Here is a 123,591-nt window from a genome sequence, read left to right on the forward strand (position 1 = left end):
TTGAGCTGTGTCTCTCTGCCCTGAGCTGCGTGTAAGGCTGGCCTGTATGCTGCGGACTGCGTTTTGATCCAAGCGTACTGAGCCAAGTCATGTGGCCTGACCTGAAGCCTGCGTTTTGAGCCAGGGCCTGTGGTCTGAGCCGGGCCTGTGCGGAATCTCGATGGGATAGTTACCTGAGGGTAAAATATGACTGAGACCTGACCTAGCTTGTTAAAGAAAAGTGACAGTTTAATATGAACATGTAGAGCCAGCCAATATTTCTGCAGATAAGATCGGTGTAGCAGTCCAAGACCTTAACGTGATGATGGGTTTGGATGTAATTAGTTGTGAGGAAGTCTAAATTTGGAAAGTGAAGGTCGTTTTTGACGGGCAGTGGGTGTTGGGATCGAATGACGCAGTTGCTCAGACTCGCTTGACATCTCTTGATGTTCGGGCTTCAACAGCAATGCTGGACTGGAAGATGGCCAAGTGAACAAGAGGCACGTAGTTTCCACTCATTGTCCGTCTAGTGACAGGCCTCCCTTCACTCGATCACCTCACCAGGGTCAACAGCACTCCCTGTGGGGAATTACAGTCCATTCCTCTTCATTCTTATTGTTAATTAGATTTTAACATTCAGTGTTTGAAACAAGAGACAATCCCACAGGTTTTGCTTGGGTTCTTGGCCAATCAGATTCCTAAGGCGGGCTATTTCACGCAAACCGCCCGCCGTGTGTTTCGTAGAGTTGGCCAATAATTAGCCGGCGGCGGCATCTTCTGGCGAATGCACCGCTCGCCACCGGAAAAAACGCAGCACGGTTGCGCCATCGGAAATCGCCATTCCAGGACCTTCTCCCCCACCAGCCAGTGAATTACATCTCAACACAGTGAACAAGGGCCAAATTGGAGAGTGTCACAGTGAGGGGTGTGGGGTATATCAGTGTTACAATGAGGGGTGTGGAATATATCAGAGTGTGTTACAGTCAGGGGTGTGGGTATATCAGAGTGTCACAGTGAGGGGTGTGGGGTATATCAGAGAGTGTTACAGTGTGGGGTATATCAGAGAGTGTTACAGTGAGGGGTGTTGAGTATATCAGAGTGTTACAGCGAGGGGCGTGGTGTATATCAGAGAGTGTTACAGTGTGGGGTATATCAGAGAGTGTTACAGTGAGGGGTGTGGGGTATATCAGAGTGTTACAGTGAGGGGTGTGGGGTGTATCAGAGAGTGTTACAGTGAGGGGTATATCAGAGTGTTACAGCGAGGGGTGTGGGGTATATCAGAGTGTTACAGCGAGGGGTGTGGTGTATATCAGTGTTACAATGAGGGGTGTGGAATATATCAGAGTGTGTTACAGTCAGGGGTGTGGGTATATCAGAGTGTCACAGTGAGGGGTGTGGGGTATATCAGAGAGTGTTACAGTGAGGGGTGTGAGGTATATCAGACAGTGTTACAGTGAGGGGTGTGAGGTATATCAGAGTGTTACAGTAAGGGGTGTGGGGTATATCAGTGTTACAGTGAGGGGTATATCAGAGAGTGTTACAGTGAGGGGTGTGCGGTATATCAGTGTTACAGTGAGGGGTGTGAAATATATCAGAGTGTCACAGTGAGGGGTGTGGGGTATATCAGAGTGTTACAGTGAGGGGTGTGGGGTATATCAGAGAGTGTTACAGTGAGGGGTGTGGGGTATATCAGAGAGTGTTACAGTGAGGGGTGTGGGGTATATCAGAGAGTGTCACAATGAGGGGTGTGAGGTATATCAGAGTGTTACAGTGAGGGGTGTGGGGTATATCAGAGTGCTACAGTGAGGGGTGTGGGGTATATCAGAGTGTTACAGTGAGGGGTGAGCGGTATGTCAGAGAGTGTTACAGTGAGGGGTGTGGGGTATATCAGAGTGTTACAGTGAGGGGTGTGGGGTATATCAGTGTTAAAGTGAGGGGTGTGGAGTATATCAGAGTGTTACAGTGAGGGGTGTGAGGTATATCAGAGTGTTACAGTGAGGGGTGTGAGGTATGTCAGAGAGTGTTACAGTGAGGGGTGCGGGGTATATCAGAGTGTTACAGTGAGGGGTGTAAGGTATATCAGAGTGTTACAGTGAGGGGTGTGGGGTATTTCAGGGAGTGTTACAGTGAGGGGTGTGGGGTATATCAGAGTGTTACAGTGAGGGGTGTGGGGTATATCAGAGTGTTACAGTGAGGGGTGTGGGGTATATCAGAGTGTTACAGTGAGAGGTGTGGGGTACATCAGTGAGTGTTACAGTGAGAGGTGTGGGGTATATCAGAGAGTGTTACAGTGAGGGGTGTGGGGTATATCAGAGAGTGTTACAGTGAGGGGTGTGGGGTATATCAGAGTGTTACAGTTAGGGGTGTGGGGTATATCAGAGAGTGTTACAGTGTGGGGTATATCAGAGAGTGTTACAGTGAGGGGTGTGGGGTATATCAGAGTGTTACAGCGAGGGGCGTGGTGTATATCAGAGAGTGTTACAGTGTGGGGTATATCAGAGTGTTACAGTGAGGGGTGTTGGGTATATCAGAGAGTGTTACAGTGAGGGGTGTGGGGTATATCAGAGTGTTACAGTTAGGGGTGTGGGGTATATCAGAGAGTGTTACAGTGTGGGGTATATCAGAGAGTGTTACAGTGAGGGGTGTTGAGTATATCAGAGTGTTACAGCGAGGGGCGTGGTGTATATCAGAGAGTGTTACAGTGTGGGGTATATCAGAGAGTGTTACAGTGAGGGGTGTGGGGTATATCAGAGTGTTACAGTGAGGGGTGTGGGGTGTATCAGAGAGTGTTACAGTGTGGGGTATATCAGAGAGTGTTACAGTGAGGTGTGTGGGGTATATCAGAGTGTTACAGCGAGGGGTGTGGGGTATATCAGAGTGTTACAGCGAGGGGTGTGGTGTATATCAGAGAGTGTTACAGTGTTGGGTATATCAGAGAGTGTTACAGTGAGGGGTGTGGGGTGTATCAGAGAGTGTTACAGTGTTGGGTATATCAGAGAGTGTTACAGTGAGGGGTGTGAGGCATATCAGAGAGTGTTACAGTGTGGGGTATATCAGAGAGTGTTACAGTGAGGGGTGTGAGGAATATCAGAGAGTGTTACAGTGAGGGGTGTGGGGTATATCAGAGAGTGTTACAGTGAGGGGTGTGGGGTATATCAGGGAGTGTTAGAGTGAGGGGTGTGGGGTATATCAGAGAGTGTTACATTGAATAAACTGGGGCTATGTACTTTATAATTATTTACGTGTGACGGTGTGGGCCGTGTCTTTTATTTACTGGTCAGGAGTCAGTGAGCGGGTTGTTAAGTGATGCTGGATTCGCAGGATGTGTGGAATGCAGCAAATTAATCTCTGGACAAACACAAATCATCCCAGTCGATGTGCTCCGACCTCTGTCCTGTCTGGTATTCGTCGCGCCTGTCACCGTGCCCAGGCTGTAACTGCTCTCGGCCCAGGCCTGAAGTGTTTGTTTGAATTGCTATGAATCTGTTGGGGTGCTAAGTGGAGTCTCGCCGGGTGGTCTGCTGCTGATTCTGTAGTTTGTTATGTTGATTTTCACATTCAGTGATATCCCGGAAATGTTCAGAAATTGTTGCGTCTGAAAGATGAAGGATTGATGGTGTTAGTTGAGGGATAAATATTGGCCAGGGACATCAAGCAGAACTGCCTACTCTTCACATGGGATCACGCACACCCGTCTGAGAGAATATCTGGAGCCTCAGTTTAGTGGCCCTTCCAAAATCACCAGGTACCCTTGCATAAGAGTAAATTCAGTGTTGGTCACCTGCGGGTGCTTTTGGATTCTCAACTTGCGCTCAGGACGCAGCAGACCAGCTGTGGAACACCGCCAAACAGATGAGACAACAATACTATGCCACCTATATGCACACCAAGAACGGGAAGCTTGAGAAACTCGGCAGCATCACCACCAGCAGCAACCAAGCCACCCCCGGTGCCACAGTAGAAAACAATACAGGGAAATCTATTGTCAACTTGTCAGATTACACCCTTCAACCAGACCAAATCGAAGTCCTCAGCAGAGGGCTCAATTTCTGTACCACCACCAAAATGGACCCCATCAGTCTTGCGGCAGACACGGAGGAATTCATCAGGCGAATGAGGCTCCGGAAATTCTTCCACAGACCCCAAGAGGCCAACAGCGAACCCAAGCAGACTATCAATGAACCGGAACAGCAGACCGAGAGATCTGCGGTGCGGCAACCGAAGAGGAAAGAGTCGAATTGGACCCCTCCGGAAGGCCGCTGCCCTAGACTCGACATGTATGCTCAAGCCATCAGGAGTCGCGTCAATGCCAGATTCATCAGTCGCATTCACAAGACAGCCCCGAACGTCACCCAAGCACAACGCAATGCCATCCGCGCTCTCAAGACCAACCGCAGCATCGTCATCAAACCAGCAGACAAAGGAGGGGCCACTGTCATACTGAACAGAACGGACTACTGAACAACCAAGATCACTAGACAGTTACCCACAGATCCGACCAAGGAACACATCCGCCAACTTAACAGACTGATCAAGACCTTGGATCCAGATGTTCAGAGCACCCTACGTGTTCTCATCCCACGTACTACCCGCATTGGAGATCTCTACTGCCTTCCGAAAATACACAAGGCCAACACACCAGGCTGTCCTATCGTTTCAGGCAATGGGACCCTGTGTGAGAACCTCTCTGGCTACATCGAGGGCACCTTGAAACCCATCGTACAAGGTACGCCCAGCTTCTGTCGTGACACGACGGACTTCCTACAGAAACTCAGCACCCATGGACCAGTTGAACTAGGAACATTCCTCGTCACAATGGACGTCTCGGCACTCTACACCAGCATCCCCCATGATGACAGCATTGCTGCAACAGCCTCAGTACTCAACACCGACAACTGCCAATCTCCAGACGCAATTCTGCAACTCATCCACTTCATTCTGGATCACAACGTCTTCACCTTCGACAACAAGTTATTCATCCAGACGCACGGAACAGCCATGGGGACCAAACTCGCACCCCAATACGCCAACATCTTCATGCACAAGTTTGAACAAGACCTACTCACCGCACAGGACCTTCAACCGACGTTATACACCAGATACATCGATGACATTTTTTTCCTTTGGACCCACGGCGAAGAATCACTGAAACGACTACACAATGACATCAATAAGTTCCATCCAACCATCAGACTCACCATGGACTACTCTCCAAAATCAGTTGCATTCTTGGACACACTCGTCTCCATCAAGGACGGTCACCTCAGCACTTCGCTTTACCGCAAACCCACGGATAACCTCACGATGCTCCACTTCTCCAGCTTCCACCCTAAACACATTAAAGAAGCCATCCACTATGGACAAGCTCTCCGTATACACAGGATCTGCTCAGATGAGGAGGAGCGTAACAGACATTTACAGACATTGAAAGATGCCCTCGTACGAACGGGATATGGCGCTCGACTCATCGATCAACAGTTCCAACGCGCCACAGCAAAAAACCGCACCGACCTCCTCAGAAGACAAACATGGGACACAACCAACAGAATACCCTTCATCGTCCAGTACTTTCCCGGAGCGGAGAAACTACGACATCTTCTTCACAGCCTTCAACACGTCATCGATGAAGATGAACATCTTGCCAAGGTCATCCCCACACCCCCACTACTTGCCTTCAAACAACCGCGCAACCTCAAACAAACCATTGTTTGCAGCAAACTACCCAGCCTTCAGAACAGTGACCACGACACCACACAACCCTGTCATGGCAATCTCTGCAAGACGTGCCAGATCATCGACATGGATACCACCATTATATACGTGAGAACACCACCCACCAGGTACGCGGTACATACTTGTGCGACTCGGCCAACGTTGTCTATCTCATACGCTGCAGGAAAGGTGTCCCAAAGCGTGGTACATTGGTGAGACCATGCAGACGCTGCGACAACGAATGAACGGACATTGCGCGACAATCGCCAGGCAGGAATGTTCCCTTCCAGTCGGGGAACACTTCAGCAGTCGAGGGCATTCAGCCTCTGATCTCCGGGTAAGCGTTCTCCAAGGCGGCCTTCAGGACGCACGCCAACGCAGAATCGCCGAGCAGAAGCTTATAGCCAAGTTCCGCGCACATGAGTGCGGCCTCAACCGGGACCTGGGATTCATGTCGCATTACATTCATCCCCCACCATCTGGCCTGCGAAATCCTACCAACTGTCCTGGCTTGACACAATTCACACCTCTTTAACCTGGGGTTACCCCATCTCTGGATCTGTAAAGATTTAATCACCTGCTAATGCTCGCATTCCAAGCATTGTCTGGCATCTTTGAATCTGTCTATATATGTGTTTCTGGAACAGACCTCTTCATTCACCTGAGGAAGGAGCAGCGCTCCGAAAGCTAGTGACATCGAAACAAACCTGTTGGACTTTAACCTGGTGTTGTAAGACTTCTTACTGTGCTTTTAGATTAGATTTAGATTTATTGTCATATGCACCGAGGTACAGTGAAAAGTATTATTCTACACACAGTCCAGGCAGATCGCTCCATACATGAAAAACATGGAACATACGATAAATACACAATGTAAATCCACAGACATCGGGTGAAGCATACGGAGTGTAGTAATACAACTGTAGAGAAAATGTGTGAAGAGGTCAGATCAGCCCATAAGAGGGTTATTCAGGAGACTGGTAACAACGGAGAAGAAGTTGTTTTTGAACCTGTTCGTGCGTGCTCTCAGACTTTTGTATCTCCTGCCTGATGGAAGAGGTTAGAAGAGAGAATAACCCGGGTGGGGGAGGTCTTTGATTATGCTGCCCGCTTTCCCCAGGCAGCGGGAGGTGTAGACAGAGTCCATGGACGGGAGCTGTTTTTGGGTGATGGACTGGGCTGTGTTCACGACTCCCTGAAGTTTCTTGCGGCCTTGGGCCGAGCAGTTGCCATACCAGGTTGTGATGCAGCCCGATAGGATGCTTTCTATGGTGCATCTGTGAAAGTTGGTAAGAGTCTGTGGTATTATCAGGTAATGCAGCACCCGAGAGGCTGAAGTTCCATTGGATAAACCTGGGGGTTTACCATTGGCTGTATAGTATGTAGCTCCGCCCTGATAGGCGGGGTATAAGAGTCGGTGCCGTCCCAGCAGCCCTCATTCTGTACCTGAGCTGCTGGGGAACACTTCTAGTCTATTAAAGCCTTCAGTTGTGCTACAACCTCGTTTTAGTAGTTATTGATCGTGCATCAATTTAATAGACTACACTTAAGTAGAAAGGATGGATCTCTGAATCAAGCCGGAGTGTCTGCAACTCAGTCCCCACACGGTGAACTCAGCAGCGATTTTCAAGCACTGGCTGGCGTGTTTCAAAGGCTACCTTGAGACGGCTGGAGGCACACCCTCGGGGGAGCAGAAACTGCATCATCTGCACTCAAGGGTAAGCCCTGAGATCTACACCCTCAACGAGGAGGCGGAAGACTTTGATGCAGCAATCAAATTTTTAAAAGGACATTATATCCGCCCAGTAAATCAGGTCTTCGCACGTCACCTGCTTGCAATGAGGCGACAAAGCCCCGGGGAATCGTTGGAGGATTTCTACCGCGCGTTACTGGTGCTGGGCAGAAGCTGTTTCGGCGAGCGACCACACTGAACTCCTAATCCGGGATGCCTTCGTAGCAGGTATGAGCTCCTCAGAGATCCGCCAGCGTCATTTGGAGAAAGACACCCTGGGACTTAGGTAGGCACAGGCCCTGGCAGGGTCCATGGACGTTGCCTCCAGGAACGCACAATCCTACGTGCCCGACCGCGTGGCGGCCCCTTGGGCAGCGTGGAATCCCGCAGCGGCAGCCCCAAAGACCTTCCCCGTGTCCCCGCAGGCCTGCGCTGTAAGGTGGCCCACCAACTCCGATGGGCCCCGCTGTTTCTTCTGCGGGCAGGAAAAGCACCCCCACCAGCGCTGCCCGGCCCGCACATCCACCTGCAAAGGGTGCGGCAAGAAGGGCCATTTTGTGGGGGTCTGCAAGGCACGAGCGATGGCCGCGGTCTCCAGCGGCGACTCTGGGCTGCCACAGCGAACTTCTCCTCGGGCCCCAGGCGGCCAGCAGTCACCGCCACCCCCATATCCAAGGGCCACGTGCGGCCCACGGGCGCCGTCATCTTGTTCCCCGGACACCGCGCTGAACGGATGGGCGCCGCCATTTTGTCCATCTCTGACCACCATGGGAGACGCCATCTTGGATGGGGCCCCAGGACCCCAGCCTGGCCGACTATACACTGCCCGATGAAAATTCACAGCTACTGCGTCTGGCCTCGGTGACTGGACCAAACTCGACATCGAACACTCTCAACAGCAACGACGACGGTCTTCATCAACGGCCACGAGACGTCCTGCCTGACCGACTCTGGGAGCACGGAGAGCTTTATACACCCCGACACGGTAAGGCGCTGTTCACTTTTTACCCACCCTGTAAATCAAAGAATCTCCCTGGCCTCTTGATCGTGCATCAGAGTCATTATGGACATGTCGAATTTCCTGAGGAATAAAGGGCACTGCTGTGCTTTCGTGGTCATAGTGTTGACGTGGGTGGACCAGGACAGATTGTTGATGATGTGCACACCTAGGAACCCCAGCTCGGTTGACAGCTGTGAAAAGAGAAGGGGCGGGATTCTCCGTCCCGCCGCACACGTTTTCCGGTGCGGCGCGCCCCCGCCGGCGGCGGGATCCTCCGTCCCGCCAGCCAGCCAATCCGCGGGCATGAGTGCGCTGCCGACAAATCGGAGGATCCTGCCGGTGGAGAATCCAGCCCAATATGTTTGAGATGGTGAACTGTTTCTGGAAGTGTAAGTCTGCAATCTTTCTTCAAGTTAAATTCAAAAGAGTTGGTGAAGGGACATGGCATCAAACTGGAGAAAGCAAACAGTGTCGTTGGCCAACCCGTTTTCCCCACCGAGCAATCAGCAATGCCGAATGGAGTTTTGGGAATTTTTTTTGGAGCCCTTTCCGAGACTGTGGGAAGCTGCTTTCCTCAAGGGTTGGCTATCCCAGGAAGGGCGCTCATTTGTACTGACCTTGTATTGAGAAGCGCTGGGATTCTGGGTTGTGTGACAGCCTGAGGAGAGAGGGTAAAATCGGTATTAGAACATAGAAGGAGGCCATTCGGCCCATCGGGTCTGCACCAACCCTCCGAAAGAGCACTCTACCTAGGCCCACTCCCCCACCCTATCCCCATAACCCCACCCAACGGTTGGACACTAAGGGGCAATTTAGCGTGGCCAATCCACCTAACCTGCGCATCTTTTGACTTGTGGGAGGAAACTGGAGCACCCGGAGGAAACCCACGCAGACACGGGGAGAATGTGCAAACTCCACCCAGACAGTCAATCAAGGTCAGAATCGAACCCGGGTCTCTGGCATGTGAGGCCGCAGTGCTAACCACCGTGCCGCCCTATCAAATCCTTTAAGCATCATAAACAGTTTGATTAGATCCTTGTTGAATCTTGCATACCTGCGGAAATGCAAGGCTCATCAATGCAACTTGTCCTCGTAATTTTACCCTTTCTTGGACTGGACCCCATTGAAGGACAACATGTCCTCTCTGAGATGCCCAGGACTGGATGCATTTCTTCAATTCACATCTCCACATTTTGCATGTACACAATGACTCTTACCAATTTTGACAGATGTACCATAGAAAACATTCTATCTGGCTCCATCACAGCCTTGTATGGCAGCTGCTCGGCCCAAGACCGCAAGAAACTTCAGGGAGTCGTGAAGACCGCCCAGTCCATCACGCAAACCTGCCTCCCATCCATTGACTCCATCTACACCTCCCGCTGCCTGGGGAAAGCGGGCAGCATAATCAAAGACCCCTCCCACCCGGGTTATTCACTCTTCCAACTTCTTCCATTGGGCAGGAAATGCAAAAGTCTGAGAACACGCACGAACAGACTCAAAAACAGCTTCTTCCCCGCTGTTACCAGACTCCTAAATTACCCTCTTATGGACTGAACTGATCTAGAACATAGAACATTATTACAGCGCAGTACAGGCCCTTCGGCTCTCGATGTTGCGCCGACCTGTGAAACCACTCTAAAGCCCATTTACACTATTCCCTTATCGTCCATATGTCTATCCAATGACCATTTGAATACCCTTAGTGTTGGCGAGTCCACTACTGTTGCAGGCAGGGCATTCCACGCCCTTACTACTCTCTGAGTAAAGAACCTACCTCTGGCATCTGTCCTATATCTATCTCCCCTCAATTTACAGCTATGTCCCCTCGTGCTAGACATCACCATCCGAGGAAAAAGGCTCTCACTGTCCACCCTATCTAATCCTCTGATCATCTTGTATGCCTCAATTAAGTCACCCCTTAACCTTCCTCTCTCTAACGAAAGCAGCCTCAAGTCCCTCAGCCTTCCCTCATAAGCTCTTCCCTCCATACCAGGCAACATTCTGGTAAATCTCCTGCACCCTTTCCAATGCTTCCACATCCTTCCGATAATGCGGCGACCAGAATTGCACGCAATACTCCAAATGCGGCCACACCAGAGTTTTGTACAGCCGCAACATGACCTCATGGCTCCGAAGCTCAATCCCTCGACCAATAAAAGTTAACACACCGTACGCCTTCTTAACAACCCTCTCATCCTGCGTGGCAACTTTCAGGGATCTATGTACATGGACACCGAGATCTCTCTGCTCATCCACACTACCAAGAATCTTACCATTAGCCCAGTATTCTGTCTTGCTGTTATTCCTTCCAAAATGAATCACCTCACACTTTTCTGCATTAAACTCCATTTGCCACCTCTCAGCCCAACGCTGCAGTTTATCTATGTCCCTCTGTAACTTGTACATCCTTCCGCACTGTCCACAACTCCACCGACTTTAGTGTCATCTGCAAATTTACTCACCCATCCTTCTACTCCCTCCTCCAGGTCATTTATAAAAATGAGAAACAGCAGTGGCTCCAAAACAGATCCTTGTGGTACACCACTAGTAACTGGACTCCAGTCTGAACATTTCCCATCAACCACCACCCTTTGTCTTCTTCCAGCTAGCCAATTTCTGATCCAAACTGCTAAATCACCCTGAATCCCATGCCTCCGTGTTTTCTGCAGTAGCCTACCATGGGGAACCTTATCAAACGCTTTACTGAAATCCATATACACCACATCAACTGCTTTACCCTCATCCACCTGTTTGGTCACCTTCTCAAAGAACTCAATAAGGTTTGTGAGGCACGACCTACTCTTCACAAAACCGTGTTGACTCTCTCTAATCAAATTATTCCTTTCCAGATGATTATACATCCTATCTCTTGTAAACCTTTCCAAGACTTTGCCCACAACAGAAGTAAGGCTCACTGGTCTATAGTTACCGGGGTTGTCTCTACTTCCCTTCTTGAACAAGGGGACAACATTTGCTATCCTGCAGTCTTCTGGCACTATTCCTGTAGACAAAGATGACTTAAAGATCAAAGCCAAAGGCTCAGCAATCTCCTCCCTAGCTTCCCAGAGAATCCTAGGATAAATCCCATCTAGCCCAGGGGACTTATCTATTTTCACACTTTCCAGAATTGCTAACACCTCCTCTTTATGAACCTCAAGCCCTTCTCGTCTAGCAGCCTGAATCTCAGTATTCCCCTCGACAACATTGTCTTTTTCCTGTGTGAATACTGACGAAAAATATTCATTTAGCACCTCTCCTATCTCCTCGGACTCCACGCACAACTTCCCACTACTGTCCTTGACTGGCCCTACTCTTGCCCTAGTCATTCTTTTATTCCTGACATATCTATAGAAAGCTTTAGGGTTATCCTTGATCCTACCTGCCAAAGACTTTTCATGTCCCCTCCTGGCTCTTCTTAGGTCTCTCTTTAGGTCCTTCCTAGCTAACTTGTAACTCTCGAGCGCCCTAACTGAACCTTCATGTCTCATCTTTACATAAGCCTCCTTCTTCCTCTTGACAAGTGTTTTGACTGCTTTAGTAAACCACGGTTCCCTCGCTCGACCACTTCTTCCCTGCCTGACAGGTACATACTTATCAAGGACAAGCTCCACATTTCCATTGTGCAGTCTTCCTCTCCATCCGATGCATCCTAAGTCTTGCCTCATTGCATCATAATTGCCCTTCCCCCAGATATAACTCTTGCCCTGCGGTATTCCATCACTAAAGTAAACGTAATCAAATTGTGGTCACTATCACCAAAGTGCTCACCTACCTCCAAATCTAACACCTGTCCTGGTTCATTACCCAGTACCAAATCCAATATGGCCTCGCCTCTCGTTGGCCTATTTACATACTGTATCAGGAAACCCTTCTGCACACATTAGACAAAAACGGACCCATCTAAAGTACTTGAACTATAGCGTTTCCAGTCAATATTTGGAAAGTTAAAGTTCCCCATAACAACTACCCTGTTGCTTTCGCTCCTATCCAGAATCATCTTTGCAATCCTTTCCTCTACATCTCTGGAACTTTTCGGAGGCCTATAGAAAACCCCTAACAGGGTGACCTCCTTTCCTGTTTCTAACCTCAGCCCATACTACCTCAGTGGACGAGTCCTCATCAAACGTCCTTTCTGCCACCGTAATACTGTCCTTGACTAACAATGCCACCCCTCCCCCTCTTTTACCACCTTCCCTGAGCTTACTGAAATATCTAAACCCTGGCACCTGCAACAACCATTCCTGTCCCTGCTCTATCCATGTCTCCGAAATGGCCACAACATCGAAGTCCCAGGTACCAACCCATGGCACAAGTTCACCCACCTTATTCCGGATGCTCCTGGCATTGAAGAAGACACACTTTAAACCACCTTCCTGCCTGCCGGTACACTCCTGCAACTTTGAAACCTTACTTATGACCTCACTACTCTCAACCTCCTGTATACTGGAGCTACAATTCAGGTTCCCAATCCCCTGCTGAACTAGTTTAAACCCTCCCGAAGAGCATTAGCAAATTTCCCCCCCAGGGTTTTGGTACTCCTCTGGTCCAGGTGTAGACCATCCCGTTTGTAGAGGTCCCACCGACCCCAGAATGAGCCCCAATTATCCAGAAATTTGAAACCCTCCCTCCTGCACCATCCCTGTAGCCACGTGTTCAACTTCTCTCTCTCCTTATTCCTCGCCTCGCTAGCACGTGGCACGGGTAACAACCCAGAGATAATAACTCTGTTTGTCCTAGATCCAAGTTTCCACCCTAGCTCCCTAAATTCCTGCCTTACATCCCTATCCCTTTTCCTACCTATGTCGTTGGTACCTATGTGGACCACGACTTGGGGCTGCTCCCCCTCCCCCTTAAGGATCCCGTAAACACGATCCGAGACATCACGCACCCTGGCACCTGGGAGGCAACACACCAACCGCGAGTCTCTCTCGTTCCCACAGAATCTCCTATCTATCCCCCTAACTATGGAGTCTCCAATGACTAATGCTCTACTCCTCTCCCCCCTTCCCTTCTGAGCAACAGGGACAGACTCTGTGCCAGAGACCTGCACCCCATGGCTTACCCCTGGTAAGTACCCCCCCCCCCCCCCCCAAACAGTATCCAAAGCGGTATACTTGTTACTAAGGGGAACAACCACAGGTGGTCCCTGTACTGACTGCTTCCTCCCAGCCACTCTCACCGTCACCCATCTATCTTTATTCTTCGGAGTAACTACAACCCTGAAGCTTCTATCTATAACCACCTCTGCCTCCCGAATGATCCGAAGTTCATCCAGCTCCAGCTCCAGTTCCCTAACGTGGTTTCTGAGGAGCTGGAGATGGGTGCACTTCCCACAGATGAAATCAGCAGGGACACTGACGGCGTCCCTCACCTCAAACATTCTGCAGGAGGAACATTGCACTACCTTCCCTGCCATCCCCTCTAGATAAAAAAAAAGAAAGAGCTTACCTGCTATTCACTCCACCCCTTAGGCTAAAGGAACTGGAAGGGTGGGGGACACTACAAGTGTAGTGTCTAGGGTTTAGAAACTGCTCAACATAAATACAGGTAAAAATAAAACAATTAACCAGCAACCACTGCGCCCCACACGAAAACAGCAATCAGCTGTTATGGGCCTGCGGAAACAATATAAATCCTTACTACGTACCCAGCAGTCACTCTGTCCTCACTCCGACTGGATTCAGCTGGAAACTCCGTACAGTAAGTTTTTTTCAATTTACTCTCCTCAGCAAGCACTCATTCAGCAACCACTGCGCCCCGCATGATAACACCTCAGGGAAAAGAAAAAACTACTTACCAGTCATCAGTCAATCACTTGCCTGCAGGCTGTGACGTCACGCTTCTACTTCTACCTGCCCTCGAGCCTTCCTCTCGGCTGGGATCCTTACAGCGGTTGTTGTTTTTTTTTGGTTAGAGGAGGGGGTAGGGAGAGAAACACTGAAGAAGTGTTTCGGGTTTAAGTGTCACTTGAGAACAGCTCAACAAACCACCTTCAAGTTACGGTGACCTCAATGCACGTATGCAAATTTCTCCCGCAACAGCCAATCAGCAGCTGCGCTCTACTGCCCGCTGCTGGATCTCTTCAGACATCTTCTCTCCTGAGTAGTACCACACTCCTTATACTTCACCCGATTCCTGTGTCTGTGTATTTTATGTTTGCCCAATTATGTATTTTCTTTTTATGCATTGAATGATCTGGCTGAACTGTACACAGAACAATACCTTTCACTGTATCTCGGTACATGTGACAATAAACCAAATCCAACCCAATGCAATTCAATTCATCTTGCACAAGGTCTTGATGCAGCCAAGGCGCTCCGAGCTTTGTTGGGATGGCAGAGATTTTTAAAATCCAGACTGTGGTCGTGACCAAAGTCTCCAGCTGTTCTCAGTATCATCTCTCACAACTTGTTCCAGGGTCCTGCTGACCGGAGTAACTCGAAGCTCGGTGCCTTTTGAGGGCTGCACGATGGAGGTTTCCGGCGCAACAGTGGGGAGCCAGTTAGCAGGATCTATGCCGTTGGCTGGTCAGACAGAAATGGTGGAGGGGTGGGGTCCATGTCCACTGAGGTGGCTGCACTCCAAGGTGGAACAGCTGGGGTGATTCAATCAGGCGATTGAATGTTTGGGGATTTGGCAGCAAGATTGCTATGGGAACAGTCCCAGCTGTCGCTCGGTACAGTTTGAAAATGATAGAAACAAGCTCCACTCCAGCACTACTGGGATCTGAAGGATCCTGGGGTGAGGGCAGCAGGGTGGAGTGTGTGGGAGGGTGGTTGCTGAGGGAGGTTGAAATGAGACATTTTCGAAGATGAAGATCCATTTCCCCAGATGTGCGTGCACCTTGTGACAAAACATTGAGGGTTTTTACAGTACCCCGTGATCTCAAAGTGAAACGATTTGACTTACTGTGAATCTGTAGGTTTAAAGAGCAAATTTCACCAAATGTTTTGCAATGTTTAGGAGGAACAGTAGAAGGAATCTTGCACATCTATCGCGCCTTTCACAACCTCAGGATTGCCCAATGTGCTTTCCATAGAATAAGCACCTTTCAAGTGTAGCCATGTAGGAAATTAGACAGTGAACATACACAGGAAGATCCCGCTAACAGCCCAACTCCCCATTTAGGAAATGAGGCAACCAATTTAGGTGCAGAAAGCTCTCACTGACAGCCCAACTTCCCTACTCTTCCTTGAAACACTGCCATTAGGGACGTCGGTAAAATGGAGAATGCATCTTGGATTAAAGAATTTACAGTGCAGAAGGAGGCCATTCAGCCCATCGAGTCTGCACCGGCTCTTGGAAAGAGCACCCTACCCAAGGTTAACACCTCCACCCTATCCCCACAACCCAATAACCCCACCCAACACTAAGGGCAATTTTGGACACTAAGGGCAATTTTAGCAAGGCCAATCCACCTAACCTGCACCTCTTTGGACTGTGGGAGGAAACCGGAGCACCCGGGGGAAACCCACGCACACACTGGGAGGATGTGCAGACTCCGCACAGACAGTGACCCAAGCCGGAATCGAACCTGGGACCCTGGAGCTGTGAAGCAATTGTGCTATCCACAATGCTACCGTGCTTGTAAGTGCTTGTATCATGTTTGTAAGTGCATAAGGGTTTCCTACGGAATGGTTGCAGCTTTCTGCATGCTAGGGATGAGGCACAGCGAGCGATAGCCACTCTGCAATGCTAGGCTGTTTTCAATCTCGAGATTCACTCGTTTAATTTTTGTTGGAACAGCCATTACCAGAGAGAGCTGCCTATTCCCAACAAGCTCCCTGCAGTTTTCCATTCCCAGATAAATTTACTGCAGTTTCCCATTCCCATGGAAATCTCTCCTCCCATTCCCAGAGAGAGCACTCTGTAGTTTCCCATTCCCAATGTGAGCTCCCTGCAGGTTCCCATTCCCAGATTGAGCTCCCGGCAGATTCCCATTCCCGATGTGAGCTCCCTGATGGTTCCCATTCCCAGATTGAGCTCCCAGCAGATTCCCATTCCCGATGTGAGCCCCCTGTAGATTCCCATTCCAAATGTGAGCTTCCTGCAGTTTCCCATTCCCAGAGAAATCACTCCTCCCGTTCACAGAGTGAACTATGCTGTTTTCCGTTCCCGGTGTGAGCTCTCAGCAGATTCCCATTCCCAGAAAAACTCTACAAGTTCCCATTCCCAGAGTGAGCTCTCAGCATAGGTCACTTGCAAGTGATTTTACAGGCCAGGGAACATTCTCACTTCTATGGAGCCGAGGACTTCTGTTTAATTTTCTTTGACCCCTTACCGAGGGACAATTAGTCTTCATCTCCCGCACAGGCCTTGTTCACCAGGCGTGGAGCATGCTTAATGGTAATTTCCCTGTGTGAGGTAAGGGGTGGGTTATAGAGAGAGGTAGTGAACACTTGAGGGGAACTCTGTGTTTACAGAGTTAAAGGAGTGTCTGTCACAGCATTGCCAGTGAAAGGGTTACTGAGTCTGGCATCTGGTACTGGCGTTGTTGGCAGCGAATTTAAATCCTCCCAGCTGGAGACAGTGCAACAAGAGGAGCAGCAGCAGAGAGCTATCCATACACCTTCCATCAGTGTCTGCCCTGCTCTCCAGATGTAGCCTCATCACCCCCTCTCTGTTTTTGCTTGATTTATTTTAACTCAATTATTTCTTTGTTCCTTTCGCCAGTGAGTGGCTCCCACTGAGTGACCCTCAGGGAGTGACTCGCAATGAGTGACCCTCAGATAGTGGCTCCCAATCAGTGAACATCAAGACCTGAGACATCACTCTCAAAGCCCATTTGGTACTCCTTCACTTCAGATCTGTTCAATCGCTGGAATATGTACTTGGTAAGTGGAAAAACTGAGACACAAGATTTTGGCAGATCTGCTGGAATCACAGAGGCAGCACGTAGAATGTTTCTGTTTTAAGCTGGTACAGATTTGGCTTCCTATACTCTTGCCCGCCACCTACCAGCCCGCTACCTACCGACACCCTCCCCCTCTGCCAGGATGCTCACTGATCCACATTGGCATTTGAGACAGTCCAGAGAAGGCTCACTGGGTTGACCCTGACTATGGAGGGGTTTTCTTATGAGGAGAGGTTGAGTGGGTTGGGGCCTGTGCTTATTGGAGTTTAGAAGAATGAGAGGCGACCTTATTGAGACATATCGGATTCTCGGGGGGTTTGACAGGGTCCATGCTGAGAGGTTGTTTCCCCTTGTGGGAGAGTCTAGGACCAGAGGGCATCATCTTCGAGTAAGGGGATCATCCATTTAAGATGAGGAGGAATTTCTTCTCTCAGAGGGGAGTGAATCTGTGGGATTCTTTACCGCAGAGAGCTGTAGAGGCTGGGTCGTTAAGTGTGTTCAAGGCTGAGAGAGACAGATTGTTAATCAGTGAGGGAATCAAGGGGGATTGTGGGGATAAGGCAGGAAAGTGGAGTTGAGGATTATCACATCAGATCAGTCATGATCCCATTGAAGGGTGGAGCAGACCAGATGGGCCGAATGGCTTACTTCTGCTCCTACGTCTTATGGTTTTATTGGCTTCAGGTCCAAAAACACCTCCAATGCTCACCCTTGTGTTTAAAATCCTTTTTGGCCCCGACCGCTCCATATCTCCACACAGCCTTCAGCCTCTACAGAACACTCGGTTCCACTGACAATGGGTTCTTGTGCATCACCAGAGCCCCCCCCTCATTTCCCCCACCCCACAACATTAGACCCACCAAAGGCAGCCATGCCATTAGCCACGTTAATTTTTCTTGTTGTTGAATAAGGGTCAAGGTTTATATTGGCGACTTTCAACAGGGTGGACTGGATGACTGTCCCAACTCTGTCTCGGGACTTTCCTCTCGTGCATGTATTGTGTGTGATTGTTTGGCGTGCACAGTCACAGTTTGGTCTGAGATATTGCTCTGGTTTAACTGTAGCGGGCCTGCTGAGATTTGTGTCATCTGAGCCACAGCGTCTGTGAAATGTCTGGTAGCCGTCAGAGTCCGCCGTATCACAAATTTAGTCGGCGTTGAACTAACTGGTTCAGGCGTGGAGAACAGGAGCAATTTCCCCCCAAAACATGATTCTGTTCATTCTGATGGTAGCAATGTCCGAGAGTTGCTGGGGAATTGCTGACACTCAATGTGGGTAATCAAGAATTGCCTCTGTAGAGAATTGCAATCAGTTCCAATGAGTGACCCTCATTATCACTTCCCTCATTACCCTCATTACCCTCATTATCACTGTAGTTCAAAGCCAATTATTGCTTCTGATAACCATTGAATGCCAGGAACTGCCACATCATAAAATTCTAGAGTCACAGTGGCACAGAAAGAGACCATTCGGCTAATTGAGTCCATGCTGGCTCTCTGGAGAACAATCCGGTTGGTCTTGTTCTCTCTATCCCTGAAATTTGTTTTCCCTCCACTGCCCATCCAATTTTCTTTGAAATCATTGATTGCCTCCACTTCTACCACCCTCATAGGCAGCGAGTTCCAGCTCCCTATCACTAACTGTCTGAAAGATAGGTCTTCCGCCCATCCCCCACCTACACCTCTTGCCCCAAACCTCAAATCTCCGCCCCTGAATCCTTTCGCCATTAGTTAACGAGGGAAAAAAAACTTTTCTTCATCTATCCTATTTAAACCTGTCATAAACTTGTACATCAAACCTCCTCGCTGTCCAGTCCTGTCCCCACCATTATCAGGTCCTTTAGGAGGCCAATGCCCTCCCCTCAAACTGTAGGCCTTGTAACAGATGGGGGTGAGGGAGAGGGGAGGGAGGACGAGCCCAGGACTGCACCAGTGGTGAAGACCACCCAAAGAGCTTGATGACTGGTGGATGGAGGGTTGAGAACTTGGCTGGACCCTGGGCGTGATACCTGTTGAAGCTTGGCTATGCTCAGATGGATGAGTTAAACCTCTAGAACTTGACAGCACTGGTGAGGTAATTCTTGGAAGCAGGGAGAAATGTTGTCAACGCTAATTTGGATGTGGTGGTGCGAACGGTGCCATCGTACGAGGGAACATTGATTCATCCCGACCAAACCCATTGGTTGTTTATCAGGCAGCAGAGTTGCTCGATGAAGCTACTCTTGCCTTGCGCTATTTTAAGGGCTTTTCTGAGTAGATTTACTGCGCACTCCAACTTGCAATCATTTTGTCAGTAAATATGATGTTGGATAACGTGGAGTTATTGTGTTGCAGTGAGGGGGGGGAAGTACTACAATCAGGACTAGGGACTGTGTCACACTTGAGAACGTTATAATTACTGAAACTGCAGGAAGTAATAATTAAAGGCTGTGGGTGTCAGCTTCGACGTTTCTTCTTTCTGAGTTTCAGCAGCAAGAATCATTAGAATCCCTACTGTGCAGAAGGAGGCCATTTGGCCCATCGAGTCTGCACCGACCCTCTGAAAGAGCATCCCACCCAGGCCCTATCCCCCACTCTATCCCTGTAACCGCACCTAGGGGCAATTTAGCACGGCCAATCCACCCAACCTGCACATTTTTGGACTGTGGGAGGAAACCGGAGCGCCCGGAGGAAACCCACTGAGGTACCCTCAATAATGATGCTTAGAGATTAAACAGTAAAGAAGGCTTTATTAGGCTAATAACTATGCTACAGATTTGGACGAGAGCTGACTGCTATACAGACCATGAGGCAGGCCTTTATGTATGGCTCCCAGATGGGCGGAGCCAGAGGCGGAGTCCCCAGGGTTCCAAGCCTGGTCTTAAAGGGGACATCACCTTACATGATGATAAGGCAGTAACCGTTCATCACATTCACCCCCTGTTTAAAAAGGAGTCCGGCGGGGGTGAAGTGCCATCATAGGTCCATCCATCTCGGCGGCCGGATCGTCCTCCTCGATCTCCTCAGTTCGGGCGGTGGTGCGGCGGGCACGGACGTCCCGGTTGAGGGCACATCCGGGAGCACAGCGGTCGGAGCTTCGGTCCGGGTCGGGGCAGAGGAACTAGGCAGGGCCGGGGGAAGCGGAGCCGGCGCCGGCGGGGTGTGTAAGGGGGGGGCGCACGGTAGGAGCTCACCAACGGGTGGTAGGGCCGGAAGGGGGTGTGTTGTAGGGGGCGACGGGTCCTGCAGGGGAGCGGCGCGGGAAGGGGCGTCTGTGGTGGAGGATCCAGCGGGCGCCAGATCCCAGAGGGAAACCGTATCTTGCCTGCCGTCTGAGTACTCCACGTAGGCGTAACTGGGGTTGGCATGGAGCAGTCGGACCTTTTCAACTAGGGGGTCCGTTTTATGGCTCCTCGCGTGCCTCCGGAGAAGAACAGGTCCCGGTGCCGTCAGCCAAGGTGGAAGCGAGACCCCGGAGGTAGACTTCCTGGGGAAGAGAAACAATCGCTCATGAGGGGTCTCATTTGTGGCCGTGCAGAGGAGTGACCTAATGGAGTGTAGGGCATCGGGTAGGACCTCCTGCCAGCGGGTGGTTGGGAGATTTCTCGACCGCAGGGCCAGAAGGACAGCCTTCCACACGGTCGCGTTCTCCCTCTCCACCTGCCCGTTTCCCCGTGGGTTATAGCTGGTCGTTCTGCTCGAGGCGATGCCTTTGCTGAGCAGATACTGACGTAGTTCATCGCTCATGAACGATGTACCCCGGTCGCTGTGGATATAAGCAGGGAAACCGAACAGGGTGAAGATGCTGTGCAGTGCCTTAATCACCGTGGCTGAGGTCATGTCGGTGCAGGGAATGGTGAATGGGAAACGGGAGAACTCATCGATCACGGTGAGGAAATAGGCATAACGGTTGGTGGACGGGAGGGGCCCCTTGAAGTCCACGCTCAGTCGCTCAAAGGGGCCCGAGGCCTTCACGAGCCGAACCTTGTCTGGCCGATAGAAGTGCGGTTTGCACTCCGCACAGACCTGGCAGGCCCTGACCATGGCCTTGACCTCCTTGGTTGAGTAAGGTAGGTTGCGGGACTTGATGAAATGGACGAGCCGGGTAACCCCCAGGTGGCAGAGGTCATTGTGGATGGCTTGCAGGTGGTCCTCCTGCGCGTTGGCGCATGTGCCGCGGGACAGGGCATCTGGGGGCTCGTTGAGCTCCCCTGGACGATACTTGATATCGTACGAGTAGGTGGAGAGTTCGATCCTCCACCTCAAAATTTTATCGTTTTTTATTTTGCCCCGTTGCGTGTTATCGAACATATAGGCGACCGACCGTTGGTCGGTGACGAGGGTAAACCTCCTACCGGCGAGGTAGTGTCTCCAGCACCGCACAGCCTCCACAATGGCTTGTGCCTCCTTTTCGACTGCAGAGTGTCGAATCTCGGAGGCGGTGAGGGTTCGGGAGAAGAACGCTACTGGTCTGCCTCCTTGATTGAGGGTAGCAGCCAGGGCGATGTCTGATGCATCGCTCTCTACCTGGAAAGGGATGGTTTCGTCCACCGCGTGCATGGCGGCCTTGATGATGTCGGCCTTGATGCGGTTGAAGGCCGATTGAGCCTCAGCCGAGAGGGGAAAAGTGGTGGTCTTTAGGAGTGGGCGGGCTTTGTCCGCATACTTGGGGACCCACTGGGCGTAATAGGAGAAAAGCCCCAAGCACCGTTTGAGGGCCTTGAGGCTGCGGGGGAGAGGGAGTTCCTTAAGGGGGCGCATGCGGTCGGGGTCGGGACCTAGGACCCCGTCTTCCACGACATAGCCGAGGATGGCCAGCTGGGTGGTGTGGAAAACGCATTTGCCCTCGTTATAGGTCAGGTTAAGGGCTCGGGCGGTCTGGAGGAACTTTTTGAGGTTAGCGTCATGGTCCTGCTGATCATGGCCGCAGATGATCATGGCCGCAGATGGTGACATTGTCCAAGTACGGGTATGTAGCCCGCAAACCGTACTGGTCCACCATTTGGTCCATCGCCCTTTGAAAGACGGAGACCCCATTTGTGACACCAAAGGGGACCCTGAGGAAGTGGAAGAGCCGGCCAGCAGCTTCGAAGGCAGTATAGGGGCGGTCTTTTGGTCGGATGGGGAGCTGGTGGTAGGCAGATTTGAGGTCGACCGTGGAAAAGACTCGGTATTGGGCGATCCGATTTACCATTTCCGCGATGCGAGGAAGGGGGTACGCATCAAGCTGCGTGAATCGGTTTATGGTCTGGCTATAATCCACGACCATCCGTTTCTTCTCCACGGAGCGGACTACCACCACTTGCGCTCTCCAAGGGCTGTTGCTAGCCTCGATGACCCCCTCTCCCAGTAAACGCTGGACCTCTGACTTGATAAAAGCCATATCTTGGGCACTGTAGCGCCGGCTCCTGGTGGCGACGGGCTTACAGTCGGGAGTGAGGTTAGCGAATAGCGAGGGGGGTGCGACTTTCAGTGTCGCAAGGCAGCACACCGTGAGGAGGGGCAAGGGCCCGCCGAACTTCAGTGTCAGGCTTCGGTGGCTGCACTGGAAATCCAGTCCGAGCAGCAGGGGGGCACAGAGGTGAGGGAGGATATAAAATTTGAAACGGGTGTATTTGGCACCCTGGATCGAGAGATCCGCGATACAGTACCCCGTGAGTTGTACCGAGTGGGACCCAGATGCGAGGGCTATGGTTTGGGATGTGGGATGGGTGCGTAGGGAGCAGCGCCTTACCGTTTCAGGGTGGATAAGGCTCTCCGTGCTCCCGGAGTCGAAGAGGCATGCAGTGTCATGCCCGTTGACCTGGACCTGCATCATGGAGTTCTGCAGGTGTTTTGGCCGAGTTTGATCGAGGGTGATCGCACCCAGTCGCGGGTAGTCGGAGTCGTAAAATGGCCGCTGCCGTTGGTCGCACGTGTCGGGTCGAGAAGATGGCCGCCGACCAGATGGCCGCACCCATGATTCGCACGAGGCTGATGACGCGTCAGAAGAGGACGTGTCGGGTCGGTGCGCAGCAGCATTGCGAGGCCTGCGGGCCTGAGAGCCTGATTTTCGGGCCGGCTGTCCTTTGTTTTTCTGGCCCCTGGGTCTGGCCAGGCAGACCCTCGCAAAGTGCCCTTTCTTCCCGCAGTCGCTGCAGATCGCGGAGTGGGCTGGGCAGCGTGGGCGTGGGTGCTGGCCCTGCCCGTAGAAGTAGCAAGGTGTGCCCCCATGGTGAGCGGGTCGCCGCGTGGTGCAGGCCTGTAATACGGGCGAGTCTGAGGAAGTCCGGGGGGGGCTGGCAGAGTCCGCGGGGTACGTACCCAAGTTATGTCGGGCCACCTCCAGCGAGGAGGCGAGTGTTAGCGTCTCCTGGAGGTCTTTTGCCCCGTTTTCGAGCAGTCGCTGCCAGATGTAGGTCGAGCGGATGCCGGACACGAAAGAATCTCTGATGTGCAGGTTCATATGGACTTCCCTTGTCACATCCTGATGGTCACAGTCCTTGGCCAGCGCGGTGAGTTTCTCAACAAACTCGTCGAGCGATTCCCCCGAGCGCTGCCGGCAGGTAGAGAGCAGATGCCAGGCGTGCACCTCATTGACGGGTTTGACAAACCGCTTGTGGAGCAACTCAATCGCTTCCTCATAAATCGTCGCCTTTTCGAGCGTGGCGGAGATTCTGTGACTCACCCGGGCGTGGAGTAGACGCAGCTTGCGTGGCCCCAGGATGGGAGTCTCTGCGGAGTCCAGGTAGGCCTCGAAGCACCGCAACCAGTATTTAAAAATTTCCTTTGCCTCCGGCGTTTGTGCTTCCAGATTGAGCTTCTCTGGTTTTAGGCCTGCGTCCATCCTGAATCTAGTTTAGCCTAATAAATTGAGGTACCCTCAATAATGATGCTTAGAGATTAAACAGTAAAGAAGGCTTTATTAGGCTAATAACTATGCTACAGATTTGGATGAGAGCTGACTGCTATACAGACCATGAGGCAGGCCTTTATGTATGGCTCCCAGATGGGCGGAGCCAGAGGCGGAGTCCCCAGGGTTCCAAGCCTGGTCTTAAAGGGGACATCACCTTACATGATGATAAGGCAGTAACCGTTCATCACACCCACGCAGACACGGGGAACAATGTGCAGACTCCACACAGTCACCCGAGGTCAGAATCAAACTCGGGTCCATGCCGCTGTGAGGCAGCAGTGCTAACTGCTGTGCCGCCGTGGTGCCCCGAAGAGAGATTGCCTCTGCTGCTTACTGCCAACGGAGACCAGTGATGCAAACTGGCTTTCTTATACCTTGTAGGAGTCGAGCCTGGTAACACCCTCGCCTTTACCAGGTTAACAGGAGTCTTTCACAACATCTTTTGCTCAGAACATGACTAATGGGTTCAGCCAACAATTGTATCACATCTGTTGAGGCTAGCGGAAGGTGAGAGTAAATTTGAAAATTGAAAGTTACACCCAGTGTTCTTATCATCCTGCGCTGGCGAAGCTGTGAACCTTGAGACACCACAGAGGGGGGGAAGTCTTCTACTCTACAGAGTCTAATTCTAGGTTCTTCGAGATCTAAACCAGAGTCAATAAGAGTGGTTGGTAATCTAAATGTGACTGCAGAGGAGAGTCCAAACTTCCTGTTTGTGGTTCCTATAGCAAACAAAACTCAGTCTTTATGTTTCGGGGACTGTCATTATTGGCGTTCGACGTCTCCCGGAACGCGAGAAACGGTGCAGTGTGTTACCACGACCTCACAATGGGGTTTCCAACTCTCCCAAGATTGCCCGGCAGAAGGGCAGCACGGCGCCGAGGTCCCAGGTTCGATCCCGGCTCTGGGTCACTGTCTGTGTGGAGTTTGCACGTTCTCCCCGTGTCTGCGTGGGTTTCACCCCCACAACCCAAAGATGTGCAGGTTAGGTGGATTGGCCACGCTAAATTGCCCCTTAATTGGAAAAAAATTAATTTGGTACACTAAATTTATTTTTAAAAAAGATTGCCCTGTAGGCTGCAGGAATTGTAGATTAACCCCCAGGGGGTATGGCTATGAGAATAACACAGCAGAAAATCACCTGGAGGGAACAGCAACAATGAAACAAAGTTTTCTTTTGTTCTTCATTTTCGTAAACCGATTGTAAACTTATTGGGGGCAATGGCTGTGTAACAACAGTCATGGGTCTCCCCACTGGATAATAACAAAGAGGCTATTCACTGTTCAATGGATGTGGAAAGGCAGGGGCTCCGTAAGCATGGGCTTTAGCAGCCAATGACTGGAGTGTGTGTGGGTCATGTGATAAAATCTCAAGGCTGCTCCAGCCAGAGGTGGCAACACCCAACCCCACATTACAAGTGATGCTTTATTCTGCAGTTTCATTGTCTGTTTCGAAAGGCAGACATTATCTTCCAGAAATCGCCGCTATTAGTTTGGATTTTGTCTGCTCACGGTGAGAAAGTTGGCCTTCATTTGAATTTACTGGAAAAACAAGAATTTTGGTCAGGGCCCTGGTCTCATGTCGGCTAATGGAAACCAGGCAGTAGTGTACCCGTCTACTATTGAGCTGGTTTAGCTCAGTGGGCTAGACCGCTGGTTTCTCATGCAGAACAAGGCCAGCAGCGCGGGTTCAATTCCCATACCAGCTTACCCGAACAGGCGCCGGAATGTGGCAACTAGGGGCTTTTCACAGTAACTTCATACTTGTGACAATAAAAGATTATTATTATTACATAGCAATGTTGATCTCGGTTTACTTTCAGATGAAACATGAAGCAAACGTTCCCTGCCTGCGAAGTGCGAGGGAGGGTTCTCCCTCCCCAGTGACCTGGCCAAAATATATGGCCCTCAAGGGGCAGCACGGTAGCATTGTGGATAGCACAATTGCTTCACAGCTCCAGGGTCCCAGGTTCGATTCCGGCTTGGGTCACTGTCTATGCGGAGTCTGCACATCCTCCCCGTGTGTGCGTGGGTTTCCTCTGGGTGCTCCGGTTTCCTCCTCCCACAGTCCAAAGATGTGCAGGTTAGGTGGATTGGCCATGATAAATTGCCCTTAGTGTCCAAAATTGCCCATAGTGTTGGGTGGGGTTATTGGGTTATGGGGATAGGGTGGAGGTGTTGACCTTGGGTAGGGTGCTCTTTCCAAGAGCCGGTGCAGACTCAATGGGCTGAATGGCCTCCTTCTGCACTGTAAATTCTATGATAATCTATGATAAGACATTATTTTTAAAAGAAATTCTCTGGCTGTAACCACCATTGCTGTTTGCGGGAGCTTGCTGCGCGCAAATTGACTTCTGCGTTTCCCACATTGCAGCAGCGACCAAGCTTCAAGCTAAAATACTTCAAAGGCTACAAGGCACCTTGGGACGTCCTGAGATCATGAAAGGTGCTATATAGATGCAGGCTATTTATTCCTTTTTTTTTCTAATTAGCGTGGCCAATCCACCTACCCTGCACATCTTTGGGTTGTGGGGGTGAAACCCACGCAGACACGGGGAGAATGTGCAAACTCCACACGGACAGTGACCCGGGGCCGGGATTGAACCTGGGTCCTTGGCGCCGTGAGGCAGCAGTGCTAACCCACTGCGCGACCGTGCTGCCCTGCGGGTTATTTCTTTCGAAGGGATGTCCACTGAGGAGAGACTTAAGAAAAAACAATTCCTTTATGGAAAGCGGGTTTCACTGTAGCAAGGCCAACTTTTATTGCCCATCCCTAATAGCCCCATCAGTGCAATTGAGAGTCAAACATATCGCTGTGGGTCTGTAGTCACATGTCGGACTACACAATTCCGTTCCTGAAAGGTAATAAGGAACCAGATTGGTGTTTACGACCATCGATGATAGTTTTACGGTCACCAATACTGAGACTAGCTTTTCAATCCCAGTTAACTGAATTTAATTTCCACCCACTTCCAAGGTGGGATTTGAACCCGTGTCCCGAGCCTGGATTTCTGGATTACTAGTCCAGTGACATTACCACTATGCTGCTGTCTCAGTAACTGGCAACGGGACCTGAGCTACATGGCCCAGATGTCCTTGGATCCCATTTCCACTCCGGGATAGCTCGTGTCAGTCCTGGAAAAATGATGAGACCATTTCGCTCCTCGCGCCTGTTCTGCTAGTCAATGTGGCTCTGCCGATCTGTGACCTGACTCCATATATTGTGTGAGGGGAATTCTGAGAGTGTTCCTCTCCCCACCTCATGTATGGTTAGTCTGGGCTGGATTTGAGGCACTGCAATTGGTCTCAGTGCCCCTGGGTAACAGTGTGGAAAAACATCAGATCAGGCCTTAATCCAAAGGGTGCACGCAATCTGGATATTGGAAGTGGATATGGATGGTCAGTTATTCTGCTCACATTCGCCATCGAAGCTCTAGTGTAAAAAATGTGGTGAGGTACCTGAGGATAACCATGTTGTCATGGATCTTTACCCCAGCCAGAGCTGGGGGGTAAGAAGGTGACAAAATTACTCGTACTGAACCTGGTGGAATCATTGAGATATGGGGGGGGGAATTCTACCAAAGGTCCCTCGGAATAATGTCCCCGTTCAAACATCCTGGAGTAGATCTTGGTGTCAGTCTATTTCTGAGCTGAGATTTGACACTGGGTATGAACTACACGCCTGAATAGGTAGGCCAGAAGATCGATTGGAAATTGGTCCTCCGGCCTCGTCAGGCCTATGCTGCGCTGGCCTCCGCCTGAGCGATGAGATCAATGTTAGGTCTAATAGGCGGAGAGGGACATTCCGAAGTTGTGAAAGACACACTGTGGGATTCTCCGTCGGTGGGATTGGGATCGTCCGCTTTGCCGGCAGCGGACCCACGCCCAGGGCTTTCCCGACGGCGTGGGGTGGCCCCAATGGGAAACCCGGCCACTATATAACTAATGCACGCAGCTGCTTCCAGCCCTGGCCGTGCTGGTGTGCAGACTGCACGCAGGTCAGTGGTTGTCCGTGCGCATTGGGAACATGTCGCCTCCTGTTTGTCATCGAGTTCTTTTTAAAAGTCAGCAATTCAAACCCTGTCTCCTTTCGATGATGGCCCAGCAGTCAAGGGAAGCAGCTATTTCCAGCTGTCATCTGTCTGATTCATTCAGTGATTCTCTGAAGGGAAAGGGGTTCAATAAGTTTGCAAGAGGATTGTCTTGTGTATAAATACTGAGGTGACAATTGGTCGAAAGTTCCTCTGTCCAAATGAGCTTGCTTCCTGTGTCACGCCAGGCACTGAACAGTGCCTCCCGCTGGCATGTCAGTATTGATTCCCCAACATCCCTAAAACTCTGTCTGAGAGTTACACATTGAGCGAAACACATTGCTGATATCTCCACAGTTAACAGATAGCAGGTATCAGGCACCGCTAAGTGCTAAGACATACAGTGATTGTGGTTCTCGAAAGTGTAGCTGGGGCCTACCAATCTCTATTATGTTGCTCTCGACTCGATCTAATGCTCCCCCTCTACAATATGCTCGCTGTCTCCGCTTGTCTCACTCTCTCTCTATCTCCACCTCTGCCCTGTTTCTATAACCTGCATTTCTCTACTCGGTTATCCTTATCTGTACCGTCCTCTCCCTAACATGCTGCTTTTCTATGAAATGTAAGTAAAGATACTGCATTAATATTAAGTTCCAAAGTGATGAATCATTCCTTTCAAAGTGCAGTGACTGTACTATTTGGAGGGAAAACCGCTCATTTGAACACAGCAGGATCCCATGCAGCCGCAATCTGATTTTTAGTTGAATCTCGAACGTGCACAGAATCTCCTGCTCCTCTTTTCATAGGAACGCCCGATCTGTTACACCGGCAGTTGGACGAACATCTTATCCAAAGAACCGTCTGTTGACAGCGTAGCGCCCCCTCAGTGCTGCACTGAAGTCTTATCCAGGGGTGTCCGTTGTCCACACTGCTGTTCTTACCACAATATTCCAAGTCAGGAGCAAGTGTGTTACCAGCTGAGGCAGCAGCTGTATCCTGTCCTTTTCTCTATAGCAGCACTCTCGCTGTGTAGTGCTCCCAAAGTGTTGTTCCTCTGCATTGCAAAAAGAAAGACTTGCGTTCACATAGCGCCTTTCACAACCTCTGGATGTCCCAAAACATGTTGAGGTGTAGCCACTGTTGCAATGTAGGGAACGCAGAAATCAAATTGTGCACAGCTCGCTCGCACAAACAGCAAGGCAATTCTGACCTGTTTGTGTGATTGTTGGTTGGAGTAAATGTTGGCCAGGGCATGCGAGAACTCTCTTGCTCTTCAATATACTGCAGTGGGCCAGCCTCCTGAGAGGGTGCTCAACTTAATGTCCTATCTGAACGTTGGCACCTCCATAGAATCATAGAATTTACAGTGCAGAAGGATACCATTCGGCCCAACGAGTCTGCACCGGCCCTTGGAAAGAGCACCCTACCCAAGCCCACGCCTCGACCCTAACCCAGTAACCCCACCTAACCTTTTGGACACCAAAGGGACAGTTTAGCATGGCCAATCCACCTAACCTGCACATCTTTGGACTGTGGGAGGAAACCGGATCATCCGGAGGAAACCCACGCAGACACTGGGAGAGAGTGCAAACTCCACACAGACAGTGACCCGAGGCCGCAATTGAACCCGGGACCCTAGAGCTGTGAGGCAGCAGCGCTAACCACTGTGCCAACATGCTGCTCTCCAACAGCGCCGCACTCCATCAGCGCTGCCCTGAAGTGCATCCAGGCGAAATCTCTCTCTTTTAATGAGGTGTCGCCTGGAATAGCCGATGTTACAATGAAACTATTGTGGGACCTGTTGTAAATCATCAGTCACCATCACATAGTCGAGGCTGGGAATCTAACGAGCTGGTTTAAACAGACTGATAAAGAGTACAGTTGTGTAACGAAAAAGTCAAACTACACTACACGTTATCATTTAGGATGGCAAATCGAACCAAGGCCCCAACTGTTGGATGTTAAAGATGTCACGGCATCACTTCAAAGATGATTAGGCCGATCCGGGCTCTGGGTCACTGTCCGTGTGGAGTTTGCACATTCTCCCCGTGGGTTTTCGCCCCCACAATCCAAAGATGTGTTGGGTAGGTGGATTGACCACGCTAAATAGCCCCTGAATTGGAAAAAATGAATTGGGTACTCTAAATTTATTTTTAAAAAGATGATTAGGTGAGATTCCTTAGGCAGCAGATTCCAAATCTATGACCACTATCTTTTTAAAAATATATATATTTATTAAAGTTTTTTAACACAATTTGTCTCCCTTACAAACAATACCCGCCCCCCCCCCCCCCCCCCCCCCCCCGTAACAAAAAAAACAACAAAAAACGAGAAATCGCGCAGAGCAAGATATATACATGGCAAAATGATATATTTACACAGCTTTGTACACTGGCCCTCACCCGTACGTGCCAGTTTCCCCAACCCTTCATGTTATCTCTTGCTCATCCACCCTCCCAGGCAGTCCCCCCTCTCCCCTCCGCTCCCAGGACATTCCCCCCCCCCCCCCACCCCCCCCGCCCCCAAGGTTGCTGCTGCTGCTGACCGACCTTCCTCTAACGCTCCGCGAGATAGTCTAGGAACGGTTGTCACCGCCTGTAAAACCCCTGCGCAGACCCTCTCAAGGCGAACTTAATCCTCTCCAACTTTATGAACCCAGCCATATCATTTATCCAGGCCTCCTTCCACATTAGCAAGATCCTTCGCCGGGCTACTAGGGACGCAAAGGCCAGAATGCCGGCCTCTTTCGCCTCCTGCACTCCCGGTTCGTCCACTACTCCAAATATTGATCTATGACCACTATCATCTAGAAGGAGCAGGGCAGCAAATACCTGGGAGCCCCACCACCTGGAGGCTCCCACTGTCACTGGGTCAAAATTCTGGAACTCCATCCCTAACAGCACTGTGGGTGTACCTACATGCCAGGTACTGCAGCGGTTCAAGAAGGCAGCCCACCACCCCCTTCTGAAGGGCAACTAGGGATGGGCAATAAATGCTGGCCCTAACCAGCGACGCCAACATCCCGTCAAAGAATTTAAAAACATATTTCCCAGATATCTTGCCAACAATTATTTCTCATACAACGGCACTAAAAAAAAAAGACAACATCTGGTCACTGCTGTTTGTGGGAGCTTGCTGTGCAGGAATTGGCCACTGCAATTCCTGGATTACTAACAGTGACTACACTTCAAAAGTATCTCATTGGACGTCCTGAAGTTGTGACAGTGTGATGGAAATCATTCATTCTTCCAAACCCCTATCAAGGTTGATGGACTGGGTCCAGTCTGTGCAGAAACCGATAACCAATTCAGTTATTTCTGTGTGGGAGTGATTGTTATGGAGAGATTTTACTGAGCCGGAACATTCCGGTAAATCTGGTGAGGCTACAGGGAGGTGGAGAGCCAAGCCAATGATAATATGGAAGTTTAGAGAGCAGGCGACCATTCGGTGCTTACCTCCAGCACAGACCCTCCACATTGGCATATTATTTATTACCTTTACATTATCCGGATGGATTCAATCCCCACGCCTGTCTGCAATTCTTTAAATACATTGGGGCTTGTTCTGGCCGTGGGATTGCATGTCCCTCAGCAACAGGAGTGTGAGGGAGCGACAGCCAATTATTAAACAAAGGAAAAGACTTGCATTTATACGGCAACTTTTACAGTTATCAGACCCATCCCAAAGTGTTTTACAGGCAACACACTTCTTTGGAAGTCTAGTCACTGTTGGAATAAAGGAACTGATGCAGCCAAAACACGCAGTTAGCTCCCACAATCAGCAGTGTGATCGTGTCAGAGAGAGTTACAGTGAGGGGTGTGGGGTATATCAGCGAGTGTTACAGTGAGGGGGTGGGGTATATCAGAGAGTGTCACAGTGAGGGGTGTGGGGTATATCAGAGTGTTACAGTGAGGGGTGTGGGGTATATCAGAGTGTTACAGTGAGGGGTGTGGAATATATCAGAGTGTTACAGTGAGGGGTGTGGGGTATATCAGAGAGTGTTACAGTGAGGGGTGTGGGGTATATCAGCGAGTGTTACAGTGAGGGGTGTGGGGTATATCAGAGTGTTACAGTGAGGGGTGTGGGGTATATCAGCAAGTGTTACAGTGAGGGGTGTGGGGTATATCAGAGAGTGTTACAGTGAGGGGTGTGGGGTATATCAGAGAGTGTTACAGTGAGGGGTGTGGGGTATATCAGAGAGTGTTACAGTGAGGGGTGTGGGGTATATCAGAGTGTTACAGTGAGGGGTGTGGAATATATCAGAGTGTTACAGTGAGGGGTGTGGGGTATATCAGAGTGTTACAGTGAGGGGTGTGGGGTATATCAGCGAGTGTTACAGTGAGGGGTGTGGGGTATATCAGAGTGTTACAGTGAGGGGTGTGGGGTATATCAGCAAGTGTTACAGTGAGGGGTGTGGGGTATATCAGAGTGTTACAGTGAGGGGTGTGGGGTATATCAGAGTGTTACAGTGAGGGGTGTGGGGTATATCAGAGTGTTACAGTGAGGGGTGTGGAATATATCAGAGTGTTACAGTGAGGGGTGTGGGGTATATCAGAGTGTTACAGTGAGGGGTGTGGGGTATATCAGAGAGTGTTACAGTGAGGGGTGTGGGGTATATCAGAGAGTGTTACAGTGAGGGGTGTGGGGTATATCAGAGTGTCACAGTATGGGGTATTTCACAGAGTGTTACAGTGAGGGGTGTGGGGTATATCAGAGAGTGTTACAGTGAGGGGTGTGGGGTATATCAGAGAGTGTTACAGTGAGGGGTGTGGGGGATATCAGTGTTACAGTGAGGGGTGTGGGGTATATCAGAGAGTGTTACAGTGAGGGGTGTGGGGTATATCAGAGAGTGTTACAGTAAGGGGTGTGGGGTATATCAGTGTTACAGTGAGGGGTGTGGGGTATATCAGAGAGTGTTACCGTGAGCGGTGTGGGGTATATCAGAGAGTGTTACAGTGAGCGGTGTGGGGTATATCAGAGAGTGTTACAGTGAGGGGTGTGGGGTATATCAGAGAGTGTTACAGTGAGGGGTGTGGGGTATATCAGGGAGTGTTACAGTGAGGGGTGTGGGGTATATCAGAGAGTGTTACAGTGAGGGGTGTGGGGTATATCAGAGAGTGTTACAGTAAGGGGTGTGGGGGATATCAGTGTTACAGTGAGGGGTGTGGGGTATATCAGAGAGTGTTACATTGAGGGGTGTGGGGTATATCAGAGAGTGTTACATTGAGGGGTGTGGGGTATATCAGAGTGTTACAGTGAGGGGTGTGGGGTATATCAGAGAGTGTCACAATGAGGGGTGTGTGGTATATCAGAGTGTTACATTGAGGGGTGTGGGGTATATCAGAGTGTTACAGTGAGGGGTGTGGGGTATATCAGAGAGTTACAGTGAGGGGTGTGGGGTATATCAGAGAGTGTTACAGTGAGGGGTGTGGGGTATATCAGAGTGTTACATTGAGGGGTGTGGGGTATATCAGAGAGTTACAGTGAGGGGTGTGTGGTATATCAGACAGTGTTACAGTGAGGGGTGTGGGGTATATCAGACAGTGTTACAGTGAGGGGTGTGGGGTATATCAGGGAGTGTTACAGTGAGGGGTGTGGGGTATATCAGAGTGTTACAGTGAGGGGTGTGGGGTATATCAGAGAGTTACAGTGAGGGGTGTGTGGTATATCAGTGTTACAGTGAGGGGTGTGGGGTATATCAGAGTGTTACATTGAGGGGTGTGGGGTATATCAGAGTGTTACAGTGAGGGGTGTGGGGTATATCAGAGAGTTACAGTGAGGGGTGTGGGGTATATCAGAGAGTGTTACAGTGAGGGGTGTGGGGTATATCAGAGTGTTACATTGAGGGGTGTGGGGTATATCAGAGAGTGTTACAGTGAGGGGTGTGGGGTATATCAGAGTGTTACAGTAAGGGGTGTGGGGGATATCAGTGTTACAGTGAGGGGTGTGGGGTATATCAGTGTTACAGTAAGGGGTGTGGGGGATATCAGTGTTACAGTGAGGGGTGTGGGGTATATCAGTGTTACAGTAAGGGGTGTGTGGTATATCAGTGTTACAGTGAGGGGTGTGGGGTATATCAGAGTGTTACATTGAGGGGTGTGGGATATATCAGAGTGTTACAGTGAGGGGTGTGGGGTATATCAGAGAGTTACAGTGAGGGGTGTGGGGTATATCAGAGAGTGTTACAGTGAGGGGTGTGGGGTATATCAGAGTGTTACATTGAGGGGTGTGGGGTATATCAGAGAGTGTTACAGTGAGGGGTGTGGGGTATATCAGAGTGTTACAGTAAGGGGTGTGGGGGATATCAGTGTTACAGTGAGGGGTGTGGGGTATATCAGTGTTACAGTAAGGGGTGTGGGGGATATCAGTGTTACAGTGAGGGGTGTGGGGTATATCAGTGTTACAGTAAGGGGTGTGGGGGATATCAGTGTTACAGTGAGGGGTGTGGGGTATATCAGAGAGTGTTACACTGTGGGGTATATCAGAGAGTGTTACAGTGTGGGGTATTTCACAGAGTGTTACAGTGAGGGGTGTGGGGTATATCAATGTTCCAGTGAGGGAGGTGGGGTATATCAGCGTTACAGTGAGGGGTGTGGGGTATATCAGAGAGTGTTACAGTGAGGGGTGTGGGGTATATCAGAGAGTGTTACAGTGAGGGGTGTGGGGTATATCAGAGAGTGTTACAGTGAGGGGTGTGAGGAATATCAGAGAGTGTTACAGTGAGGGGTGTGGGGTATATCAGAGAGTGTTATAGTGAGGGGTGTGGGGTATATCAGAGAGTGTTACAGTGAGGGATGTGGGGTATATCAGAGAGTGTTACAGTGAGGGGAGTGAGGTATATCAGAGACTGTTACAGTGTGGGGTATATCAGAGAGTGTTACCGTGAGCGGTGTGGGGTATATGAGAGTGTTACAGTGAGGGGCGTGGGGTATATAAGAGAGTGTCACAATGAGGGGTGTGGGGTATATCAGAGAGTGTTACAGTGAGGGGTGTGGGGTATATCAGAGTGTTACAGTGAGGGGTGTGGGGTATATGAGAGTGTTACAGTGAGGGGTGTGGTGTATATCAGAGAGTGTTACAGTGAGGGTTGTGGGGTATATCAGAGAATGTCACAATGAGGGGTGTGGGGTATATCTGGGGTATATCAGAGAGTGTTACAGTGAGGGGTGTGGGGTATATCAGAGAGTGTTACAGTGAGGGATGTGGGGCAGGAATGTCAGGGAGTGTTACAGTGAGGGGTGTGGGGTATATCAGAAAGTCTTACAGTGTGGGGTATATCAGTGTGTTACAGTGAGGGAGGTGGGGTATATCAGAGAGTGTTACAGTGAGGGGTGTGGGGTAAATCAGTGTTACAGTGAGAGGTGGGGGTATATCAGAGAGTGTTACAGTGAGGGGTGTGGGGTATATCAGAGAGTGTTACAGTGAGGGGTGTGGGGTATATCAGAGTGTTACAGTGAGGGGTGTGGGGTATATCAGTGTTACAGTGAGAGGTGGGGGTATATCAGAGAGTGTTACAGTGAGGGTATGAGGTATATCAGAGAGTGTTACAGTGTGGGATATATCAGTGTGTTACAGTGATAGGGTGGAGTGTATCAGAGAGTGTTACTGTAAAGGTGTATGGGGTATATCAGGGAGTGTTACAGTGAGGGGTGTGGGGTATATCAGAGAGTGTTACAGTGAGGGGTGTGGGGTATATCAGAGAGTGTTACAGTGAGGGGTGTGGGGTATATCAGAGCGTGTTACAGTGAGAGGTGTGTATATCAGAGAGTGTTACAGTGAGGGGTGTGGGGTATATCAGGGAGTGTTACAGTGAGGGGTGTGGGGTATATCAGAGAGTGTTACAGTGAGGGGTGTGAGGTATATCAGGGAGTGTTACAGTGAGGGGTGTGAGGTATATCAGAGTGTGTTACAGTGAGGGGTGTGGGGTATATCAGTGTGAGGGGTGTGGTATATCAGAGAGTGTTACAATGAGGTGTGGGGTATATCAGAGAGTGTTACAGTGAGGGGTGTGGGGTATATCAGGGAGTGTTACAGTGAGGGGTGTGGGGTATATCAGGGAGTGTTACAGTCAGGGGTGTGGAATATCAGAGAGTGTTACAGTGAGGTGTGGGGTATATCATAGAGTGTTACAGTGAGGGGTGTGTGGTATATCAGTGTTACAGTGAGGGGTGTGGTATATCAGAGAGTGTTACAGTGAGGGGTGTGGGGTATATCAGCGAGTGTTACAGTGAGGGGTGTGGGGTATATCAGAGAGTGTTACAGTGAGGGGTGTGAGGTATATCAGGGAGTGTTACAATGAAGGGTGTGGGATATATCAGGGAGTGTTGCAGTGAAGGGTGTGGGGTATATCAGGGAGTGTTACAGTGAGGGGTGTGGGGTATATCAGAGAGTGTTACAGTGAGGGGTGTGGGGTATATCAGGGAATGTTACAATGAAGGGTGTGGGATATATCAGAGAGCGTTACAGTGATGGAAGGAATGGGATGTATCTGTGTGCTTAAAGATACATGTGAGGAATGTTGAAGGTTCTGGAAAGTTACACCCAATCCCCCAAGAGTAGAAACTAAAGTTATGAATCCTTCCACTGCATTCTGTTCCTCCCCATCCCCCACGGCCCTCTTTTCGGACCTCATTTGTGTCTCCATTGCCAGGGAGGCAGAGGGAGTTGGTAATGAAGATCGGAGGGAACATATAAACTTGGGGAAAGGGTGTTTGTCACACTGACAAGACTACTGAGCCTTGAACTCTTGTATCTTTTCCCCCAAGCTCAGAGCTGGAACAGTCAGAGAATCCTTGCCAGCCCTGTTCGCACCGCCCCCTGTTTTTCTCCTGTCTTCAGTAAGTGCCATTCTCATGTCTACCCAAGTCACTGACGCTTATTGTTTCCAGCTGTTGGCCTCTCGCTGTATAATGGTCTTTTTGTTGCCTACGCACTGGCTGCCAGGACATTTAAAGCTGGAATCTGCTCCGAGTGACTCCCTGGTCGATCATATCTCTGGTATATATGCAATTAAAACCTTGAAGTGGCCACGATGGGCACTGTTTTTTATGTTGTGTGGATGAGTGGAAAGGGAGCTTGTTGGTGTTAAATAATTAGGTCACCAGGGTTATTTAATTGGTGTCTGTTTCAGGTTTGTGACTGACAGTACATACTGGCAACATCGAACGAATGGCCTTGTCTTTGGATCGAACTTGTGTCTCCTCCCATAAGCTTCTGGGAGCAGACTCGATGGGCCGAGTGGCCTAATTCTGCTCCGAAGTCTTATGGTCCTCTTGCTCTTGCCTTTCTCCCCCTTTTTACTGGCAGCAAAACTTCATTTTTCCATCTTATTCGTTCTTGGGATGTGCGCATTGCTGGCATGTCAGCATGCGCCATGGGCGGCATGGTAGCACAGTGGTTAGCACAGTTGCATCACAGCTCCAGGGTCTCAGGTTCGATTCCGGTTTGGGTCACTGTCTGTGCGGAGTCTGCACGTTCTCCCCGTGTCTGCGTGGGTTTCCTCCGGGTGCTCCGGTTTCCTCCCACAGTGCAAAGATGTGCAGGTTAGGTGGATTGGCCACGCTAAATTGCCCTTAGTGTCCAAAAAGGTTAGATGGGGTTACAGGGATGGGGTGGAGGGTGTCCTTTCCAAGGGCTGGTGCAGACTCGATGGGCCGAATGGCCTCCTTCTGCGCAGTGGCTTCTATGATTCCATGATCCCTAATTGCTCTGAATAAAGTGATGGGGGGGGGTCGGCACGATGGTGCAGTGGTTAGCACTGCTGCCTCGTGGGGCCGAGACCCGGGTTCAATCCCGGCTCTGGGTCACTGTCCGTGTGGAGTTTGCACATTCTCCCCGTGTGTCTGCGAGGGTCTCACCCCCACAACCCAAACATGTGCCGGGTAGGTTTGCCTACGCTAAATTGCCCCTTAATTGGGAAAAAAAGAATTGGGTACTCTAAACTTATTTTAAAAAATAAAGTGTCTTTTTGAACCACTGAAGTTCAGTTGGTGTAGGTACCACCCACAATGAGCTTCATATCCCTAAACAAGTGATAAAAACCATTATGAGGGCAGTGCAATGGTATGTGCTACCTGATTGGTGCAAATGAATTGCCCAGTGGAAGTTGGCTGATATGGTGAAAATGTCTCCCACTTTATTGACTGGATAGCTCAGTACACCAACAGATAAAGCTTTGCTGGCTGCCTAGATACATAGTCAACAAGCCAGCAATTTCATTTACATTTGGCCTCTGGTTGTAATAATGCCCCTATTCTTTAATGCTAAAGGTCGCAGTGAAACTGAACTCGGTAGCTGAACTCCCACAGTAGCTGCTGAATGGCTCTGCAGAGGGACAGATAGGTGGGAGTCAGGGATTCGCCTGCCTTTCGATACAGTTCTCTGCACAAGCCCCTGGCCAAATGGGGTTTATTCATGTAGAGCCTGAAGAGCAAGCTGCTCAACCGTGGGGAGTCTCACATCTGGGCGAACATTGACCTCCCAGCGAATATCAACACCAGCAAATGTCACCGTGCTCCCAGCACCCTCCTGTGAATACTGACAAGCTTCCAGTGGCCTAGATTTTTGCAATGACAGAGTTGTGGCAGAGGAGATCAAAACTAACACGGTGCCCAGCATTTTCACACTGGTCACAAATGGGGCAAGCTCAGGATTTGGACATTTGCATTTCACGGAGACAGTTGCCCGTGTGAAACAGCAGCTGCCCTGTTTGATTTTCGTTAGCCGGAAGTGGGAAACACAGTGCGTGCAGATTAGACCCGATAGAAACAGGTCTTTTGGAGAGGTGGGATACCCTTTTGAAGAGATATGACACCCTTTGGATATGGTCCAGGAACACCTTTGGGAGAGGTAAGGTGCCCTGTAGTGAGGAAAAAATGCTCTTTTGGAATTGTTAAAAGTTGCCATAAAGGTGCGTTAAAAAGGCATAAACTTCTCAGACCTGTCAAGAGACCTGTCAAAAGCAACTGTCAATAGTGCCAAAGCAAATGTCAAGCTGTTAAGGCATTTAAAACATCTGCCCTTTAAATCTTGGGGCGGGGCAAACAAAACAATGTGTGGCGTGTTTTTATAAAATGCTTGCTCTTTCAGGGTTTGTTGACATAAACCTGAGGGTTGTCATTACTGGATTAATGCTGCATGACTGATTTCACATTTTCCCATTATCATAGTGGAGTGCCTGCCATTTCACACCTTCATTGACAGTTACAAGTGGTTATAGACTTTTGAATTAGGACTATGAATTTCAGTGTTTGTTTTTACTCAAGACTCAGCATTTGAATGAAAGGGACTATGTAGTTGAAGGAATGTAAATGCAGTGAATGGTTCTTATGGTAGTGCGCGTTTTTTTTCCAACAAAAATTTAACTTAGAACTTTATTTAATTTCAGGGTCCTGTCTTTGCCCATGGTGGATACAGGGTAAATTGGCCTGGAGGGTGTAAGTGCAAAGTATGGTGGGTGAGGAGCATGGGTTGGTATATGTTGGAACTAAGCTGGCATAGGGGCTATGAAGGGCCAGCAGGATGGATAGAGGGGCATAGTTTGGCATGGAAGGTATGAGGAGCCATGGGTTGGCATTGGTGGATGATGGGGTGTGTGTGTTTTGGGGATTGAGGGACTGTTAGGGGTGAGAAGAACTTGATAAAATCTTGGACCAGCTGGCGATTCACCGAGCAGGCCTTCTGTCCAGCATACTTCCACACTCAGCAGCCTCCTCATTATTGCTGGAGTCGCCTGTCGTGACCCCCATTTGCACCCACCCTCTGAACCGAAAACCTGACAATCGGGCCCAGTTTTATTGGCCCCCCTCACAGTATGTGATTCATCAGCCCACGCGGGGGCTTTATAGACACTTTGTAGACCGTGACCATCTGGAGCTTAGGTACACCAGTGCGAGGACCTCCAAAGATCACGAGTTAATGATTTGAATTCAGGTCTGAGGTGAAGATACTACAATATTCAGAGTCATTTTGGGTGTTGATCTTCATTCTCTGTTAGCACTTTTGCCACTGAGTCAGAAGATTGTAGGCTCAAGTAGTACTCCTTATACTTGAGCCCAAAACCCAGGTTTGATGCTCTCACTGCAGTGCTAAGGGAGTGCTGCACAGTCGGAGGCGCTGTCTTTAGGATGAGATAAGCTGAGGTTCCGCGAGAGAATGTAAAGGATCCCAAGGCTGTCTTTGAAGTGGAGCAGGAGGTGGAGTTCTCCCCGGAGCCCTGGCCTACACTTCAGCCCCACCTCCGTGTCACTAAAACAGTTCTGGTTGTCCTCACATTGCTGCCTGTGGGATCTTGCTGTGCGCAACATGGCTGCGTCGTGTCCTGCATTACAACAGTGAGCTCACTGAAGGTGGCTCTAAAGTGCTCTGAGGGTATCCTGAGCTTGTGAAAGGTGCTACATCAAAGAAAGTTCTTCCTTCACTCCTCCAGGTCTGTGGAGTAGCTGAGCCGAGTACAGATTTGGGCCCCTACGGGACTGTCACAGAACACGCCAATGTTACGACCTTCACAGAAGCCGCTGTATCCCTTGGACTCGAGATAAACGCAGACTACTGAGCTTGGTAAGAAACACTTACGTCTATACATTCGCAAAGGTGTTGACAGCAAGATCTGTGAGTCCCGCTTGTTCTGTTAAGCCATCCCCCATTTAGGATTTGTGGACCAGAGATGTGAATCAATCTGCACGCTGTCCCATCCAACCTTTGATCCTTCCTCTCGTACTAGGCAACCTCCTCATCCTACCCCTTCCTGGGCAGTAACAGGGTCACTCCTCAATCAGACTGAGAGTGTCATGGCGTCAAAATGAAGGGCACTATTGCCCAGAGGCTGGAGTGTACACATGAAGATGCTTCTCCTGACCCATGGGGTGACAAGATATGGGAATGGCGGAGGGTGAACATTTGCAAATGTGCTCTCAGATGATCCCAATTATCCCAGCACAGCTGCCGCGCTTCAGTCATATTTATAGTCCCAGCTCATAGCCCATCGACCAGCAACCCCCTCCCGCCTCCCCCTCCCCCAAGACGGTGTCCATGGTAACAACACCACATCCTTAATTAAGGTTGGAGAGGCGGAGCCACAGGCTTTGCTGCGGGAATCAACATTTCCTGTTATAATTACAGCAGCTCATTGATAATCCAGAGTCTGTGAGAACAGACGTCAGAAGGGAGCCCAGGGCCGAGAGAGATATCTCACAAACAGAAGTTATATCATTGCAGAGGGAAGGCTGCGGAGGAGCTTGCCTAGCGCGGGCACCAGGGTCTTCAATTAACGTGGAGGAACTGGAGAAGGGCTGTTTCCTTGCAGCAGAGAAGGTTAAGGGGAGATATTAATAGACGCATTTAAAATTATGAAGGCTTTTGAGAGGCCAAATGAGGACAAATTGTTTTCACTGGTAGGAGGGTGGGGAACCAGAGGACACTGATTTAAGTTACCTGGCACCATCACTAGAGGGGAGATGAGGAGAATGTATTTTCCACAGCGAATTAATATGATTTGGACTGTACCGCTCAAAAAAGCTTCAGTCGTAACTTTCAAAAATAAATTGAATAATTACCTAACAAGGAAATATTTGCAGGCCTATGGGGAAGGAGCAGAGGAGTGGGACTAATTGGATAACATTTTCAAAGAGCTGGCACAGGGATGGTGGGTTGAATGGCCTCCTCCTCTGCTGTAAGATTCGATCAACATCATTTCAGGATTGAAAGTGGCTCTAACATCGACCAGATCCAAAGGAGATTGGGGTATCCTTACCCCTCGCCTGACTTTTATATCCCAGTGCCAGGGACTCTTTATAAGTTAGTATTTGTTCTTGGGGTGCATAGGTTGCTGGCGTTTCAATTCTTGGAATGTTTTAGTATTCTGTATCCTTTTAACCAGAAGGACATTTGACCTGTCAATATATGTGGGGCCCTTCTACAGGGGGCGCTGTTCCAGTTTTATTGAGATGTCTTGCTGGGTCCCAGCATGACCTGCAAATAGGTCCCCTGTCCCTTGTGCTAACTCCGCAATATTTCTGGAGTCTGAAATTTATTTTGAAAGGAAAAAAAATCCCGAAAGAATATGTCAAAACATTTTTAAAATCTTTACATGGGATGTGGGCATCACTGACGAGACCAGCATTTGTTGTCCATCCCTAATTGCTCTTGAGCTAAGTGTCTTGCTGGGCCATTTCAAAGGGCAGTAATGAGTTGATAACATGGATCTGGAATCACATGTAGACCAGACTGGGTCAGGATGGCAGATTTCCTTCACCAAAGTGAGACACTCGTCAACCAGGTGGGATTTTACAACAAGCAGTGGCAGTTGCCTTGGTCACCATTACTGAGGAAAGCCCAGGTGGCCAATAACCCAACCCTAGGCGCAGACTTTGCTGGTATTCCCTGGTAGGGAAGCTTGGGGAGTGACCGTATTTTCATACGCTCGGAAAGGTTCGATCCAGACGAACTGTTTCCTCTGCTGGGGGAGTCCAGAACAAAATGGGGCATTAACTTTAATATTCAGGTGTGATGTGTGGAAACATGACTTCACCCAAAAAAGCGGGGGGATGGGGGGAATCGGAAACTCCCTCCCCCAACAGGCTGGGGATTAATTGGACTTTTTAAAACTTGAGGAGTTGGGCCTGGTCATTAGAGGTCGCAGAAGCAAGGCGGGCAGTTGGAGTTAAAATATAAATTAGCCAATGATGGGTTATGATTTGGGGTGGGGGCTGAATAACCTCCCCTTTCTTTCATATTCTGAAATTCCAAAAATGCATTTCTGGGGGACGATATGGAGAAAGGAATGTTGATGTCGTTAGTGGTAGGAGGAGGTTTGCACGAGCATAGACAGGATGTATAGATCTATTGGACGGATTAACCTACACTGCCAATATGATGATCCTTCAATTCCAAACAACTGGCACGACTGGCAAGAATATTCTGACTGGCACTTGTTGGCCTCCTGCTGTGCTACCAGTTTGTTTAGGATGTGCCACTTTCCTCTGTGATGACACCCAGGCACTGTGAGGGGGCAGGGCTGAAGAGAGGGTAAATAAATGAATAGCTGGATTGGGACATGCGCTTGTAAGGAGAGGCTGCAGAATGCTGTGAAAGTTAACTCTTTCAAACTGAGTGTAAAACTGCAGGTTGTAATTTATAATATAAATGTAAAATGCTACTTTAACGTCTGGCCACCCAGTGTTCAGTGAAGCCGTATGAAAGGGTTAGCAAGACAGATTTTCAGAGTATTATACGGGAGACAGACAAACAGAGTGATGGGCAGGCGGAGAGAGGGACGGACGGAGAGAGGGACGGACGGACGGATGGAGAGAGGGGCGGATGGGGAGAAGGACAGAGAGAGAGAAGGGGGGAACGAATGGTCAAAGAGAGGTGTAGAATGGTTGGAGAAAGGGACGGGCAGAGGGAGAGAGACGGGCAGAGAGAGAGGGACGGGCAGAGAGAGAGGGACGGGCAGAGAGAGGGGGATGGGCAGAGAGAGGGGGACGGGCAGAGAGAGGGGGACGGGCAGAGAGAGGGGGACGGGCAGAGAGAGGGGGACGGGCAGAGAGAGAGGGACGGGCAGAGAGAGAGGGACGGGCAGAGAGAGAGAGGGACGGGCAGAGAGAGAGAGGGACGGGCAGAGAGAGAGAGGGACGGGCTGAGAGAGAGAGGGACGGGCTGAGAGAGAGAGGGACGGGCTGAGAGAGAGAGGGACGGGCTGAGAGAGAGAGGGACGGGCTGAGAGAGAGAGGGACGGGCACATAGAGAGGGACGGGCACATAGAGAGGGACGGACAGAGAGAGAGGGACGGGCACATAGAGAGGGACGGGCACATAGAGAGGGACGGACAGAGAGAGAGGGACGGGCACATAGAGAGGGACGGGCACATAGAGAGGGACGGACAGAGAGAGAGGGACGGGCCGAGCGAGAGGGACGGGCCGAGCGAGAGGGACGGGCTGAGAGAGAGAGGGACGGGCAGAGAGAGAGAGAGGGACGGGCTGAGAGAGAGAGAGGGACGGGCTGAGAGAGGGGGACGGGCCGAGCGAGAGGGACGGGCCGAGCGAGAGGGACGGGCTGAGAGAGAGAGAGGGATGGGCAGAGAGAGGGGGACGGGCCGAGCGAGAGGGACGGGCCGAGCGAGAGGGACGGGCTGAGAGAGAGAGGGACGGGCAGAGCGAGAGGGACGGGCTGAGAGAGAGAGGGACGGGCAGAGAGAGAGAGAGGGACGGGCTGAGAGAGAGAGAGGGACGGGCTGAGAGAGAGAGAGGGACGGGCTGAGAGAGAGAGGGACGGGCTGAGAGAGAGAGGGACGGGCTGAGAGAGAGAGGGACGGGCTGAGAGAGAGAGGGACGGGCAGAGCGAGAGGGACGGGCAGAGAGAGAGAGGGACGGGCAGAGAGAGAGAGGGACGGGCAGAGCGAGAGGGACGGGCAGAGCGAGAGGGACGGGCAGAGCGAGAGAGACGGGCCGAGCGAGAGGGACAGGCAGAGAGAGAGGGACGGGCAGAGAGAGAGGGACGGGCAGAGAGAGGGGGACGGGCAGAGAGAGGGGGACGGGCAGAGAGAGAGGGACGGGCAGAGCGAGAGGGACGGGCCGAGCGAGAGGGACGGGCAGAGAGAGGGGGACGGGCAGAGAGAGAGGGACGGGCAGAGAGAGAGGGACGGGCAGAGAGAGAGGGACGGGCAGAGAGAGAGAGGGACGGGCAGAGAGCGAGAGGGACGGGCAGAGAGAGAGGGACGGGCAGAGAGAGAGGGACGGGCAGAGCGAGAGGGACGGGCAGAGCGAGAGGGACGGGCAGAGCGAGAGAGACGGGCCGAGCGAGAGGGACGGGCAGAGAGAGGGGGACGGGCAGAGAGAGAGGGACGGGCAGAGAGAGAGGGACGGGCAGAGAGAGAGGGACGGGCAGAGAGAGAGAGGGACGGGCAGAGAGAGAGAGGGACGGGCAGAGCGAGAGGGACGGGCAGAGCGAGAGGGACGGGCAGAGCGAGAGAGACGGGCCGAGCGAGAGGGACAGGCAGAGAGAGAGGGACGGGCAGAGAGAGAGGGACGGGCAGAGAGAGGGGGACGGGCAGAGAGAGGGGGACGGGCAGAGAGAGAGGGACGGGCAGAGAGAGAGGGACGGGCAGAGAGAGAGGGACGGGCAGAGAGAGAGGGACGGGCCGAGCGAGAGGGACGGGCAGAGAGAGAGAGGGACGGGCAGAGAGAGAGGGACGGGCCGAGCGAGAGGGACGGGCCGAGCGAGAGGGACGGGCAGAGAGAGAGGGACGGGCAGAGAGAGAGGGACGGGCAGAGAGAGAGGGACGGGCAGAGAGAGAGAGGGACGGGCAGAGAGAGAGAGAGGGACGGGCTGAGAGAGAGAGAGGGACGGGCTGAGAGAGAGAGGGACGGGCTGAGAGAGAGAGGGACGGGCAGAGAGAGAGAGGGACGGGCAGAGAGAGAGAGGGACGGGCAGAGAGAGAGAGGGACGGGCAGAGAGAGAGGGACGGGCAGAGAGCGCGAGGGACAGGCAGACAGAGAGGGATGGGTAGAGAGAGAGAGAGAGACGGGCAGAGAGAGGGGGGAGACAGACGGAGAGCGAGGGGGACAGACGGAGAGCGAGGGGGACAGACGGAGAGCGAGGGGGACAGACGGAGAGCGAGGGGGACAGACGGAGAGCGAGGGAGACAGACGGAGAGCGGGGGGGACAGACGGAGAGCGGGGGGGACAGACGGAGAGCGGGGGGGACAGACGGAGAGCGAGGGGGACAGACGGAGAGAGGGGGGACAGACGGAGAGAGGGGGGGACAGACGGAGAGAGGGGGGGACAGACGGAGAGAGGGGGGTACAGCCGGAGAGAGGGGGGGACAGACGGAGAGAGGGGGGGACAGACGGAGAGAGGGGGGGACAGACGGAGAGAGAGGGGGACAGACAGAGAGAGAGGGGGACAGACGGAGAGAGAGAGGGGGACAGACGGAGAGAGAGGGGGACAGACGGGGAGAGAGGGGCAGAAAGGGATGGAGTGGCATACAGAGAGAGGGGGAGAGAGGGAGACGGAGAGAGGGACAGACCGGGATAGAGGGACTTGTATTATTCCTTGTGTCTGAATAAAGCGCCACGCCCCTGCCAGCCCCAAGGAGGCCCCAGAATAGGGGTCTGGGAACCGGCGCTGGAGTAAAACACACCGGTTTTTACTCCGGCATCGGCACCTAGACTCCTGTTGGGAGAATCCCGCCCAGAGAGAGAGGTGGAGGGACAATCAGAGAGAGGAAGGAAAGGACAGACAGAGAGAGCGGGAGAGAGGGACAGACAGACGGAGAGAGAGTGGGACAGAGTGTGGGTGAGGGTGTAAGAGAGAGAGGGACAAAGTGAGAGAGGGGGAACAGGCAGAGAGAGGGACGGAGGGGCAGATTGAGAGAGGGAGAGTGGGAGGGATGAATGGACAAAGAGAGGGGGAGGCACAGACAGCGAGGAAGGGGAAGGCAGAAAGGGAGAAGGTGAGACTGAAAGAAGGAGTAGGACAATTAGAGAGAGCGATAGACATGGAGAAAAATAGTCGAACAAAGAAACAGAGATTGTGGACAGAGGCATATTGAGAATGGCAAAGAGGGAGAGAGAGAGAGATAAACAGAGGCCTGACTGGGAGAGACAGTTATTCAGAGACATGCTGGGGGAGTAATTAGTTATTTCCCTCAGTATGTCAGTGGTTTATAGCAGATATTTATGGCAGAGAGATTGGAGGAGAAGTTATCTAGTAATCTACCAGAATGTAAAAAATAAACACACTGATCTGGCACTCAGGATGTGTTGCCTGCTAGTAGATGTCTTCTGTAATTCTTCATTCTTGAATGTGCCCCGATGGGATCCCTCGATAGTTTAGCAAGAAAGCACTCCGCCTTCCTCTCCAGCAGCAGTCTAGTGGTATAGGTGCCACCCTTCCAGCCTGGGTACAACATGAGATCTGGCACGTCCAGAAATGGAATGTATGAGGGAGCTGTAACCTGTTGCCCAGCAGGGATCAAACCCAGGCTACTGTAATGAATGTAAGAAATTACCATATTTTTTGCAGTAATAGTATTTAAACCGAGGTTAAAATGCTTACAGACCATGTGTCTGCTAGAGCAGTAATTAAAAGTGAGGTAATCAGTGATTTTTCCCTGGGAAGTGTTTTGCGAGTAGATATTAAAGGCCATTTTACTTGTTTGCAGATTGAGAGCTAATATAATGTTGTAGCAGTTTGAGCCTGGTTTAACAAATCAAGGTGCATTTTGTAACAAGTGGCAAAAGAATGCTGTGTGCTTTGAGTGAGGCTGGTGTAGATAATAGGAGGGGCCAGGTCTGTCTCGACAAAGGAGTTGTTTCCAGGGCTCTAAGCTGAGCAGTAGGTTTCCAGCTTGGTCCTAAAAACAAATCTATCCCCCAAGGACTCTGCACCATAAGGAAAGCAAATAAAACCTGGTTGTTAATTTTATGCATAAGTGGTGTTTGAAATATATGGGTTGCTTAATTGGAATGTAGAGGCAGGTTTCAGGAAGCAAGTTAAGTATTGAAATTATTTTTCCAATTAAGGGGCTATTTAGCGTAACCAAGCCACCTACCCTGCACATCTTTGGGTTGTGGGGGTGAGACCCCGCAGACAATGTGCAAACGTTACACGGACAGTGACCCAGTGTCGGTGCCTCATGCAGCAGTGCTAGCCACTGCGCCACCATGCCGCCAGGAAACAAGTTAGGATATTGTAACTGTTAACCGTGAAGCTATTTCTTTGTTGCTAATGTGCTTAATTCTGTGTTCAAATTAATGTTTGTTTTAATATAAAAGCAGTGAACTGGTCAATGTTATCACTGCTGTGGGGCAGTTACATTTCTTCAGAGTTTTACCAGATGCAGATAGTTGTATTCTAATCCGGGATCGTAACCAAAATTGGGGTTTTGATCCAGGACCCATGACACTACCCCCATCACGTCTGATTCACAATGGCCAAGAAAAGGGCTCTTCATTTGTACTGGACCACAGACGATGCAAGGCAAATCCTAGAGGGCGGAAGGGAGGGACACTTCCATCTCTCTGACTGGGCTGCATCCTTACCCTGCCCCCACCCGCAGTTGATAGGTCAATATTGTAGCATTCTGTGACCCAGCCGTTGGTAATATTGCCTTTCTTTATTGGGTTTTCAAATCCCGTTTAACTGCACCTTTTATTTAGTTTTAATAAAGATAAAAAGTTCCCTTTTGACCTCAGACATCCTGGAGTTCACATTCCAGCCTCACAACTGAGGATGTTTCTGTCTGGGTCAGAGCTCAATCCTCAAAGGAATCCCCTTAATCAGTTTACTCTCCTGAGCATTTTAGCTGGAGCAGAGCCTCTAGCAATGACCCACAGGGGGTCGGCAGAGTGGCAAGGGATTATGACGGGGAGTGGCGAGCATCGGGTGTCGTTATATGCGGACGACCTGTTACTGTACGTGTCGGACCCGCTGGAGAGCATGGGGAGGATCATGCGCCTGTTGGGGAAGTTCGGGGCGTTTTCGGGATATGACTTAAACGTAGGGAAAAGTGAAGTGTTCCCAGTGAATGAGCTGGGCCGGCAAGCCAACCTAGGGGGGTTACAATTCAAGGTAGCCAGAGACAGGTTTAAATATCTGGGGATTCAGCGAGCAAGGGAGTGGGCGATGCTACATAAGTGGAATCTAACAAAGCTGATGGAGTAGGTTAAGGAGGATCTGAAGAGGTGGGACACGCTCATCTGACTCTGGCAGGGAAGGTTCAAGTGGTAAAGATGAACATTTTGCCAAGGTTTCTATTCGTATTCAAGATGCCTCCGATCTTTGTACTAAACGCCTTTATCCGAGAAACTGGATACGATTATCTCAGACTTTGTGTGGGCAGGGAAGGTACCAAGGGTTAAGAGGACCCTGTTACAGAGGCAGAAGAGGAGGAAGTGTTGGCATTGCCAAACCTGCTACATTATTATTGGTCGGCAAATGTGGAGAAGGTGAGGCGATGATGGGAAGGAGAGGGGGAAGAATCTTGTAGGGGGTCCAACCTACGGGCTATAGTGACAACGGCGTTGTCAGTGGCATCAAGGATATACACGGAGAGCCCAGTGATACAGTCCACAGTGAAGATCTGGAACCAGCTGAGGAGGCACTTCAGGAAAGAGGGGATGTCGTTGTTGACGCTGCTGTGTGAAAACACAGATTTGAGTCAGAGGGGACAGACGGCACGTATAGGAAGTGAAGAGAAGTGGGGCTGGTCAAGGTGAGCGATCTGTACCTGGGCGAGAGGTTTGGCAGTATAGAGGAACTGAAGGAGAGGGTAGAGCTCCCGAGAGGAAGTGAGTTTAGGTACCTGCAGGTAAGGGACTTCGCGCGGAAGGTTTGGAAAGAGTTCCCCACATTCCGAGGACTGTCCTGTTGGAACGATTCCTGCTTCCGGACGTGGAAGGGGAGGGCAGGATCGGGAACATATACGGATGGCTGGGAGAGCAGGGAGGTGAGCAGGTGGTGATGTTTAAGGAGAAGTGGGAGGGGGATCTGGGAGGGGAGATAAACTGGGGAGTGTGGAGTGAGGCGCTACGAAGGGTAAATGCGACCTCCTCATGAAAAATGAAATGAAATGAAAAATGAAATGAAAATCCCTTATTGTCACGAGTAGGCTTCAATGAAGTTACTGTGAAAATCCCCTAATCGCCACATTCCGCCGCCTGTTCGGGGAGGCTGGTACGGGAATCGAACCGTGCTGCTGGCCTGCCTTGGTCTGCATTAAAAGCCAGCGATTTAGCCCAGTGTGCTAAACCAGCCCCATGCGCAAGGATGAGCCTGATACAGTTCAAGGTGGTACATAGAGTACATGTGACTCTGGCAAGAATGAGCGAGTTCTTCCAGGGCGTGGCAGACGGGTGTGAGAAGTGTGGGCGGGGACCAGTGAATCGCGGACACATGTTCTGGGGCTGAGAAAAGTTGGGGAGATTTTAGGCGGGAGCGTTTGCGGCGCTAAGGGCGATAATTGTGGAGGGGATTGGGCTGAACCCTTTGGTGACGATATTTGGGATATCGGAGAAGCCGGAGCAGGTGGAGGACAGGAAGGCCGATGTTGTGGCCTTCGCCTCTCTGATTGCCCGGCGAAGAATCTTATTGGAGTGGTGGTCGGCAACACCACCGGAGGTGGCGGCCTGGCTGGGAGACGTATAAGCCTTTCTCTGGCTGGAAAAGATCAAATACGAATTGAGGGGTTCAGCGGAGGGCTTTGTGGCAAGGTGGTGGCCATGATTGAAGAGCTGTTCGTCACGGGAGGGGGGTGTAAGAAACGGAAAAATCTGTACAAACTGTATAATTGTGTGTTGGGGAGCGTGCTTCCTGGGCTGTTTATGTTTTGTAATCATTTGTATAAGTTTGGAATTGTAGTGAATGCATTACTGCTACCATTCGCCATTGTATTGCATTACATTGTATTGTATTATGTTGATGCCCTTGTGGGCTCCGGCTATGGCTCCGCCCCCTCGGGGGAGGTATATAGATCTGCAGCCTGTAGGCGACACTCAGTACAGAGCAGTCGCAGGCACGCACAGATCTAGCTGATTAAAACCACTGTTCATTTCAACTCTTCGTCTCGGGTGAATTGATGGTCGCATCAGGAATAAAATACATTTTTTTTAAATTCTAGCTGGAGCAGGAGAGCACATCGAATGATAAGAGCACATTAGAGGACCATTCAGCCCCTCGGCTCAGTGCTGCCTCTCTGCAAGAGCAACACGCCTAGTCCCCCTCCTCCACCGTGTCCCTGTAGCCCTTGCAGATTCTTTCCCATCCAGATAATGACCCGATTCTCTTCTGGAAACCACGATTGACTCTGTGTTCACCACACTCTCAGGCAGTGCATTCCAGATCCTAACCACTTGCTGGCCAAAAAGCTTTTTTCTCCCGTCGCCATTGGTGTTTTTGCCAGTCACATTAAAGTCGGTGTCCCCTAATTCTCCTTTTCCCTGCTAATATAATTCACATGGTCTCCCACAAAGTGTAATGGCCCAGATTAATATTCTTCATCTGTTTGTCATGAGGGTTGTAATTAACTGTGAGTAGCCTAGAAATGGATGTGTGCGCTATTGACTTAACATATTTACCCACCAGTTTAACACATTTAAACCTTTTAGAAAGATCAACCTTCGGCGGCACGGGGGCGCAGCGGTTAGCACTGCTGCCTCACGGCCCTGAGGACCCGGGTTCGATCCCGGCCCCGGGTCACTGTCCGTGTGGAGTTTGCACATTCTCCCCGTGTCTGCCTGGGCCTCACCCCCACAACCCAAAGATGTGCAGGTTGGTGGATTGGCCACGCTAAATTGCCCCTTAATTGGAAAAATTAAAAAGAAAATAAAGGTCAGCCTCTAAGGGCCTCCAGGATTGGTTCCGTTTTTGTTTGCACATTGACTGGTGTGCTCAGGATAAACCTCTCCAGAGACTACCCAATGAGAGGAGTTGGTTCATTGGTATGAGTGCACAAGTCCCAAATCATAGGTTACATCATTTCCATCAGCCAATGGGAACTACTGCGTGAGGCCCTTCCTTTCTGTCGCCAGCATCTGAGGAAGCCAAACTGAATATTTTATTCTAACCTCGTGCTGTACCTGCCTTGGGAGTGTTTGATGGGGACAGTGAAGAGGGAGCTTTACTCTGTATCTAACCACGTGCTGTACCTGTCCTGGGAGTGTTTGATGGGGACAGTGTAGAGGGAGCTTTACTCTGTATCTAACCCCGTGCTGTACCTGCCCTGGGAGTGTTTGATGGGGACAGTGAAGAGGGAGCTTTACTCTGTATCGAACCACGTGCTGTACCTGTCCTGGGAGTGTTTGATGGGGACAGTGAAGAGGGAGCTTTACTCTGTATCTAACCCCGTGCTGTCCCTGTCCTGGGAGTGTTTGATGGGGACAGTGAAGAGGGAGCTTTACTCTGTATCTAACCCCGTGCTGTACCTGTCCTGGGAGTGTTTGATGGGGACAGTGTAGAGGGAGCGTTACTCTGTATCTAACCCCGTGCTGTACCTGTCCTGGGAGTGTTTGATGGGGACAGTGTAGAGGGAGCTTTACTCTGTATCTAACCCCGTGCTGTACCTGTCCTGGGAGTGTTTGATGGGAACAGTGTAGAGGGAGCTTTACTCTGTATCTAACCCCGTGCTGTACCTGTCCTGGGAGTGTCTGATGGGGACAGTGTAGAAGGAGCTTTACTCAGTATCACACCCCGTGCTGTAACTGTCCTGGGAGTGTCTGATGGGGACAGTGTAGAGGGAGCTTTACTCTGTATCTAACCCCGTGCTGTACCTGTCCTGGGAGTGTTTGATGGGGACAGTGAAGAGGGAGCTTTACTCTGTATCTAACCCCGTGCTGTACCTGTCCTGGGAGTGTTTGATGGGGACAGTGTACAGGGAGCTTTACTCTGTATCTAGCCCCGTGCTGTACCTGTCCTGGGAGTGTTTGATGGGGACAGTGTAGAGGAAGCTTTACTCTGTATCTAACCCCGTGCTGTACCTGTCCTGGGAGTGTTTGATGGGAACAGTGTAGAGGGAGCTTTACTCTGTATCTAACCCCGTGCTGTACCTGTCCTGGGAGTGTTTGATGGGGACAGTGTAGAGGAAGCTTTACTCTGTATCTAACCCCGTGCTGTACCTGTCCTGGGAGTGTCTGATGGGGACAGTGTAGAAGGAGCTTTACTCAGTATCACACCCCGTGCTGTAACTGTCCTGGGAGTGTCTGATGGGGACAGTGTAGAGGGAGCTTTACTCTGTATCTAACCCCGTGCTGTACCTGTCCTGGGAGTGTTTGATGGGGACAGTGAAGAGGGAGCTTTACTCTGTATCTAACCCCGTGCTGTACCTGTCCTGGGAGTGTTTGATGGGGACAGTGTAGAGGGAGCTTTACTCTGTATCTAACACCGTGCTGTACCTGTCCTGGGAGTGTTTGATGGGGACAGTGTAGAGGGAGCTTTACTCTGTATCTAACCCCGTGCTGAACCTGTCCTGGGAGTGTTTATGGGGACAGTGTAGAGGGAGCTTTACTCTGTATCTAACCCCGTGCTGTAACTGTCCTGGGAGTGTCTGATGGGGACAGTGTAGAGGGAGCTTTACTCTGTATCTAACCCCGTGCTGTACCTGTCCTGGGAGTGTCTGATGGGGACAGTGTAGAGGGAGCTTTACTCTGTATCAAACCCCGTGCTGTACCTGTCCTGGGAGTGTTTGATGGGGACAGTGAAGAGGGAGCTTTACTCTGTATCTAACCCCGTGCTGTACCTGTCCTGGGAGTGTTTGATGGGGACAGTGTAGAGGGAGCTTTACTCTGTATCTAACCCCGTGCTGTACCTGTCCTGGGAGTGTTTGATGGGGACAGTGGAGAGGGAGCTTTACTCTGTATCTAACCCCGTGCTGTACCTGTCCTGGGAGTGTTTGATGGGGACAGTGTAGAGGAAGCTTTACTCTGTATCTAACCTCGTGCTGTACCTGTCCTGGGAGTGTTTGATGGGGACAGTGTAGAGGAAGCTTTACTCTGTATCTAACCCCGTGCTGTACCTGTCCTGGGAGTGTTTGATGGGGACAGTGTAGAGGAAGCTTTACTCTGTATCTAACCCCGTGCTGTACCTGTCCTGGGAGTGTTTGATGGGGACAGTGTAGAGGGAGCTTTACTCTGTATCTAACCCTGTGCTGTACCTGTCCTGGGAGTGTTTGATGGGGACAGTGTAGAGGGAGCTTTACTCTGTATCTAACCCTGTGCTGTACCTGTCCTGGGAGTGCTTGATGGGGACAGTGTAGAGGGAGCTTTACTCTGTATCTAACCCCGTGCTGTACCTGTCCTGGGAGTGTTTGATGTGGACAGTGTAGAGGGAGCTTTACTCTGTATCTAACCCCGTGCTGTACCTGTCCTGGGAGTGTTTGATGGGGACAGTGTAGAGGGAGCTTTACTCTGTATCTAACCCCGTGCTGTACCTGTCCTGGGAGTGTCTGATGGGGACAGTGTAGAGGGAGCTTTACTCTGTATCAAACCCCGTGCTGTACCTGTCCTGGGAGTGTTTGATGGGGACAGTGAAGAGGGAGCTTTACTCTGTATCTAACCCCGTGCTGTACCTGTCCTGGGAGTGTTTGATCGGGACAGTGTAGAGGGAGCTTTACTCTGTATCTAACCCCGTGCTGTACCTGTCCTGGGAGTGTTTGATGGGGACAGTGGAGAGGGAGCTTTACTCTGTATCTAACCCCGTGCTGTACCTGTCCTGGGAGTGTTTGATGGGGACAGTGTAGAGGAAGCTTTACTCTGTATCTAACCTCGTGCTGTACCTGTCCTGGGAGTGTTTGATGGGGACAGTGTAGAGGAAGCTTTACTCTGTATCTAACCCCGTGCTGTACCTGTCCTGGGAGTGTTTGATGGGGACAGTGTAGAGGAAGCTTTACTCTGTATCTAACCCCGTGCTGTACCTGTCCTGGGAGTGTTTGATGGGGAGAGTGTAGAGGGAGCTTTACTCTGTATCTAACCCCGTGCTGTACCTGTCCTGGGAGTGTTTGATGGGGACAGTTTAGAGGGAGCTTTACTCTGTATCTAACCCCGTGCTGTACCTGTCCTGGGAGTGTTTGATGGGGACAAACCTGCTGAATTAACTCTCTTTTTCTCCCAATGTTATAAGAGGCTCATTTTGCTTCAAACCTGAAGTTCTCCTCACTTCCCACAATCTATTTCCTCCTTCTTAATACATTGTGAGCATCTCCCCGCGTCTGCGTGGGTTTCCTCCGGATGCTCCGGTTTCCTCCCACAGTCCAAAGATGTGCAGGTTGGGTGAATTGGCCGTGATAAATTGCCCCTTAGTGTCCAGTAAGGTTAAGTGGAGTTACTAGGGTTGCGGGAATAGGATGCAGGTGTGGGGCTTGGGTGGGGTGCACTTTCCAAGGGCCGGTGCAGGCTCAATGGGCCGAATGGCCTCCTCCTGCACTGTAAATTCCATGTTCTATAATCTACCAGGAGACCGTGCTGATTGGGGAGTGTGGGGGGGGGGGGGCGGGGGGGGGGGGGCGGGGGGGGGGGGGGGGCGGGGGGCGGGGGGGGTGGGGGGGGGGTGCGGGAGGTGGGAAATCTGTAGAGGGAAGATCAACAGCTGTTCCAAATGTGTTGCACACTGCATCTGGACAATGATAATATCCTAAATACTAATGAAATGGTGGTTGAAATGTATTTTCACTTCTTTCTGACCCTGTAATCTCAGCCGAGATAAGCTTACCTGAAGGTAAGCTGGAGTCCCCGACAACCTCTTTATTTATATTCCTGCTGCTTATTAATGTCGCAGGCTGCCCGTAGGACAGAGTGCCAGGGTCAGCATTAAATATCCTGGATTCGATTTAGACTTGGACGTATTCCGGAAGTTTCCATCACATGACCGAAGACCACTGCTTTTCTTGATCTGTGTCGATGACATGGACTTGGGCATTGTTGCGACTCCCTGGGCTAGTGCGCACTGAATTCCAGCCCCACTTGACCAGGAGTCGCAAAACAATTGATTGAACAAATAATTCTTTGACAAACACCCGAAATTGTGGGCCCTTGGCTGGCCAATAACTACAATCACCAGCTTTGTAAATTTAAACACAATTAATTTTATTAGTAATAATAACTGTAATTAAACATACAACAAATACAACTGGTTAACTATTATCTAATTCCTATTCCCCCCCCCCCCCTCTTTAACCCCATCCTCTACACACTCACACAAGGCAGACAAACAAACACAGAGGGGAAAAGAGGGGTGTAAAAATAATAATTGAAGTAAAGTGGATAAGGGTCTTTGTTTCCAGCACACCTTCCTTCTGTTTAACCTTTCAGCCCGAGGTTTCTGCTTTCAGAATGGTTTTCACTGTAGATCGGTCCAGGTTCTCTGCAGGTTCCGAAATACAGCAGCTATGCAGCTTCTATAGAGAGAGAGACACTCACACAGCTTCTCCTCTGATCATCCAGGACCCGACTGTCCGTTCCTTGATCCTCTGGAAACCATCCCACTCGGTTAGCACCCAATCACCGCCTGTTACCGGGCAGAACACGGCCTTTGGGCCAATTCAACCAATCGAACCGCGTCCCTCCGATCTCTCGGATGCCAAAAGGTCTGAGTTCTGCTTTTCGAAAGCTAGCACAGTCTACTATTTCATTACTTTTGAGTGTGTCACTTCCTCTGCTTGACTTAAAGGTATATGTTCGATAAACATCCATGGATCAAAAATGATAACAGCAAAATAAAAGAAATGGGAAATAAGGAAGGACCCTTACGACGTGCAGGGCACATTTTCAAAATCTGCAGATCTCACAAAGCTGGGAAGAACTGTGAACTGTGAGGAGAATATTGATAGACTCCAAGAGGATTTGGATAGGCTGGTGGAATGGGCGGACGTGGGGAAGATTAAGTGTAATGCAGAGAAGAGTGAGGTGATCATTTTGGTAGGAAGAATGAGCCGAGGAAATACAAAACGGGTCCAATTCTGAAAGGGCGTCCTGGAGTATTTATGCAAAGGTTGTTGAAGGGGCCACAGCAGGTGGAGAATTCTGTTCAGAAGGTAAATGGAGGCATGGTGTACAAAAGCAAGGAGGTTCTGGTGAACCTTTCTAATTTGGCCTCGGCTGGAGTGTTGTGTCCCATTCCAGCCACCACACTTTCGGGAGGATGCGGAGGCTTTATAGGGAGGCCTTACGAAAATGGTTCCAGGTATGTGGGAACTTGGTTACAGGTAGATTGGAGAAGCTGGGACTGTTCTCCTGAGAAAAGAAGGTTGAGAGAGGATATGATAGAGGTGTTCAAAATCATTCAGTGACTGAGAAGAGCCGATAGGGAGAAAGGTCCCATTGGTGGAGGGATGGAGAACCAGGGAGCGCCAGTTTAACGCAGCGAGTGGTGAGGATCTGGAATACATTGCCTGAAAGGGTGGCGGAGGCCAGTGCAGATATGACTATCAAAGTAGAATAAGGTGAGCACCGGAAGAGAGAACATTGTTGGGCTTTGGTGAAAGGGCGGGGAGTGGGACCTGCTGAGTTGCTCATCCAGAGACCCAACATCCGCAATGTTTTCATTACTCATCAGAAGGAAAAAATGTTCCAAATAAATAAAATTGAACCGATCTTCTTTAATGCCGCTATGGTTAGCTTACGGTTGTTGCTCGCAGCTTGGAGTGAATTCCCGGAGGGTCCAACTCGATTCCGGATTTGAACAGCAGCGTGTTTGGTGTTTCCAACCCCCCAGAATTGGCCTGGAGTCTCCAGGAATGGACGCTCAATCTGCAGGACACTGTTGCGAGCGACCCGGGAGAAAAATCATCGGGACGCATAGATTTATTTATTGGGGGGGGTAGGGGGTGTTTGGGAGTTTGGTGGGGGGGGGGGGGTGTTTGGGAGTTGGGGGGGGGGGGCAGATGGGGAGGTGGTGTGTAGACTGTTTGGCTAACAGTCAAACATCATCCAATTGGGCAATGAGTCTTTTTGCTTTCCAGTTGGTGTAAGAAGGCGGTGGGTCACCAGGACTGGGTGTGTGGTTGGCTGGTGAACGGCTGGAGTGTGAGGGCAAGTCAGTCTCCAGGAATACATTGAATAGAGTTGGCAACCCCAGTCGCGTTTCAAGCTAGCTGTTTGAGAACAAGATGGCGACTTAGCTACACGAGCTAGTCATTGAAACAGTGGAACAGTTGAGTTAACACGGGCCATTGTGCAGGGCTTGGGGCAGGAGTGGCGATTGTCGGAATTGATGCTTGCTGTGCTGGGAGCCCCTGGCGCTTTCAAGCGGGGTGTCTGGTGAACCATGAGAATCCCCATGGGGGGGTAGGGGAGCTCTCCTAAGCCCCTTCTCGATGCTCCTTCTCCTGTGCTGCAAATCCGAGGGAAAAAATGCTCCTGCCAGTGGCTTAAAAAAAGAAATGTTCTGTTTGTTTTCTCTCAAAATGAATACCATATACGGCGAGACTGGGGTGATTCAACTCTGCTCATCTGTGCCAGCTCCCTATTACTGACAGCTGGCTGGCTGACCCCAGGCAGGGAAGAATAAAAATGGAACTGTGTTTTCTCCTGCTCAGCTGCGAGGTGTCAGCCCTGATTTAAAAAAAATGCCAGTCTGGTGCACCTAAATAAATAGCGATGATGTCTCTTCATCTTGTTGCGCGGGGAATATTGAGGAACCCCACCGCACTGTGTCTGACCCCGAGGCTTCCTCAGCCCACATGGAGTTGGTCTGTGTACTGACTCCCCCCTTCAGTGACGTACACGTGAGATGGTTGCTCGAGAACCCCGCCCGCGGCATTGACGGCCTCGGCAAAGTGAGTTCAATGGCTGAGGCCTAGGAGGCCTCCAGAGTCTCGAGCACAAAATCTGGGCTCCCAGTGCGGTACTGAGGGAGTGCAGCACTGTCAGAGGGGCAGCCTTTCAGTTGAGCTGTTAAACTGAGGCCGTGGCCCTCCCACCCAGGAAGGATGTTCTTGCTCTCGAGGGAGTGCAGCGAAGGTTTACCCTTCCAGGGATGGCGGGACTGTCATATGAGGAGAGATTGACTAGTTTGGGATTTTTCTCGCTGGAGTTCAGAAGAATGAGGGGGGATCTCATAGAGACTTATAAAATTCTAACAGGACTAGACAGGGTAGATGCAGGGAAGATGTTACCAATGATGGGTGTGTCCAGAACCAGGGGTCACAGCCTGAGGATTCAGGGTAAACCATTTCGGACAGAGATAAGGAGACATTTCTTCACACGAAGAGTGGTGAGCCTGTGGAATTCATTGCCACAGGAGGTAGTTGATGCTAAAACTTTGAACATATGCAAGAAGCGGCTGGATATAGCACTTGGGGAGAATGGGATTAAAGGCTATGGGGAGAAAGCAGGATGAGGCTATTGAGTTGGATGATCAGCCATGATCGTGATGAATGGAGGAGCAGGTTCGAAGGACAAAAAGGCCTCCTCCTGCTCCTATCTTCTATGTATCTATGATATTCATCCCTCAATCAACATTGATTAAATGGGTTATCGGATTATTATCAGGCTGCTGCCCACTGGGTTACGACTGACGTCTCTCCACGGTCGACGTTCATTTCTAAAGTTTCCAGCAGAAATCACAGGATCCCTCGCTGATTGAAGTGTTTTTATAATCATTAGAATTTTTATTAGTGTCACAAGTAGGCTTACATTAACACTGCAATGAAGTTACTGTGATAATCCCCGAGTCGTCACACTCCGGCGCCTGTTCGGGTACACAGAAGGAGAATTCCGAATGTCCAATTCACTTAACAGCACATCTTTCGGCCTCCCTCGCTTCGGAGGGTCTGGCCAATTATACCTTTGTTCCACTTTGATTTTGTATTTCATAGAATCAGATAATCCCTACAGTGCAGAAGGCGGCAATTCGGCCCATCGTATCTGCACCGACCCTCTGAAGGTGCACCCTACCCAGGCCCCCCACCCTCTCGCTTGCAACCCCACCTAAGCCGCTGATCCCTGGACAATGAGGGGCAATTTAGCATGACCAATCTACCTAACCTGCACATCTTTGGACTGTGGGTGGAAAGCTCCGCAGACACAGCGAGGACGCGTAAACTCCACACGCAAAGTCACCCAAGACCGGAATTGAACCCAGGTCCCGAGCGTTGAGATGCAGCAATGCTAACCACTGTGCCGCTGTGCCACCTAGCCACTTGGATGTCTGTCCCTATCAAATTCCTTGACTCTAGACATTATCATATGTATACCTCATTGAGCTTCCCAATCGTCTAGGTAAATTGTTTCTACCATCTAAACTGCCTTCTAATCTCGTTACTGGGAGAGACTCACCTGATCCGGCCTTTTGAATATTGGCTACTGCTGTCTCTAGGCAGATTTCTACCTGTTGCTGGGCCGGTTGCATCCCAATATATTTTGTTAAATTCATTTTGCTGCTATTGCTAGGCGAATACATGACACCAACCCTCCAGGATTGTCCTGGAGTCTTCCAGGATTTACAGACTGATAAAGCACTGCAAACAAACCCAACAAATTGAGACTTAATTTTTTAAAACATGCGTTTTTCATTCCTTTTTCTTTGCGCTATTGATTTTTAATTCCCAAAATATTAAAGATCGTGGCGGTGAGGAGAGAGGGTGAAGAAAAGGAGTGAGCTCATGATTCAACCTTCAGGAATAGGCCCAGCTAGAGTTGGCATCCCTTACTGGGAGACGTGCTCAGTACATGCTCCAAGAATTTCTCACGAGAGAGCAGGATTCAATCTTCAAATAACATTTTTGGAAAGCGGGCCTTGTTTTCAATATACGGGGTTGACAGAGTCTCTTGAGGGATTCGAACTAGGAAATGGATCCTTGAACAGCCAGGCCCCACCTTTCCTGCATATTATCCTGTTTAATTGCTCCAACTAATCATGCTCTTGGACCCACAGTTCACATTTGTACATTCTACTGAGGAAAATGCCAAACAATTAATCACTTTTAAGTGAATGCAGCCATATACCCGATCCAAATACTGACATACCTCAAAACCAAGCATTGAGCTATAGCTGAGAGAGTCGTACAAAGTGAACAGATCGAGCTCTCCCACTGAATCAGTCCCATTTTATCGTGTACGCTCTCGGGTCAAACCACTTCCTGTCATTCCTGCTGCGCAGAGTCCCCAGCGGAATCATTACCTATTTTCCCTCGTTACAAAAGGGCCTCACCACTTTGAAACCCAGAAAAGTACAGAACAAGACAGGTTGTGTGTGTGTTTCGGAAGCTGTATGTGCATTTCAGAGGCTGTGAGTGGTTGTTTCGGAGACTGTGTGTGTGTTTCGGAGGCTGTGTGTGTGTGTGTGTGTGTGTGTGTGTGTGTGTGTGTTTCGGAGGGTGTGTGTGTGTGTGTGTGTGTGTGTGTGTGTGTGTGTGTGTGTGTGTGTGTATGTGTGTGTGTGTGTGTGTGTGTGTGTTGGAGGCTGTGAGTGTTTGTTTCGGAGACTCTGTGTTTCGGAGGCTGTATGTGTGTGTTTCGGAGGCTGTGTGTGTTTCGGAGGCTGTGTGTGTGTTTCGGAGGCTGTGTGTGTGTTTCGGAGGCTGTGTGTGTGTGTTTCGGAGGCTGTGTGTGTGTGTTTCGGAGGCTGTGTGTGTGTGTTTCGGAGGCTGTGTGTGTGTGTTTCGGAGGCTGTGTGTGTGTGTTTCGGAGGCTGTGTGTGTGTGTTTCGGAGGCTGTGTGTGTGTTTCAGAGGCTGTGTGTGTGTGTGTTTCAGAGGCTGTGTGTGTGTGTGTTTCAGAGGCTGTGTGTGTGTGTGTTTCGGAGGCTGTGTGTGTGTGCGTTTCGGAGGCTGTGTGTGTGTGTTTCAGAGGCTGTGTTTGTGTGTTTCAGAGGCTGTGTGTGTGTGTTTCGGAGGCTGTGTGTGTGTGTGTGTGTGTGTGTGTTTCGGAGACTGCGTTTCAGAGACGGGGCGGGATTCTCCACTCCCGCGCCGGTTTGGAGAGTCGCCTAGGCCGCCAAAATTTCCCGGGACTCCGGTCCGACGCCCTCCCGCGATTCTCCCAAGTGGCGGGAACGGCCCGGTCGAGTTCCGCAGGCCGGAGAATCGCCGGAGACACCCAAAATGGCGATTCTCCGGCACCCCCACTATTCTCAGGCCCGGATGGGCCGAGCGGCCAGGCCAAAACAGCGGGTTTCCCCCGGCGCCGTCCACACCTGGTCGCTGCCGTCATGAACAGTGCGTGAATGCTGGGGGGGGGGGGGGCGGTCTGCGGGGGGCTGAGGGGGGATCCTGCACCGGGGGGTACCTGAAATGTGGGGTGGCCCGCGATCGGTGCCCACCGATCGTCGGGCCGTCCTCTCTGAAGGAGGACCTCCTTCCTTCCGCGGCCCCGCAAGATCCGTCCGCCATCTTCTTGCGAGGCGGACTTAGAGAGGACGGCAACCACGCATGCGCGGATGATGATGACGGCAGTTATGCGGCGCCGGCCGCATCATCTATGCGGCGCCGCCTTTACGCGGGCGACAAGGCCTGGCACGTGTAGAGACGCAGCCCCAATCCTAGCCTATTGTCAGGACCTGAATCGGTCGGGATCGGTCCCGTTTCGCGCCGTCGTGAACCTCAACGGCGTTCACGATGGCGCGGCCACTTCGGCGTGGGAGTGGAGAATCCCGCCCAGAGTGTTTTGGAGGCTGTGTGTGTGTGTTTTGGAGGCTGTGTGTGTGTGTTTTGGAGGCTGTGTGTGTGTGTTTTGGAGGCTGTGTGTGTGTGTTTTGGAGGCTGTGTGTGTGTGTTTCGGAGGCTGTGTGTGTGTGTTTTGGAGGCTGTGTGTGTGTGTTTTGGAGACTGTGTGTGTGTTTTGGAGACTGTGTGTGTTTTGAAGGCTGTGTGTGTGTGTTTTGGAGGCTGTGTGTGTGTGTTTTGGAGGCTGTGTGTGTGTGTTTTGGAGACTGTGTGTGTGTGTTTTGGAGGCTGTGTGTGTGTGTTTTGGAGGCTGTGTGTGTGTGTTTTGGAGGCTGTGTGTGTGTGTTTTGGAGGCTGTGTGTGTGTGTTTCGGAGGCTGTGTGTGTGTGTTTTGGAGGCTGTGTGTGTGTGTTTTGGAGACTGTGTGTGTGTTTTGGAGGCTGTGTGTGTGTGTTTTGGAGGCTGTGTGTGTGTGTTTTGGAGGCTGTGTGTGTGTGTTTCGGAGGCTGTGTGTGTGTGTTTCGGAGGCTGTGTGTGTGTGTTTTGGAGGCTGTGTGTGTGTGTTTTGGAGACTGTGTGTGTGTGTTTTGGAGACTGTGTGTGTGTTTTGGAGGCTGTGTGTGTGTGTTTCGGAGGCTGTGTGTGTGTGTTTTGGAGGCTGTGTGTGTGTGTTTTGGAGACTGTGTGTGTGTGTTTTGGAGACTGTGTGTGTGTGTTTTGGAGGCTGTGTGTGTGTGTTTTGGAGGCTGTGTGTGTGTGTTTCGGAGGCTGCGTGTGTGTTTGGGAGACTGTGTGTTTTGGAGACTGTGTTTTGGAGACTGTGTTTGTTTGTGTTTCGGAGGCTGTGTGTGTGTGTTTCGGAGGCTGCGTGTGTGTTTTGGAGACTGTGTGTTTTGGAGACTGTGTGTATGGGAGACTGTGTGTTTGTGTGTGTGTGAGTGTGTGTTTCGGAGACTGTGGGCGAAACCTTCCCCCAACGGCGCGATGTCCGCCGACTGGCGCCAAAAACGGCGCCAATCAGACGGGCATTGCGCCGGCCCAAAGGTGCGGAATGCTCCGCATCTTTGGGGGCCGAGCCCCAACATTGAGGGGCTAGGCCGACGCCGGAGGGATTTCCGCCCCGCCAGCTGGCGGAAATGCGGCGCATGCGCGGGAGCGTCAGCGGCCGCCGACAGTTTCCCGCGCATGCGCAGTGGGGAGAGTCTCTTCCACCATGGTGGAGGCCGTGGCGGAGGCGGAAGGGAAAGAGTGCCCCCACGGCACAGGCCCGCCCGCGGATCGGTGGGCCCCGATCGCGGGCCAGGCCACCGTGGGGGCACCCCCCGGGGTCAGATCGCCCCGCGCCCCCACCAGGAACCCGGAGCCCACCCACGCCGCCTGGTCCCGCCGGTAAATACCAGCTTTGATTTACGCCGGCGGGACTTCTGGGCGGGACTCCGGCCCATCCGGGCCGGAGAATTAAGCGGGGGGTCCCGCCAACCGGCGCGGCCCGATTCCCGCCCCCGCCCAATCTCCGGTACCGGAGACTTCAGCGGGGGCGGGATTCACGGCGGCCAACGGCCATTCTCCGACCCGGCGGGGTGTCGGAGAATGACGCCCTGTGTGTGTGTTTCGGAGGATGTGTGCGTGCGTTTGGGAGACTGTGTGTTTCAGAGACTGTCTGTGTTTCAGAGACTGTCTGTGTTTCGGAGACCAGGGGCGAGATTCTCCAACCCCCCGCCGGGTCGGAGAATCGCCGGGGGCTGGCGTGAATCCCGCCCCCGCGGTTGCCGAATTCTCCGACACCGGATATTCGGCAGGGGCGGGAATCGCGCCGCGCCGGTTGGCGGCCCCCTCGATTCTCTGGCCCGGATGGGCCAAAGTCCCGCTGCTACAAGGCAGCGCGAGCGGGCTCCAGGGTCCTGGGGGGGGCGCGGGGTGATCTGGCCCAGGGGGGTGCCCCCACAGTGGCCTGGCCCACGATCGGGGCCCACCGATCCGCGGGCGGGCCTGTGCCGTGGGGGCACTCTTTTCCTTCCGCCTTCGCCACGGTCTGCACCATGGCGGAGGCGGAAGAGACTCCCTCCACTGCGCATGCGCGAGAATGCCGTCAGCGGCCGCTAACGCTCCCGCGCATGCGCCGCCCGGAGATGTCATTTCCGCGCCAGCTGGCGGAGCACCAAAGGCCTTTTCCGCCAGCTGGCGGGGCGGAAATTCGTCCGGCGCGGGCCTAGCCCCTTAAAGTTGGGGCTCGGCCCCCCAAGATGCGGAGCGTTCTGCACCTTTGGGGCGGCGCGATGCCCGACTGATTTGTGCCGTTTTGGGCACCAGTCAGCGGGCATCGCGCCGATACCGGAGAATTTCGCCCCAGGGGCGCGATTCTCCAACCCCCCTCCGGGTGGGAGAATCGCCGGGGGCTGGCATGAATCCCGCCCCCGCCGTGTCCTGAATTCTCCGCCACCAGAGAATCGGCGGGGGCGGGAATCGCGCCGGTCGACGGGCTCCCCCCGGCGATTCTCCGGCACGCGATGGGCCGAAGTCCCGCCACTGATAACCCTCGCCAGCCGGCGTAGATTGAACCACCTACCGTACCGGCGGGAGCAGACGGCGCGGGCGGGCTCCGGAGTCCTGGGGGGGGGCGCGGGGCGATCTGGCCCCAGGGGGTGCCCCCACGGTGGCCTGGCCCACGATCGGGTCCCACCGATCGGCGGGCGGGCTGAGCCGTGGGGGCACTCGTTTTCTTCCGCCTTCACCATGGTCTCCACTGTGGCGGAGGCGGAAGAGACCCCCTCCACTGCGCATGCGCGGGGATGCCGTGAGCGGCCGTTGTCGCTCCCGCGCACGCATCGCTCGGCAAAGTCCTTTCGGCGCCGGCTGGCGTGGCGGAAATCACTCCGGCGCGGGCCTAGCCCATCAAGGTAAGGGCTTGGCCCCTAAAGGTGTGGAGAAATCCGCACATTTGGGGCGGCGCGACGCCGGAGTGGTTCCCGCCACTCCATTACGCCAGATTCCCCCGCCCGCTGGGTAGGGGAGAATCCCGGCCTGTGTGTGTGGATTTCAGAGACTGTGCGCAGGATTCTCTCAGCCCGGGGCCGGGCCGGAGAATCGCTGCGACCGGCACGACTCGAGCCACGCCGCCCCGAGAGCGGGATGCGATTCTCCACAGAGCAGAGAATCGGCGGCATTTGCGCCGGTGCGGTGCGGCCGGGGGTCGCTCTACAGGGCCCCCCGGCGATTCTCGGTCCGGGATCAAAATACCCGAGTCCCGCCGGCGCCGTTCTAATCTGCTCTTAGCCAGCGGGACCTCAGCGTGGAAGGGTCGGGGGCGGCCTGTGGAGGGGGGGGAGCGGTCCGATTCCGGGGGGGCCTCCGCTGTGGCCTGGCCTGCAATCGGGGCCCACTGATCGGCGGGCCGTCCTCTCGGGCTAGGGGCCTCCTTTCATCCCCGCCGGCCCCTATAGCCCTGCGCCATGTTGCGTCGGGGCCGGCGCGGAGAAGGGTGACACTGCGCATGCGAGCGTTGGTGCCGGTGCCACTGCACATACGCGGACTCCGCGGCATCCAGTTGACTCCAGGATCAACAGCTGGAACGACGGCGTTTCCGACGGCATCAACACTTAGCCTCAGGATCAGAGAACCCCGCCCTGTGTGTGTGTTTCGGAGACTGTGGACTGGATTCAGCACCACGCCGTCGGGAAACCCCCGGGCTGCTGGTAAAACGGAGCATCCCGCCGGTGGTGAAGCCAGACCTGTGTGTGTTTCAGAGGCTGTGTGTGTTTCAAAGGCTGTGTGTGTTTCAGAGGCAGTGTGTGTGTTTGTGTTTCAGAGGCTGTGTGGGTGTTTGTGTTTCAGAGGCTGTGTGGGTGTGTTTGTGTTTCAGAGGCTGTGTGTGTTTCAGAGGCTGTGTGTGTTTCAGAGGCTGTGTGTGTTTCAGAGGCTGTGTGTGTTTCAGAGGCTGTGTGTGTTTCAGAGGCTGTGTGTGTTTCAGAGGCTGTGTGTGTTTCAGAGGCTGTGTGTGTTTCAGAGGCTGTGTGTGTTTCAGAGGCTGTGTGTGTTTCAGAGGCTGTGTGTGTTTCAGAGGCTGTGTGTGTGTGTGTGTTTCAGAGGCTGTGTGTGTTTCAGAGGCTGTGTGTGTTTCAGAGGTTGTGTGTGTTTCAGAGGCTGTGTGTGTTTCAGAGGCTGTGTGTGTGTGTGTTTCAGAGGCTGTGTGTGTGTGTGTGTTTCAGAGGCTGTGTGTGTGTGTGTGTTTCAGAGGCTGTGTGTGTGTGTGTGTTTCAGAGGCTGTGTGTGTGTGTGTGTTTCAGAGGCTGTGTGTATGTGTGTGTTTCAGAGGCTGTGTGTCTGTGTGTGTTTCAGAGTCTGTGTGTGTTTCAGAGGCTGTGTGTGTGTGTGTGTGTTTCAGAGGCTGTGTGTGTTTCAGAGGCTGTGTGTTTCAGAGGCTGTGTGGGTGTGTTTGTGTTTCAGAGGCTGTGTGTGTTTCAGAGGCTGTGTGTGTTTCAGAGGCTGTGTGTGTTTCAGAGGCTGTGTGTGTGTTTCAGAGGCTGTGTGTGTGTTTCAGAGGCTGTGTGTGTTTCAGAGGCTGTGTGTGTGTGTTTCAGAGGCTGTGTGTGTGTGTTTCAGAGGCTGTGTGTGTGTTTCAGAGGCTGTGTGTGTGTGTGTGTTTCAGAGGCTGTGTGTGTGTGTTTCAGAGGCTGTGTGCGTGTTTCAGCGGCTCTGTGTGTGTGTTTCAGAGGCTGTGTGTATGTGTTTCAGAGGTTGTGTGTGTGTGTTTCAGAGGTTGTGTGTGTGTGTTTCAGAGGTTGTGTGTGTGTGTTTCAGAGGTTGTGTGTGTGTGTTTCAGAGGCTGTGTGTGTGTGTTTCAGAGGCTGTGTGTGTTTCAGAGGCTGTGTGTGTTTCAGGGGCTGTGTGTGTTTCAGAGGCTGTGTGTGTTTCAGAGGCTGTGTGTGTTTCAGAGGCTGTGTGTGTGTGTGTGTTTCAGAGGCTGTGTGTGTTTCAGAGGCTGTGTGTGTTTCAGAGGCTGTGTGTGTTTCAGAGGCTGTGTGTGTTTCAGAGGCTGTGTGTGTGTGTGTGTTTCAGAGGCTGTGTGTGTGTTTCAGAGGCTGTGTGTGTGTGTGTGTTTCAGAGGCTGTGTGTGTTTCAGAGGCTGTGTGTGTTTCTGAGGCTGTGTGTGTTTCAGAGGCTGTGTGTGTTTCAGAGGCTGTGTGTGTTTCAGAGGCTGTGTGTGTTTCAGAGGCTGTGTGTGTTTCAGAGTCTGTGTGTGTTTCAGAGGCTGTGTGTGTGTGTGTGTTTCAGAGGCTGTGTGTTTCAGAGGCTGTGTGTGTGTGTGTTTCAGAGGCTGTGTGTGTGTGTGTTTCAGAGGCTGTGTGTGTTTCAGAGGCTGTGTGTTTCAGAGGCTGTGTGGGTGTGTTTGTGTTTCAGAGGCTGTGTGTGTTTCAGAGGCTGTGTGTGTTTCAGAGGCTGTGTGTGTTTCAGAGGCTGTGTGTGTGTTTCAGAGGCTGTGTGTGTGTTTCAGAGGCTGTGTGTGTGTGTTTCAGAGGCTGTGTGTGTGTTTCAGAGGCTGTGTGTGTGTGTTTCAGAGGCTGTGTGTGTGTGTTTCAGAGGCTGTGTGTGTGTGTTTCAGAGGCTGTGTGTGTGTGTTTCAGAGGATGTGTGTGTGTGTATCAGAGGCTGTGTGTGTGTGTTTCAGAGGCTGTGTGTGTTTCAGAGGCTGTGTGTGTGTGTGTTTCAGAGGCTGTGTGTGTGTGTGTTTCAGAGGCTGTGTGTGTGTGTGTTTCAGAGGCTGTGTGTGTGTGTGTTTCAGAGGCTGTGTGTGTGTGTGTTTCAGAGGCTGTGTGTGTGTGTTTCAGAGGCTGTGTGTGTTTCAGAGGCTGTGTGTGTTTCAGAGGCTCTGTGTGTGTGTTTCAGAGGCTCTGTGTGTGTGTGTTTCAGAGGCTGTGTGTGTGTGTGTTTCAGAGGCTGTGTGTGTTTCAGAGGCTGTGTGTGTTTCAGAGGCTGTGTGTGTGTGTTTCAGAGGCTGTGTGTGTGTGTTTCAGAGGCTGTGTGTGTGTGTGTGTTTCAGAGGCTGTGTGTGTGTGTGTGTGTTTCAGAGGCTGTGTGTGTGTGTGTTTCAGAGGCTGTGTGTGTGTGTGTTTCAGAGGCTGTGTGTGTGCGTTTCGGAGGCTGCGTGTGTGCGTTTCGGAGGCGGCGTGTGTGCGTTTCGGAGGCGGCGTGTGTGCGTTTCGGAGGCGGCGTGTGTGCGTTTCGGAGGCGGCGTGTGTGTGTTTCGGAGGCTGTGTACCTATGTTTCGACTCTGGACCAATCCCTTGCTCTCTCTGGTGGCGAGCTTTGAACATTTTATGAGGCACGCTGCTGGTGTACCTGAACTCTGCCCCCTTCAGGCCCTCCACCAGAATTACGTTCTGGATGGGAATGACCAGGCCAAGTGAGGCTCTTCTTGTGCTAATTAACGGTGAATTAAGAGCCTCATTCCACCACATGGTGACGGGTGGGCCTGCTGTCTGGCAGCTAAAGCCGTGTGGTCAGCTGGTCGCCATTAGTGCCTGATTGAGGGATTTGATATTGGGAATGAGGGGGTGACCACTTAGAGCCACACCACCTGCCCGAGCTGCTGTACCCGACACTCCGCTATCCAACCCCACAAAATCACCATCACCCACCCCTCTCCCCCTGCCCCCACCTCCTGTCCTCCCCCCTCCCCCCTGGGCCAGGGAAGCAGACCACAGCTGGGGTCTAATGTTGACCTCCTGCTGGAAGACAAACGTGTGTGGACTGGTGATGCACGTCAAAGGATTATTGACATTCACTACCGAGGATCAGCCTTGAAGGGCGGCACGGTGGCACAGTGGCTAGCACTGCTGCCTCCCAGCTCCAGGGACCTCGGGTGACTGTCTGTGTGGAGTTTGCACGTTCTCCCCGTGTGTGTGTGGGTTTCCTCCGGGTGCTCCGGTTTCCTCCCACAGTCCAAAGACGGAGGTTAGGTGGATTGGCCGCACTATCTTGTCCCTCGGTGTCCAATGGTTAGGTGGGTTTGCTAGGGATTGGGCTCTTTCGGAGGGTCGGTGCAGACTCAGTGGGCCGAATGGCCTCCGTCTGCACCGTAGGGATTCTGTGATCGAATGAGCACTGAATGGGGTCTGTAAAACTGAGCCCCAGGATGAGTCAGCATCTTTCGGGTGTGGGGGGAAAGGGGGGGCATTAAACTGTTGTTACCCAGAAATATGTCTCCAGGACTTTCACTAAATGGGAAAAGGAAGAGAATGATCTGACTCCGTCATTGTGGATTCCAGGAAGTGGCTTCGGCTGATTTCAACCCTTCTGTGATCCCCCAGATCCTGTGGATAGGGTTTAGAATATTGTACAGAAAGTGAGTCAGTCGCACAGAAACAGTGAGTCAGAGTTTAGGGGAGGTTTAATGCTCAGACATAATCTGAAATTGTCTGGAGTGATTTATAAACCAGCGAAAAGGACAGTCTTTCATAGAGACAGCGAGGTACTTAGCTTTTTACCTTTTTGTTTAATTGATTTGTTGTTTTTTAATAGTCTGCAGCCTTCTGCACCTTGCCCCTTGATGCTAATAAGCAAGAGGAGTTTAAGAGAGAGGCTCGGTGGCTGTAACGTTGGTAATTTAAGTACGAGTGGCTTCTGTTACATGTAAACCAAATCTCTCCTCAGAATATTGAGGTTCTGTATTCTTTAGAGTATCTGTGGTTTAACGAGGGGGGCGCATTTTGGAGGAACAACGTTGTTCTAGAGTGGTTGCATTTTCAGATGGGGCAACATTTTGGAAGGTCAACGTATTGGATGGGCTGTGTGTGTTTTGTAGTGGCTGTGTGTTTATTGGAGTGTATGCGTATTTATTGGAGGGTCTGCATGTTTTTTGGAGGGTCTGCGTTGTTTATTGGAGGATCTGCGTGTTTATTGGAGGATCTGCGTGTTTATTGGAGGGTCTGCGTGTTTATTGGAGGGGCTGCGTGTTTATTGGAGGATCTGCGTGTTTATTGGAGGATCTGCGTGTTTATTGGAGGATCTGCGTGTTTATTGGAGGGTCTGCGTGTTTATTGGAGGATCTGCGTGTTTTCTGGAGGGTCTCCGTGTTTATTGGAGGGGTTGCATGTTTATTGGAGGGTCTACGTGTTTATTGGAGGGTTTGCGTGCTTTCTGGAGGGGCTGCATTTTTATTGGAGGATCTGCGTGTTTTCTGGAGGGTCTCCGTGTTTATTGGAGGGTCTGCGTGTTTATTGGAGGGTCTGCGTGTTTATTGGAGGGTCTGCGTGTTTATTGGAGGGTCTGCGTATTTATTGGAGGGTCTGCGTGTTTATTGGAGGGTCTGCGTGTTTATTGGAGGGTCTGCGTGTTTATTGGAGGGGCTGCGTGTTTATTGGAGGGGCTGCGTGTTTATTGGAGGGGCTGCGTGTTTATTGGAGGGGCTGCGTGTTTATTGGAGGGGCTGCGTGTTTATTGGAGGGGCTGCGTGTTTATTGGAGGGGCTGCGTGTTTATTGGAGGGGCTGCGTGTTTATTGGAGTGGCTGCGTGTTTTTTGGACTGGCTGCGTGTTTTTTGGAGTGGCTGCGTGTTTTTTGGAGTGGCTGCGTGTTTTTTGGAGTGGCTGCGTGTTTTTTGGAGTGGCTGCGTGTTTTTTGGAATGGCTGCGTGTTTTTTGGAGTAGCTGCGTGTTTTTTGGAGTGGCTGCGTGTTTTTTGGAGCGGCTGCGTGTTTTTTGGAGCGGCTGCGTGTTTTTGGAGCGGCTGCGTGTTTTTTGGAGCGGCTGCGTGTTTTTTGGAGTGGCTGCGTGTTTTTTGGAGTGGCTGCGTGTTTTTTGGAGTGGCTGCGTGTTTTTTGGAGTGGCTGCGTGTTTTTGGAGTGGCTGCGTGTTTTTTGGAGTGGCTGCGTGTTTATTGGAGGGGCTGCGTGTTTATTGGAGGGGCTGCGTGTTTATTGGAGGGGCTGCGTGTTTATTGGAGTGGCTGCGTGTTTTTTGGAGGGGCTGCGTGTTTTTTGGAGTGGCTGCGTGTTTTTTGGAGTGGCTGCGTGTTTTTTGGAGCGGCTGCGTGTTTTTTGGAGCGGCTGCGTGTTTTTTGGAGCGGCTGCGTGTTTTTGGAGCGGCTGCGTGTTTTTTGGAGCGGCTGCGTGTTTTTTGGAGCGGCTGCGTGTTTTTTGGAGCGGCTGCGTGTTTTTTGGAGCGGCTGCGTGTTTTTTGGAGCGGCTGCGTGTTTTTTGGAGTGGCTGCGTGTTTTTTGGAGTGGCTGCGTGTTTTTTGGAGTGGCTGCGTGTTTTTTGGAGTGGCTGCGTGTTTTTTGGAGTGGCTGCGTGTTTTTTGGAGTGGCTGCGTGTTTTTTGGAGTGGCTGCGTGTTTTTTGGAGTGGCTGCGTGTTTTTTGGAGTGGCTGCGTGTTTTTTGGAGTGGCTGCGTGTTTTTTGGAGGGGCTGCGTGTTTTTTGGAGGGGCTGCGTGTTTTTTGGAGGGGCTGCGTGTTTTTTGGAGGGGCTGCGTGTTTTTTGGAGGGGCTGCGTGTTTTTTGGAGGGGCTGCGTGTTTTTTGGAGGGGCTGCGTGTTTTTTGGAGGGGCTGCGTGTTTTTTGGAGGGGCTGCGTGTTTTTTGGAGGGGCTGCGTGTTTTTTGGAGGGGCTGCGTGTTTTTTGGAGGGGCTGCGTGTTTTTTGGAGGGGCTGCGTGTTTTTTGGAGGGGCTGCGTGTTTTTTGGAGGGGCTGCGTGTTTTTGGGAGGGGCTGCGTGTTTTTGGGAGGGGCTGCGTGTTTTTGGGAGGGGCTGCGTGTTTTGGGGATGGGCTGCGTGTTTTTGGGAGGGGCTGCGTGTTTTTGGGAGGGGCTGCGTGTTTTTGGGAGGGGCTGCGTGTTTCTGGGAGGGGCTGCGTGTTTTTGGGAGGGGCTGCGTGTTTTTGGGAGGGGCTGTGTTTTTGGGAGGGGCTGTGTGTTTTGGGGATGGGCTGTGTTTTTGGGAGGGGCTGCGTGTTTTTGGGAGGGGCTGCGTGTTTTTGGGACGGGCTGTGTGTTTTTGGGAGGGGCTGTGTGTTTTTGGGAGGGGCTGCGTGTTTTTGGGAGGGGCTGCGTGTTTATGAGAGAGGCTGTGTGTTTTTGGGAGGGGCTGTGTTTTTGGGAGGGGCTGTGTGTTTTTGGGAGGGACTGCGTGTTTATGGGAGGGGCTGCGTGTTTTTGGGAGGGGCTGCGTGTTTTTGGGACAGGCTGTGTGTTTTTGGGAGGGGTTGTGTGTTTTTGGGAGGGGTTGTGTGTTTCTGGGAGGGGCTGTGTTTTTGGGAGGGGCTGTGTTTTTGGGAGGGGCTGTGTGTTTTTGGGAGGGGCTGCGTGTTTATGGGAGGGGCTGCGTGTTTTTGGGAGGGGCTGCGTGTTTTTGGGAGGGGCTGTGTTTTTGGGAGGGGTTGTGTGTTTCTGGGAGGGGCTGTGTTTTTGGGAGGGGCTGTGTGTTTTTGGGAGGGGCTGTGTTTTTGGGATGGGCTGTGTTTCTGGGAGGGGCTGTGTTTTTGGGATGGCTGTGTTTCTGGGAGGGGCTGTGTTTCTGGGAAGGGCTGTGTTTCTGGGAGGGGCTGCGTGTTTTGGGGAGGGGCTGTGTTTTTGGGAGGGGCTGTGTTTTTGGGAGGGGCTGTGTTTCTGGGAGGGGCTGTGTTTCTGGGAGGGGCTGTGTGTTTTTGGGAGGGGCTGTGTGTTTTTGGGAGGGGCTGTGTGTTTTTGGGAGGGGCTGTGTTTTTTGGGATGGGCTGTGTTTTGGGAGGGGCTGTGTGTTTCTGGGAGGGGCTGTGTTTCTGGGATGGGCTGTGTTTTTGGGAGGGGCTGTGTGTTTCTGGGATGGGCTGTGTTTTTGGGAGGGGCTGTGTTTTTGGGAGGGGCTGGCTGCATTTCGGAGGTTTGTTGTGTTCCTGAGCGTCCCTGTGCTTTGTTTGCAACCTCTAATAATGCGCTGCTGCCGCCAGGCATTCTTGGGTGGCTGTGAGCTGTCCCATCACTCGAGAACTAAATTGACTGGAGATGAGCGATTTAGAGTCATCGAGTTTTACAGCACAGAACGAGGCCATTTGGCCCATCGTATCTGCATCTGCCATCAAGCACCTGTCTATTCTAATCCCATTTTCCAGCAATTTGAGCGTAGCATTGGATGCTCTGGCATTTCAAATGCTCATCTACATGCTTCTTAAATGTGTTCTCTACCACCCTTTCAGGCAGTGAGTTCCAGATTTCCACCACCTGTCCTGTTCTCTATTCCGCTTAACCTGGATGGCTTGGATGCGTAGTGTTGAATAAGGAACACAGAGGTTTGTTAACAAACAAAACTGTACATTTATTTACACTCCGAACTAAGATTCGCTCACATTCCTAAAGTAGACGTTTATTGTATAAAACCATGCTATCTCTAATTTACAGAACTCTCAAGTATACAACTGCTCTGTCTCACACCTCACTATCTTTGATTTTCATTTGATTTATTATTGTCACATGTATTAGTATACAGTGAAAAGTGTTTCTTGCATGCTGTACAGACAACACATACCGTACATAGGGAAGGAAGGAGAGACTGCAGAATGTAATGTTACAGTTATAGCTAGGGTGTAGAGAAAAGATCAACTTAATACGAGGTAGGTCCATTCAAAAGTCTGATGGCAGTAGGGAAGAAGCTGTTCTTGAGTCGGTTGGAACGTGACCTCAAACTTTTGTATCTTTTTCCTGACGGAAGAAGGTGGAAGAGAGTATGTCCGGGGTGCTTGGGGTCCTTAATTATGCTGGTTGCCTTTCCGAGGCAGTGGGAATTGTAGTCAGAGTCAATGGATGGGAGGCTGGATTGTGTGATGGACTGGGCTACATTCACGACCTTCTGTAGTTTCCTGGGGTCTTGGGGAGAGCAGGCTCCATACCAAGCTATGATACAACCAGAAAGAATGCTTTCAATGGTGCATCTGTAAAAGTTGGCGAGAGTCGTAGCTGACGTGTCAAATTTCCTTAGTCTTCTGAGAAAGTAGAGTTATTGGTGGGCTTTCTTAACTATATTGTCGGCATGGGGGGACCAGGGCAGGTTGTTGGTCATCTGGACACCTAAAAACTTGAAGCTCTCGACCCTTTCTACTTCGTTCCCATTGATGTAGACCGGGGCATGTTCTCCTCTACGCTTCCTGAAGTCAGTGACAATCTCCTTTGTTTTGTTGACATTGAGGGAGAGATTATTGTCGTCGCACCAGTTCACCAGATTCTCTATCTCATTCCTGTACTCTGTCCTGTCGTTGTTTGAAATCCGACTCACTAAGGTGGTGTCATCAGCAAATTTGAGAATCGAGTTGGAGAGGAATTTAGCCATAGGTGTATAAGGAGTATAGTAGGGGGCTGAGGAAACAGCCTTAATGGGGCACTGGTGTTGAGGATGATTGTGGAGGAGGTGTTGTTGCCTATCCTTACTGATTGTGGCCTGTGGGTTAGAAAGTTCAGGATCCAGTTGCAGAGGGAGGAGCCGAGGCCCAGGCCACAGAGTTTGGAGATGCGTTTCGTCGGAATAATAGTGTTGAAGGCTGAGCTGTAGTCAATAAATAGGAGTTTGACATAGGTGTCTTTGTTATCTAGGTGTTCCAGTGTTGAGTGCAGGGCCAGGGAGATGGCGTCTGCTGTGGACCTGTTGCAGCAGTAGGCGAACTGTAGTGGCAATCCGGGAGGCTGAAGTTGATTCGTGCCATGACTAAACTTTAGAAGCACTTCATGATGATGATGTCAGAGCTACTGGATGATAGTCATGAAATGAAATGAAAATCGCTTATTGTCACAAGTAGGCTTCAAATGAAGTTACTGTGAAAAGCCCCTAGTCGCCACATTCCGGCGCCTGATCGGGGAGGCTGGTACGGTGCTTAAGGCACGCTGCTTGGCTTTTCTTTGGTATAGGAATGATGGTGGTCTTCTTGAAGCGGATAGGGACCTCAGATTGTTGTAAAGAGAGGTTGAAGATGTCTGCGAATACCCCCGCCAGCTGATCCGCGCAAGACCTGAGTGCCCGTCCGGGTACCCCATCCGGGCCACTGGCTTTCCGTGGGTTGACCTTTGAGAAGGCTGCTCTGCAATGGTGACCTTGGATACAAATTCATCCGCGGCTTCCAGGGTGGAGGGCGCGCTCTCGCTGACCTCTTGCTCAAAGCGGGCATAGAATGCGTTGAGCTCATCAGGGAGGGCTGCGTTGGAGCCGACAATTTTACATGCCTTCATCTTGTAGTCCGTTATGTCTTGCAGACCTTGCCATAGTCGGCAGGGGTCCGTGTGGCTAGCCTGGGACTCGAGCTTGGTCCGGTACTGTCTTTTGGCATATTTGATGGATTTCCTTAGATCATGGGCAGGATTCTCCGACCTCCTGCCGGGTCGGAGAATCCCGGGGGGGGGGGGGGGGGGGGGGGGGGGGGGGGGGGGCGGCGAGAATCCCGAGAATTCATTCCCTCCCATCAGTTCAAAGTTCACCTCCAGTTCCCTCAAGCTGGGAAAGCTCCCTCTATAAACATATCGCCCATCCTCTCGATCCCTGCTCTCTGCCACCTCCGGAACCCACCATCTAACCTCCCCAGGGCTAACCGGTGATTATTGCAAATTGGGGACCAGACCGATGCTCCCTCTGTACCCACATGTCTCCTCCATTGCCCCCAGACTCTCAAGGCCGCGACCACTACAGGGCTGGTGGAGTACTGTGCTGGCGGGAACGGCAGAGGTGCAGTTACCAACACCCCCAAACTGGTGCCCTTACAAGATGCCGCCTCTACTCGCTCCCCCCCCCCCCCCCCGGGGAGTGCCAGCCTGCCCTCCCCCCAGCTGCGCTCCAACATCCCCTTTTTAACTAGCGGGGTCTTACCCGCCTATACAAAGCCCGAGATCACCTTGTTCACCCGTTTATAAAAGGACCGCGGAATAAAGATGGGGAGACACTGAAACGCAAACAGGAATCTCGGGACAACCGTCATTTTCATTGTCTGTACCCTCCCAACCAGTGACAGCGGGAGCACATCCCACCTCCAAAATTCCTCCTTCATTTGATCTACTAGTCGGGCCAGATTAAGCTTGTGCAACTGTTCCCATTCCCGCGCCACCTGGATACCTAGGTACCGAATGTTTCCCCTCCCACTCTAAACGGCAGCTCCCCCAATCGCCTCTCCTGCCCCCTTGCCTGGATCGTGAACAGCCTGACCCAGTCAATGAAGCTCCACACCCTCTGGGGACATCATGATATCATTCAACAGCCTTCTTACGTTGGCTGCCAACTGCCTCCCCTTAACAAATCCCGTCTGGTCCTCCCCAATCACGTCTGGGCCTAACGAGCGTTTTATACAGCTCCATCATAACCTCCCTGCTCTTATATTCTCTGCCTTGGCTAATAAAGGCAAGTATCCCATTAGGCTTCTCAACCACCTTATCTACCTGTCCTGCTGTCTTCAGGGATCTATGGACATGCACCCCAAGGTCCCTCTGGTTTGTGTTTTCCGTTCCGGAATCATAGCCTGGAGAACAGGAGATAAATAGAGTCCTTTTAATTAGAGAGTAAGGTCGAGGGGATTGACCATGAGAGGGTGAGGAAAACCGCAGTCGATGGACAAGAGGTCTGGTCCATTATAACGTGTCTCCCACTGCACCCCACCCCAGGGATATTGCTGACCCACAGCCTGACAAGTGCCTCTGTTCACCCTTGTCTGGGAGCTGCTCTGTTTTGGATGATGTGATTTTTCTACTGATTCTGGTGGACGGGGAAAGGCCGTGAATAAAGAGCTCCCTCAGGGACATATTTCCTCACATTCTCCTGACTGCACAAATTGCTGCTCGTTCATGAGTCATGTTGTTAAACTGGATTAAATGAGAAACATGTGCGAGGTTTAAGGCGGGGGAACCTTTGACTGTTTTTTCCATTGCATTTCTACAGAGTTCTCATACGTGTCCTCGGATTTCTGAGCTTTTGTTTAGGTTACGGTTTATTTCAGGATCTCTCCCACTCCAGACGGTGATTGTAATTCTCCCGTCTACCACCCTCCACTATCCCTGGTGTTCTTAAACAGGATTACGTAGAAGGATGCCATTCAGCCCAGTCTCCATCTACGTCATCTCAAACTTTAACCACATTTTTTCTATTCCCGTTCCCCTCCTGCACTTGCCTCTTCCCCATCTGTGGATGCAACAATACTCCCCAGATCACGCTTCCTCAGGGATAGGTACAAGAGATCCTGTGCCCAGGGAAACGAGGGAATACCGTATGGGATCCCTGCTCCTGGTCACTATCCCAAAGGTGCCCTTGCTTCTACTGATCTGCTGTAAAAACCTTCATCTGTGATTTCCTTCCCTCCAGACTCGACGCTCTCCTGGCCGACCGCCCGCAGCAACCCAAAACAGTGGCCAAAACGTTGCACGTTTCAAGACGCAGTTATACATAGCACTTAGAGGGCGGCATGTGGCGCAGTGGAGAGCACTGGGACTGCAGCGCTGAGGACCCGGGTTTGAATTCCGGCCCCGGGTCACTGTCCGTGTGGAGTTTGCACATTCTCCTTGTGTCTGCGTGGGTTTCACCCCCACAACCCAAAGATGTGCAGGCTAGGTGGATTGGCCACGCTAAATTGCCCCTTAATTGGAAAGAAATTATAATTGGGTACTCTAAAAAAAATTTTTTAAGAATTTTTAAAAAGTTATAGCACAGAAGGGGATCAAAGGATATGAGGTGAAAGCGGGATTAGGATATCAAGTTGGATGATCAGCCATGATCATAATGAATGGTGGAGCAGGCTTGAAGGGCCAAATAACCTGCTTCTGCTCCTATCTTCTATGTTTCTATGATTCTAAACCCTTCCTCACTTCAGCTCATCCAACACTTTGCTGCCCACGTCCTGACACACCAGGTCCCATGCACCCATCACCCCTGTGCTCGCTGACCTACAATGGATGCCGGTCTGGTAATACCTGGGCGGCACGGTAGCACAGTGGTTAGCATTATGGCTTCACAGCTCCAGGGTCCCAGGTTCGATTCCCGGCTTGGGTCACTGTCTGTGCGGAGTCTGCACGTTCTCCCAGTGTGTGCGTGGGTTTCCTCCGGGTGCTCCGGTTTCCTCCCACAAGTCCCAAAAGACGTGCTGTTAGGCGAATTGGACATTCTGAATTCTCCCTCAGTGTGCCCGAACTGGCGCCGGTTTGTGGCGACCCAGGGATTTGCACAGTAACTTCATTGCAATGGGTTTTTTTCTTTATAAATTTACAGTACCCAATTTTTTACCAATTAAGGAGCAATTTACCATAGCCAATCCACCTACCCTGCACATCTTCGGGTTGTGAGGGCGAAACACGGGGAGAATGTGCAAACTCCACACGGACAGTGACCCAGAGCTGTAATCGAACCTGGGACCTCAGCACCGTGAGGCAGCAGTGCTAACCACTGTCCCACCGTGCTGCCCTTCATTGCAGTGTTAATGTAAACCTACTTGTGACAACAAAAGATTATTATTAATTGGACATTCTGAATTCTCCCTCAGTGTACCCGAACAGGTGCCGGAGTGTGGCAACTAGGGGATTTTCACAGTAACTTCATTGCAGTGTGAATGTAAGCCTACTTTCATTTATCATAGAATTTACAGTGCAGAAGGAGGCCATTCGGCCCATCGAGTCTGCACCGGCTCTTGGAAAGAGCACCCCACCCAAGGTCAACACCTCCACCCTATCCCCATAACCCCGTAACCCCACCCAACACTAAGGGCAATTTTGGACACGAAAGGAAATTTATCATGGTCAACCCACCTAACCTGCACATCTTTGGACTGTGGGAGGAAACCGGAGCACCCGGAGGAAACCCCGCAGACACGGGGAGAACGTGCAGACTCCGCACAGACAGTGACCCAAGCCGGAATCGAACCTGGGACCCTGGAGCTGTGAAGCAATTGTGCTATCCACAATGCTACCGTGCTGCCCACTACTTGTAACACTAATAAACATGATTATTATTATTTCATCCTTATGCTCAAATCCTTCCGTGGCCTCGCTCCCCTCTCTATCTCTGTAATCTCCAACAGTCCTTCAAGACTCCAAGGTATAATTTTCTTGAATTCGGGGCTCTTGGTGATTTGAACCTCTCCACCTCTGGTGGCCATGTCTTCAGCGGGCTAGTTTGTAAGCTCCAGAACATCATTAAAATCTTGTATCACGCGGGACGATAGAAACAAAATTTTTAAAGGGGCGCAAACTCAGCGAGACAAGGGCAAGTATATGCACACCAATCTTTGAGGACAGCAGGAGCGAGGTTAACAAAGTGGTTAATAAAGTCCGCGGAATCTTGGGCTTTACTGATAAAGATAAAGAGTGAAGTCCAGGAAGTTTGACGAAACCTTTGCAAATCATTAGTTCACCCTGAAATGGAGCATTTGGTCTAATTCTGGGCACTGCACTGTAGTAAGGGTTTTGGAGAGGGTACAGAAAAGATTAGCTAGACTGGTTCCAGGAATGAGAGATTACAGTTAGACTAGAGACGGTTGTTCTGCCTTTGAACAGAGAAAGCTGAAAGAACATTTGATGGAGATTTTTTTTTAAATGAAGGGTTTGGATGGATTAAATAAAGATGAACTGTTTCCAATTGGTGAACGGTGGATAAGCAGGGGGCTCAGATTTAAAGTGATTAGCAAAGCACTCAAAACAACAGGAGGAATTTTTGGTAGATTGATGGGTACAGATTCAATGGCAGCTGAAAATTGGGTTTTCCCGCCCCCCACCCCGCCTCACACGATGAACCAACAGAGAATTGATGGGCTCAATGGCCTCTTAATACTTGGGATTCAGCTGACCTGGGAGGAATGTGCATTTAGATAATGAACAGTGTCTGGTGCACGTGAAATCCCCAGTCAGAGTGAGCACAACGAGGAGCGGGCAAAGGTTTGGGGGCAGGCAGGAAGGAAGGGAAGACATCGGGCTGGATTGTGTGCCTCGCAATGCCGGAAACGCTGTTCAGGAGGGCAGGCCTTCTGTGAGCCATCTTGGTGGCTGCAGTGAGTGTGTGGTTAGTGGGGTGCTCAAAAACAGCTCCAGCTGCCAGGCTCTTTAGTGCTAACTTCGGACCCAGCAGTTAGAACGCCCGCTGGGCCGGGAATTGCTCTCAATTCGCGCTGGCAGAGAGCTGGGTCATTTGCATGTCCTGAATTGCTCCGCGAATAATGCCCCCCAACGGGAACGCGAACCGCACGCAATTCAGTCCTGGCAGGAACAATGGGCCCGATTCTCCGTTTTTGGGACTCTGTCCCCACGCCATCGTAAAAACTGTGACCTTTCACACCAGAAAAACTGGCGTCAAAAGGCCACATATTCAGAGCCCTGCAGGGGGCTCGCAGGGACCCATCGTGAATCTAGTGGCTTTAGCTGCAGTTACGGGCCCCGCACTTCCAGGTCAGAGGCCACGCATGCGTACAGCGGTGGCCTCCGGCGGCCGCGCCCTGGTCCATGGCTGACTCAGACTGGGGGGGAGAATAGCGGGGCGGGCTTCTGCCAATGGCTGCAGGTGGGGCAAGCGCGGAAGTGGATTTTCCGCCCCGGCTCCGGACAGGATTTTGGCACCGGGGTACCGAGAATCCTGCCCAATTAGTCTTGCAAACAGAGAATACTATACGGTGTCTGAGAAAATGGAATTACGATAAGAGCAAGCTCTCCGAGGTTAATGAGACCCGAGTTTTAATAAAATGCTAGTAAGGTGCTGTCTTTGATGAGTGTGAATCTGCTGCTTCAGTCAACATTAAACCCCAAAGTGTAAACATTGTCACATGATGCAGAATGTCAGTCTCATTTGCAGTAAAGCATTTACTGTTTGTAACTGAGTGTGACCCAGTGTGGGAGGGAGGTGATGCATCAAAGTCTCGACATCTCAGCCAGGCTTTGTCACACACACACACACACATACACGCCAGGTCTGCAGCAGACTAAGAGGAGAGCAGCTGGCAATATAACTCCCTACCAAGCTAACGGCTACAGGGTGCTGAGGTGAGAATGGCTTTTGCTGCATGTCTTGGCTGTATGTGTTTGCCTGTCTTTGTGTTTGTATGTTTGTCTGCCTGACTGTGCGATGTGTGTGTTGTCTGTCTCTCTCTATCTGCATGCACATGTATGTTTTTGTGTGTCTGTTCGTGTGTGCCTGCTAGTGTGTGTATTTATCTGTCTGTGAGTCAGTGTGTGGGGGTCTTGGCAATCCGTATGTGTCCGTTTCTCTGCCTGTGCGTGTATATGTGTGCCTATCTGTGTGTGCGGTTATGTCTATGTCTTTACCTTTTCATGCCTGTGTGTGTTTGAGTGTGTCAGTCTATGTGAGTATGTGTGAGAATGTGTGTGTCTTTGAGTCTGTGAATGTGCATCAGTGTATGTGAATTTGTGCATGTGTGTGCATGAGAGAAAATGTGTATGTGTATGTCCGTCTGTATTTGAGAATGTGTATTTCTTTGTGCATTTGAGAATGTTTGTCCCTATGCATGTCTGAGTTTGAGAATGTGTCTGTGTGTCTCTAAGTGTGTCTGTCTGTGTGTAAATGTCTGCCTGAGTGCCTTTGTGTGGGGATGTACATGTCTGTATATAGCACTATCCGTCTGTCAGTGTGGGCTCTACGTTTGGAAGAATGTGATGATATTCAATTCTGGGGTTTCTGGTGCAGTCAATTAGCTTCAAGCTGATTTGTAAATGCAAATCTAAAATTTGTTAAATACATTTATTCACATACAGCACAGAAACAGGCCACTCGGCCCGCGTCTTCTATGCTGGTGTCTGTAATCTACATGACCCTCCCCCATCCCTGAGGACGCACCCTCTCAGCATACCCTTCCATTCCTTCCTCCCTCATGCTGATCTAGTTGAAATGTATTTATTCTTAATTGCCTCAACTACTTACAGTGACAGCAAGTTTCATGCTGTAACCACACCCTGGGTAAGGAACTCTCTTGTGGATTCCCTACTGACCATAGTGTAGTTTTAGCTACGAGTTCTGGGGCTGAATTCTCCACTTCCCACTGCCGGCAGCAAGAACTGCAATCGAGGGGATAATAGCGCGCAATGGAATATTCGTGATTTTCGCCCAGCGGCGATTCCGACGCCATGCTCCAGTCCCCCGCTGGCAGCGTTACATTGCACCCGGTGCGGATCTGGGTGACGGTTAAATAGTGAGAACGGCCAAAATGGAGATTCACAACTGGCACAAATCAGTTTGCTATCTATCTAAGATCCGGCCTGCTCCCGATGGTGGAGGACCCTCAGGGGAATTGGCCATGGTCAGGGAGCTGAAGCACTCCAGGACAGGGGTGGGGGGCTGGTTTAGCACGGGGTTAAATAGCAGGCCAGCGGCGCGGGTTCAATTCCCATACCAGCCTCCCCGAACAGGCGCCAGAATGTGGCGACTAAGGGCTATCTCTCTCCTCCAATTCTTTACAGCTATAACAAGTAAAGTAAAGTTTCCATAGTCCCGGATGACCACGGGCTGCTTTCCCCTTTTGAGGGCGAGAGCTGACTGGTGGTGATTTAACCTGAGGGTCACCACACCTCCGGCGAGGGGTAAGATTGAGAGGGCGGGGCCTTCATGAATAACCTCAGCCGGTACGGGAACTGAACCCACGCTGTTAACCTCGCTCCGCATCACGGACCAGCAGTCCAGCCAACTGAGCTAAACAATACGGCTGGTTATACCCAAGGTGTACAGGCATCATTGGTCTTTCGAGGAGATGACGGACAGCATGAGCCGCAGGAGCCTCAGTCTCAACAAAGAGACAGTGCAACACCTATGCCACGTCCACAAAGACCTGGCACCCCATGGAGGAGGAGCTCCCAGTGGCCATGAAGGTCACCGCAACCCTGAACTTCTGTGCAACCGGATCATTCCAGGGCTAGGACTTGTGCGGCATATCACACGCTACAGCCCACAAGTGTATCTGGGAGGTCACAGATGTCCTGTATGCCCTGGCAGCCGACTTTATCAGCTTTGAGCTGGACTGGACCAGGCCCACCAAGATGCCCGAGCTGCCGGATTCTCTGCCATCACCTGAATGCTCCAGGTCCAGGGGGTAATTGATGGTACGCATGTCACCGTGCGCGCACTGGGGCATCAGGGAGTGCCCTTCATTAACAGGAAGGGGTTCCACTCCCTGAATGTTCAACTTTTGTGCAACAGCCACCTCAGGATCGTGCACGTGTGTGCATGTTTCCCAGGGAGTGTGCATGACAGCTACATCCTGGGACACTCGGCGATCCCCGGCATCTTCGAGGGTTGGCTATTGGGGGGTAAGGAGTACCGCTGAGGTCCTGGCTGATGATGCCAGTGCGGAGGCCGGAGACCGAGGCTGAGACCTGATATAACGAGGCCAATGTTGCCACTTGTACTGTCAGTAAGCGGTGCATCGGACTGGTCAAAATGTGGTTCCGATTGCTGGACCTCTCTGCTGGTGCACGGCAGTACACTCCCTAGAGGGTCAACCGCTTTGTGGTGGTCTGCTGTGCCTTCCACAACCTGGCACAGCAGTGGGACGACATGCTGGAGGAGGGACATGCGGCCTTCGCTGAGGAGGAGGAGGCGGACCAGGAGTGGAAGGAGGACAAGCGGAGGAGGAGCCGGAGAATGAAGAACAGATGGCGGCAAGGGTCCGGCATGCCTGGAGAACCAGGGAGTCCCTCATCCTCACCCAATGCTCATAGGGTGTGGCTTCGTCCGTCAGCTCATCCCTTTCCCCCAATTCCTCCTTCCCACAAATCCCTCCTTTCTCCAGTCCCCTTCCCCAATCCCCTCCTTCCCCCATTCGCTCCTTCCCCCTAACTCATCTTCCCCCAATCCCCTCCACCCCCAATCCCTACTTCCCCCAATCCCTACTTCCCCCAATCCCTACTTCCCCAATCCCTACTTCCCCCAATCCCTACTTCCCCCAATCCCTACTTCCCCCCCAATCCCTACTTCCCCCCCAATCCCTACTTCCGCTCCCAATTCCTGCTCCCCTCCATCCCATCTTGCCCATTTCCCCTTCCCCAATCCCCCCCTCTCTCCCATTCTCCTCCTTCACATCCATTTCTCTCATTCCTCCCCCCACCTCCCGACTACCCTGTACCACCCTCCAAGGGTCTGTGTAACATCGCCCCAGGGTGATGGGCCTGTGTTGGCACTGAAGGCAGGTCAATATACAAGGCAGGAGAGTGATGGTAGCCCACTGTGAGCTGAGCTCTGGTGCTGCTCAGTTTATGCCGAAGTCTGAGTCCTGTCTTTCTGCTGACAGTGCGCCCACACCCCACCTCTGAACGGGGTCTGCATCGGGGGCGTTTGGTTTGGACCACTGTGCCCGGGCGGGAGGTGGGCAGAGCGGAGGGCAACAAGGGCTGGGGGTGCAGGCAGACCCGGTGTGAAGGTTAACGTGACGGAGGCTTCACATTTATCACGTGTAACATGTTTTAATTGTGAACATTTGACATTTCCATTCTCCCTAGCTACTTTCCCCTTGTTAGCGGCAAGATGCTGAAGCGTGAATCTGGAGAATCAGATGGCGAGACAGCCAGAGGTTCATGGGGGGTCATTTCTGGCACTAAGTGCCATTAAATACGGGCCGCGATCTCACCAACACGGCCGTCGGGAAACACCCTGCCAATTGTGCCCACAATTGCACTTGGAAATGTTTCCATTAAATCGCCCAAACGGAGAACCTCGCCCCTGGTCTCTCCTGCTAGTGGAACCATCTTCTCTATGTCTATTCTATGAAATCCCTTTGTAAAGATAATTAGGTCACCCCTCGGCATTCTTTTTTTTTGAGAGAAGAGCCCAAACTTATTCAATCCTTTCTGAGAGTTAACCTGTCAGTTCTTGTATCATCCTTTTAAATCTTCTTTGCATCTTCTCCAGTCTCTATTCGTACAACATGGCGATGTGGTGGACTGTGCTTTGATGGAGTGCTGCGAGGTGATTGTTACACTATTCCAGTGATCTCTCTGAATAATTCTGGAAGTCAGGGAGAACTAGACTGGAATATGGTTAAAGTTAAACGTCACGATCCCACCCTCCCACTAGGGAAGCTGCACTTGGATCCCGGGAATTAACCCTGTCGTATGAGACTGACGAGAGGATATAATTCAGGAGAGCATTAGTCACCCTCGCACTGGGCTATCCTGCAACAAGGTTATAAACGGCAAGTCATTCGAGGGCTTCGGGCCCAAGCAGTTGAAGGCAGAGCCCACAATGAAACTGGGCAGATCAGCATTGGAGGGCTGCAGAGATCCCAGATGGTTATAGATTGAGGCGATTACAAAGACAGGAAGGGGCAGGGCCATGGAAGGGTTTAAATACAATGATGATGATGTTGAATTTGAGTATATTTTAAATGGCTGACCAAGGCTCCTTTAAACAAAAACTTTAGGGTCAGCCAGCCTGTTCCCAGCTTCTGCCCCCCCCCCCCCCCCCCCCCCCCCGACCCCAGCCCATCATCGGACCACCACCCAATGCTCAGTGGGTATCGTTCCTGACCACTTAACCTCGTGGGGAAAGGACTCGAAGCATGATGAGGAAATGACACCGGCATTAGCCCTCGAACATGTCGATTCATAACACAAGGAGAAAATGCGTGCAAAATCCACACTTCCACACCAGGAAACGTCCTGCATACTGTACCGATCAGTTGGCAATGTGGCCATTCCCCTTTGAGTTAAACACAAAGGCCGGACTCCCCTGTGGGTACCATTTCCTTTCTGCTCTGCAAATTCCCTCAGACTGAGCGTGTGAACATTTTTCTGAAAGTGCTCGCAGTTGCAGTAGAATCATAGGATGACGCAGTACAGAAGGAGGCCATTCGGCCCACCGTGCCTGTGCCAGCTAATTTGCAGATATCCAATTAACCCCAGTCCCCTGTATTGAATATAATATCTGCTGTGTACATTGATTTGTTATGTTGTAGGTGTAACATAAGTGGCTTCCTTGTGGTGCACTTGACAAGGAAGGTTCAGACGTGGAGATAACTTCAACACGTTTATTAAACTATTTACACTTCTATTACTCTGGTTCGACACTACTGCTAATCCTACTATAGCTACCCAGACTGACTAACCAGTTGCTGCAATCCACGTGGTGGGTGTAATATTGAATCAACCCTGTGCCTGTTCTCACTGACTGTCTCCACTGGAAAGGGGCAGATCATGTGTGTGGTGTCCTTTATGTATGGGTTGGCGTAATGCCCCCCCTGTGGTCGTGTCACCTCCTTGTGTATCATGAATGTCCATTGGTCGTGTCCTATCTACTTGATCTATTGGTTGTGTGTGTGTGATGTTTCTAGTGCTCCCTCTAGTGTCTAGCTAGCCTACATGTATTTACATTGATGCACATCACCACATACATTTGCAATTCAGCACATCAAATTAAGCCCTCAAAGCCTGGCTGATTTCATAGCTCTCCAACTGGCAAGTCAGAGATATATATATATATTTGGGTCCACATTAGGAGGGTCCACAATGGGAGGGTCCACATTAGGACAACAGCATCTAGCCCTGGCTGACACCAGGATGCTTACACTGGTCTCAGGACCCACACGAGAGAGGGATTTTAATAAAAAGGCCCGGCTGCCTGTTTGACTGATTGCGGAGGCTGTTAAAGGCTATCGTACGCCGCACGCAATTCTCGTCAATAGTAATTTCAGTTAAGAGGCAATGGGAGGGTTGAGGAGGTGGAGGACAGGTGTGGGAGGTGTGGGGGAAGTCCTGCGAATCATGTACATATATGATGGGCGTGGCCGAGGCTGAGGGGATTTTCAGATGTCATGTCAGAGGTCCTGGAAGGGAGGTCGACTTTGAGCTCCAAGATTGCAATACTTGGAGTATGGGAAGATCCGGGAGCCCGGGGGGGGGGGGGGGGGGGGGGAGAGAAGAGAGGCCGACGTTTTGGCCTTTGCCTCCCTGGTGGCCCGGAGACGGATTTTGCTGTGATGGAGGGGCTTGGAGCCTCCAAAGTCGGGGTTTGGGTCAGTGACATGACAGAGTTTCTTAGGCTAGAGAAAATTAAGTTCGCCTCAAGGGGTTCATTACAGGGGTTTGCTCGGTTGGCCGCCGTTCATCGACTTCTTCAAGGAAAATTGACCGTCAGCGGCGGGGGTCATGGACGTGACAATTAAGGGCCGGGAATCTGCTGTATGGGTAGTTAGGGTTGGGGGCTGGGGAGTTGGGTGTATTATTGTGGGGTTTTTGTGTGTGTTGGATCTCCCTATTTGAAATGTTAAGATTATAAATGCCTCAATAAAATATTTTCTAAAAAAAAAAGAGGCAGTGGGAGGGGAGTAAAATGGGCTGTTATCACCCATGTTCCACAATACCAAGGACAGTTTTGCTTCCCTCCCCATCCTCACTCCTCCACCCACCTCTCAGCCAATTTATCTGTACGACCAGCCCTTGACAGCCACAAGGGTTTATCTCAGGGTTGTACTGTCTCCGAATGCGAGAACCACGTCGTTAAGCGGAAAGGAATTCAACCAGAAACTGAGTTGTTGGGTATCAACTGAGCACTCACCTTATCTTCAAGGCCGCACGCACCAGCGTTAACAGCAAAGAGGGAGATTATGTGGTGCTAAAGCAGCGTGCAGGCAGCAGTGACTGCAAGTGCAAATTGAGCAGCAGGTTGGCAAACGGTCAATGCACAGGGAGAGAGAATGGGCTGCTCTGGAAAGTGGAAGAACTGACGCAGCGAAACTTGGGATTAACTGCACTGGGGGTCTTGCTAACTTTGCCTTCGTTTAATTGCTCTGTTTTATCACCTTTGCTCTTGAGTCACCAGGTATCTTTATGATACCGCCACGTGGTTCAAGTCCGAGTAATGATCAATAATCCAATACACCGCTGAGTAAGATTTAAATCAAAGCACATTTATTATACGCAGTAATCACAACTCATGTACAAATTCTACGTCTAAGCTACTTCTACAGCTAACAGGCCAATACTTAACTTGGAACTGGCCCACCAGGTCAGGGAAACGAATGGCCTTTCGTTCGGGTTCTGAGCCTGCGGGATTCGAAGTTGGTTCAGATTGGTAGCTAGGAGCACCTATCTCGTAGCGAGCGTTGAATTAAGACTTACAGTTTTTGAGCGGCTGTTGAATAGTTAAGAGAGCTGGAATCGGTTGAAGAGAGGTGGAAGAGAGAGCGCCTTGAACTTGGGGCTCAATTCTTATAGTCCCCAGGGGCTTCCCGCCTTTCGGGGCGGACCTGTACCTGGTCCCAAGTGATTGGACTTTGTCCCAATCACTTGGTTCGATTTTCTCCAATGCTGGAGCGGTGCCCTGATCGATGGTCGTTCACCTCCTTTTGTGTAGGCTTCTGCTGGCGCCGAAGAGTCTGGTTTGGCTTTGTGTGTCTAAATGTTGCTTATTGTTCCCGGGGATTGCTCATTAGTATGCAGATGGCTGTTGTTTTGTTATGCAGATGGTTGCTGGTATCGATCTTGTCTGGCCTTTTCAGAGGTAAATACACAGCCAACCTGCAGCCGCTCGTTTGTGTCCTGTTGGCTGACTTTCCCATCAGCCTTTGCCGCTCGCCATTTTAAATCGGGAGTCAGCCATTTTAAGTGGCTACATGGGTGAGGGCCATTGCTGGGATGTCTAGAACAATGCAGAGGGAGCTTTACTCTTCCTTCTAATATACCATGGGTGTGTCCAGAACCCAACTCACACAACAGTATAACTCCTGACTAATTAAAGAAGCAATAAGATCCATAATAAGTGTAGAGGGAGCTTTACTCTGTATCTAACCCCGTGCTGTACCTGTCCTGGGAGTGTTTGATGGGGACAGTGTAGAGGGAGCTTTACTCTGTATCTAACCCCGTGCTGTACCTGTCCTGGGAGTGTTTGATGGGGACAGTGTAGAGGGAGCTTTACTCTGTATCTAACCCCGTGCTGTACCTGTCCTGGGAGTGTTTGATGGGGACAGTGTAGAGGGAGCTTTACTCCGTATCTAACCCCGTGCTCTACCTGTCTTGGGAGTGTTTGATGGGGACAGTGTAGAGGGAGCTTTACTCTGTATCTAACCACTTGCTGTACCTGTCCTGGGAGTGTTTGATGGGGACTGTGGGGTATTGAGGATTGGAGCTAAATTTGGGTTTGACCCTAACTGACTCAACAAAACATCCAGACTGTTGCAGATGGATTGGCGCCACAAGTAAACAATCTGTGTGGAGAATGGCCCTTAGTTGTGTGATCACAGCTCCAGGAAAATAATCATTTCAAACATCTTTGGCCCAAACTATGTCTTGTACAGATTCCACACAAAACCCCTTGCTTTTTTGTGTATTCAGTGCTTCAACTTACAAGACCTATTCTCTTTACTTTTCCTGTCCTTTTCCACCTTTTCATGATCCATATGTACTCATCCTCAGATTTCAGTTCTTCAAAAAAAGATTTCAATTCTCCTCAATTTCCTCCAGCTCCGTAACCCTCCGAGTCGTCTGCACTCTAATTCTGGACCCTGTTTTTAATTGCTTCACCGTTAGTGGCCATGTTGCCTGGGCCTCAAGCTCTGGAATTCCCTCCCTTAACCTCTCCGCCCCTCGACCACACTTTTCTCCTCAAAGGTGCTCCTTAAAACCCACCTTTTTAGCCAATCTTTTGGTCATCTGCCTTCATGTCTCCTCGTGGCTCGGTGTCACATTTTGTTTGGATAGTATTCCGCCTAAGCACCTTGGAAAGTTTTATGCAGTGAATGGTGTCATATAAATACAAATTACTCCTGCTCATGTTAAAACATCCTGTGAGGTGTGGCATTGTATTGGTGCTGGTGCCCAGGATTAATGTTCCAAATCAAACTGCGAGCCTAGAATTGTCCAATCAGGTCACATCAACTCAAATTGCATCCATGAGGAAAGAAGGAGCAGTTATGGGAGATTTTGAGAGAGTGTAAACAGCGAGAGTGTTTCCACTTGTGGGGAAAAGCAAGACGAGAGGCACACAATTCTGGTTGCCACACTACCAGAAGAATGTGGAGGCTTTGGAGAGGGTGCAGAGGTGGTTACCAGGATGTTGCCTGGTCTGGAGGGTGTTGGCTACGCGGAGAGGCTGAATAGACTCGGACTGTTTTCATTAGAACGACGGAGGTTGAGGGGGTGACCTGATAGAGGTCGACAAGATTATGAGGGGCATGGATAGAGTGGATGGGCAGGCACTCTTCCCAAGGTGGAGAGGTCAGTCACCAGGGGGCTCAGGTTTAAGGTCCGTGGGGTAAAGTTTAGAGGAGATGGGCGAGGCAGGTTTTTTACACAGAGGGTGGTGAGTGCCTGGAACGCGTTGCCAGGGGAGGTTGTGGAAACAGATACATTAACGGCGTTCAAAAGGCACCTTGACAAACACATGGATATGATGGGTATAGAGGGATAAGTGCTGAGGGTTTTGGCAAAGGTTGGTATCATGACCGGTACAGGCTTGGAGGGCCAAAGGGCCTGTTCCTGTGCTCTATTGTTCTTTGTTCTTTGTAATATAAGATAGTCAGCAAGAAGTCAAATGGGGAATTCAGAAGAACGTTCTTTGCCCAGGGAGTGGTGACAGTGTGGAACCCGCTACCACAGGGAGTAAACAGTGTGAATATTACAGACACATTTATGGAGAAGATATGAGGAAGATAGGCATGCCAATGTTGTTTTGCGAGGAAGATCGGGAGGAGGTTTGAGTTGGGCTTAAACACCAGCACCGACTGGATAGGCCAAATGGCCTGTTTCTGCACTGCCTATTCTATGAAAATAGCTTTTGTGTACAGCTTCCTCCAAATAAGGGGTTAGCTGTTCATCCCCGTGTCCAGATGTGTGCTATAGAGCAGGAAGTTATCGAGGTACCCTGTGCTGAGCAGGGAGATGTCAAGCAGCAGGTGGGAGAGAGGGGCGCTTGCGTCAACGACACTGGCCAAGGGAGCTGTAGACCGGGATTAATGGAATGACAAACTTGCATTTCTATAGCAACCTTAGTACATCCCAGAGTGCTTTACAGCCAATGAAATACTTTGGAAGTGCATTCATTATTGTAATTTGGAAAAGTTAACAGCCAATTTGCAAGCAGCAAGATCCCATTAACTGCAATGTAATCATGACCAGATCATCTATTTCTAGTATGTTTGGCTGAGGGTTAAATATTGCCCATTACACAAGTTTTGGCTCCCCTGCTTTTTCCCACAATAGGACCTTGTACGTCCACCTGAGAGAGTAAACAGGGCCTTGAGTTTACATCTCATCACAAAGACAGCACTTCCGGCAGTGCAGCTCTCCCTCCGTGCTGCGCTGGGCCTGTCAGCCGAGATGGTGTCCTTACGCCTCTGTAGTGGATCTTGAGCCCGCAGTCTTCTGACTACTGAATTGGTGCTATGTCCTGTTCCCTGTACCATTCTGACTTCCTTTTCTTCTTGGCTGCAGACCCCCCGTGTGATTACTTCATCGCCTAGCGACTGAGAGAAGATCAGAGGTCGTCAAGATGGCTGAGGTGCTCCAAATGAAAACAAGCTTCCCTGGTATGTATTGAAACTGCTGGCAAGATAAGGTGATAATTCCATTTCCAGCTTGGCATAAATCCGGGTTTGTCCGTGGGGTGGGGGGGGTGGGGAGGGTGGGGGGTGGGGGGGGGGGTGGGGGGGGGGGGGTGGTGGGTGGGGGTGGGTGGGTGGGGGGGGGGTGGTGGGTGGGGGGGGTAGTGGGTGGGGGGGTAGTGGGTGGGGGGGTAGTGGGTGGGGGGGGTAGTGGGTGGGGGGGGTAGTGGGTGGGGGGGGTAGTGGGTGGGGGGGGTAGTGGGTGGGTGGGGGGGGGGGTCAGTTCTATCATCCTGCCTATCAGGAAAGTGATGGGATCTCTTAAACACTGGTTTGATGATCAAAAGCAGAAATGGCTGGAAATACTCAGCAGGTCAGGCAGCATCAATGGAGAGAGAAACAGAATTAACCTTTCAGGCTGATGATCTTTCACCAGAACTAGTTTCAGAATCCGCACCGAGATTACTCACTATTGAAATCAATATTGAAATGGAATGTGAACGAAACCATGGGTACCCATCGCCTGGAGGGCTGGGTTCAAATTGTTCCTAAAGACTCCAACCAATACCTTCACGTGATCCTACAGATGTTCTCCTGAACATTACATCCAATTTTAACTCTGTTTAAAGTGAGTGGGATTTGAGTAAGTTAAAATCAGGCCCTGCATGTTTATTATGCCAAAGGATCGTAGAATTGCTACAATGCAGAAGGAGTCTGCACCGACCCTCTGAAAGAACACCCTACATCGGCCCACGCCCCCACCCTATCCACGTAACCCTACCTAGGGGCAGTTTAGCATATCCAATCCACCGAACATGCACATCTTTGGACTGTGGGAGGAAACCGGAGCACCCGGGGAGAACGTGCAAACTCCACACAGATAGTCACCCCAGGCCGGAATCGAATCCGGGTCCTTGGCGCTGTGAGGCAGCAGTGCTAACCACTGCGTCGCCGTACCTCCCCAACCAAGACGGGCTGAAGGGTTTGAAGAAAGCTCTTCAAGAAAGATCTTCAAAATGAAAATTAAAAGCGCACACACACAAATTACACAGCAAAGCGTTTCAAACTTGATCAAAGTGATTCTGAATGAAAAAAATTCCCTTAAAAACCACTTTCAATTAAGATTGTCTGTGGCCCCCGAGACTGGAATGCATGCTGAAACTTGACATGTATTTTGCATATTTGTGCAGGTTACATCATATTGCATTGAATAAAAGAGATTGATTCCGCGTTTACTTTAACTGATGCTAACTCTGCAACTCTACGACCAAAAACCCAACATGATACTTTTCGTGTTATTCACCCCGGGGTAACACGGACTGCAACAGGATGCAGATGAATGGTAAAGCAGACACCAAACATCGGCGTTGGTTCAATACGGTTTATTGAACTTCTGTAACAATGCACACAGCTGGCTGTGGGTTGACACTCTACTACTCTGAGTGTACTAACTCTAACTCATTAGACCAGGCTAGCTCTGATCCACGCGTAGAAGGTGCTGACTGATATTTACACCCTGACTGTCGCTACAGTTGTCACCAGTGGAAAGAGGCGGAGTGCTGATGCCTCGTGTGTTTCATAGTGGGAAACCCCCCTCTGGTGTTCAGTCTGGTGATTGGTTGTGTTCTGTCCTGTATGTTGATTGGCTCACCTGGGTGTCTGTCACTGCCTGTTTTTACTTCATGATGTGCATGGACGCATATTATGACAATACTGAACCCCACAGGCCACAGGGCCCCCCGTTCAATCCTGGGCCTGTGGTGAGTTTGCTGAGCCCAGGGAACAAAGAGCAACCTCGGCTGTCCTGGGCGACAACCCACTTGTGCCCTTGTCCAGTGACCTCTGCCAGGGAGTGTGTGCCGGTGTGGGTAGTTGTTCAGGGCAGGATCAGGCTGGAATTCTGTCCGGCACAACCTAGTCCTCTCTTCAGAGATAAAGTCCGGGTAGCCAAGGTTAGAAAACTGAGGGAAGCAGTTGCCACATCTAACATGTTGTAACCAGCAGCACCTTTTCGAATGTCATGTACATAATATCATTCAAGGAGGCATGTCGAGGGATTTGCAATTCAAATCACCCCAAGCAGCCGGGAAACCCACGGGTGGGAATACATTGCCAGTGGGAAAGGTGAATGGCAATGGTTGGAGAATTCTGGCCATCCTATCAGGATTGTCCTATTGCTCTTATTAAATAGAATAATGTCCACATGACTCAGTGCTGTCTTCTTGGTTTCCTGGTTCACAATTCTGGCAGAACGTCTATTGGTGGGACCTCTCCATGTGACCTTGCGATACCCTCTGACGAGTACAACGTACAGTGTATGTGGAATGGACGATGTTTGGTAGAGACCTTAGGTTGGATTCTCCGATTTTGAGGCTGCCTGCAGGATCCTTGGCGTTTTACGTGGGAAAAATTGGCGCAGCCCCAGCACCAATCCTCCGATTGGTGAGGGACTAGCAGCCGCGCCATGCAAAACGCACGGCCTTCGCGATATAAACGCCTGGAGAATTGCCGGGTCCGTGGCCGCGCATGGCGACGACCTGTAGTGCTCGCGCAGTACAACATGGCGCTGGCTGCGTGCGGACCCGATCAGCCAGATATGGCCCCCCTGGACACCCCCTCGTCACTCCCGGGCCACCCCCCATCAGTTCCCCCAGCCCTCGCCAAAGCACCCCGCCCCCCCCACCCGTCGAGCAGCACGGCTCCCGCCCGACTGTTGGCGGCGCTGGACACAGTGCGCAGCCGTCACGCCGGGTACCCAACCGCGCGGTCAGGAACTCAGCCCATCGGGGGTGAAGCTTTAGGGGAGGGCCTTCAGGTAACGTGCTGAGACTGTCCCAACGGCATGCGGCGCGCTCCTCGATGATGCCATTTTGGTGGAGACGGAGCATCCGAAAACAGGCGCCGCCCCCATTCGGTTGTAAAAAGAGATTCTCCTCCCGACCGCTGATTACGGGAACGCAGAATCCCGCCCCTTGTCTGCCCCGCTACATGCACTGCTTTCAGTTTCCCATCGGCGGTCAATAGCTAAAGCTCTACGCTGACTCCAGAATTGGCTTTTGGTTGTAAATCTCTGCAGATCTCAGCTCTTGCTGGGTGGCCCTGCCCCTTCAGTGCCCCCCCCCACACACACACACACACACACAGACACACACACACGGCTGCTGCTCCCATCGCAATGTCTGTCAACAGGATGAGTTATCCTGTTTGGTTGGTGCAAACACTCGTGAGTTCAGTTCATGGCTGAGAGGGAGAGTGGAATTTGAACGGGTAGACCCTGGCGTCTGTACTGTATCTCCAAGCAAGAGTGGTTACTGAAAAGCAAGGGGAGGGGGGTTTGTGAAGTATGGCGCTCAGAGCAAAGCTGCTATACCTGAGGTAGAGATTTTAAACGTCACTGAGTTGGAAGCTATTTTTGAAAGTTGAAACCCAGGTGTCGATCAGTGCAGCCAAGTTGTTTTTCCTCTTTGAGTCATTTCCAATGACTAAAACCTCCTGAATAGAGAGGGTACAAACTCTTTAGGAGTTCAGTGCTTCAGGCTGATGGTGTGATACCAGGGTGAATGTACCCTCTGTGAATATATGGAATAGTCACTCACTGATATACGATGCACTTTAAAATTAATAAATCTTTAATGTTCCTGCAACTGAGCAGAAATTCTGTTGTGTCAATAGAGAGTTAACGCCGCCAATCTTTTGATGTGGCTGCTTTCATGTTCTCCGTCTCTCCCTTTCTCTCTCGTTCCTTTTCTCTTGTTCTCTCTTCTCTCCATTTCTCCCTCTTCCAGTGCCTCTGTCTCAACGATGAAATGAAAATGAAATGAAATTAAATGAAAATCGCTTATTGTCACAAGTAGGCTTCAAATGAAGTTACTGAGAAAAGTCCCTAGTCGCTACATTCCAGCACCTGTTCGGGGAGGCTGTTACGGGAATCGAACTGTGCTGCTGGCCTGCCTTGGTCTGCTTTCAAAGCCAGCGATTTAGCCCTGTGCTAAACAGCCCCTGATCTCTCTCTCTCCATATATATATATAAGAGAGAGAGAGAGAGGAGTTCCTGGCAGTTTATATATTGTCCTCTAGTCCCTGTCGGAGACGCCAAATCTTAAGTTATTGCTCAGACTAATTTTTCCATACAGCCGTGAAGTCTTTACAGCGTAGAAGGAGGCCATTCTGGCCATCGAGTCACTGATAGCACAGGAGTTCCTCGTTTAGCCTGACCCTCTCAGTAACCATTAGCTACTTGAAGACGGGAGGGCTGTCGGGGCTGCTCCTACCTCACGGTTCCGTCAAATTGATGGTTGAACCATGAGGAAATTGTGACAGAAAAGCAAAACATTGCGAGTGCTAGAAATCTGCAAGAAAACAGAAAGTGCTGCAATTGGCCCACTCCTATGTTTTTTTTCTTGTGTCTTCCAGGTAAGGTCAATCTTTCAGCTGGTTCAGATGTCAAGGATAAGGATCAGAACTTGCCCTACTCTGTGGAGACCCCCTATGGTTTCCACCTGGACCTGGACTTTGTGAAGTATGTGGATGATATCGAGAAGGGCAACACAATCAAGAAGGTTCACATCCACCGCAAGCCGAGAGGCTGCAGCTACACGGGGTCCTGGTGGACATCCACCGAGTCGCTCTGCTCAAACGCCAGCGCTGACAGCAGGCGCTCCTCCGTCTCGTACTGTGGCCGGAGCATGTACACTCCCGCCTGCAGCTTTTCCGGCAGCTACAACAGGCCACCGCCACTGTCGGGCAATTACAACGCAAGGGTGGAAAAGACCCTGCTGGAAACCAAGAGGCGGCTGGAAGAGGAGCCCCTGGGATGCGGGGAGGGCAGGAGGCCACGGTACACCAGCCTGAGCAGCCTGCACAGCAGCGTGGCGGGTTCCACCAGCTCCCTGGCCGTCACGGGCCCGCAGAGCCAGCCGTCCAGCAGGCTCGCCGCGCACAATGGGTCGCAGAGCGCCCCCTGCGGCCAGTTCACTCCCCTGAGCTCGGGCCTGGTTACACCCTCCACCCCAAACCCCACGCACTTGCATAACATCCGGGAGCAGATGGCTGCCGCCCTGCGCAGGCTGCGGGAGCTGGAGGACCAAGTGAAGATTGTTCCCGTCCTTCAGGTGAAGATCTCAGTCCTTCAAGAAGAAAAGCGGCAACTCAGTGTCCAGCTGAAGAGTCAGAAGTTCCTCGGCCACAGCATGGGCTTTGGACCACCAAAATCACTGAGCGGGCTCAGCAAGCCCAAAGGCGAGCTGTACATTGACTTATGCGAAGAAGATAGCCACCCGGGCAAAGCAGAACTGTCTCGGTCTCCAGCACACACAAAAACGTCACAGGATAACGTTGGGAAGCTTGAGAATGACAGCTCTAAACAATCCAAAGAGTCCAGGCCAGGCACTTTTGGAACTGATGAGAGTTCAAGAGTCAAAGTAGCAAATAGAAGCTCAGCTGAGGTCAGGAGTGTCGGTGTTTGGGTGAGGGAGAAGGACCTGGGAGTCTCCCCCTCATCACTACAGCTAGAGGTAGAGCATTATCGGCACATCACTGAGCTACTGACCAAGAAGATCTCAATGCTGGAGAAGCGACTGCGGGAAAGCACTAGAGAGTTGGAGGCCACTCACCAGAGCATCGAGGGCCACAAGAAAGAGATGACCAATAAAGGGCAACAGGCAGACATCTCAGCAACCGCCAGCCCGGGGGGGGGAATCCTGGCTTGGTCAAAGCAACCACCAGATCATGGCAGGACCTGGAGAACTGCACCCGAGGCAGATCCCCAATCGCAACCACTCACGGCCAAGGCTGGCAAAAGGGGAGATATTGTCCCAGGCGGTAGCCAGAAGGAACGGTTTGTTGAACTGGTGCCACAGCGGTCAGTGGGCGTGCAAGTCAGCCATTTTGCATATTCTCCGGGTGAACAGGCGGGCAAGGATCTGGTTCAAAAAAGGCAGCAGCCACAGTTCATCCACTCACAGGGGACACAAAAGGAGATGCCGTACCCTAAGGCGGATGTAGCCCAAGCAGCAGCCAGCAGCCGCCACCCTGCCATCGTGTCAGTGCCACCTGCAAACAAACTGGGTAGCGGCACGCGCAGTGGCAGCGAGGTGGCGGTGGGCGAGGAGAGGGTGGGGCCCAGCTCCGACACACCATTTAAGGAGGTCGCAGCCAAGGTGGTGACCTGCACGATTGTGACGACGCTCGCTTCCACGTGCGAGGAAGTGAACTCGGTGATGACCACGGCAAAGAGCGTGAAGCAGGTGAAGACGGGTCCGAGCGGAGCGGAGCTACGGGAAGCTGTAGAGCAACTCACACAAGGTAAGGTGACTTGAGGAGGATATACCTGCATTGGAACCAGTTCACCCCAACAACCCAAAGATGTGCAAGGGGGTAGGCGGATTGGCCACACTAAACTGCCCCTTAATTGGGAAAAAATGAATTGGGTACTCCAAATTTAAAGAAAGCTTCTGAGGGGTCTTGACAGGGTGGACAGACACTGAAAAGATGTTTCCCTTTAGGGGGGAGTCGAGAACTTGGGGATAAGGGTTCTCCCAATTAAGGTTTAGAGGAAGAGGGTCAAGGGGTCATTAATCTTTGGAATTCTCTTCTTCAGAGAGCAGTGGGGGTTGTGGGTCATTGAATATATTCAAGGCCGAGTTAGACAGATTTTTGATTGGCAAGGGGGTCAAAGGGTAATGGAGGACAGGCAAGAAAGTGCTTTGAAGTCCACAATCTTATCAGCCAGTAAATGGCCGAGCAGACTGGATGGGCCGAATGGCCTACTCCTATTTCTTATCTGATGAGAGGGAAGGGAAGGTAAGATGTACAAGTGATGACATTGTCAGCTTTCAGTTTAATTACATTTTTTTGCTGAAGCAGTTGGCGTTTTGCCAGATGGAGGGTGATTTTCCCCCAAAAACGGGATTTGCAATTCCCTCCGCCGTACAAGGAAAGGGTGTTGGGAAAAGTATTGAAACAGTGCCGGAAAACATCAGACCTGCTTTCCAGTGAGCGGACAGCAGTGCTGACCCAGCAGAGTGCGTGGAGCCGTTGGATCTGACTGGCTCTCTCAAAATAACAGTGCTGAAAAGACAGGGCCGCAGAGATGGACAATGTCTACTCTGTATCTTCTCCAGTCTGTCAGGACAGCCTGCGTGCGGCCAGAACCTGAGAAATAACCAGGTAGTACAGCACAGCAGGGCTGGGCTCAGAAATCACATCCTGTCGGCCATCAGAGTTTCCCGACAGGAACCAGATTCGCCCCCCACCCTGTGACTGCTGCTCCCACTTTACCGGACCCCCATTTCCTGCCAGCCTCCAGATTCCTCATCATTCCCACGAACCACTCTTCCTGCTGCTGGGCCACTTCCAGCTAGGCCCTGTTCACAACAACAACCCCACACCCCCCTCCACACCCTGCCCCGAGATCTGCCACCTTCTCCAGTCCCCGTCTCTCCCCACCCACCACCTTCCCCTTCCTCCCTCCTCCACTCCTTCCCTCTTCCCCATCCCTTTCCCCTGAGTATCTCTTCCTCACCCCCTCCCCTGTGTCTCTCATTCCCACTCCCCTCCCGTGTGTCTCCCCACCCCCCCACCAGTCACTCTCGCCAATTCACCTGTCCCGACTCCCTTATTCCTACTCCCCTCCCTCAAGTCGGTGATTTCTTCTCCCTCCCCCAGGTCCCTCATTCCAACTCCACTCCTGAGGTTCCTCATTCCCACTCACCCGCTGAGGTCCCTCATACCCAGACCCCTCCCGCAGGTCCTTCCCCTCGCCTCTCCCTAGGCTCTCATTCCCACACTCCTCCCTCGGTTCCTTATTCCCACTCCCCTCCATTGGTTCCTCGTTCCCGCTCCCCTCCATCGGTTCCTCATTCCCACTCCCCTCCCTCGGTCCCTCATTCTCACTCTCCTCCCTTAGTTGCGTATTCCCAATCCCATCCCTCGGTTCCTCATTCCCACTCCCCTCCCTCGGTCCTTCATTCTCACTCTCCTCCCTTAATTCTGTATTCCCACTCCCCTCCCTCGGTTCCTCATTCCCATTCCCCTCCCTTGGCTCCTCATTCCCAATCCCCTCTCTTGGTCCCTCATTGCCACTCCCCTTCCTCGGTCCCTCATTCCCACTCCCCTTCCTTGGCTCCTCATTCCCAATCCCCTCTCTTGGTCCCTTATTCCCACTCCCCTCCCTCGGTTCCTCAATCCCACTCCCCTCCCTCGGTCTCTCATTCCCACTCCTCTCCCTCGGTTCCTCATTCCCACTCCCCTCCCTATGCTCCTCATTCCCAATCCCCTCTCTTGGTCCCTTATTCCCACTCCCCTCCCTTGGTCCCCCATTCCCACTCCCCTCCCTCGGTCCCTCATTCCCACTCCCCTCCCTCGGTCCCTCATTCCCACTCCCCTCCCTCGGTCCCTCATTCCCACTCCCCTCCCTCGGTCCCTCATTGTCACTCCCCTCCCTCGGTTCCTCATTCCCACTCCCCTCCATTGTTTCCTCATTCCCGCTCCCCTCCCTCAGTTCCTCATTCCCACTACCCTCCCTCGGTCCCTCATTCTCACTCTCCTCCCTTAATTCCGTATTCCCAATCCCCTCCCTCGGTTCCTCTTTCCCACTCCCCTCCCTTGGCTCCTCATTCCCACTCCCCTCCCTCGGTCCCTCATTCCCACTCCCCTCCCTCGGTCCCTCATTCCCACTCCCCTCCCTCGTTCCCTCATTCCCACTCCCCTCCCTCAGCCTATCTTTCACACCCCCTCCGCAGGGTCCTCTCCCCTCCTCCTAAAATTCCTATAAATTGGATTTGAATTTCCGTGTTTAGAATACCTGATCTGTTGAACACCAGCAGCTGGATAGAGGCCCTACAGCTGCCTCCAGGATTTATCCAGACTTGTGTTTTACTGGGACAGGAATTCTGTGCGATTTGAGTGAATAGGAAGTGGTTTTATTCATGGAGTTTAACACACAGTCATCTGGAGTGAATTATGAACCATTCCATGATCGGGAGATCACAAGGAGGCTGGGTCAGGTGGGAGCTAAGACGATAAATTTTCAAGCTGCAGGACATTGAAGCCCAGCCCCAGGTCAGAGGGGAAGGACTCTCACTCCCTGCTGAGAGATCACACGTCTAAGATTGGACAGTCTGGACCAGTTCCTATTTGCGATATGGACCAGCAGGAAGCTAGCCTGACATGGTCGCTAAACTGTGGCAAATCGCACCTTAGCTGAATTTACAGTACCCAATTCTTTTTTTTTTCCAATTAAGGGACAATTTAATGTGGCCAGTCTACCTACTCTGCCCATCTGTGGGTTTGTGGGTGAGACCCACGAGCTGAATTTGAAAATGAAATGAAATAAAAATCGCTTATTGTCACGAGTAGGCTTCAATGAAGTTACTGTGAAAAGCCCCTAGTCACCACATTCCGGCGCCTGTTCGGGGAGGCTGGTACGGGAATTGAACTGTGCTGCTGGCCTGCCTTGGTCTGCTTTAAAAGCCAGCGATTTAGCCCAGTGTGCTATTTAGAAAACTGTACCAACACTGGAGTAGGACTGTGGGAGTGAGGAACACATACTTGAACATCAAACACGCAGAAAGAGGACATTTTCTGAATCCATTGGTCATAATGGGCACTCCCATAACACCCACAACACGGGGCTAGATACAGAGTAAAGCTCCCTCTACACTATCCACATCAAACACTCCCAGGACAGGTACAGCACGGGGTTAGATACAGAGTAAAGCTCCCTCTACACTATCCGCATCAAACACTCCCAGGACAGGTACAGCACGGGGTTAGATACAGAGTAAAGCTCCCTCTACACTGTCCCCATCAAACACTCCCAGGCCAGGTACAACACTGGGTTAGATACAGACTAAAGCTCCCTCTACACTGTCCCCATCAAACACTCCCAGGACAGGTACAGCACGGGGTTATTTTTTTAAAATTTAGAGTACCCAATTATTTTTTCCAATTAAGGGCAATTCAACGTGTCCAATCCACCTAACCTGCACATTTTTGGGTTGTGGGGGTGAAACCACGCAGACACGGGGAGAATCTGCAAACTCCAGCCAGACAGTGACCCGGGCCGGAATTGAACCCGGGTCCTCAGCGCATAGGCAGCAGTGCTAACCACTGTACCACTATGCCGCCCTAGCATGGGGTTAGATTTGGAGTAAAACTCCCTCTACTCTGTCCCATCAAACACTCCCAGGACAGGTACAGCACGGTGTTAGATACAGAGTAAAGCTCCCTCTACACTGTCCCCATCAAACACTCCCAGGACAGGTACAGCACGGGGTTAGATACAGAGTAAAACTCCCTCTACACTGTCCCCATCAAACACTCCCAGGACAGGTACAGCACGGGGTTAGATACAGGGAAAAGCTTCCTTTACACTGTCCCATCAAACATTCCCAGGACAGGTACAGCACGGGGTTAGATACAGAGTAAAGCTCGCTCTACACTGTCCCCATCAAACAATCCCAGGACAGGTACAGCACGTGGTTAGCTACAGAGTAAAGCTCCCTCTACACTGTCCCTATCAAACACTCCCAGGACAGGTACAGCACGTGGTTAGATACAGAGTAAAACTCCCTCTACACTGTCCCCATCAAACACTCCAGGACAGGTACAGCACGGGTTAGATACAGAGTAAAGCTCCCTCTACACTGTCCCCATCAAACACTCCCAGGACAGGTACAGCACGGGGTTAGATACAGAGTAAAGCTCGCTCTACACTGTTCCCATCAAACACTCCCAGGACAGGTACAGCACAGGGTTAGATATAGAGTAAAACTAGCCAAACAGCTCTGAACCTCAAGCTCAGAGTTGTAATTTCCTAATGTGATGTCTGTTCATGCACTAAATGGAAGAGGTAAATACAGGCAGATCCTTCAGAAAGCTCTCCTTGAAGGATGGAGCCAGTTGCACTCCAGATGGATCTTGAATTGGACACTGAGGGATAGAAGCTTACCATATTATTTTTTTATACGTCAAGCCTCTCGAAAAGACCACAAAGCTGCTCCTGCTGCTTCCTCCAGACGGTCGCTCAGTGTCACTGAGGCTCCTCGGTACGTTTTGGCGTCCAGTGTTTGCAGCTCTGTGGAGACGATGCCCACCTTAAACGCAGCAGCCCCCCAGCACCAGCCCACGGGGTGTCTGGCTCCGGTGAGATGGGAGGATTCCGTCCCGTCTGAGGATGATTCGACAAGGCCAGGTAACCCTTCAGTATTAACTCTTTCACAGGTTGAGCTCCTTTTGCTCTGGACTTGCTTGGTTTGATCGGTTGGTGCCCGGTGGAGAGCTGTAAGGAACCTAGTGCATTGATGCCAGGAGCTGGGGTGCCCCAGAAATAGCTCTCTGATTGGCTCAGCTAACAATTGCACTGGCTGCTATGGTCTGAAGGTAGTAGGCCTCAGGCACAAGGTGTATGTTCCGGTCCCACTCTGGAGTCCTGAGTGTATTATCTCGACTGGCACTCCAGTGTTGGTACTGAGGGATTGCTGCAGTGTCAGGAGTACTATTTGGGTGGAAGCCATTGAAGGCGGTGGTTAGAGGGGAGCTGATCTCGATACAGACCCACAGGGAGAAGGTAGACAGGGCAGAGACGGACCGACTGGCAAAGGAGATATTACAGATGGACAGGAGGTATGTGGAGACCCCAGCGGCAGGGCTTTTAAGGGAACAGCGGAGGCTACAGGCGGAGTTTGGCTTGTTTTTTTTTAAATTTAGAGTACCCAATTCATTTTTTCCAATTAAGGGGCAATTTAGCATGGCCAATCTACCTATCCTGCGCATCTTTTGAGTTCTGGGTAAAACCCACGCAAACACGGGGCGAATGTGCAAACTCCACACGGGCAGTTACCCAGAGCCGGGATCGAACCTGGGACCTCAGCGCAGTGAGGCAACAGGGCTAACCCACTGCACCACCGTGCTGCCCCGAGTTTGGCTTGTTAACCACAGGGAGGGTGGTAGAGCAGCTGAGAAAGGCGAGGGGGGCGATCTATGAGCATGGAGAGAAGGCCAGCAGAATGCTTGCACAGCAGCTTAGAAAGAGGGAGGCAGCCAGGGAGATAGGGACAGTAAAGGATGGGGACGGGAGCCTGGTTGGAGACTCAGCAGGGGTGAATAAGACGTTCAAGGAGTTTTATAGTAGGTGTACGGGTCGGAACCCCCAGCTGGGCCGGAGGGGATGAGGCACTTCATCGGGGGCTGAATTTCCCGAAGGTGGAGGGGGGGCAGGTAGAAGGGCTGGGGACCCCAATCGGGTTGGAAGAGATAGCGGAGGGTCTGAAGGCCATGCAGTCGGGTAAAGCCCCGGGGCTGGCCGGATACCCAGTGGAGTTCTATAAAAGGTTCTCTGGGACATTGGGGCCGCTGTTGTTGAGGACATTCAATGAGGCAAGGGAGCGTGGGGTGCTTCCCCCGACAATGTCACAGGCTACGATTTCACTGATCCTGAAGCGGGACAAGGGACCGGAGCTGTGTGGGTCCTAAAGGCCGATATCCCTATTGAATGTGGACGCCAAACTGCTTGCCAAAATTTTCTCCTCCAGGATTGAGGATTGTGTGCCGGACGTTATTGGGGAGGACCAGACGGGGTTTGTTAAGGGTAGGCAGTTGGTGGCCAATGTAAGAAGGTTGTTAAATGTGATCATGGTGCCCCCCGAAGGTAAGGAGGTGGAGGTAGTGGTCGCAATGGACGCAGAGAAGGTTTTTGATCGCGTAGAATGGGATTATCTGTGGGAGGTACTGGGATGGTTCGGATTTGGGGGGGGGCTTTATTGACTGGGTCAGGTTGCTGTATCAGGCTCCTGTGACAAGCGTAGGATGAATAGGACCACATCGGGCTATTTTAGACTGCACCGGGGGACGAGACAGGGATACCCCTCTCCCCACTGCTGTTCGCGCTAGCTATAGAGCTATTGTCAACTGCTCTGAGAGCCTCAAGGGGCTGGAAGGGGATGGTCCGGGGGGGGGGGGGAGTGAAACACAGAGTCTCGCTTTACGCAGCCGACCTGCTCCTGTATGTATTGGGCCCAGCAGAGGGGATGGAAGAAATCATGAGGATTCTAGGGGAATTTGGCCGGTTTTCGGGGTATAAGCTAAATATGGGGAAAAGTGAGATGTTTGCGGTGCAGGCAAGGGGGCAGGAGAGGCGATTTGAGGAACTGCCGTTCAGAGTGGTAGGGGGAAGCTTTCAGTACCTAGGCATTAAAGTGGCGCGGGAATGGGAACAGCTGCACAAACTAAATCTGGCCCGATTAGTGGACCAAATGAAGGATGATTTTCGGAAGTGGGACACACTCCCGTTGTCACTAGCTGGGAGGGTGCAGACGGTGAAGATGACGGTCCTCCCGAGATTCCGGTTTGTGTTTCAATGTCTCCCCATCTTTATTCCGCGGTCCTTGTTTTAAATGGGTCAACAAAGTAATCACTAGCTTTGTGGCGGGCAAGCCCCCGCCAGTAAAAAAGGGGATGCTTGAGCGGAGCCGGGGAGAGGGCAGGGTGGCGCTGCCAAACTTCAGTAACTACTATTGGGCGGCGAATATAGCCATGATCAGGAAGTGGGTGGTGGGGGGAGGGTCGGCATGGGTGCGTATGGAGGTGGCTTCATGCAAGGGCACCAGCTTGGGGGCGTTGATAACGGCGCCTCTGCCGTTCCAGCCGTCACGGTACTCCACCAGCCCATGGTGGTGGCGGCCCTGAGAGTCTGGGGCCAATGGGCCGGGTCGGAGAATCGGCAGGGGGGGGGGGGCGACGACTCCTCGACACTGGTCCGCCGATTCTCCAGCCATCGGAGAATCGGCGACATTGGCGTCAGGGCGGCGCCCCCCGGCCCCCCAGCGATTCTCCGCGCGCTATGAGACGAGTGCCCGCTGAGTTAGGTGCCGTTCACATGCGGTCCTACCCGGCGGGATCTCGGTGTTCATGTTGCGGGGGGCGGCCTGGTGGGGGGGAGGGGGGATCCGACCTCTGGGGGGCCTCCACCAAGGCCTGGCCCACTGATCGACGAGCGGGCTTCTCCTGGTGGGGGCCTATGTTCCTCCGCGCCGGGCCCCTGTACCTCTTCGCCATGTTGCATCGGGGCCAGCGCGGAGAAAGCAACTAGCGTGCATGCGCGAATTTGCGCCGGCCATAGCACACGTGCCCAAACCCGCGCCGGCCGGGCCGCGCATGTGCGGACCCACGCCGCCCGTTCTGACGCTGGTATCGGCAGCTGAAGCCGCGTGAAGCGCTCCAGTGCGGTGCTGGCCTCCTGTGCGGTGCAGGATCGCTGCTCCCAGGGCGTTTACGACGGCGTCAACACTTAGCCTCAGGATCTGAGAATCCTGCTCATGGTCTCACATGGAGTCCAAGAATATGGGGAGCAGGCGGGAAAGTGGATTTGAAGCTGGAGATTGACCATGATTTTATTGGATGCGGGTGCAAGTTGGACAGGCCATATGGTCCACTCCTGCTCCTACTTATGTTCTTGTGATTAGGGGCTTTGGGGGGGGGGGGGGGGGGGGGCGTCCTCACAATGCGGACTCTCTCTCTGTGAGGTTTTTCCCTTTCTGTTTCCTTTCAGTTTCCCCACACGGAACGCAACTCAAATCCATCATGAAAAAGGAGAGAGGAGCGAGTCCCGAAAGCCTGCCAGTGAAGAAGAGCCTGCAGTTTATAGGAGTGAATGGCGGGTGAGTTACTGCGGTTCACAGTCCAGTGGCACATTCCTACTCTGCTGGTGTAGATCCCCAGCCTCTCCGCTTTGATCAGAGTATCCGAGATTCCCGCTGAGCTCCACCCTCAGTCGGGGTTCGAGAAATTCCTCAGCTTCAGGCGATTGGTGCTTTTCACCCCGCCTCTCAGTAAGGTCACAAAAGGTTGTTGACCAATACTGGCGAGTTGGTTATAATTAGATCTGAATTTGTACCCCGCATTCCTGATCTCTTCCATGTCCTACTCGGCTGAGCCGAGCAATCCGCAGGGAGTGGGGAGAGCCTGGCGGAATGTGCGGGTAGGGAAAATAAGTAATGGACTCAGCCCATGTTGAGCAGCAAGGTCAGTGGCCTGGAGCTGGTCTTTAAGGCTGATGACTAGGGAGAGAATTACCCCCAGGAGCAGACTGCGCAAACTGTCATAAAATCCGGAACTTCAATTTCTTAACTCTTCCCCTCATGAGGAAATAGAGACTTGGTATGGTTTTGTGATTCATTCTGTCTGAATAAACTGGGCCTCTGTATTGTTACAGTGAGCAATCCTTACCCTGCTGACTAACCGAGGATGTGTATTGTTACACATTGAGTGACCCTTACCCTGGGGAGCCGTGTGTTTTTTATCCAGCTGGCCTGCTCTCAGTGGCTGAGTCTTTATCGCCAGAGTTGATGGTTTGATAGATCAGTCCTTCGGAGTTACAGATCAGACACCCCATACAAAAAGATAGCCAATCTCATGGTTTGACGCTGTCTTGTGCTGTAAATGGAGACACCGTTATCTCCGCTGGTTAGAGTGATCTTGGAGGAGAAACATCATATGCAGTGCAGGAGGCGGCCTGTTGTGTCCATGGCGCTCTCTGTAAGAGTGAGTCCCACTCCCACCTTTTTCCCATGGCCCTGCAACTGTTTTCTCTTATATAATTCTCTTCTGAAAGGATTGATTGACCCTGCTTCCCCCGCGCTCTCAAGCAGTGCATTCCAGATCCTAACCACTTGCTGTGGGAAGAGGCTTTTCCTCGTGTTGCCCCTGGTTCTTTGGCCAATCGCCTGAAATCTCCACCCTTCCACCAATGGGAGCAGAGTCTCCCTACCTGCTCTGTCCAAACCTCTCAAGGTTTTGAACACCTTCCGAATCTCTTCGTCTTCTCCAAGGAGAACCAGCCTCAGCTTCTCCATTCGCCTGTACCTGTGTACCTTCTCAACCTGCCCTGTCACCTGCAATGATTAGTGCACATATATCCCAGGTCCCTCTGTCCCTGCATGATTTACAATTGTAAACTTTCTTTTATATTGCCTCTTCACATTCTTCCTTCCAAAATGTTGTCACTTAACACTTCTCTGCAATAACTGCACCTGTTCACCCATTTCACCAGCCCATCTGTATCCTCTTAAAGTCTATCACAAACCCCCTCACAGTTCACAATGCTTCCAATTTTAAGTCATCTGCATCTTTTCAAATTGTACACTGCCCAATCAAGTGTTCCCGATCACTGTCCTACGATCCTGTTCCAGATCACTGTCCAGGGATCTTGTTCCAGATCACTGTCCGGGGTCCTGTTCCAGATCACTGTCCTGTGATGCTGTTCCAGATCACCGTCCTGTGATGCTGTTCCAGATCACCGTCCGGGGTCCTGTTCAAGATAACTGTCCTGTGATCCTGTTCCAGATCACTTTCTGGGGTCCTGTTCCAGATCACTGTCCTGTGATGCTGTTCCAGATCACTGTTCGGGATCCTGGTCCAGATCACTGTCCTGTGATCCTGTTCCAGATCACTGTCCGGGATCCTGTCCCAGATCACTGTCCGGGGTCCTGTCTCAGAACACTGTCCCGTGATCCTTTCCAGATCATTCTCCCAGGATCCTGTCCCAGATCACTGTCTGGGGTCCAGTTCCAGATCACTGTCCTGTGATCCTGTTCCAGATCACTGTCCTGTGATCCTGTTCCAGATCACTGACCTGTGATCCTGTTCCAGATCACTGTCCTGTGATCCTGTTCCAGATCACTGTCCGGGGTCCTGTCCCAGATCACTGTCCTGTGATCCTGTTCCAGATCACTGTTCCGGGATTCTGTCTCAGATCATTGTCCTGTGATCCTGTTCCAGATCACTGTCCGGGGTCCTGTCCCAGATCACTGTCCTGTGATCCTGTTCCAGATCACTGTCCCGGGATCCTGTCCCAGATCACTGTCCAGGGTCCTGTTCCAGATCACTGTCCCGGGATCCTGTCCCAGATCACTGTCCAGGGTCCTGTTCCAGATCATTGTCCTGTGATCCTGTCCCAGATCACTGTCCGGGGTCCTGTTCAAGATTACTGTCCGGGGTCCTGTCCCAGATCTGTCCCGGGATCGTGTTCCAGATCACTGTCCTGTGATCCTGTTCCAGATCACTGTCCGGGGTCCTGTCCCAGATCTGTCCCGGGATCATGTTCCAGATCACTGTCCTGTGATCCTGTTCCAGATCACTGTCCGGGGTCCTGTCCCAGATCAGTCCCGGGATCACTGTCCCGGAATCATGTTCCAGATCACTGTCCTGGGATTCTGTCCACAATCACTGTGCACAGTCACTGTCCAAGGATCCTGTCCTTGGCCACTATCCCGGAATCCTGCTCATCGTCACTGTCCCGGAATCCTGCCCTCAGTCACTATCCCTAGATCCTTTTCTTTATCGCTATTACGAGATCCTGTCCTGGAATCCTGATCTCTATCACTATTCCGAGATCCTGTCCTCGATCACTGACCTGGAATCCTGCCCTTGGTCACTGTCCCGGGATCCTAATCTCTATCACTATCCCAAGATCCTGGCCTCGATTACTGTCCCGGAATCTGCCCTCGGTCACTGTCCCTGGATCCTTTTCTCTATCACTATTCCGAGAGCCTGTCCTCAATTGGTTATTTGGGACTCTGCTCCTGATCATGACCTCCTACTGCAACAACAGTATGTGGAGGGGGTTGGATTTTACTGTGACGGTTACCCTCCCTGTTTATGTTTGATAATGAAGAATGGTCCAATGGAACATTGGTGCAGAATGAGTGGGAACAGCTGCTCTACAGGGAACTGTAGTCTGGCATCATTGGCTTCTTTGGGACACAGGGTAGATAACTGGCAGGGGAATAATCAATTGAGGAAGATATTCTGAGCCTTGGTTTCTTTCCTCCAGGTATGAGTCAACATCTTCTGAAGAATCCAGTTCAGAGAGTTCATCAAGTGCGTCAGATGGCGAGAGCACCGAGAGTGATTACCACGAGGCCAGTGAGAGGCTCCCAGGAGAGCAGACAGAGAAAGCAGAGAGCAAGGGCACACCAGCAGAGACTGTGCAGCGACCCGAGAGTTTGCAGACACCAGCAGAGACTATGCAGAAAACCGAGAGTTTGCGAACACCAGCAGAGACAATGCAGGAGATTCAGACCATGGGGGCACCAGCAGAGACCGTGCGGGAAACTGCGAGTGTGCGGATACCAGCAGAGACTATGCAGAAAACCGAGAGTTTGTGGACACCAGCAGAGACAATGCAAGAGACTGAGACCAAGGGTACACCAGCAGAGACCGTGCAGGAAACTGCGAGTGTGCGGATACCAGCAGAGACTATGCAGAAAATTAAAAGTGTGTGGACAGCAGCAGAGACTATGCAGGAGACTGAGACCAAGGATACACCAGCAGAGACCGTGCAGGAAATTGCGAGTGTGCGGATACCAGCAGAGACTATGCAGAAAATTAAAAGTGTGTGGACAGCAGCAGAGACTATGCAGGAGACTGAGACCAAGGGTACACCAGCAGAGACCGTGCAGGAAACTGCGAGTGTGTGGACAGCAGCAGAGACTATGCAGAAGACTGAGACCAAGGAGACACCAGCAGAGACTGTGCATGGAACTGCGAGCGTGCGGGTACTAGTAGAAACTGTGCAGGAAACTGAGAGTGTGACAATTCCAGTACAGCATACAGCAAGATCGGAAAGGAAGGAGCAGATTCAGAATGTGGGGAACGAGGAGCATGTTAAGGAGATAGCGCAGAGAATAGATGGAAAACCAGAGACAGCAGAGAAGCAGGGAGAGGACAACCCAGAAAAGGTCAATCATGATGAAATAGCGAGTTCAGTGCAAGAAGCAAACAGCAACACGTATGTAAATAAATTATCTCTTGTAACGTCTGTGGCATTTTGTTCTGATAGATCATAGAATTTACAGTGGAGAAGGAGGCTATTTGGCCCATCGAGTCTGCACCAGCCCTTAAGAGCATCCTAGCCAAGCCCATACTTCCACCCTAACCCGTAACCCAGTAACCCCACCCAACCTTTTGTTTGGACACTTTAGAACGGCCAATCCACCTAACCCGCACATCTTTGGACTGTGGGAGGAAACCGGAGCACCCAGGGGAAACCCACGTAGACACGGGAGAACGTGCAGACTCCACACAGACAGTAACCCAAGCCGGGAATCAAACCTTGAACCCTGGAGCTGTGAAGCAACTGTGTTAACCACTGTGCTGTCTTGCTTATCTGAGCAAGGACAGTGCTGGCTTAGACTGTAGTCTAACATAGAGGTGAACAGTTAATTCATTAATTAAACCAATTATTGTTCACCTCTGTAACTATTAATTAACCACTCACAACCAACATACTACACAAATAATTCCTAAAACTGTCCCAACAGGTGTTAACATGTGAATCCAAACTCAGACCCCCATATTGAAATCCCAAACCTAGTCTTCCTGATAAGCTTCTTAGAGTATGAATGGGAATTCCAACAGGAGCTATGAGGACATGTGCTGTAGGAATGATTCTTTTTGAGTCCGATGTGACAGGTTTAATACCAGTGGGATAGGGCTTGAATTATTTAGTATTCAGCTAACTCAAAGGTCGTGGATTAAAATTCCACTCCAGGGCCCCGTGGACAAAATCTGTGCTGACAAATTGAGTGCAGGAAGTAGTAAGGGAATGCTACACTGCTGGAGGTCCTGTCCTGCAGGTGAAACTTTAAATAGAGGCCCCATCTACCTTTTGAAGAAGAGCAGACGTGTTCTCAATGCCCTGGACCATTAATTATTCCTCAAGCAACTGTTAAACTCTAGGAAGCTAGTTAGCAAAGGTTAGAACAGGAGTCGATCTTTACCTTCTTGTAAATTTAATTACAGAGTTACACATTACAAGCATACAACTCCTAACCCAACAGACATAGTTTCACTCTGTGTGTATTTATAAAGAACCAAGTGAATCACTAGTTAATGTCCACCACCTGCAAGCAATTCAATTCAATTAAAGTACAATTAACACCATCACAAATTAGAACACAATATCTGGTTATTGACATATTGATGTTTGTAGGGATCTTTGCAATAGGTCAGTTGGCTGGACGGCTGGTTTGTGATGTGGAGCGAGGGGTTCAATCCCCTATACCAGCTGAGGTTATTCATGAAGGCCCCGCCTTCTCAACCTTGCCCCTCGCTTGAGGTGTGGTGACCCTCAGGTTACATCACCTCCTCAAAGGGGAAAGCAGCCTCTGGTCACCTGGGACTATGGCGACTTTACTTTAGTGACTTTAATTCAAAAGTACACCAGCGCTTTGTGACACCCTAAGGGTGAAATGTACTACATAAAGGCTAGCTTTCCTTCTTCATTTCTCCAGTTAGCGATTGAAAGAATATTGGCAATAATGGCTAAGTGGTTGCTTTGAGGGGTGGGTTGGTAGAGGATAGCTACCTGCTTCCATGAGAGGCTGGCTCGGTTTCAGAATGTGTTGGTGACAGAATCCCGATCACTGATCTGTGACTTTCTCACTTTCAGGTTTGAGCTGACTGAGGGTTTGGTGTCAGCCTGCGTGACTCTGCAAAAACACCTGAATGACCCAGATCGGTTCACAAACAAAGATTTGGTACGCTGTCTGGCTGCTTATTGATCTTACCAGTCACCCTCCCCTCATGTAACAAGTAATAAGCTGACAGTGTGGTTTCTCTGCACACCTTTGATTTGGAGTCTGAGTATTCTGTTCTACAAGAGGGTGCTAGCTGACCACACCTTCCTCTTAAGGGATGATACTGCACAGTGGGAGGTCATTCATCCCATCGTGTCTGGGCCAGCTCCTTGTAGCAGCTGTCCCATTCGCCCCACTTACTCTGTTTTTTACCCATAGTTCTATTCCCCATAGCCCTACAATCTTTTCCTTTCCCATTATTTACCCAATTCCCTTTTGAAAGTTAATCTGAAAACTATTTCCACTGTCCTTTCCGGAAGAACTATTTTAAATCTGAGCCTTCTCGTTGTCTGGGCGCCTGGACAGGTTATTATTTTTTTGGGGGGGAGATCTGGACAGGTTATTATTGGCAGTGGGTGTCTGGGCAGGTTAGTATGGGGGGTCTCTGGGCAGGTTAGTATGGGGGGTCTCTGGGCAGGTTAGTATGGGGGGTCTCTGGGCAGGTTAGTAGGGGGGGTTGTCTGGGCAGGTTAGTATGGGGGGTCTGCTTTAGAGTGGTTTCACAGGTCGGCGCAACATCGAGGGCCGAAGGGACTGTACTGCGCTGTAATATTCTATGTTAGTATGGGGGGTCTCTGGGCAGGTTAGTATGGGGGGTCTGGGCAGGTTAGTATGGGGGGGGGGGGGTGTCTGGGCAGGTTAGTATGGGGGGGGCGTGTCTGGGCAGGTTAGTATGGGGGAGTGTGTCTGGGCAGGTTAGTATGGGGAGGCGTGTCTGGGCAGGTTAGTATGGGGGGGCATGTCTGGCCAGGTTAGTATGGGGGGGGCGTGTCTGGGCAGGTTAGTATGGGGGTGGCGTGTCTGGGCAGGTTATTATGGGGGGCTGTCTGGGCAGGTTAGTATGGGGCGGGTGTCTGGGCAGGTTAGTATGGGAGGTCTCTGGGCTGCTTAGTATGGGGGGGTCTAGGCAGGTTAGTATGGGGGGGTGCCTGGGCAGGCTAGTATGGGGGGGTGTCTGGGCAGGTTAGTATGGGGGGTCTCTGGGCAGGTTAGTATGGGGGGGTGGCTGGGCAGGTTAGTATGGGGGGTCTCTGGGCTGCTTAGTATGGGGGGGTGTCTGGGCAGGTTAGTATGGGGGGGTGTCTGGGCAGGTTAGTATGGGGGGTGTCTCGGCAGGTTAGTATGGGGGGGTGTCTGGGCAGGTTAGTATGGGGGGTCTCTGGGCAGGTTAGTATGGGGGGGTGGCTGGGCAGGTTAGTATGGGGGGGTCTCTGGGCTGCTTAGTATGGGGGGGTGTCTGGGCAGGTTAGTATGGGGGGGGTGTCTGGGCAGGTTAGTATGGGGGGTTCTCTGGGGAGGTTAGTATGGGGGGTGTCTCGGCAGGTTAGTATGGGGGGTTTCTGTGCAGGTTAGTATGGCCGGTCTCTGGGCAGGTTAGTATGAGGGGTCTCTGGACTGGTTAGTATAGGAGTGTGTGGGCCTATTAGCTGAGGATGTTTGGGCAATTACAATGGGGTATATCGGCAGGTTGTTTAGAGTATTTTGTTGGGGGTGTTAGCTGGTGGTATCAGGACAGACTGGCTGTTAAGATGTAATAATAATAATTCCATCCCTGGGCAGCACGGTGGCGCAGTGGGTTAGCCCTGCTGCCTCTCGACGCCAAGATCCCAGGTTCGATCCTGGCTCTGGGTCACTGTCCGTGTGGAGTTTGCACATTCGCCCCGTGTCTGCGTGGGTTTCGCCCCCACAACCCAAAGATGTGCAGGGTAGGTGGATTGGCCACGCTAAATTGCCCCTTAACTGGAAAAAATGAATTGGGTACTCTAAATTTATTTTTAAAATGTAAAAAAATAATTCCATCCCTGATGAAGTTCTTCCTCAATGCCCTGCAGAGAGTGAGCTATCTCAAGGTTCAGCAGGAGTGGCTTTTGGTGTCAAGCCCGAAGACAGCGGATCCCGAGATGGTGCGCCGGTACCTGGCTGTGTTTAAGGCAATGTCGCCGACTTTACTGGAGCTGATAGTCAACATGGCGGACGGCAATGGAAACACAGCTCTACACTACACAGTCTCTCACTCCAACTTCCCCATCGTCAGGTTGCTGCTGGACACAGGTATAACGTTCCTTCCTTACTGTAACGTGTGTTCCAGCACGGTAGCATAGTGGCTTGCACAGCTGCTTCACAGCTCCAGGGTCCCAGGTTCGATTCCCCGCTGGGCCACTGTCTGTGCGGAGTCTGCACGTTCTCCCCGTGTCTACGTGAGTTTCCTCCGGGTGCTCCGGTTTCCTCCCACAGTCCAAAGATGTGCGGGTTAGGTGGGTTGGCCATGCTAAATTGCCCTTAATGTCCAAAAAGGTTAAGTGGGGGTTACTGGGTTATGGGGATAGGGTAGATACATGGACTTGAGTAAGATGCTCTTTGTAAGGGCTGGTGCAGACTCGATGGGCCGAATGGCCTCCTTCTGCACTGTAAATTCTATGATCTATGCTCCTCACTGCTGCACAGTGTTCCTCCACTGGGAGAAAGGAACAGATCAGTACCAACCTAACAAACCCTCCACTTCGGAACAGCGTGAGGTCATGTGTTAACCATGACTATGCAATGGAGGGGGGTGGTCCGAGGGGGAGAGGAGCATCGGGTGTCGCTGTATGCGGACGACCTGTTGCTGTATGTGGCAGATCCAGTGGAGGGGATGGTGGAGGTCATGCAGATCCTAAGGGAGTTTGGGGACTTCTCGGGCTATAAGCTCAACGTAGGGAAAAGTGAGCTCTTCGTGGTGCATCCGGGGGACCAGGGAAGAGGGATAGACGACCTACGGTTGAGGAGGGCGGAAAGGAGCTTTCGGTACTTGGGGATCCAGGTAGCTAGGAGCTGGGGGGCCCTGCACAAACTTAATTTGACGCGGCTGGTGGAGCAGATGGAGGAGGACTTCAAACGATGGGATATGTTGCCACTCTCGCTAGCGGGCAGGATACAGTCGATTAAAATGATGGTCCTCCCGAGGTTTCTTTTTGTGTTCCAGTGCCTTCCTATTATGATTACCAAGGCCTTTTTTAAGAGGGTAGGTAGGAGCATCATGGGTTTTGTGTGGGCAAACAAGACCCCCAGGGTAAGGAGGGGGTTTCTGGAGCGTAGTAGGGACAGAGGAGAGCTGGCGTTGCCGAATCTGGGTGGCTACTATTGGGCAGCCAACGTGGCGATGATCCGTAAGTCGGTGATGGAGGGAGAGGGGACGGCATGGAAGAGGTTGGAGATGGCGTCCTGCAAAGGAACGAGCCTGAGGGCGCTGGTAACGGCACCGCTGCCGCTCTTGCCGACAAGGTACACCACGAGTCCGGTGGTGGCGGCAACTCTAAAGATCTGGGGGCAGTGGAGACGACACAGGGGTGAGATGGGAGCCTCGGTGTGGTCCCCGATCAGAGATAACCATCGGTTTGTCCCAGGAAGGATGGACGGGGGGTTTCAGAGCTGGCATCGGGCAGGGATCAGAAGGATGGGGGACCTGTTTATAGATGGGACGTTTGTGAGCCTAGGGGCGCTGGAGGAGAAGTTTGTGATACCCCCGGGAAATGCGTTCAGGTACATGCAGGTGAGGGCGTTTGTGAGGCGGCAGGTGAGGGAATTCCCGTTGCTCCCGGCACAGGGGATTCAGGACAGGGTGATTTCGGGTGTATGGGTCAGAGAGGGCAAGGTTTCGGCGATATATCAGGAGATGAAAGAAGAGGAGGCTTTGGTAGAGGAGCTGAAGGGCAAATGGGAGGAGGAGTTGGGGGAGGAGATTGAAGAGGGTCTGTGGGCTGATGCCCTGAGTAGGGTTAATTCCTCTTCCTCGTGTGCCAGGCTTAGCCTGATACAGTTTAAGGTTATTGACAGAGCGCATATGACGGGCGAGGCTGAGTAGGTTCTTTGGGGTGGAGGACAGATGTGAGAGGTGTTCAGGAAGCCCGGCGAATCACGCCCATATGTTCTGGTCGTGCCCGGCACTGGATGGTTTCTGGAGGGGTTTCACGAGGACTATGTCTAAGGTGGTGAAAGTCCAGGTCAAGCCAAGTTGGGGGCTGGCACTATTTGGGGTGGCGGACGAGCCGGGAGTGCAGGAGGCGAAAGAGGCCGGTATTCTGGCCTTTGCGTCCCTGGTAGCCTGGCGGAGGATCTTGCTATTATGGAAAGACGCGAAGCCCCCCAGTGTGGAAGCCTGGATAAATGACATGGCAGGGTTCATCAAGCTGGAGAGGATAAAGTTTGCCTTGAGAGGATCTGCGCAGGGGTTTTACAGGCGGTGACAACCGTTCCTAGACTATCTCGCGAAGCGTTAGAGGAAGGTCGGCCAGCAGCAGCAGCAACCCAGGGAGGGAGGGGAGTGGGGGGGGGGGAGGGGGTCTCTTTCGGGGGGGTATATGGGTGGGCGGGGAAGGGGGTTTTCCTCGGGGCACTTGAAAAAGGAAAAACATAAACATATGGGAGAGTCAATATGTGCGGGAGGAACGCATTGTATAAGTTCTGTATTATGTTGGATTGATATGTTTATGTTTTGTTCTGTTCCTTCTCTTTTTCTTTTCTGTTACGGGGGGGGGGTTTAATTGGTTGAAAATTTTTGTTGAAAAACCTTGAATAAACATATTTTTTTTAAAAAACAAAAAAAACCATGACTATGCTGGAACCGTGAGGGTTGCATTTGTGTTTTTGGGATCAGGAACCTGATGTCAGGGCAACGTCTGGCTCCCTGATCCCACACCATGTCGGAAACAGGCATTGACACGATTTTTGTAACAAGTACACAATCATGGCCAACAGATGCGCTTGCCGTCCGATTAAGGACAATGGTCGGACTGCCGACACTAGGTGTCAGCAGGAGACTCCTGAGGCCCTGCAAGAGTGTGGGTAAGGGAAAGAGAGGGCGCCTCAAGATGGAAGCTCCCTGTGGGCACTTTGAAAATAATTTTAAAAAACAATCTTCTGGTGGTGCAGTGGTTAGCACTGCTACCTCACGGCCCTGAGGAACCGGGTTCGATCCCGGCCCCGGGTCACTGTCCGTGTGGAGTTTGCACATTCTCCCCGTGTCTGTGAGGGTCTCACCCCCACAACCTAAAGACGTGCAGGGTAGGAGAATTGGCCATGCTGTGTTAATTGGGGGGGAAAAAAAGAATTGGGTACTCTAAATTTTTTTTTTTTTAAACAGTTGCCCGAGTATCCTTGCAGAGCGAATAAATGCTCCCCAAGCCAGTATTCTTGAAAATGGCTTGGGGACAGAATGGTGCCAGCAAACTGGCACGCTGGCAGCGCGTGTGAAATTCTGGGCCTACCCACCTCAGGTGCTGCTCCCATTGGCCTCTGGCCCCTCCTCCTAGCTGCCCTTGACAAGGTGTCCTCTCAATGGGTCACCCTCTTACCCCTGAGATAGAAGGTTGTGGGTTGAGGTGCAATCCAAAGACCTGGGAGCAAAAACCTGGACTAACACTATTGCAGTACTGAGCAAGTGCTGCATCGCCGGAGGTGCTGATTTTATTGTACGAGGCACTAAACCAAGGCATGGCTTCCCATTGAAGTGATGTGAAAAAACTCCCACCGTCACAAATTTGAAGAGTTCTTCCTGGTTTCCTGATGAATATTCACCCCTCAATGAAGATCACTGAAAGCAGGTTATCTGATCAATTGTGCGCAGATTGGGGCTGGTTTAGCACAGGGCTAAAGAGCTGGCTTTTAAAGCAGACCAAGGCAGGCCTGCAGCACGGTTCAATTCCCGTTCCAGCCTCCCCGAACAGGCGCCGGAATGTGGTGACTAGGGGCTTTTCACAGTACCTTCATTTGAAGCCAACTTGTGACAATAAGTGATTTTCATTCCATTTTCAGATTAGCTGCCCTGTTCCCATGTTGTATTAGCGATCATTCATTGGGAAATCCCGAGGCCCTCTACATTTTATTTGAAGTATTGCGCCTATTGCGGTGGTGCTGGAGGTCTGTTGCTTGTGTGTTGTTGCGTATTTAACCTGTGCTGATACCTTCCTGTTACAGGCACCTGCTGTCTAGACAAGCAGAACAAGGCTGGCTACACGGCCATCATGCTGGCTTCCCTCGCTGCTCTCCAGTCAGAAAGCGACATGCAGACCGTGACGCAGCTCTTCCGCCTTGGCAACGTCAACGCCAAAGCCAGCCAGGTGGGTCAAAGGTCAAACTAGCGACCTCCATCCATTCCTCTTCCACCGTCTAGGCGTTCAGGTCTGCCCAACCTGGCACCAGGCGCCAACGGGTCATGGTGTTTAGTGAATGGCAAGGTGACACCCGTGATTTCTATGGGATGTTAAACCGAGGTTCTGTCTGTCCTCTCAGGTATGGGTGACAGATCCCATGGCACTACTTTGAAGAGCAGAGGGGAGTTCTCCCCGATCTCCTTTCAAATATTTAACCCCTCGGCCAAGTGCACTAAAAACCGATGATAGGGTACATATTTAAGGAAGGATATGCTTGCGTTGGAGGTTCACTAGATTAGTCTTTGGGATGAGAGGGTTGTCCTATGATGAGAAAATTGGGCCTGTAGCCTCTGGAGTTTGGAAGAATGAGAGGCGATGTCCTTCAAACGTACAGAATTCTGAAGGGGTTTGACAGGGTGGTCACTGAAACGAAAGGGAAAATGCTGGAAAACCTCAGCAAGTCTGGCAGCATCTGTAGGGAGAGAAAAGAGTTAACGTTTCGAGTCCGATGACTGGCAAAGCCAGCATTTTCTCTTTTGTTTCAGATTCCAGCATCGGCAGTAATTTGCTTCTATCCAGTGGTCACTGAAAAACTGTTTCCGTTGGTCGGGGAGTCTAAACACGGGGGCCACAGTCTCGGGATAAGGGGGGCAATCATTTAGGGCCGAGATGTGGAAGGATTTCTTCCCTCAGGCGGTTGCGAATCTTTGAAATTCTCTACCCCAGAGGGCTGTGGAGGATGCTCCATTGCTGAATGTATCGAAAGCTGGGATGGACAGGTTTTGGGTCTCTCGGGGAATCAAGGGAAGTGGGGAGCGGGAGGGAAAGTGGAGTTGAACCCCATGATCAACCACAAATGTGCTGAGTGGCGGAGCAGACTCGGCAGTCCTCCTATCTCTTATGTTCCGATGTTCATCACGGTGCTGTTTGTGGGATCCTGCTGTGCGCAAATCAGCTGCCACGTTTCCTCCATTACAAAAGTGACTAGCTTCAAAAGTACTTCATTGGCTGTAAAGCGCTTTGGGGTGTGCAGAGGTGGTGAAAAGGAGTTGTAGAAATGCATTTGTCCTTTCTTCCTTGGCTTTTGAGACGACTGACTAAATTATCAGTGGCTGCGGCCAAGGTGATTAGAAAAACGTTTACCAAATTTCTATCTGCGACTGCCCTGGAATACAATGTTGAAAAGTGTGAGGTTAGGCACTTTTGAAGGAGGAATGGAGGCATAAACTATTTCCTCAATGAGGAAATGCTTAGGAAATCAGAAGCACAAAGGGACTTGGGAGTCCTTGTTCAAGATTCTCTTAAGGTTAGCGTGCAGGTTCAGTCGGCAGTTAGGAAGGCAAATGCAATGTTAGCATTCATGTCGGGAGGGCTAGAATACAAGACCAGGGATGTACTTCTGAGGCAGTATAAGCCAGTGGTCAGACACCATTTGGAGTATTGCGAACATTTATGGGCCCCTTATCTAAGGAAGGATGTGCTGGCCTTGGAAAGAGTCCAGAGGAGGTTCACAAGAATGATCCCTGGAATGAAGAGCTTGTCATATGAGGAACGGTTGAGGACTCTGGGTCTGTACTCGTTGGAGTTTAGAAGGATGAGGGGGGATCTTAATGCAACTTACAGGATACTGCGAGGCCTGGATAGAGTGGACGTGGAGAGGATGTTTCCACTAGTAGGAAACACTAGAACCCGAGGGCACAGTCTCAGGCTAAAGGGACAATCCTTTAAAACAGAGATGAGGAGGAATTTCTTCAGCCAGAGGGTGGTGAATCTGTGGAACTCTTTGCCGCAGAAGGCTGTGGAGGCCAAATCACTGAGTATCTTTAAGACAGAGATAGATAGATTCTTGATTAATAAGGGGATCAGGGGGGTAGCACAGTGATGCAGTGGTTAGCATTGCAGCCTCAGGGCGCCGAGGTCCCAGGTTTGATCCCGGCTGTGGGTCACTGTCAGTGTGGAGTTTGCGCATTCTTCCCATGTTTGCGTGGGTTTCGCCCCCACAACCCAAAGATGTGGAGGGTAGATGGATTGGCCACGCTAAATTGCCCCTTAATTGGAAAAAATTAATTGGGTACTCTAAATTTATTTTTAAAATAAATAAATAAGGGAATCAGGGGTTATGGGGAGAAGGCAGGAGAATGGGGATGAGAAAAATATCAGTCAGATTGAATGGCGGAGCAGACTCGACGGGCCGAATGGCCTAATTCTGCTCCAGGTCTTATGGTTTTATGGTAACAATTGAAAATTCCACCCATCTCTTAGATTTAGTCTAACCTTTTATAATCCCAGCCATCACCTGGGTTGGGTTAGTTAGTTAAGCTTGCTACAGTTTTTTGGGATGTCTTAAACTGCGGCCCTGAGCACTGGCTGCAGTAGAAGAGTCGACCTTTCGTCCTAACAGTGTTTCCACTTTCTTTGCGACAGGCAGGTCAGACGGCGCTGATGTTGGCGGTCAGCCATGGGCGGACAGAGATGGTGAAGGCCCTGTTGGCGTGCGGGGCAGATGTTAGCATCCAGGACGATGATGGGTCGACGGCACTGATGTGCGCCTGCGAGCACGGTCACGCGGAGATTGTCAAGCTCCTGCTGGAGATGCCAGGCTGCGACGTAACTCTGGCGGACAGCGTGAGTGACTTAGTTTGAGGAACTGATCCCTGCGGAGAGACTAGTGGCAGGTTCTTCCTGCCCATTGGCCCCCACTAAAATTCAGGAGCCCCCCCCCCCACCCCCCGGGCTGCCATCTCAGCCTGAACCGAGTGGCTCAGCTAAGCACTACAATATCGTCCCCGGACTGTAGTGTGTGTGTGACATTATCATAAATGTAAAGAACTATAAGGGTTAATGTAATGTCTAAATCAGCCACTAGAGGGAGCTAGATGTACAACTATATAAGGCATCGATGCTAAGCCTTGTGGGTGAGAGGTTGAGGAGAAAGCTAGAGGACAGACCGCAGGAAACATAGTGTGAGTGAGAGCAGATCATAGGTTTTTTAAAATAAATTAGTGTACCCAGTTCATTTTTTTTTCCAATTAAGGGACAATTTAGCGTGGCCAATCCACCTGACCTGCACATCTTTGAGTTGTGGGGGCGAAACCAACACAAACACGGGGAGGGCAGATCATAGTTAATGTAATAGCGTAGATGAGTGTAGATTATATGTTTTTTTTTAACAAACATTTAAAAAAAAAAAAAAAATTTAGAGTACCCAATTCATTTTTTCCAATAAAGGGGCAATTTAGTGTGGCCAATCCACCTAGCCTGCACATCTTTGGGTTGTGGGGGCGAAACCCACGCAAACACGGGGAGAATGTGCAAACTCCACACGGACAGTGACCCGGGGCCGGGATTGAACCCGGGACCTCGGCGCCGTGAGGCTGCAGGGCTAACGCACTGCGCCACCATGCTGCCCACTAATAAACATTTTATTGATATTTTTGGTATTATAATAACAACACAATAAACAATGTACATGAAACTATAAACATAATGCAAAAGCCGTCTCCCTCCCTTACAGGTCCCACCTTTATTAACCCCCTACTCTAAGCTAAACTAAGCCCCCCCCCCCTTCTGCTGACGATTAATTTTCTGTGAAGAAGTCGATGAACGGTTGCCACCTCCGGGCGAACCCTAACAGTGACCCTCTCAAGGCAAACCTGATTTTCTCCAAACAGAGAAAGCTAGCCATGTCCGATAGCCAGGTCCCCGACTTCAGGGGCTTTGAGTCCCTCCAAGCTAATAGTATCCGTCTCCGGGCTACCAGGGAAGCAAAGGCCAGAACGTCTGCTTCTTTCTCCTCCTGGATTCCCGGGTTTTCCGACACCCCAAAAATCGCCACCTCTGGACTCAGCGCCACCCTTGTTTTTAACACCGTGGACATGACATCTGCAACCCCATGCCAAAATTTCCTAAGCTTCGGACATGCCCAGAACATGTGGACGTGGTTCGCTGGTCCTCCCGCACATTTAGCACACCTGTCTTCCACCCCAAAGAATCTGCTCATCCGGGCCACTGTCATGTGAGCCCGGTGAACAACCTTAAATTGTATCAGGCTGAGCCTGGCACATGTTGCGGACACGTTGACTCTACTCAACGCGTCCGCCCACAGACCATCCTCTATCTCTCCTCCCAGCTCCTCCTCCCACTTGCGCTTCAGCTCCTCGGTCTGCGTCTCCTCTGACCCCCATAAGTTCCTTGTAAATGTCAGAGACGCTCCCTTCTCCTACCCACCCTCTGGAAACTACCCTGTCCTGAATCCCCCTTAGCGGTAGGAGCGGGAAGGTTGACACCTGTTTACGTAGGAAGTCCCGCCCCTGCAGATACCTGAATTTGTTTCTCCTCGCCAACCCAAACTTCTCCTCCAGCGCCCTCATACTCTGAAAGCTCCCCTCTATAAACATATCCCCCATCCTCTTTATCCCTGCTCTCCGCCATATCCACAACGCCCCATCCATACTTCCTGGGCAAACCGGTGATTATTACAGTTTGGGGACCAGACCGATGCTCCCTCTGCTCCCACATGTCTCCTCCATTGCCCCCAGACTCTCAGGGCCGCCACCACCACGGGGCTGGTGGAGTACCGTGCCGGCGGGAACGGCAGAGGCGCAGTTACCAACGTCCCCAGACTGGTGCCCTTGCATGAAGCCGCCTCCATACGCTCCCATGCCGACCCTCCCCCACCACCCATTTCCTGATCATGGCTATATTCGCCACCCAGTAATAGTTACTAAAATTTTGCGGCGCCAGCCCGCCTCTTCCCCGACTCCGCTCAAGCATTACCTTCCTTACCCGCGGGGTCTTGCCGGCCCAAACAAAGCCAGTGATCACTTTGTTGACCCGTTTAAAAAAGGACCGCGGAATAAAGATGGGGAGACATTAAAACACGAACAGGAATCTCGGGAGGACCATCATCTTCACCGTCTGCACCCTCCCAGCCAGTGACAACGGGAGCGCGCCCACCTCCGAAAATGTCCTTCATTTGGTCTACTAGCTCTATTGCCAGCGCGAACAACAGTGGGGAGAGGGGCATCCCTGCCTCGTCACCCCGTGCAGTCTAAAATAGTCCGATGTTGTCCTATTCATCCGTACACTTGCCACAGGAGCCTAATACAGCAACCTG

The 123,591-nt window shown here is 51.4% G+C and overlaps 1 protein-coding gene across 1 annotated transcript; it reads left to right on the forward strand.

Moving 5' to 3' along the window:
- Nucleotides 1-39,013: 39,013 nt before the first annotated feature.
- kank2 (KN motif and ankyrin repeat domains 2) lies at nucleotides 39,014-121,118 on the forward strand. Its single transcript, XM_072491007.1, has 11 exons — nucleotides 39,014-39,032; nucleotides 40,612-40,742; nucleotides 91,602-91,696; nucleotides 96,125-98,014; nucleotides 102,687-102,905; nucleotides 106,260-106,368; nucleotides 109,542-110,498; nucleotides 112,161-112,248; nucleotides 114,180-114,399; nucleotides 118,300-118,442; nucleotides 120,900-121,118. The coding sequence occupies exons 3-11, from the start codon at nucleotides 91,660-91,662 to the stop codon at nucleotides 121,116-121,118; spliced, it is 3,882 nt and encodes a 1,293-aa protein (XP_072347108.1). The 5' UTR covers nucleotides 39,014-39,032; nucleotides 40,612-40,742; nucleotides 91,602-91,659.
- The last annotated feature ends 2,473 nt before the right edge of the window (nucleotides 121,119-123,591 follow it).

The sequence above is a fragment of the Scyliorhinus torazame genome, chromosome 27 (assembly GCF_047496885.1).
Source record: "Scyliorhinus torazame isolate Kashiwa2021f chromosome 27, sScyTor2.1, whole genome shotgun sequence".
In the NCBI taxonomy this organism is placed as follows: domain Eukaryota; kingdom Metazoa; phylum Chordata; class Chondrichthyes; order Carcharhiniformes; family Scyliorhinidae; genus Scyliorhinus; species Scyliorhinus torazame.

Coding starts and splice junctions, on each gene's coding strand:
- kank2 (XM_072491007.1), top strand. CDS start 91,660: ATGGCTGAGGTGCTCCAAATGAAAACAAGCTTCCCTG. Junction 102,906..106,259: donor GGATGATTCGACAAGGCCAG/GTAACCCTTCAG, acceptor GTTTCCTTTCAG/TTTCCCCACACGGAACGCAA. Junction 118,443..120,899: donor TCAACGCCAAAGCCAGCCAG/GTGGGTCAAAGG, acceptor TCTTTGCGACAG/GCAGGTCAGACGGCGCTGAT.